General features: G+C 34.6%; 12 protein-coding genes across 14 annotated transcripts; 5 read left to right on the top strand and 7 right to left on the bottom strand.

The window, feature by feature from the left end:
• Positions 1 to 331: 331 nt before the first annotated feature.
• LOC132172978 (receptor-like protein kinase ANXUR2) lies at positions 332 to 4,066 on the bottom strand. The gene is made up of 3 exons (XM_059584545.2): positions 2,948 to 4,066; positions 1,410 to 2,528; positions 332 to 1,327 (listed from the first exon to the last, which is right to left on the bottom strand). The coding sequence occupies exons 1-3, from the start codon at positions 3,729 to 3,731 to the stop codon at positions 645 to 647; spliced, it is 2,586 nt and encodes an 861-aa protein (XP_059440528.2). The 5' UTR covers positions 3,732 to 4,066; the 3' UTR covers positions 332 to 644.
• A 1,476-nt stretch (positions 4,067 to 5,542) lies between these two features.
• On the top strand, positions 5,543 to 17,229 carry LOC132173056 (uncharacterized). The gene is made up of 13 exons (XM_088512487.1): positions 5,543 to 5,645; positions 5,835 to 5,897; positions 5,982 to 6,152; positions 6,517 to 6,648; positions 7,883 to 8,022; positions 10,030 to 10,116; positions 10,750 to 10,875; positions 12,589 to 12,738; positions 13,470 to 13,541; positions 14,376 to 14,477; positions 16,420 to 16,590; positions 16,686 to 16,765; positions 17,020 to 17,229. The coding sequence occupies exons 1-13, from the start codon at positions 5,615 to 5,617 to the stop codon at positions 17,072 to 17,074; spliced, it is 1,380 nt and encodes a 459-aa protein (XP_088368613.1). The 5' UTR covers positions 5,543 to 5,614; the 3' UTR covers positions 17,075 to 17,229.
• A 4,275-nt stretch (positions 17,230 to 21,504) lies between these two features.
• Positions 21,505 to 34,523, top strand: LOC132173055 (uncharacterized). The gene is made up of 12 exons (XM_059584621.2): positions 21,505 to 21,610; positions 21,725 to 21,784; positions 21,869 to 22,039; positions 23,510 to 23,641; positions 26,680 to 26,819; positions 28,924 to 29,010; positions 29,684 to 29,809; positions 31,305 to 31,457; positions 32,848 to 32,949; positions 33,598 to 33,768; positions 33,864 to 33,943; positions 34,182 to 34,523. The coding sequence occupies exons 1-12, from the start codon at positions 21,580 to 21,582 to the stop codon at positions 34,213 to 34,215; spliced, it is 1,287 nt and encodes a 428-aa protein (XP_059440604.2). The 5' UTR covers positions 21,505 to 21,579; the 3' UTR covers positions 34,216 to 34,523.
• Positions 34,524 to 36,205: 1,682 nt separating this feature from the next.
• On the top strand, positions 36,206 to 45,012 carry OXA1 (inner membrane OXA1-like protein). Of its 2 annotated transcripts, none has more exons than XM_059584620.2 (10): positions 36,206 to 36,278; positions 36,600 to 37,106; positions 38,223 to 38,313; positions 38,771 to 38,818; positions 40,015 to 40,073; positions 42,217 to 42,292; positions 42,390 to 42,521; positions 43,229 to 43,336; positions 43,982 to 44,036; positions 44,263 to 45,012. In XM_059584620.2, exons 2-10 carry the CDS (start codon positions 36,631 to 36,633, stop codon positions 44,553 to 44,555), a joined length of 1,338 nt encoding a protein of 445 aa, XP_059440603.2. In that variant the 5' UTR covers positions 36,206 to 36,278; positions 36,600 to 36,630; the 3' UTR covers positions 44,556 to 45,012. The 2 variants fall into 2 exon arrangements, with proteins under 2 accessions (XP_059440603.2, XP_059440602.2); XM_059584619.2 differs by having other exon boundaries at positions 36,235 to 36,278; positions 36,583 to 37,106.
• Positions 45,013 to 47,990: 2,978 nt separating this feature from the next.
• On the top strand, positions 47,991 to 49,375 carry PRA1.E (prenylated RAB acceptor 1.E). Its single transcript, XM_059582248.2, has one exon. The coding sequence runs from the start codon at positions 48,164 to 48,166 to the stop codon at positions 48,785 to 48,787; it is 624 nt and encodes a 207-aa protein (XP_059438231.2). The 5' UTR covers positions 47,991 to 48,163; the 3' UTR covers positions 48,788 to 49,375.
• Positions 49,376 to 51,955: 2,580 nt separating this feature from the next.
• On the bottom strand, positions 51,956 to 56,982 carry AIP3 (ABI3-interacting protein 3). Its single transcript, XM_059582745.2, has 3 exons — positions 56,887 to 56,982; positions 56,637 to 56,747; positions 51,956 to 52,448 (listed from the first exon to the last, which is right to left on the bottom strand). Exons 1-3 carry the CDS (start codon positions 56,893 to 56,895, stop codon positions 52,188 to 52,190), a joined length of 381 nt encoding a protein of 126 aa, XP_059438728.2. The 5' UTR covers positions 56,896 to 56,982; the 3' UTR covers positions 51,956 to 52,187.
• Positions 56,983 to 57,719: 737 nt separating this feature from the next.
• LOC132171903 (E3 ubiquitin protein ligase DRIP2) lies at positions 57,720 to 66,439 on the bottom strand. The gene is made up of 7 exons (XM_059583313.2): positions 65,949 to 66,439; positions 63,886 to 63,985; positions 62,780 to 63,107; positions 62,131 to 62,636; positions 61,985 to 62,035; positions 59,738 to 59,810; positions 57,720 to 58,151 (listed from the first exon to the last, which is right to left on the bottom strand). Exons 1-7 carry the CDS (start codon positions 66,061 to 66,063, stop codon positions 57,978 to 57,980), a joined length of 1,347 nt encoding a protein of 448 aa, XP_059439296.2. The 5' UTR covers positions 66,064 to 66,439; the 3' UTR covers positions 57,720 to 57,977.
• A 7,554-nt stretch (positions 66,440 to 73,993) lies between these two features.
• LOC132172121 (photosystem II reaction center W protein, chloroplastic-like) lies at positions 73,994 to 75,863 on the top strand. Its single transcript, XM_059583572.2, has 2 exons — positions 73,994 to 74,190; positions 75,442 to 75,863. Exons 1-2 carry the CDS (start codon positions 74,082 to 74,084, stop codon positions 75,756 to 75,758), a joined length of 426 nt encoding a protein of 141 aa, XP_059439555.2. The 5' UTR covers positions 73,994 to 74,081; the 3' UTR covers positions 75,759 to 75,863.
• A 928-nt stretch (positions 75,864 to 76,791) lies between these two features.
• Positions 76,792 to 78,278, bottom strand: LOC132172624 (pathogenesis-related protein PR-4). Its single transcript, XM_059584157.2, has 2 exons — positions 78,017 to 78,278; positions 76,792 to 77,104 (listed from the first exon to the last, which is right to left on the bottom strand). The coding sequence occupies exons 1-2, from the start codon at positions 78,272 to 78,274 to the stop codon at positions 76,934 to 76,936; spliced, it is 429 nt and encodes a 142-aa protein (XP_059440140.2). The 5' UTR covers positions 78,275 to 78,278; the 3' UTR covers positions 76,792 to 76,933.
• Positions 78,279 to 81,115: 2,837 nt separating this feature from the next.
• On the bottom strand, positions 81,116 to 82,624 carry LOC148587901 (pathogenesis-related protein PR-4-like). Its single transcript, XM_088516450.1, has 2 exons — positions 82,351 to 82,624; positions 81,116 to 81,430 (listed from the first exon to the last, which is right to left on the bottom strand). Exons 1-2 carry the CDS (start codon positions 82,606 to 82,608, stop codon positions 81,260 to 81,262), a joined length of 429 nt encoding a protein of 142 aa, XP_088372576.1. The 5' UTR covers positions 82,609 to 82,624; the 3' UTR covers positions 81,116 to 81,259.
• A 5,151-nt stretch (positions 82,625 to 87,775) lies between these two features.
• On the bottom strand, positions 87,776 to 89,553 carry PR4 (pathogenesis-related 4). Its single transcript, XM_059583056.2, has 2 exons — positions 89,102 to 89,553; positions 87,776 to 88,170 (listed from the first exon to the last, which is right to left on the bottom strand). Exons 1-2 carry the CDS (start codon positions 89,519 to 89,521, stop codon positions 88,000 to 88,002), a joined length of 591 nt encoding a protein of 196 aa, XP_059439039.1. The 5' UTR covers positions 89,522 to 89,553; the 3' UTR covers positions 87,776 to 87,999.
• Positions 89,554 to 101,054: 11,501 nt separating this feature from the next.
• GME (GDP-D-mannose 3',5'-epimerase) lies at positions 101,055 to 104,496 on the bottom strand. Of its 2 annotated transcripts, none has more exons than XM_059582660.2 (7): positions 104,308 to 104,496; positions 103,041 to 103,451; positions 102,759 to 102,852; positions 102,531 to 102,660; positions 102,303 to 102,435; positions 101,630 to 101,837; positions 101,055 to 101,552 (listed from the first exon to the last, which is right to left on the bottom strand). In XM_059582660.2, the coding sequence occupies exons 2-7, from the start codon at positions 103,448 to 103,450 to the stop codon at positions 101,397 to 101,399; spliced, it is 1,131 nt and encodes a 376-aa protein (XP_059438643.2). In that variant the 5' UTR covers position 103,451; positions 104,308 to 104,496; the 3' UTR covers positions 101,055 to 101,396. The 2 variants fall into 2 exon arrangements, with proteins under 2 accessions (XP_059438643.2, XP_059438642.2); XM_059582659.2 differs by having other exon boundaries at positions 103,041 to 103,460; positions 104,308 to 104,495.
• Between the last annotated feature and the right edge of the window lie 6,693 nt (positions 104,497 to 111,189).

Below are 111,189 nucleotides of genomic sequence, written 5' to 3'. Positions count from 1 at the left end.
GTGAATGATGTGATATAAAAAGTGAAAAAGTTAAAATGTTTTGATGTTAATTTTTTTGAAAAATGGTGATGAATAGTGTCTAGGCCAACTCCAACCCCTTTACCAAACAGGCCCAAATGTAGAGTCACCACCACCTATATTCAAGGCACTAATTGGTTTGTGATCAGCATTCTTCTTTTAACTGGTGATTAAGAATAAAGTAAAAAATTACAGGAAACCCTCAAATTCTGCTTCTGCTGCTGATGGTCAAACATCACAACCATGAAAGAAGTGAAAATGAAGATTCTGGAAAAATGATTCACTCTATGTGTCTCTATTCATAGCACAAGTATAGTTATATCAGAAGAAAGGCTAAATGTACATAGTTATAGATTCATCACATAAAACACAGGGTGGGGTGAGCTTGACAAGAACAAAGTTGCTATACTTTTTTTCTTATGGCCTGATGATCAACATTTAATACTAAAAAGGGAAAAAAAAACAAAACAAACCCAACAAATAATTCATACAATAAAGCATCACCCTCTGAAGTATAACCCCAAAAGCTGTTCTTATATGCTCAAATTCCATGGCTTCCATTGTCATTTTCAGCCCTTCCTGGTGGGGCATGCATGCAGCAATCAACAACAACAACAATATCATTCTTATCGCCCTTTGGGATTGACTATCTGTGAGAAGATTGCGCTGGATTCGGAGGATTCATCACTTCCTTCATGCTCACTTCCAATGTTTAGATTCCTATAATGCATTGCCATGTTACGGTTTCTTAGGCTTTCTTCAGAAGTGTCATCACTTTCCTGGCCTTGCGAAGAGTGGCTTGAACCATCCTGCAGGTTTTCCTGCAATTGGAGAGCAAACTCAAGATTCCACAGCACATCACCCATTGAAGGGCGTTCAAATCCAGCATCCGCCAAGCACTTTTCAGCTGTATCTGCAAACTTCTTCAAGCATTCTGGATTGATCTTTCCCTTGACAGTAGGATCAATGATATCATCGAGGGTTCCTTTTCTTTTGCAGTGCAGAGCCCAATCTGCAAGACTGACCTGTTCCTTTGGAAGGCTGGGATTGAGAGCAGGCCTTGCAGACAAGACCTCAAAAAGAACAACCCCAAATGAGTAGATGTCGGATTTCTCAGTCAACTGTTGCCTCCTGAAATATTCAGGATCCAGGTAACCAAAGCTACCCTTCACCACTGTACTAACATGGCCATTGTTCATGTTTGGTCCTGTTTTGGAGAGCCCAAAATCTGAAACCTTAGCAACCCAATTCTCATCCAAAAGAATGTTTGTTGTTTTAACGTCTCTATGAATGATGGTGTACCGTGCACCTGTTAGAATATAAATTAAACGATTAAATTCATTCATTTTTATAAGTATAAATTTTATGAATAAGTAGCAACTTAACAGTACCAGTGTGAAGGTAGTGAAGTCCCCTTGCAGCTCCAATGCAAATCTCCAACCTTTGTTTCCATGAGAGAGGTTGTTTACACTTATAGATATGCTCCCTCAGAGTCCCACGCGCCATGTAGTCATAAACCAAGCACATCTCACCATCTTCCTCACAGAAACCTATAAGAGACACCAAATGCTTGTGTCTCAGCTTAGAAAGCATCTCAATTTCTGTCTGGAACTCATTAACTCCTTGCTCTGAAGATGGGTTTGATCTCTTGATTGCCACTTTCATCCCTGCATCAATAACTCCCTTGTAAACCTTCCCAAACCCTCCAACCCCAATGACATTCGACTCATCAAAGCTCTTAGTAGCTTGTTTTATCTCCGCCAGCGAGAAGTGGCGGCACAGCCCCTGAGCCGCAGCCGAGATGCCGCTGCTAGCAGTACTCTTCCCTGAGATGGTTGATTTGGTGCCAGTCGTGTGGGAGTTTCCATAGAGTGGTAGCCAGCTGGAAGTTTGTGATTCTGATCCTGGGATTCGTCTCTTTCTCTGGTAAAGCACAACAACACAAATTGCAGCCACAATGCCAAAGGCTGCAGCTCCTCCAGCAGCTCCACCAATCACCTTCACTTTTGTGTCATCTGATTTCTTGAAAGTCTTTTTCTCCTGCTCAGCCTTGATAAGCATAGCCGAAGGCTGAGGATTGGGACCAGCCAAGTTTCCAGTCGAATCACCAAGCTTGAACAACTCTACTCCATTGAGCATTGCATCTAAGAATTCAGGCTTTGATTCACCTTGGGGATGCAAAGCCAACAAAAGAGTTGGTGTCTGATTCCCCCACCCATCTTCTTTCACATATATCACATAATCTTTGTAGATTGGCACTCCTTTCCCCCCACTCCATCCAATCACATCTGCCGTAGGCTCTGCCGTTTGATTGTTGATGAAGATAGAGAAAACCAGTTGGTTTTCTTTGCTGTAGTAATAGTCACAGAAATATAACCTTACAAGATACATAAACTTTGGATCAACCTGGAACTGCCATGTGAGGTTGAAATTCTGTGTGATACTCGTGACTACTCCCAATGATCTGCTTGATTTATAAACATCTTCAGGAGCAATGTATTTCGGCATATCTGGTAGAATATTAATTAAATGATTAAAATCAATATTTTTTAACGGCCTAAACGTTTAGGCAATTACAATTATGTGACTGCTGATAACTTTTATACTCCTGAACTTTTAATTTGATGCAACCTACTTTTATCAGACATTAAAATGGATAAAATGACCTTTATATCCTAAAACTTTTTTAAAATTTTATATTTAAGCTTAATTTCACGGTAAAAAGAAAGTTGAAGGTAGTTTGGTATTTTTCATAGCTTATGTTAGGATTTAACACCAAATTTTAACGGAGTTGTAGATTGCATAAAAAAGTGAAATCGAGAGTTTTTTTCAAACTTTAAGAAGTTTTCTCAAAATGCTTAAAAATTCAGAAAACCATTAAATTTTATTTTCAAATCATTTCAATTATGGACGGTGTAAATCAGTCTACCTTGGTATTGGATTTGAAGCTTTGGGCTAGCATGATTGGTGGTCCCCGATGCAGCGCCGATTATATACGGCAAGTCGTCGTACCACGCCCGGGTAAGACCGGAGTCGTTGGCCGGAGAAATATACTGCCCCCCGACGTTCAATCTATACATTGTCTCCGTCGTCAAGCTCTTGACGTCAACTTCGGTTGGCGATCCCACCATCGGTGCAGAGTCGAACAACTCCGGCATTGGAATCACCTCGATCCCATTGACAAATGCAAAAGCCCCGGGATGGTTATTCGAAGGCTTGAAGACGACAGTCAGAGTCTCCGATTCCAATGGCGCGAGGGAATATTCCCGCACAATGTAAGCTTGTGAAAGTGCCTGACAGGTAATCGAAGCGCTGAAATTCTTCAAGAGCGTGAGAGTATTCGCGGTAACCGAGAAATAGGAGTCCGCAGCATTGAAATTGCTGTAGGCGGAGGGATAAAAATGGAGCCTAAGCCAATAACGCTTGGTTGACTTCACTGGGAACTTGTACGATGCCTCTGATGGGAAAATTCTTGCTGTCATGTATGGAATCACAGAGGAAAGTGATGGGTCCTGGAATGCGGCCGTGGAGGTGATTGAATTTTTTGCGTCAAGGTACTTAGAATCTGCACCCCATTTCCTTCCATCTGTGTCTGTTCCGCCATTACCAGAGCTCAAGACCAATGAATCCGATTCCCCGCTCCATACATGAAGGGCATTCAAGAGGAAAGGTAGGCAAACAAGAAAAAAGAAATTATGGGTATTGGCGTGCATGGCTAAGTAGAAGGGAAGGTTCAGATTCCACGCGCTTTGGCGTACAGGAAAACAGGGGAGGCTGATGATGAAGAGAGGAGAAAAGACGAAGTTTTCCTGTACGCCCACAAAACAAAAATGGATTCTTAGGTTTTTATTTGTGTTGCGTGTGATGGTGTTAGGCTAAACCATCTCTAATCAACCATGGAGGCTTCGAGCATTTACAGACTTACCTGGATTACGGTGACCAAAAACCAGGCAAGATGAAGGGGAGGGAGCTTTTATGTTCTTTTGTGTTCTGGGACCATTGTTTTGCTCCTCTGTTATGGTTTCTTTCCATTTCAGGCAATTGCTCGAGAAAGAGAGGCAGTTGGAAATCAATGAAAGGGAGTAAGATTCGTTTGATTGGTTTATAACAACGTTTGAATTTCTAATAGAAGTAAAAAAGTTTGCTATGTTTAGCATTGCTCTCCTTGGAAAGTGGATGTTGGAGGCCTAATGTTTGCAGGAAATTGTCATAGGTTTTCTTAAGGGTGCCACTTAGACATGAGACAAAAATATGTATTTTAAAACAAAATCAAGGTTGAAAAAATTTAAGGTAGAGCATGATTGTAATTGCCTTAAAAAACTTAGTTTTTAAAATACCCTTACCTGCGTCATTTTTTTTTTTTTTTTTTTTTTTTTTTTCTGTTGGGACTGATTGGCAAATTGCATATTCTTTTCACCTCATTTTCATTACAAATCACATATATATACTTTTTTTTTTTTTGATATGTCCGCATAAGAGGAGGGAGAGAGATTCGAACTAGTGACATCTGCTTTATTAGGCGTGATTCAAGCCGATTGATCTATATATATATATATATATATATATATACACACCAGAGACATGTTCTATTACCTGGTGTCATCATCAATTATTTCCCTAACCCCATTCAAAATTGTTATTGGTGAATACACCGGAAAAGTTGTTTATTTTGAAACTATTTATCTTCCCAAATTTTAATGCGACCCCAACGCATGCCATATTAAGCTTCCCTTGAGAAAACATTCCAATTACTTACCTAAATATAGGATGGCCGATGCCCTAATTGTGCTTCCAATAAATTCCAGTGGAGGATTTTTTTATTTATTTTTTGGTATATACTATTTATCATTGGTCTTTCGAGCCAAGGTCTAAAAGGAATAATTCTGTGAGGTATATTTGTGTTCTATTAAGAATAATATGGCTATTAAAATCATTATTGAGCTTACGATTAATTATTATTGAATTTTAATCAAATAATGATTTTAATAGCCATATCATTCTTAATATGACACACGTAGACCTTTTTATATTACTCGTCCAAAATATCTCATACGTTTAGAATTATAATTAACTTAAAACTAAAAAAAGTACTTACGTGGAGCTTAGAATAAAATATATTTTTTTAAACGTACTTCAATTTTTTTTTTTTGTATATATCATTGCTCTTTTGAACTAAGGTCTAAAAGGAAGGATATTAAAATTATCATTAGGCTTATAATTAATTATTATTTAATTTTGATTAAATGATAATTTTAATAACTATATTATTCTTAGTAGAATACAAATATGTTTTTTTAGAATTACTCGTCTAAAAGATCCCATACGCATGGAATTAGAATTAAAACTAGAAAAACTGAAAAAACAAAACTAAAAAAAGTACTTACGTGTAACGTGGTGCTTAGAATAAAATCTTTTTTTTTTAAATTACTTAAAAAAAGAAAAAGAAAAAAAAAAAAAAAAGTACTTATGTGGAAGATTCGAACTTTTTCTACATCTTTTAAAACCCCAGAAGGTTCAGGGTTTCAGAGAGTTTATTACTTCTTCTTCTTCTTCTTCTTCTTCTTCTACCTCTACTTCTGCTTTTACCAAAATCATCATGGCCCCCGATGCGTCTGATGCCCTCGCAGGTCCTCTCTCTCTCTCTCTCTCGCCCAACATGAATAGTTTTGCACTTTGGTTCGTTGTCTGATTTAAGGCCGTGTTTTGTAACGCTTAAAGGGCTTGAATGCTTCTTTTTTTTTCTTTTTCTTTTTTGCGTCTGCAAATTTTTACTTGATTCCCTCTCTCTCTCTCAATCTCTCTGCTACTCAATGCAGTGAGACAGAAAGTTGAACAATTTCTGAATGCTGCTCGTACCGGCAATGTTGATCTCTTGAAGAGTAAGTTCATATTTTTGTATGTTCATTTATTTGTGCGCGAGTGTGTTATGATTGTTTATTTTGGGTTGAATTTTATTGGGATAGACTTGTCGGGGCAGCTTGATGAGGGGAAGGGGCTGGCGACAACGGTGGCGGATATCAAGGATGCCAACAAACGAGGGGCCCTTCACTTTGCGGCCAGGGAGGGGAAGACTGAGGTTTGCAAGTACTTGTTGGAAGACTTGAAGCTTGATGTTGATGCAAAAGATGAAGATGGTATGCGCCTAATTTCATACATTGTCTGTATTTATTATTTTCTTCGTGCCCTCTTCTACATTGTGTAGGTATATGTTGATTGATTCAATTATATTAGAAAAAAAGGTACACTTTTGATATATTGTCGAGGAAAATGATAATTTAGGGAATTACTATGTGTGAGTGTTGTTTTTATAGTTTGATTGACTATTTGGTTAGTCTTCGTGGAAAGCGCATGTTGCAATTGTACTTTGGAATGCATGTTCTTTGTAGGTTTTGTATGTAAGTAAACATGAGATGACATGCATTCTCTTTTCTTAAAGGTTTCATGCTTACTGGTAATGATGTTTTGGTTTATCTGTTGATTTTTGTTATTTATCTACAGGTGAGACTCCTCTTATTCATGCTGCTCGGCAAGGACATACTGGAACTGCCAAATACCTTCTTGAGTGTGGTGCCAATCCTGCTATACCTAGTGACTTTGGGGCGACAGCACTGCATCATTCTGCCGGACTAGGTGCATCTTCTAATTTTCATCCATTGTCTTCATTTTTGGGTCTGCCAAATACCTTCTCGAGTGTGTGTGTGTGTGAAATTTGTTCCTAATTTTGCTGGTTTGCATGATCTCTCCTTATTTGATCAGTGAGTCACATCTCTTCATTTTTGGGTCTGCCAAATGCCTTCACATCTCTTCATTCTCATTTTAATAGATCTCCTTAATAGTCTGCCAAATACTGCACTGAAGAAATATAATGCGCTATCCAAGAGCGCCATTTCTCCATGAATCTGCACCTCCTCAACAAATATAATACGAACTCCCAATTGACATGATCATAGGCTTTCTCAATGTCCAATTTGCAAAGCACCCCTAGCTCACAAGATCTGATTCTACTATCAAAACATTCATTTACTATAAGCGTAGAGTCAAGAATTTGCCTACCTCTAACAAAAGAATTTTGGGACTTCTCCACAACCCTTCTCGACCTATTGGCTAGGACTTTGGCAATAATCTCGTAAACTCCACTCACAAGACTAATAGGTCGAAAGTCCTAAACTTCAATAGCCCCAAATTTCTTCAGAATGAGGGCAATGAAAGTGGCATTAAGGCTTTTTTCAAACTTACTCCTTGCATGAAAATCATGGAACACCCCAGGTAGCTTTGATCACAACCAATAGGGATTGACGCCTTTTCATTGTTAATACCTTTCACCACCTCAAGGACCTCACTCTTCTCTAACAGTCTCTCTATCAAGGAGGCCTCCTCATCATTGATGGAATCAAAAGCAAGTCCATCTAGTTTGGGCTACCAACTAAAACTGTTCAATAAACAATCTATAATAGAATTGCACCATGTGATCCCTGCTTTCAGTTTGATCAGAAGAAATTGATTCATTTACCAACTACGACTCAATGGAGTTGTTTCTCCTATTCAAGTTGGCTACTCAATGGAAAAACTTTGTACATTTGTCACCCTCTTTTAACCATAGTGCCCTCGACTTGGGTCTCCTACTCATCTCCTCCAATAAGGTAGCCATCCCCAAATCACTAATGGCTTTGTGTTTCTTCAATTCCTCTTCAACAAATAAAGCTCTCATTTCCTCCAAACCATCAAGAACACGTAATTCATTCAAAAGGTGTTGATGTATATATTTGCATAATATGGCTAGATGTAAAGAATTTAATACTCTTAACTTCAGAGAGTTGTTCATTTAAATCTCACTTTGAATATACTTGTTGTGATTGGTATACAGGAGAAATTGAGTTGCTGAGGATTTTGCTTTCCAAAGGTGTTGATGTTGATTCTCAAAGTGATGCTGGTACTCCTTTAATGTGGGCTGCTGGTCTTGGACAAGAAGATGCTGTGAAAGTTCTTTTGGAACACCATGCTAGTGTGAGCTTGCATTTATTTTTTGTTCTTGTAATATTTATCTTTTACTTGTTTTCAATAAATGTTTATGTCTGTGACCCATGCCATCTTATTGTGCTCTTTTGGTTGCAAGAGCTGAAGAGAAAGAGCCACTCCTGGGACTCTCTTCTTGTTATAGAGTTTTTCTTGTGTTTGGCAGAAACTTCGATATCGAAAACTTACTTATTTTTCTAGGAGCATCTCATACTAATTGATTGAGGATCTCCCAAAGATATGGCTTTTTCCCTTATGTCATGTGATATGTTCGGATAGTTACACTGGCTTAGGATATTTGACTATAGTTGGTGCACCTTCTTGAATTTAATCTTCTAGGGAAGTATGTATGGGTTCACTTGTAGATCTTTCTACCGGAGAAACACTTCTCATGTTTATGTGATTGCTGGCTAGTGAGGTGGGAGGGTGGCTGGGTTTACCCTGTTTATGAGACCTCTCTGGTGTTTTCTTGGCTTTGTAATTACTGTGGGACCCTTCTCAGTTCAGGAATTGCCCAAGCTGGATTGAACCTTTGCTGAGCTTGGTTTACCACTTTTAGGTATGCACGGCCTTATTTGTTCTGGTCCCTATGGTATGGTTATGGGGGCATGTTTAGTTCTGTTTCTTTAATTAGGGCTTCCTGGCATGTCAAGTGGGGTTAGGGTTTCTTTTGGCCATTGGGTTTTGGTCTCCATCTATCTGTGGACTTCTTGCTCAGTATTAGTTACTTTGACTTGCTGCGAATATTTGTTTATTTAATAATTATCATCATACCTGCATTACCGAATAAAGAGCCGCTGGTTGATTGGTTTTAATTGTGTATTACACATATCCCCAGTAAAGATCGTTCTTATATAGCTAAAATATTCATTTAATGAAACCAATCAACCAGTGGCTCTCACTTCGGCAATGCAAGCAACTTAGAGTTGTTGCAATGAGATAGGAAGGTGATGTTCAGTCTCTTGTCTTCGATACTTAAAATCTGTGTGCAGCAGGCCTTGTAGTAATAGTTGCATAATATTGTTATATAAGAGGTTGGGGATCCATCATTGAAAGGATCCCATTTAGTTCTTGCCCATCATCTTTGTTAGCTATTATAGGCAGAATACTTATTATTGATTTTGGAGGACAGATATTCTTTAACCTTAAATCTTCAGTGCAATAATGATGTCACGTTTAGCACACAAAATGAGTTAGGCTTCAGAAGTGAATTTTGTGGATGATCTTTGACGGTTATATCCAACCATGTTTCAACCTCAATCATAGAAAGATACAGTTGTGCTAGCTAGTTATGTTGGCAGATTGAAGGTTTAATATTTAGGAATCTGACATGATTTATTCTATGTGGTCGCTGGACAATACTGAAGTTGGCAGAAGCTTCGCGGCATAGATGAAAAGGATAAAAAAGTGTTTGATGCTAAGAACTCATGCATACCTATTAGAACTCTGCTAACGTAGCAGCCAATGCGTAAAGATGGTTTCAGAAATCCAAACTATAGGCAATAATCAAGTGTAAGCATGATAATGTACCAACACTATGACAGTTTTTGGAATACAAATAATGGGTGCTGATCTACTCGATCATTTAAATATATCTATAGAGAAATGCTATATACTACTCCTTCATCCCACTGGGCTGATGTTGCTGTCCCATCAGACCTTGGATTTTTTTTTTTTAACAAGGGCTGATCTAAAGGTTGATGGGCACTGGCACATCAGCCTAGTGGGGTGGGATGTAGTATATAGTATTACTCGTATCTATATCATTTTCTTGACATGGAATTTTCATCGGCAGTTTTAGACCTCTTTCTTTTTTTTTTGCCCCTTATGTCATTTGCTTAGGAGTTTTGAGGGTAGTAATATTTATCTTTTTTTATAAGTACATTATAATTGCATAGAGGGTAGTAATATAATAAAAAAATCTTTTGTTAGTTCATTGAAATGTCCAGTGAGATTCTCTTCTATTGTTTAATTTATTTTCTTGATTTTGTTTTGCAGCATAATGCTGAAACAGATGATAATGTTACTCCACTGGTATCGGCAGTGGCAGCCGATTCACTGGCATGCTTAGAGCTGTTGATACAGGTTCTATACTTTTCTCTATCTTCTGATATATTACGTGGACATTGTGGCTGTGCTTTCTACGCAATAAAGGAAGACATGTATATTTGTCATTAATATTGCTCAGTTCCTTATGGAGGGTTGGGGAGGATTCAGTAGGGATTTTATTCTTCTTTAGACAAGTTATTTGTGGATAAGGATTGTTAATTCTTTGTAGACAGGGGGATGGTAAGTAAAGAATCTGGATACATCTTGTTCTGTGGCACTAAATTGTTATATGTCAATAGGAGAATAATTTAAGACTTTTAAAAGTTACAAGAAAGAGAACAGTTCCAATACCTGAATCTAGTTAGTTACTTAACAACAGTTGGCCTTGTGAGTAATAAAATGAACCTATGTTTGAATGAAGCTTATTACACATACAAGTTTTAGAATTTTGTAAATGAAATCTGATTGCATTGATCAAATATGATTGTATATACTCTGAATTGAACTTGATTATTGTACTGATTTCGTAAAGCTTGGGGCTAATGTAAAAAAATGCTTCTTTGGTGCTTGAACATCTGTGATTTCAGCTCTTTGTGTATATATGTGTTTGCAGAATATAACTTATATATTGATTTTGTGCTGTTAATTTTTGCATACTCTAATTTATAGGCAGGTGCCAAAGTAAATATTAGCGCTGGTGGAGCGACCCCTTTGCATATTGCTGCTCATAATGAGAGCTTAGAAATCATAAAGTGTTTGTTGAAAGCAGGAGCTGATCCAAATGCCACTGAAGAGGTGAGGCTGTACTATTCACTACATTTTTCTACTTGAGAAGTAAATCAAGCTTTTCACTTGTTTATCTCTTGTTTGTATCTATGCATTTACTTGTTAGGAGTGTTGGAGAGGTGCTCTTGGGTTAATATGTTATTCTGTCCACTTTGTTTCATTGTTTTCTGCCTATATCTGTTCAGCCAAAATACAATGTACAGTTAAAGATGTGGCTTATCTGTTTGTTTGTTTGTTTTTTTTTTTTTTTTTCTTTAGTGGCTTATGGAAGAATGATGACAAGTTTCGTTAGTGCCATCTTTCTCTCTCTCTCTCTCTCCTGTCTTTTGGTATCTTTTACCTATAAGTGTTTTCAACTTCTTGTTGTTGACATTTATGAAATTATTAGGATTGTAGGGGTTTGATCTGCTTACAAAATAAACCCCCCCCCCCCCCCCCCCCCCCCCAAAAAAAAAAATAAATAAATAAAGTCGAGATTTAATTGATTTGTGACACTTGCTGAATTTAAAATATATATAAACATTTCTGAAGACTTTTAATGTATATTTATCAAAATGACTTATAAGAAAATGAAATCCCCAGCAGAAAGAAAGATGATGCCTTTTGACACTTTGGCCTCCTTATTAACAGTAATTATATTTCCAACTTTATTTTGTTTTCTTTTACTTCTTAGTAGCTGAAACATATTGCTTTCTTAAACTTTTAAATTGTGTTAGGTTTTAGGAATTAAAACATACCAGAGGTTGTCGAATGTGCTATGCAGGTGCACCTTCCTCATGCCATCCCTCTCTTTATTTCTATTTAGAGTTGTATACATGATCAAAATTCAAAATATATGTTCATCTTTTTTCTTCTTACATGTGCCGTGCTGTGTCTGCGAGTGTGCCCTATCTATTTTCTTGTGATGACATTTCTATGTAGTACCTTCCTTGTTCAATGCGCAACAACTGTAAGAAATGGAGTGTCCAAAACTTTTATTCATTGATACATTTAATTTTAGGACTTGATTTGTAATGTAAATCTTCCTCTACTCTGTTTTTTTTTTTTGGCAGTGGTCAAGATGCATTTGTATTGCTCCCTGTGTACTTGGGGGGCTCCCCCTTTGGTGCTTTATAATGAATTTTATGCTGATTAAAATAAGTATTTTACTGATCAAAATTTTGTTTCAAACTTTATTATACATGAAGAATTTGTAACTGATGCTTTTATTATAAGATTTGGGGAAAGCCCCATCTTTCTCTAGGCAACACCTTTTTAGCAAATACAAACATTGGGACTCAAATGTTTTTGTATGGCTTTCCTTGTAAATGCACTCTATAAGACAAAGTGTTGCTATCTTCTCAATGACCTTGCTCTTTTTCCCAACCTGTAATCTACTTACCAACTTGGAGGTCTCTCCAAATTGACCTTGCTATTGTCTACTTTAACTTGCGTATGGTCAAATTTATGGAAAGTGTATGGTTGAGTCACCATAACTAACAAAGCACTGATCTAGATTAGATTCTCTTCCAAGCATACTCTTAGGTTACCAAAAATCTAGAGTTAGCCGCCATTGCCTAGCATATCAGCCATATTTACTTTGATTTACAAATTGGTTGTTGTTTCAATTGGTGGGTTGTATGACTGCATATAAATAGATAGTTATAGATGGTTTCTGTCACATTAATGTTAGTTGATTTCATTGCCAAATGAAGTAGCTTTTGAATGTTTTTGGTATCACAGGGTGAGAAGCCAATCCAGGTTGCAGCTGCAAGAGGCAATCGACAAGCTATTGAGATTCTTTTTCCATTGACATCAAAAGTTGAAACCATTCCAAATTGGACCGTTGATGGAATACTTGAGTACATGCAGTCTGAACATAACAAAGAACAGGTATTAATTAAGGAGAAATTTTACTCAGCATTCTCAAGTGTCCATCTCTTATCACTTTCTTTGTTATTTATTTATTTTTTCGTTTTTTTTTTTTAAATGGACGCGAATGTGCCACATAGACGAGAATGCTAGGAGATGGACACTTGAGACTGCTGAGTAACATTTCTCTTAATTAAGATCTTGACATAATATTCAGATATGTTGGGATGGGAGGAAGATGTCCAACATTTTCAATGATCATAATATTTACTTTTGTGGGCTAAGTAGTGTAGGATTTTGATTTTGAAGGAAATTATTTTAACACACTGTTGTGTTTCTCTGTTAGCCTGATACACAACATAGCAGAAACTCAGAATGCAAAAAATGAGTTTCTTTCTCCATTCATAGGTATTTGAGCTCTAGGGCCCATGTGAAATGACTTTTGTTTGTGTATTTTTATATGTGAAGCAAAATCAAATTTTGGTAGGAAAGGAGATTACCCAGAGTGAAAGAAGGTCCACCCACTTAAGAAATGAAAGAAAAGATGAAAATAAGACTAACCCAGGGTGACAAAGAAACACTGACATACTTGTGTCACTATAAAACTTTTATCATTTTCTACTTGATATCAATTCTAAATAAATTATTGTTAAATAGTTTCTACCTTGGAGGCAGTTCGTATTTCATATTTTGTCTGCCAGACATGAAGTTATTGTAGCTTCTTGTATTAACTTTCAAGGGAAATATTTCAGGAAGAAACCAGAAACTCAAAGGAAGTTAATGTGCCGAAGGAAACCACACTACCAAAGCAAGATCTCCATGAGGTTCCACTTTCTTTCTTTCTTTTTTTTCTTTTTTCTTTTTCTTTTTCCAAGGTACCTTTTGTTTGTTATACTTTAATGCTGCTCAGATTCTTCATTAGGAGCGTTTTATGCTTTTAATGATATGGGTTGATTACTTAAAAAAAAAAAAAAAAAAAAAACTTCTTCATTAGGATTGTTTGTTGCCTGAAATTGGATGGTTCCTAGGTTTTACTTTTCCTGGTAAGATTGCACTGGACAATCTGTAGACCTTGATTACTAGAACTCTACCTCATCACTACATGATGTCATAAATTCAATTCAGAATTCAATATCCTGATTTTTTTTACCTGGTTAACTGTTAGTTCAACCAAAAGACTAAACCAAGGACTTTCTTGGGTCAATTACTGTTTTTTTTTATTTCAAGTAGTACTGCAAAACATTTTCTATAAGATTTTGAATTTGAATTGAAAATTTCATCCAGTGTGGGAGAAATACTAAAGGCTACTGAAATGAAAAATTATGATGCAATTTCGGTATGCTTTTTGAGTAATTTTTAATTATGGTGTGATGAAGTGGTTCTCCCTTCTATCACTTGCAAGGGTTGGACGTACTTACAGCTTATGATTAGAGGACTTGTGGTTATAGTCTTATTCAGGAAGTTCTCATACTCATTGGGATCTATTTCATGGATTTGAATTTTTGAATTGAATTGTAGGAGGTATTGAGCTATTTGTCTGAAGTGTCAGGTCATAGAGATTATCATTCCTATGAATTACTCATCTTAAATATTTTGGATGTAGTCTGTTGCAATTCTTGTAGTCTTGTGTTTGTTGTCATGAATATTAAACATTTCAGGTGGCGCCAGAAGCAAAGAAGAAAGCTGCAGAAGCAAAATCAAGAGGAGATGATGCTTACAAAAGAAAAGATTATCATATGGCTGTAGATGCTTATACCCAAGTACATACTTCTTCTGTTCTTTCTTGGACTTGTTGAATATTTTCTGCTTTTACTATTGAAAATTTTCCTTACTCGGTTGCAAGCCTATGATTTTCTATTTTGGTCACTCTCATGCTTGATCAGTTAGCAGAGAACACAGTATAATATGAAACATTCTTTGGCTAATACTTATTCTGTATGTAATGGAAGCATCTTTTGTCCACAGTTGCCTATAAAATTTTGAGTTTTTAAAGAAATTGATGAAACTCTTCTCAGTTAAATTTGTCCAGGCCATTCTTCTGACAGAATCTAGGCTCTAGCTACTAGATTAATATTGTTAGTGGGAAACTACACCTACCCCTGGAACTACCACCCTATTTGTAATGTTTCCCCAAACTTAAAAAAGCTTCAATGTGGGGAGCTCTTTTACCAACCCCTTTCAATTCCCCCTTACGTTAAAATTTTTCGTTAACTTGGACGGCTGACGCATCACATGATCTAAAATGTTCTTTATGCTCCCATAAAATTTATAAAAATAAAACTATGCAACTTAGATTAAAAAAAAAAAAAAAAAAAACCCAAAATAAAAAATTTAGAAAAAGCAAAAAAAAAAAAAAAAAGACCCACGACCAAGATGTGGGCCTGCTAAACCCACATGGAGTGGGAGAGGCCATGCGTCACTCAAGACTCATGGTCACGGCATGGGTCTTTTTTTTCTGAATTTTTTATTTTATGGAGTATTTTTGTCTTTTTTCTTCCTTCATTAAGATTTAACAGAAAATATTAATAGAGGGAGGTAACTGAAAGGGTCTGGCAAAATAGCTCCCCACATTGCGACTTTTTAAGTTTGGGAGAACATTGTAAATAAAGTGGTAATTTGAGGGGGTAATAAATGTAGTTTCCCTATTTTTTTGGTGTTCAAATTGGTAGTAGTTGCATGTGTGCTGCACAGTGTCATTTGGAATGGGAATGTGCCCACCATGAGTACCTTTAGAAATCTGAACATTGTGAAGCTTTGACTAGAGAAATAAGTTTGAAACAGAATTAGAGTGGATTTGATTATTTAAATCAATAAAGTCTTGAGTACAGTTACTTAGGCAGGTACATGGATCTGGTATTTAGGTTTAGATTTATATCCTCATTTATAATCTTTGTAATCTCATATACCATCACCCATCTGAGGCTATGTTTATTTGGCCCTCTTGTCCTTCTAGAACCAAGAAATGCTTTTCTGTGAAAAAAAGCTGAATTGTTAGAAGTTCTATAGGTTCATTTTTTCTGTGTTGCAGTTGATAATTGGTTGTATATCTAGAGCTGTGAAGTGCCGATACCAATGCAATACAATACAGACATGGCAGTACATAAATTCTTGAAAATCTAGGATATGATAAGGCAGGGAAGTAATTAACATGTGAAAATATTTTTAGATATATTATGCTAGTTTTCAGGTTGAAAGAGAAATACAAGTATAAAAAATCATAAAATATGAAACTAACTTCGAAATTATATATAACAAAAGAACAAATATATATGATCTGTATATGATACTCAGATAAAAAAATAATAAAAAATAAAAAATAAAAAAAAAGGATCCATATTTGATACTAATTGATTAAAATTTAGAAGGTTTCTTATTTTCTAAGACACTCAAACTTATATTTTACATTTAAACCCTTTTTCTTAAGAAAATTGAACTTTTTCCCTCAAAAGTATCATATTCATGCTATATTGATGCTGTATCCTAGGAATATCTGTGGAGAAAAGAAGAAAAAAAGGACAATTTCCTTGATTCACAGCCCATCTTATACCATTTATCTTGAAGTGTCCTTGCTTCATATGTCTAGAAATTATTTAAGGTGTTGCTTTTGCTTCCAAATATAGTTATACATTTAGCTACTTTGAATGTATTGCCAGACACGTGAGCTTTCAGCTTTGTGACTCTTGTTTGGTGATGCGTATACAGGCAACCGATTTTGACCCCACTGATGCTACTTTGCTTTCCAATCGGAGCCTTTGTTGGATGCGTTTGGGTCAAGCTGAGCATGCCTTAGCTGATGCAAAGGCCTGCCGAACGTTAAGACCAGATTGGTCAAAAGCTTGCTATAGGGAGGGCGCAGCTTTACGTTTATTGCAGGCAAGCTCTCATGTTCCCATCTGGACCATAGCACTTGAAACAAAAATTTTGATCTTTGTGGTCTGATGTAAGTGGTTTTGCTCTTATTATTGCAGAGGTTTGAAGAAGCAGCCAACTCTTTTTATGAGGGAGTGATGCTTGACCCTGAAAACAAGGAGCTTGTAAATGCCTTCAGGTATTGAACAGTGCCACATTCTCTGGACTTGGGCCTTGATTTTGGATGCTGATGACTTGGGTAAAAAAAGAAAAAAGAAGATAAAATTGCAGTATGGTTATGGTTCTCTATACCAATTGTGAAACCTGTGAAATTATTCACATTGTTGAAGTTATGAGTATGGTGTCTATATGGGACATCTTAGATTTTCAGAGAACCTGCAAATTTTGTTTTATGAATCAACTGCTTATTCTGACTACCTGCCATCTTTACAGAGAAGCTGTTGAAGCTGGGAGGAAGTTCCATGGTTCTGATCAGGAAAAATCATAGCTTGCCATCTGCTGATATCCCGAAAGTTGTCACAAGAGGAATGAAGGACTTGAATGTGCGGATAAAGACTTCAAGGGGGCCTCCTCATCTGAGAAAGTGGGAGCTTACTTTCTTTTTTGTTATTTATACCATACATAAATTATTATATATATATATATATATATATATATATATATATATGGTTGCAACTGAGAATTGTTTGCAATTTTGGCATAAATTTCATTAGTTTTTACAGCCTCCAATAAGACTTTGACGCATCAACTAAAAATGAAAGCAGCCAATCCGGCACTTTTGTATTTTCCCTTAATGGTATAGCCAGATTTATAGGTTCGGTTTTACTCTCTCTTTCTCAACTTGCAGACAACAATGGTGAAACCCATTTGAAAGCTCTCTCTCTCTCTCTCTCTCTCTCTCTCTCTCTCAACTTACAGACAACAAGTTGAGTAGCTATCAACAAATTGTTTCATCCCCTCTCTCTCTCTCTCAACTTGCAGACAACAAATTGTGTAGTCATCAACAAATTATTTCATCACCTTCATCCTTCACTTGTTCCACTAATAGAAGTAAATAAGTAGGCTATGTTTAGCATTGCTCTCCGTGAAATGTGGATATTGGAGGTCTTATGTTTGCAGGGAATTGTTATAGGTTTTCTTAAGGTTGCCACTAAGATAAGAGGCAAAAGTATGTATTTTATGGTTATATTTAAAGCTAGCATCACTCATAATATCATTTATTAACAAGTCTTACAAAAAATTAAGGTAGAGCATGTTTGTTATTACATTGAAAAATATATAGATTTTAAAATTAAAAAGAAATTTTTATAAAAAGCTATATTTTAAAATTAATGCGACCTCCGTCTCTCACACCCAATATTAAGCTTGTCTTGAGAAGATTCTTAGCATTCTAAGGGTCCGTTTGGAATTGATGTTTTAATAAGAGTAAATTTTAAAAATTGTGTTTTTTAAATCGCTCATTTTTAAAATCGCAAAGACGTTTAGTAAAATATGTTAAAAAGTATTTTTTTATCAAATATTTGTTATACTAAATCATGATTTTGATTTAAATTCAAATAAACACATTTTAACCTGTTCATAAAAATCGCAGATTTTTTTTCCTATTTTATATTAAGTGCTTTTTAAATTGCAATGTCAAACACATTATGTTTTACGATATCTTTTAAAAATACAGATTATTTTTGCGAAATCGCAATCTCAAACGCACCCTAAATACTTATCTAATCATAGATTGAGGTTGGACTATGTCCCAATTGTGCTTCCAAAAAATTCTCTCGCTGGTAATATCTTTTTTCTTTAAAATTTGTGTCATTGAAGTGTCTGGCTTTTGGAATAACCGTCATTTAGTTCTCTATGTCACATCACAGCCTTCCATTAGATTTAAAAAAATGAAAGAGAAATACTTATTTGATATGATATATAGCATTGCTCTTTCAAGCCATGGTCTGAGAGATCCCACACGATTAGAATTAGAACTAAAAATAAGTACTTAGGTGGAGCTTAGAATATATAATATATTTTTTTAAAAGTATTTTCTTTCCTATGCAAAAAAAAAAAAAAAAAAAAAAAAAAAAACTTCACTAACACGTTTTGACATTACCCTCTCATATTAAAAAATTCTCAATTTAGGGTATCGAACTTTTAATTTTTTATAATATTTCCCCGCCACTAGGATTTTAAGTTGAATCTATGTCAAAATTTCCAAAATATCCATAGCTTTCTATTATAAAAGAAAAATAATAAAATAAAATAAAATTGCAAAGATTCAAGGATTAGTTAGGATTTAACTAAATTTGCAAAAATACATACGCCTGAATCTTTGCGTTTTTTTTATTATTATTATTAAAAAAAGGTTATTTTGGAAATTTTGACAAAGTTTAACTGAATATTCTAATAGAGGGGGCATTGCAAACAATTTAAAGCTCGATATCCTAAATTAAGATTTAAGAGTTTTTGAACATAGCCTTATTTGGTTTGCAAAATGGATATTTCTTTAGAAAAATGAATAGACATTATTGAGAATGGAGGATGTTGGAATTGAATAATTATTCCTATTTTTTAGTTTCATAGCAACACATATTTTATAATTGGAATTGAACTAAAATTATAAAAAAGCTCATTAAATTTTTGATTTTTTGAAAATTCAAATTAAAAAACAAAATGTTGAACGTGGCCACCCATAGCAAGCCTTGAGGGTGGCCCTGCCATCCCCAATAAGAATCCGTCAATCGCGACCACCCTCAAGTGTCGTTAGGGGTGGTCGCGGCCACCCTCAAATGTCATTAGGGGTGGTCGTGCCACACTCGAAGGGCCTCATGGATCCACCAAGAGGCCCTCTGGGGGTTGCGCGGCCACGGATGGCATGTCACTCATACGTTCAACATGTTTTTTTTTGTTCGTTTTTTTTGGAAAACCTTGTATATTCCTTTAGGAATAGTTATTCCTCTTCGTAATGGAATAGTTAATCCCATATAAATAATTATTCTTAGGAATAAACTTTTACCAAATGAAAAAAAATAGTTATTTCATTCCTCGCAAACCAAATAGACTTAAAGAGAATAATTTCAAAATGTGTGAAAATCAAGAGTTTTGTAAAGTAAGGGTGTATAAACGGTTACAGTTACTAGTTGTTAACTAAAACTACCAACCACAACTGCATAATGCGGTTATTGGATTTTAATAATCGCAATCGCTCCGCTTAGGTGGTTAGCGGTCATTTAAACTAATGACCGGTGGTTTTATAACCTTTTTTTTTTTTTTTTTTTTTTTTTTTCTATATTGACTTTTGGGCTTTTTGAAGTGTTTTAAACCTTTTAGTGCTTATTTTTTGGGCTTATTAATAGTTTCTAGTCGAAGTGTTTTAAAAAAACAATGAATACGATGAAACAATATTCTTAACTCATATTTAAAATGACAGCGTTTTGCTAATTAACACCAAAAAAATGTCATTTTAATATTATATTTTTAATATAAAATAGAAAATATATATTTATATTATTATATATAAGGGTCGGCGAATATGATAAAGACGGAAATGATACCTCAGTTAAAATTTTGTCCGAAACTCAACGAAACACCACGTTAGCACCAATCAAATGTCGCCACGTGTCATGTAATTATTATTTTTTTCTTAAAAAAAAAATAAAAAAAATTCGGGGCCACCCCCTTGGCCATTTGGGGGGTGGCTGGCCGGATGGTGGTGGCTCGACCACCCCCAAATTGGTGGCATCAGTGAGAGTAATCATGTTGACGGAGTTGAGAAGAAAGGGTATTCCAGTTTTCACGCTGTTTTCCAATGTTTGCGTGCATCTCCACCCTGTCAGCTACAGCCTCTAAGATGACATATAGTTGGGTAGTCGCAATTTTGTCATCAGTTGATGTGGTAGTGATCTCATTGATCTTTTCTACCGGGATTATGCCCGTGAATCCCTCCGTTATATTCAATTACTGAACCAGCTTTCTCGTTGGTATTTTTGGAACTGGGAAATAAGGGATGACTTTAGGAAGTTTTGGGACATGAATAGCAACATTGAGTTGCCTGGAACAAGAAGATGAAGATAATTGGAGAGTCGAAGAAGCCATTTGATTGATGTTTTTACAACAGACCCACGAGCCACCCCCATCCGGCAAGATGGGGTGGCTAGGCGACCTCCAAATTTTACTTTAAAAAAAATTTTATTTTTTAATCTTTTAATTTTTTTTTAAGAAAAAAAAAATCAAAAAAATAATTACATGACACATGACGACATTTAATTGGTGTTGACATGACGTTCCATTAAGTTTTGGACGAAAGTTTTTATCAAAACTAGGGATGTTCAATCGGTTATAACCGTAGATTATTGGCTATAAAGCAACTGCCTTGGTCGGTTATTGGTTTTTAGTAGCCGCAATTGCAATCGCCTAAGCGGTTATTAGTTATTCAATCCAATAACCGACCGGTTATAACCTTTTTTTTTTGGACTTTTGCGTTTTTAAGTATTTTGGGCCTTTAATTGGTTATTTTTGGGCTTATTTTAATCATTTTAGGCCAAAATGTTTCCAAAAAGATGAAAAACGATAGAATAAGGGCGCCGTAGAATGAGAGAATGAGGGATTGAGAGGTAGGGAGGGACTGGGAGAATAAGATGAAACCATATCCCTATGGGTTTCATGTTATACTCCCTCCAAAACGACTTGTTTTGGATGTTATATATATATATATATATATATATATATATATATATATAGTTTGGTTATCAGTTATAACCACTTTGTCTTACTCTTAAAATCGCTAATTACCCTATTCAATTAGCAATTTTTAATAACCGACTACCAAATAATCGGTTATCGGTTGGCAAAACCTACCCGCTTGACCACCCAGATATTTAACCCTTAAGAAAATAAAACGCGCGAAAAGTAGCTTTGTGAAGTTTTAAAAAAAGAAAGCTTTGTGTTGAGAGTTGATTACAACTTCTTCCTCTTCTACTTCTACTTGTGCTTTACCAAATCATCATGGCCCCCGATGCGTCTGATGCCTTTCCAGGTCCTCTCAACATGAATAGTTTTGCACTTTGGTTCCTTGTCTGAGTTAGGCTGTGTTTTGTAACTCTCAAAGTACTTGAATGCTTCTTTTTTCTCTTTCTGCTACTCAATGCAGTGAGACAGAAAGTTCAATTTCTGAATGCTGCTCGTACCGGCAATCTCAATCTCTTGAAGAGTAAGTTCATATTTTTGTATGTTCATTTATTTGTGAGCGGGAATGTTTTGATTGTATATTTTGGGTTGAATTTTATTGGGATAGACTTGGTGGGGCAGCTTAACGAGGTGAAGGGGTTGGCGATAACGGTCGCGGATATCAAGGATCCCAGCAATCGAGGGGTCCTTCACTTTGCGGCCAACGCGGGGCAGACTGAGGTTTGCAAGTACTTGTTGGAAGACTTAAAGCTTGATGTTGATACAAAAGATAACGGTGGTATGCGCCTAATTTCATACATTGTCTCTATTTATTATTTTCTTCATACCCTCTTCTACATTGTGTAGGGTATATGTTGATTGGTTCAATTATATTAGAAAAAAAGGGTACCCTTTTGATATATTGTCGGGGAAAATGATCATTTAGGAAAGTACAATGTATGAGTGTTGTTTTTATCGTTTGATAGACTTTCTGGTTAGTCTTTGTGGAAAGCGCATGTTGCAAATGTACTTTGAATTGCATTTCCTTTGTAGGTTTTATAGTTTTGATATAATAGTTTTCTCCTTCTCCGTCATGTTTGTATGCTAGGTGGGAAAGACTCTATTTATTGTGTTTCATTATCAATGATGATACTATTGGATTGGTATCCGTGGCTGGCATATTTGCCCTCAAAAACTAAAATTGGTTTAATTTGTATGAAGCATGTCGGTGGAGCTCATGGTGGTTTATATTTTTTTTTTCCTTTTGGGTTTTAGAGAGTATTACAGTACTTTTGCAGGTTGCAGAATGGAGGCCGCTCTACATGTTTAGAATATTAAGCTCTTAGGCTATTAAAATTGATGTAGAGAACGGAAAATGATAATAACAAGGAGATGGGTATGTTGCATATCTTTTTGGAACAAATGTTTTGGTAAATAAATTATTTAACTAGTGCATTTTCTGCTATAGTCAATAGGAGTAAGAGTTTCTGCAAATTTTTTTTATTGTGAACCCTGAAAAAGCAATGAGGGATGACATTCCTGCTATAACTTGATATAGCTTCTTGTTCTTTAAAAAGTATGACTAAAATATGTTTCCTTAGTGCCACATAGGATACCCAAACTTAATACTATTGCATTGTTCTGTATTGTTCATATTCCTTGATAAGTAAGACTATAAACCTTCAAAAGATAACCTGCAGGGACTAGATCGCATGGGCATGGAATTGCCTTGTAACCTGTTAAAGATCATATGAATGATTAGATGGTTCTCTTGCCTCTCACGATAATATTTCATCATCTTACACTTTATATGTTTCATTTGCACAAGTTGTTTGCAAGTCATGCTTCAAATTATAGAGGTACGCATGACAGCAAAGCATCACAGAAGGGTTGTGTTATCAAGATGAAGGAAAATAAGGAGGGGTTTTGTTGGTTCACAAATAACATAAAACGTATTGTCATGCCTTATGGTTCACAAATGAATATCAAGAGGTTCAGATGCTACTGTAATCTTGGATTTGGCAGATATAGTTGTCCAATTGCTGCCATTGTAGTTCATGAGTCATTTTGATTTTGAGTGGTTTACATTATCCTTTAATCATTAGTAAACAAACTTGTCATATTTTATGTGGTTGACATTTATTTGTCTTTGATTTAATAGTATATGTAAGTAAACATGAGATGACATGCATTCTCTTTTCTTAAAGGTTTCATGCTTACTGGTAATGATGTTTTGGCTTATCTATTAATTTTTGTTATTTATCTACAGGTAAGACTCCTCTTATTCATGCTGCCCTACAAAGACGTACTGATACTGCCAAATACCTTCTTGAGTGTGGTGCCAATCCTGATGTACGTGTTGACTCTGGGACCACGTTACTGCATCGTTGTGCCGCATTTGGTACACATTCTAATTACCTTCTTGAGTGTGTGAGAAGTTTATTCCTAATTTTGCTGGTTTGCATGATCTCTCCTTATTTGATCTGTGAGTCACATCTTTTTAGCATGATGTCGTTATTTGTTTCTATGGTCCTAATCCTAAAGATATTTTTATCTCTTCTAACAGATCTCGTTTTAATAAATTTTAATTTTTTTGGTAAGCTAAAAAAATCTTGGAACAACTTACCAGTTGAAATTTGAACTCTTCGCCTAGTCCACCCTCTCTCGCCTAAGTTGCCGATCGATTTGTCGTCTTTAACAGTGGATGTTGTTAAGGGGGAGGATTCCAGCCTCAATGTTTGACCCAATCCCAAAATTAGCCGGCCAGTAGGCTTCAGTCCGTCTGGGGAGATCGTTGTGAGGGATCAGGGTGGCGAGCTATGGGATGGTGTGGACCGTCGTGGACGGTGAGGCCCTCGTCCCTCTGGATGTTTACCATCCAGTTGGTGTCGGCCCGTCTAAGGAGATGATTGAGTGTGATTTCTTCCCCGACCCCCTTGATTGGATGTCGGATTGTGACAAAGAGGAGGATCCAACGTTGGCGTTGTTGGATGCTGTTGAAGAGGATTTTCTTAGGGAAGTTAAGGTTGCTCGGATTAAGGCTAAAGGCAATAGGGAGCTCTTTAATTTGAAGAGCTCTGTGAATTATGGCGATGCAACCACATCCAATCGGCGGGGGAAGGCAAAGCTCATGAGCGGAAGCGCTGAGTTCCTTATGGGTTTCGGGTGTGAGGTTTTCTGTTTGTAGTGAGATTGTGGGTTTTTCTTATGGGCTAGTTTGGTAGCCTTTGAGCTTTGTTGGCATTTTTGGTGTGTTGCTTTTGGTGTTGTTCGGTTTTTGGGTGTGTTTGTGTTGCTTTGCAGTAGGGTTCTTGGTTTTTTGAGGGGTTTTTTTTGCTTGGTTGTGTGGGTTTAGGCTTTCTTTGGGTTTTAGGGTTTCTTTGGGGGTTTGTTTTTTCTTTTTCCTTTTTTGTTCTTTTCCAGCATTCTCTTGTATACTTCATGTGTACTAGAGTTGCGTCCTTTGCACTTTTGATATGCAAAATTACTTATCAAAAAAAAAAAAAGTTGGCCACACCAGCAAAAAGGGGGAAAAAAGACATGAAATACTTGGGTAAATTGGATAGGGAGCTCTTGATTGAGGTAATCGTACCAACTTTGGGCAAGTACATCCTCTTTCAACTAGCCAAACAAAACTATATCTTCTCAATAACACCATCCCAAATAGATTTGATCTTAAAAGAGGCTCCCAACGGAAGACCAAGATACTTCAAAAAAGGAAAAGAAGAAATCCGCAATCCAGAATACAAGCCAAGTCATCAACATTAATGACATTGCCACATGAACCAATTCCAACTGAGCCAGATTAATTTCAAATCGGATACATCTTCAAAGCATAAAAATAAGACACATAGATAGTGGAGGTGATCTGGATTACTTCCACAAAATATCAAGGTGTCATCTGCAAACAGAAGGTAGGAAATATTAAGCACACCATAGTTCCTTCCAACTGAGCCAGATTCATTTCAAACCAGATACACCTTCAAAGCATAAAAATAAGACACATAGATAGTGGAGGTGGTCTGGATTACTCCCACAAAATATCGAGGTGTCATCTGCAAACAGAAGGTGGGAAATATTAAGCACAACATAGTTCCTTCCAACTGAGCCAGATTAATTTCAAACCGGATACATCTTCAAAGCATAAAAATAAGGCACAAGGATAGTGGAGGTGGTCTGGATTAGTCCCACAAAATATCAAGGTGTCATCCACAAATAGAAGGAGGGAAATATTAAGCACACCATAGTTCCTAAACACCACAGAAAAGTCCGAAAGAAAGCCCCCATTAACAATTGCAAATAGCATTTTACTTAAAGTCTACATAACGATAGCAAACAACAAAGGAGACAAAGGATCTCCATATCTCAAATCACGGGAACTAATGAAGAATTCGGATAGATTGCCATTCACCAAAACAGAAAAGTGCACTGAAGAAATATAATGCGCTATCAAAAAGCGCCATTTCTCCATGAATCAGCATCTCAATAAATATAATAAGAACTCCCAATTGGCATGATCATAGTCCTCAACGTCCAATTTGCAAAGCGCCTCTAGCTCACTAGATCTGATCCTACTATCAAAACATTCATTTGCTATAAGGACAGTCAAAGATTTACCTACCTTTAACAAAAGCATTTTGGGACTTCGAGATACTCTTCTCCACAACCCTTCTCAACCTATTGGCTAGGACTTTGGCAATACTATCCTAAAGTCCACTCACAAGACTAATAGGTCGAAAGTCCTGAACGTCAATTGCCCCGAATTTCTTCAAAATGAGGGCAATGAAATTGGCATTAAGGCTTTTTTTGAACTTTTCCCATGAAAATCATGGAACACCCCTAGATAGCTTTGATAAAAACCAACAGGGACTGACGCCTCTTCATTGTTCATACTTTTCACCACCTCGAGGACCTCAATCTTCTCAAACGGTCTCTCTAACAAGGGGGCCTCCTCATCATCAATGGAATCAAAAGCAAGCCCATCTAGGTTGGGCTGCCAACTAAACTGTTCAATAAACAATCTATCATAGAATTGTACTATGTGATCCCTGATTTCGGTTTGATCAGAAGAAATTGAGCCATTTACTAACTGAGACTCAATGGAGTTGTTTCTCCTATTCAAGTTGGCTACTCGTTGGAAAAACTTTGTACTTTTGTCACCCTCTTTAACCATAGTGCCCTCAACTTCAGCCTCCTACTCATCTCCTCTCCAATATGGTAGCTGTCTCCAAATCACTAATGGCTTTGTGTTCCTTGAATTTCTCTTCAACAGGTAAAGCTCTCTCTTCCTTCAAACCATCAAGAACACCTTATTCATTCAAAAGGTGTTGATGTATATATTTGCATAACATGGTTATATGTAAAGAATTTAATACTCTTAACTTCAGTGATTGTTCATTTAAATCCCACGTTGAATATACTTTTTGTGATTACTTACAGGAGAAATTGAGTTGCTGAGGATTTTACTCTCCAAAGGTGTTGATATTGATCCTCAAATTGATGCTGGTACTCCTTTAATGGTGGCTGCTGCTCTTGGACAAGAAGAGTCTGTGAAAGTTCTTTTGGAACACCATGCTAGTGTGAGCTTGCATTTCTCTTTTGTTATTGTAATATTTATCTTTTATTTGTTTTCAATAAATGTTTGTGTCTGTGACCCATGCCATCTTATTGTGCTATTTTGGTTGCAAGAGCTGAAGAGAGAGAGCCACTCCTGGGACTCTCTTCTTGTTATAGTGTTTTTCTTGTGTTTGACAGAAACTTCGATATCGAAAACTTATTTTTCTAGGAGCATCTCATACTAATTGATTGAGGAGCTCCCATAGATTTGGCTTTCTCTCTTATGTCATGTGATATGTTCGGATAGTTACACTGGCTTAGGATATTTGACTATAGTTGGTGCACCTTCTTGAATTTAATCATCTAGGGAAGTATGGGTTCCCTTGTAGATATTTCGACTGGAGAAACACTTCTCATGTTTATGTGATTGCGATTGCTGGCTAGTGAGCTGGGGGGAGGGGGGGGACCCTTCTCAGTTCAAGAATTGCTCAAGCTGGATTGAACCTTTCCTGTGCTTGGTTTACCCACTTTTAGGTATGCAGGGCCTCATTGTTCTCCTTGGTCCTTATGGTACGATTATGGGAGCATTTCTAGTTCTGTTTCTTTAATTAGGGCTCCCGCCTCCCTGGTGTGTCAAGTGGGGTTAGGGTTTCTTTTGGCCATTGGGTTTTGGTCTCCATCTATCTGTGGACTTCTTGCCCAGTATTAGTTACTTTGACTTGCTGCGAGTATTTGTTTATTTAATAATTTTTTGTTATTAATTTTATGGACTGTTTAATATATATTTTCAGTATTTCATATGATTTTCGTGTTGCGTTTGTACTCCATTACGCATTATCATGCCTGCATTGCCGAAAAAAGATCCACTGGTTGATTGGTTCCAATTGTGTATTACACATTCCCCAGTAAATATCCTTCCCATATAACTAAAATATTCATTTAATGGAACCAATCAACAAGCGGCTCTCACTTCGGCAATGCAGGCGACTTATGAGTAGTTGCGATGAGATATGGAAGGTACTTGTTATGATGATGTCTTATGTGTGTAATCAGATGTTCAGTCTCTTGTCTTCAATAATTAAAACCTGTGTGCAGGCCTTGTAGTAATCGTTGCATAATATTGTTATTTAAGAGGTTGGGGATCCATCATTGGAAGGATCCCATTTAGTTCTTGCCCATCAGCTTTGTTAGCTATTATGGGCAGAATACTTATTATTGATTTTGGAGGACATATTCTTTAACCTTAAGTCTTCAGTGTAATAATGATGTCACATTTATCACACAAAATGAGTTAGGCTTCAAAAGTGAATATTATCCTGGATTATCTTTGACGGTTGTCATCCAACCACGTTTCAACATCAATCATAGAAAGATACAGTTGTGTTAGCTGGTTGTGTTGGCAGATTGAAGGATTAATTTTTAGGCATCTGACATGATTTATTCTATGTGGTTGCTGGACAATACTGAAGTTGGCAGAAGATTTGTGGCATAGATGAGAAGGACAAAAAAGTGTTTGATTCAAAGAACTCATGCATACCTATAAGAACACTACTAAAGTAGCAGTCAATGCTTAAAGATGGTTTCAGAAATCCTAAACTATAAGCAATAATCAAGTGTAAGCATGATAACGTACCAACACTATGATAGTTTTTGGAATATAAATAATGGGTATTGATCTACTCGATCATTTAAATATATCTAAAGAGAAATGCTTTATACTATACCACCATTCCATTGGGTTGAGGTGGCAGTCCCATCTGCCATTGAATTTTTTTATTATTTATTTTATTTTATTTTATTTTATTTTATTTTTTTTAATGAAAGGTGGGCACTGTCACATCAGCCGAGTGGGATGAGGGTGTAATATGTAGCATTACTCATATCTATATCATTTTCTTGACATGGAATTTTTGTCAGAAGATTTAGACATCATTTTTTTGTTGTTTCCCTTATGTCATTTGCTTAGGAGTTTTGAGGGTAGTAATATGTATATTTTTTTATATGTACATTATAATTGCGAAGAGGGTAGTAATATTATAAAAGAAACTTTTGTTAAGTTATATCATTGAAATGTGCAGTAAGATTCTCTTCTATTGTTTAATTTATTTTCTTAATATTGTTTTGCAGCTTAATTTTGTTACAGATAAGAATGTTACTCCAATGGCAATAACAGTGGCTTCCAGTTCACTGGCATGCTTAGAGTTGTTGATACAGGTTCTATACTTTTCTTCATCTTCTGATGTATGACATGGACATTGTGGCAGTGCTTTCTACCCAATAAAGGAAGACATGTATATGTTTCATTAGTATTGCTCAGTTCCTTACTTATCAAAAAAAAAAGCTCAGTTCCTTTTGGAGGGTTGGGGAGGATTCAGTAGGGATTTTATTCTTCTTTAGACAAGTTATTTGTGGAAAAGGATTGTTAATTCTTTGTAGATAGGGGGATGGTAAGTAAAGAATCTGGATACATCTTGTTCTGTGGAGCTAAATTGTCATATGTTCAATAAGAGAATACTTTTAAGACTTTTAAAAGTAACGAAAAAAGGAAACAGTTGCAATACCTGAATCTAGTTAGTTACTTAACAACGGTTGGCCTTGTAAGTAATAAAATGGACCTATGTTTGAATCAAGCTTGTTACATATACAAGTTTTGGACTTTTGTAAATGAAATCATATTGCATTGATCAAATATGATGGCATATACTCTTAATTGAACTTGATTATTGTACTGTATATTGACTTTGCGTAAAGCTTAGGGCTAATGTAAAAGAATGCTTCTCTGGTGCTTGAACATCTGTGTTTCAGCTTTCTGTTTATGTATGTGTTCACAGAATATAACTTATATATTGACTTTGTGCTGTTAATTTTTGCATATTCTAATTTATAGGCAGGTGCCAATGTAAATTTTAGCTTTAGTGGAGCAACCCCTTTGCATATGGCTGCTTATAAAGGGAGTTTAGAAATCATAAACTGTTTGTTGAAAGCTGGAGCTGATCCAAATGCCACTGAAGTGGTGAGGCTGTACTATTCGCTACATTTTTCTACTTGAGAAGTAAATCAAGCTATTCACTTGTTTATCTCTTGTTTGTATCTGTGCATTTACTTGTTAGGAGTGTTAGAGAAATGCTCTTGGGTTAATATGTTGTTCTGTCCACTTTGTTTCATTGTTTTTTCCCTATATCTGTTCAGCCAAAATACAATGTACAGTTAAAGATGTGGCTCATCTGTTTTTTTTTTCTTCAGTGGCATATGAATGAATGATGACTGGGTTTTTTTAGTGCTCTCTATTGGGATTATAGGGGGGGTTTGATCTACTTAAAAATACATACCCCCCCACCCCCCCTCCCAAAAAAAAGGTCGAGGATTTAATTGATTTGTGACACTTAAGATTTTTTTTTCTTTTTCTGAAGACTTTTAATGTATATTTATCAAATGGCATATAAGAAAATGAAATCCCCAGCAGAAAGAAAGATGATGCTTTTTGACACTTTGGCCTCCTTACTAACAGTAAAATTATATTTCCAGCTTGACTTTATTTTCTTTTGCTTCTTACTAGCTGAAGTATATTGGTTTCTTAAACTTTCAAATTGTGTTAGGTTTAGGTTGTGGAATGTGTTATGCAGTTGCACCTTCCGCATGTCGTCCCTCTATTTATTTCTATTTAGAGTTCTATACATGATCAAAACTCAAAATATATGTTCATCTTTTCTCTCCTTACATGTGCTGTGCCGTGCCTGCGAGTGTGCCCTATCTAGTTTCTTCTTATTACATTTCTATGTAGTACCTTTCTTGTTTCAGTGGGCAACAAATGTAAGAAAAGAAATGCAGTGTCTAAAACATTTTATTCATTGATGCACTTAATCTAGGACTTGATTTGTAATGTAAATCTTCCTCTTCTACTCTTTTTGTATTGCTCCGTGTACTTGGGGGGCGCCCCCCTTTGGTGCTTTTTAATGAATTTTATGCTGATTAAAATAAGTATTTTACTGATCAAAATATTGTTTCAAACTTCACTGTACATGAAGAATTTGCAACTGATGCTTCTTTTATTATAAGATTTGGGGAAAGCCCCATCTTTCTCTAGGCAACACGTTTTTAGCAAAGACACATTGGAACTCCTCAAATGTTTTTGTATTACTTTCCTTGCTCTATTCCAACCTGTAATCTACTTACCAACTTGGAGGTCTATCCAAATTGACCCTGCTATTGTCCACTTTTGCATATGATTTAATTTAGGAAAGCGTTTATGGTTGAGTCACCATAACTATTAAAGCATTGATCTATATTAGATTCTTTTCCAAGCTTACTCTTAGGTTACCAAAAAGCTAGAGTTAGCCACCATTGCCTAGCATATCAACCATAGTTACTTTGATTTACAAATTGGTTGTTGTTTCAATTGGTGGGTTGTATGATTGCATAAAAAGATAGTTAGAGATGGTTTCTTCCACATTAATGTTAGTCGATTTCATTGCCAAATGAATTAGCTTTTGAATGTTTTGGCATCACAGGGTGGTGAGAAGCCAATCCAGGTTGCAGCTGCAAGAGGCTATCCACAAGCTGTTGAGATTCTTTTTCCATTGACATCAAAAGTTGAAGCCATTCCAAATTGGACCGTTGATGGAATACTTGAGTACATGCAGTTTAAACGTAGCAAAGAACAGGTATTAATTAAGATCCTGACATTTAGTTTAGATATGTTGGGATTAGAGGAAGATGACCAACTTTTTCAATGATCATAAATATTTACTTCTGTGGGCTAAGTAGTGTTTTATACTAGAAATGTTATCTGCTTAAACTAAAGACTAAATATTCAATCTCTGAGTGTAGGATTTTGATTTTAAATGATGTTATTTTAACACACTGTTGTGTTTTTCTGTTAGCCTGATACACAACATAGCAGCGACTAAATGTTTATTGTTTCTCATTTGGATTAGAATGCAAAAAATGAGTCTTTCTCCATTCATAGGTATTTTGAGCTCTAGTGCCCATGTGAAATGACTTTTGTTTGTGTATTTTTATATGAGAAGCAAAAGCAAATTTTGGTAGGAAAGGAGATTACACACAGTGAAAGAAAGTCTGCCCACTTAAGAAATGAAGGAAAAGATGAAATAAAAGACTAATCCAGGGCGACAAATAAACACTGACATAGTTGATATCAATTCTAAATAAATTACCGTTAATGTGCCGAAGGAAACCGCACTACCAAAGCAAGTTCTCCATGAGGTTCCACTTCTTTTTTCTTTCTTTCTTTTTTTTTTTTTTTTTTTTTTGAAGGTGCCTTTTGTTTGTTATACTTTAATGCTGCTCAGATTCTTCATTAGGAGCGCTTTATACTTTTAAAGTTTTAATGATATGTGCCGATTACTTTTTTTTTATAAAAAGATTCTTCATTAGATTGTCTATTGCCTGAAACTGGATGGTTCCCAGGTTTTACTTTTCCTGGTAAGATTGCACTGGATAACCTGTAGACATTGATTATGTAGAACTCAAACTCATCACTACATGATTTCATAAATTCAATTCAGAATTCAATATTCTGATTGTACCTGGTTAACCGTTAGTTCAATCAAAAGACTGACCCAAGGACTTTCTTGGGTCAATTACTGTTTTTATTTCAAGTAGTACTGCAAAACATTTTCTATAAGATATTGAGTTTGAATTGAAAATTTCAGCCATTGTGGTAGAAACACTAAATGCTGCTGAAAAGAAAAATTACGATGCAATTTCGGGATGATTTCTGAATAATTTTTAATTATGGTGCAATGAAGTGGTTCTCCCTTCTGTCACTTGCAAGGAATTGAACGTACTTACAGCTTATGATTGGAGGACTTGTGCTTATAGTCCAAGTCAGGAAGATCCCATACTTGTTGGGATCTATTTCTTGGATTTGAATTTTTGAATTGAATTGTTGGAGGTATTGAACTATTTGTCTGAAGTGTCAGGTCATAAGGATTATCATCCCTATGAATTACTCATCTTAAATATTTTGGATGTAGTCTGTTGGAATTCTTGTAGTCTTGTGTTTGTTGTCATGAATGTTTAACATTTCAGGTTGCACGAGAAGCAAAGAAGAAAGCTACAGAAGCAAAATCAAGAGGAGATGATGCTTTCAAAAGAAAAGATTATCATATGGCTGTAGAAGCTTATACCCAAGTACGTACTTCTTCTGTTGTTTCTTGGACTTGTTGAATATTTTCTGCTTTGACTATTGAAAAGTTTCCTTGCTCGGTTGCAAGCCTATGATTTTCTATTTTGGTCGCTCTCATGCTTGATCAGTTGATAGCAGAGAACACAGTACAATATGAAATATTCTTGGGTAAAACTTATTCTGTAACTAATGGAAGCATCTTTTGTGGACAGCTGCCTATAAAATTTAGTGTCTCTTCTCAGTCACATTTGTCCAGGCTACTCTTCTGACAGAATTAGAGTGAAGCTTTGACTAGAGAAATTAGTTTGAACAGAATTAGAGTGGATTTGATTATTTAAATCAATAAAGTCTTGAGTACAGTTACTTATGCAGGTACATGGATCTGGTATTTAGATTTATATCCTCATTTATAATCTTTGTAATCTCGTATACCATCACCCACCTGAGGCTATGTTTCTTTGTAATCCATCTTATCCATTATCATATAAGGGTATGACATTTATCTTGAAGTGTCCTTGCTTCATATGTCTAGAATTTATTTAAGGTGTTGCTTTTGCTTCCAAATATAGTTATACATTTAGCTACTTTGAATGTATTGCCAGACACGTGAGCTTTCAGCTTTGTGACTCTCTTGTTTGGTGATGCGTATACAGGCAACCGATTTTGATCCCACTGATGCTACTTTGCTTTCCAATCGGAGCCTCTGTTGGATGTGTTTGGGTCAAGCTGAGGATGCCTTAGCTGATGCAAAGGCCTGCCGAACATTAAGACCAGATTGGCCAAAAGCTTGCTATCAGGAAGCCGCAGCTTTGCGTTTATTGCAGGCGAGCTCTCATGTTCCCATCTGGACCGTAGCACTTGAAACAAAAATTTTGGTCTTTGTGGTCTGATGTTAGTTGTTTTGCTCTTATTATTGCAGAGGTTTGATGAAGCAGCCAACTCTTTCTATGAGGGAGTGATGCTCGACCCTGAAAATAAGGAGCTTGCAATTGCCTTCAGGTAGTGAACAGTGCCACCTTCTCTGGACTTACTTAGGCCTTGATTTTTGGATGCTGGTGACTTAAGAAATTAAAAAAAATAAATAAATAGATAAATTTGCCAATTGTGAAACCTGTGAAATTATTCACATTGTTGAAGTTAAGAGGGTGTCTATATTGGACATATTAGACTTTCAGAGAGCCTGCAAATTTTGTTTTATGAATCAAATGCATACTCTGACTACCTGCCATCTTTGCAGGGAAGCTGTTGAAGCTGGGAAGAAGAAATCATAGTTTGCCATCTGCTGATTTCCCAAAAGTTGTCACAAGAGGAATGAAGGACTTGAATGTGCGGATAAAGACTTGAAGGGGGCCTCCTCATCTGAGAAACTGGGAGCTTACTTTCTTTTTTGTTGTTTATACCATACAGAAATAGAAACTGGGAGCTTACTCTCTCAGGGCCGCTTTGATTACTCAAAAGTAACTCTTTTGACTCGTGCACCTACGCCAGACAAAATATTAGTGTTGTTATTTGGAAAGGAAAATAACTACTTATTTTGATGGTGTTATGCATGTAATGCAGGCTTGAATGGAAGAGGAGCTTGGCCATTGAATAACTCTGCTTTTTGTCCACCAGGATGCATGGCCTTTCTGTTAAATCTTCTTATAATACGATATGCAGTGGCAAATGAAATAAGCTATGTGTATAGTTTATGCACCAATAAAGTATTTGGTCTCCGCTTCTTTCAACGTAAAATATTTTTGGTTGAAAAATGTTTAAAGGGAAGTTATTTTTTTCCAGCGTTTAGCGTGCGTACGGAAAATTAAATTATTTTTTTATATTTTTATTTAATTATATTAACCTATAAAATGTAATTTTTATTCACAATATAAAAATATTAGGGAAAAGTCTACATGTCTTCCTCAAATTATCACCCAATAGACAAAGTTCCCCCCAAAATTGTCAATGTTTTCCCTAATGACAAAACTATCCTTTGTAAAATAAAAACAAAAAACAAAATAAAATCGGGGGTGGCTAAATTTAAAAATAAAAAATAAAAATTCTTTTTATAAGAAAAAATTAAAAAAATAAAAATCGATTTTCTTTATAAAAATTGAAATTTTTTGTTTTTTAATTTTTTTAAAATAAAAGTTTATGTTTTAAAAAAAAAAATCGTTCCAAAAAAAAAAATTCGGTTTTTTTTTTTTTTTTTTTAAATCGTTTCTTTTAAATACAAATGTCTGTTTAAAAAATAAAAATTTTCCTTTTTTTAAAAAAATAAAATTAAAAAATCTTGTTTTTTAAATTAAAATTTTCTTTTTAAAAAATAATTATTATTTTTTTCGAATTTATATGGGTATTTGTCTTATTGAGAAATCCATAGGAGCATTTTTATTTTTTTGCCAGCCTTAAGGGTTAATGAAGGATTGGGAAAATTGGTTTACAAAATTACAAAATTTTAAATTGGAAACCAATTTATGGTGGTTAATGAAGGATTTTCTGGTCAACAGAAAATGATTTCAATTTGACCACTATTTTACGTCGCACTAAACACCGTAAAATGCAAAATCATTTTCTGGAAATCATTTTACGTCTTGCATAAAATTGACCAAAACTTGTCAAGTATTTCTTATTTTGGTTTTCACATTTGCCAAAAGCATCCCTTCATCTTCTAAATTAATTTCCTTTTTCCACTATATATCTTACCTTGTTTATACAAATACAAGAGGAGTTGAATCATAATTAATTATCAATATTATTCTATTTGATCGAATGATTTTTATTGTTCCATTGATTGAAATTTAGCAAGAAATCTAATAACACAAACTTTCATTCTTGAAGAAGTTAATAATTCAAAAAACAATTACTGACAAATTCCTTGTCAAAATTATTATATCTTCTTTTCTTTTTCCTTTTTTTCTTTCTAATCAACATTATAATTATATCTTTAATGCAAACTCAAAAAGCTTAAAAGATTAGGCTAGTTAACTTTTACATAAATATTTTTATTTATCAAACACTTTATAGTATATATTTTATTTTAAATTTTCAGGCTTGGTACATAATATATAAAATTCATAAATATAAAAATCTTTATATCTATATATATCAAAATCTTAAATCAAAATAAATATATTTATATATATGGGCCATTGGCCCATAAGTTATTGGGCCAATAAAACTTGCTCATAATATAGATATAAATCTATTGGGCCTATAGTTTCACCACAACAAAGTAGGCTTCTGCTTCTTGGACCGTGACCTATTTAACAGAAAAAACAAAAAAAACCTGGCTGCACTCCCCCTTTCTCTCATTTCCCCCGCAGATCTCCTCGCCACCGTCTCAATTCAATAGGTAAGTTTCTCGTTTTTCTAGGGTTCTTTGTGGAGTTATATCTTGAATTTAAATTCCCAAATTTAGTGTTACATTATGTAAATTTTGTTACATATTCTCGTATGTTTGATCTAAAAGTGATTTTTTTTTTTTTTTTTTTTTTTTTTTTTTTTTTTTTTTGTATTGAGTTTTTGATAAGAGTTGAAGAATTTTGATCCGTCTACCGTTAATCTTTCAATCTTTGTATACTTTGATATGCAAGCTGATTACCCAAGATTTTTGTTATACTTCCTCTTATACTTTATCAAATAAGTGAATGTTTTAGTGTTGGGGTTTTGCTAGGGTTTAAGAATTTGGCCTTGGAAGAATACCAATGGCTTATATGCGTAGTCTCTCTACAAGAGCGACTCTTATAGCTCGAAGATGCCACCCATCTTTTGGTTATGTTCTCCATGACGATGATCGAAAACATAGCTCAACTGATGAAGATTTGTCGTCCCAAAGGGTCGATAATTTTCTTCAGAGGAGGTCATTCGGAAGTAGCAGCTTCAACAAGTCAGCTGGGTTTGGGGCCCTTTTCCCTGATAGAGGATGTTCTCACATGTTTCTTCCACCGAGCACCGGGCCCTCTTTCTCCAGGTATATGTCAACTACAGTTGGTGAAGGGTCGGACAAAATTGAAATAATGAGTGATGTTGCTGGGGTTCTCACGGATACAACTGTGCAAGCAATAGCTTCCCAGGCCGCTGCAGTGAATGAGGTTGCCATTGCTGCTGCCGATTCTTACTTGCCTGTCAAGGCGTTGCAGTACTTTATTGATGGTGTGCATTCTTTTACCGGCTTGAACTGGTGAGGAGCCATTTGCAATTATTTTTTCTTAATTTTTGAATGACATATCTCGGTACCATTATGGTTTCCGTAAGATTGGATGCTGGAATAATCACAACATTCAGATTTCAGATATGGTGGAACATAGTTTATAGAGTGTAGGTGCTCAAGAAAATGCTCAAAGAATTACTGACCGTAAAAAATAATGATGCACTAAGAATCAGAGGTGGGTGTTTTGATTGACCCATTTCTCATTGCATGAATCACCATAAAAATACCATTCGTCTGACATTGGAGAACCGGCATTTTGAACTGTGAATACTTTAGGTTTCTACTGACCGAATTTTAGTAAGACTTAGATTGGCATAAAGCTGATGTTAACACTGTCTGCCTGAATAATAGCTACTGTTTTAGAGTGAGTGATATGGAGAGAAAATTGTTTTGTTCATTTCATCTACATATGAAGATTCTCATCAATAGCTTGTTTGGATGGGGGATTTTGGGAGGATTGCTATGGTGGGAACTCACCATTCCCTTGTTTGGGAGTTTTTCACTTTTTCTAAAGGAAAGGGGTGGAATGGACCCCATATTCCATTCCATTTCTTTAGATGTATTCCCTCAAAATTTGAGAAATCAAGTATTCTCCTCATTAAGATGAGTGAATTATCTTTTCTATTCCTTTCTTTATCTTAAACATTAAAACCAAGGAAAAGGAAATAACCCTATTTATTCAATTGTATTCCATTCCCACTTGATTTTTATCCTTTCTATTCCCTTCCTTCATAAACTCCCAAACACATTGTAAAGGAGGGGGATGAATTTCTTTGTAATGGCATAATATGGCTTAGATGGTTACAGCATTCATTATGTGGACTCTATTGAATTTATGGAACCAATCACTGAAATTGCATTTGTAATGGTTGCCATTTTCATTTCATAGAAAGTGTATTGTTGTAGTACTAGGTTTTTAGTTACTCCAAGCAAGTTATTGCCAGAAGACAATGGATTAAAGATGCGATCTATCATCCAATAGGTTTTTTGGTTACACCACGATCAAAGTTTTGATGATATTTGATGTTACAAATGAAAGTATTTTATTTTATTTTATTTTATTTTATTTTTTGTTACTTCTTTCAGGTGGGCTTCCATAGCTTTAACGACTCTTTTGATTCGAGGAGCAACAGCTCCGCTTTTGATAAATCAACTTAAAGCTACCACAAAACTCACTGTATGTGGAATTACTTGGTAGTTACAACAGTACGTTTCAGCTGATTTACATTGTTGTCTGATATGCTTGTTGACAATCTGATGCACTCATAACTAGAGAACAAATAAGTTGTTCATTACTTTGAAGAAGGCTTTGCTAATTTTAGATGCCATGCCTATTCCATAAATTATTTACTTACCACTTCCACAAAGGGGTTTGCTTTATATCTTTCTTTCTTCTTCTTCATATTTTTTTTTTTTTGTAGATTAAAAATTCTCTGGAGTTAAAATTTTGAGGGGAGATCTTTTTATGTTCTATCAAAACTAATAAATGTAAATCACCAAAAAAAAAAAAAACTAATAAATGTACTCTTTGCATAGTTTTTCTTTTATATTAAACAGTATTTTTATTAATAGCATACATTCTTTTATTTTCACATACTGCAATGTGTCCTTAATGTTTCCTTCATATTCTGCAGCTCATGAGACCGCGCTTGGAGGAGTTAAAACAGCAGATGCAAGATAAGGTATTCTACGTAACTGTTGTTTGTGACATCACTGACATGGTATCACTTTTTATATCACTGACCACCTGCAGTAATCATGTTGATAGAAATTGCCCTTTGAGTCCTATGACAATGCCTGTGCTATCTGTCATTACTTGTTAGTCACTGCCATAGCCGGTGTATTATTGGTGCATATGTTTTTATGTCACCTGAACTACCACCACATTTTCATTTACGTCTCCGAACTTTAAAAAGTGACATCGGGTTCCCTAAACTACCACCACGTGTCAAATTAGACACTGTTGCATTTTTTCTCCCCAAAATACTCTTAAATTTTATTTAAAAAATAACCATTTGAAGAAAAAAAAAATTAAAAAAAAAAAACTGAAAATACCAAAAAGAGGTGATCTTTTTCATATTTGCCCCCTTAATTTTTTTTTTTAAATGGTTATTTTTTATAATTTAAGGATACTTTGGGGAGAAAAATGAACAAGTATTTAATTTGACACATGATTGTAGTGTGGAGAGCCCCGATGTCACTTTTAAAATTTGGAGGCGTAAATAGGAATGCGGTGGTAGTTTAGGGGCTAAAATATATTTTCTCTAAACTTTTATGTTTCATCATTATTTAGTTGGATGATTGAACATGATCCACAAAGGCCATGATTTGGTGGTGTAGGTTTCAAATTATGTAAAACCAGGGATCTAGAATGCTACTTAAACCCAGCCTGTCACCTCACCTACCTACCTTGTAGACTAGAATATATCTTTATACTGCTGGGAAATTCATTTAATCTTGGGTGTATATGTGCTGTGAGAAATATCTAGTTACATTCTTGAAATGACGAAGGTTGCCCAATCGGCCTCAAGATATCCTTGCGCTGATAGAGACAAGGTGTCCATGCCTCTCTGATCTTACTTTCCTTCCCTCCGAAGAAAATGTCTGTTAACTTATTTTCTTTTTTGCCTAAAATGCAAATTTATATCTCCTCTTGCCAGGTTTTTTTTTGCATCTGCTCATTCATTTTCCATCATTTCGATGTTCTCGTGTATAAAAAGCCTTGCCTCTTAAAAGGGATTTCTTCAAAGCTTTCTGTGCATTCTCTTACTTTGTTTGTGATAGGCTGTATCGATTGTGGATATGAACGCAATAGGATTGCAGATATCCTTCAGAACTGACCCTTCCTAGCACATAAACATTCATTTATTTTTTTCAGGGTATGGACCCCGCGGCTGTGGCTGATGGTCAAAGAAAAATGCAGAATCTGTTTAAGGAGTAAGCAACTTTTCCATGACCTGTAAGAGGAACTCATGGCAATTAAATTCTTTGGTGGCTTTTATACTTCTGTTGCTAGTATTTATGTTTGGGTTCCATAAAAAAACCGATGCTGATAGAGATCACTAGTTGAGATGATAAAATGCATGAAAGAGCCCAATAAGCTGTGATTGGCATCATGCAAATTTCTTATTGGCAGTTTGTAGTGCAAGCTCCTTTTTGCATTTGCATTAAGGGCATTGTTCGGTGGTTTTAGACCGTCAATGAACTATTAAAATTCCGAAAAAAATTGCTCCCTCACTATTTTCTATTAATGCCAAAAATTGCATATTATGCCTGCTTTTATAGGCCCAAGTTTGAAACCCTGAATTTTGTGTCATATTTCATCATCTGTTGGATTGACCCAGGAAGTTTATGGAATTGTAAGAATTAATTGGGAAATAGAGAAAATTAAAGAATTCAAAAAATTATATAGATTCAATTAGCCATTTTGTATTGGACATATTACTTGAGTTTCCTTTTTCTAGTTAGGTGATCCTTTGTATGCTCCCTGTGTACCTTGGGGCGCCTTATGCTTTATCAAAAAAAACATATTACTTGAGTTTCCTTGATCTTCATGCCATGTAACAGTAGTGTAGAATAAAAAGTTGAAAATAGTGCAGAACAAATGTGTTGGAGATTATCTAATTGGAAGAATGTTACATATAAGTCTATTAGTAATGGTCAGCAGATTGGACAGTAGTAAGTGACCATGAATCAGGGTAAAGTTTTATGGCAATTGGTTTTCCAAGAGTTTTCCTTTTCTTTCTTTTGGACTCTTATTGGATCCCAAAATAGGGGAAAGGAGAGGAAACGTGATAAAGTGCTGAAGAAAAGAGATACTTTAAAAAGAAGTGAAAGATCCAAATGACATTGGGGGTTGCGTTTTTCACCTTCAAAAATTCAGTAAGGAAATTGTTTTCAAAATTTGGCAGTTAGATCATCATTTTTTGCTTCATCTATTCATGGTCTAGAGTTTGGAGTTTAGATTAGCCGTAAAGCCAAAAAGGAGATATGTATGAACAAAAAGGAGAGGTTCAGGGTAAGAAGACAAACTACCTTTTATTAAGGGTGGAGTACTGTTTGTGTACAAACCTACTTATGCAAACCTCCTTATGTTTTCATTGTTGGTAACTGCCTTTCTTTGTAACATCTCCTACCTTAGGCCTAGGTTAGTCCATAGGTATGCCCAAGGTAATGGGCTTAGAATGTGCAAGCCCCGTTTAACTGGGCCCAAGTTAAATTAGGAAATAGATCAAAAACTCATTAAGCATAAGATAAAATTATATTTGTTATAATTTTTCAAAGGGACTTGCTATTTATTATTTTCCATCATTCTCCTATCCTCCCTTTTTGAAAATCAGCCATTAGATTTGTAGAACCCACACCTTCACCCATGTGGGTCCTACAGATCCAATGACTGATTTTTAAAAAAGGAGAATGGGAAAATACTAAATAGCACGTCCATTCAAAATATTACAACAAAATAATCCATCCTCCCTTTTTGAAAATCAATCATTAGATGTGTAGGACCCACATCCCATCCTCTCTTTTTGAAAATCAGTCTTGGATCTGTAGGACCCACATGGGAATAAGTTCTATGCATCTAGAGCCTGGTGTAAGGTTTATTTTTTATTTTTTATTTTTCCCTTCTTCTGAAGAAGAAAGAAGAAAAAATTATTTGATATAAGGTCACAGAGAAAAAAAAAAAAAGGATGCATCCTGCTGTGGTACTTTTTTTTTTTTTTTTGATAAGTAATGTAGTATATATCAAAAAAGCGCAAAGCGCCTTTAAGTACACAATAATGTATACAAAGGAACCCAACCAAACACCCTAACAAACCAAAAACCCAGAAAAACCTCTTAAGAGCACAAGAAGGTATACAAGGGACCCAACCAAACACCCAAGAAAAGCATCCTGCTGTGGTACTTATACTTGATTTCCCTTAAAGAGTATCTTTGGTTATGTTTAGCTTTGTAAGATATTCTCTTTTCTAATGCAAGCTTTTGTATCTTCCGCTATCATTGATTGACCAATTCTCCCTTATGTTGCCTATGTTTTCCCTGACATCTTCATTTTGTCATTATGATTTGGGCTTGGCAGATATGGTGTGAGTCCATTTACTCCATTGAAGGGACTCTTTATACAAGGTCCTATCTTCGTCAGTTTTTTCCTCGCAGTAAGATAAATTTCCTTTCCATAACTTCCTGCAAATGATTAATTGTTGATTTTAGATTTGGTCTTTAGAGGTATCTCTGATAACATTTCTTTGGCAGATTTCAAATATGGCAGAAAAAGTGCCATCGTTCAAAGTTGGTGGAGCCTACTGGTTTGTTGATCTCACAACTCCAGATACTTTATACATTTTACCAGTCTTGACAGCACTGTCATTCTTAGTAACCGTGGAGGTGGGTATCTTCTTTGTCTGGACATTTATGCCAACTTTTCTTACTTTCTGTTTAAGGAGGGGCCACTGAGTGTGGAAATTACCATGATTAATTTTGACTCAATTATTTATTGAATACTAACGTTCTGCTCCCCTTTATTTCATTAGAGTTAGTAATATGTTCGATCTGGATAAGGTTGCACTAAAACATGTTCAAATCCATAAGATCTGAACCTAGGCTGCTGAATTAATTTTTTTTTTTATGAAAATCAAAAGTTAAAGTTCATCAAATTTGAATACTTACGATGTTGGAGGATTGTAGGGTGGCATTTATGCCCAGTAGACAGTAGCTGAACCTGGGATCAATTGACTTTAACGATTGTTTGGAAGTTGAAAAGTTGGATGATAGCTCCATCCGAATCGCCATTTTCTTTGCAGATTATTCTATGGCTAACCATTTTCTACTAGTGTTTTATTGAACTATGTATAAGTAATTAATCTATGCCAGAAAATATCTTCAAATTTGTTTGAAGTGTTAAATGCCAGAACCTGTACTGAATGAACTTAATTTTATCTCTGTTTTTCTTCTGGGTTGGGAACTCTTCACTATTAACTTACATAGTTTGTCATTTCTTATTCTAATTCTGCTTTTGAGTATTTTGCTGGGGGGAGGGATGGGGAATTCTTGAAACAAACTCAGAGTCGAACTCATTTTTCGCTGTTCCTCAGTGCAACATGCAAGAGGGTATGGAAGGAAATCCTGTTGCTAGCACCATGAAAAACGTTTCAAGGGGTCTTGCTGTTCTTACAGTTCCATTTACCATGAATTTCCCGAAGGTAGTTTCCTATCTCTTAGGTGCTTTATACATATTATAGTATACAAGCTTTTTTCTGTTCACTTCTAATACAGAAAAATGAATATAGCAATAAATGATTGCACTGTAATGCTTGTTCCCATAATTGGCTAGATGGGTTTAGTGTTACACGATCATAAGCTATTTTCACTTTTTTGCTGCATTGCATATTCTCTCTATATAAAGCCAGATGTCCCCTTCTCATGAAGGCATAGAAAAACAACTTATCAAAAAAAAATAAAAAATGAAGGCACTGAAAAACAAAATTTCCCTCTAAAGTGCATGAAATGCTGGAAGGATTTTTAAAGGCAACATAGTAGTTCATTAGCAGGGTCCCAAGTTATATATCAATTTATTTATTGTCCACTGTAGAATTTAGAATCTTGAAGATCATCATGAGATGACTACTTGACACGTTAAGTAGTTGATAATTTTTCAATACCAGTAGTTTCATCTTAATAGTAATAGAAAGAGTGGTTGTATTTTGTTTTCTTGTTTTGATGGTTGTTTTTCACTTTTTATTTTTTTTGTTAAAATTGTTTATGTACATAATTCAAGTGACATTATGAGGAGGTTTACCTGTTTGTTTGAAGTCAGGCTGATGATATTTGTTTCTATAACCCTGCAGGCTATATTTTGCTACTGGATTACTTCCAACTTGTTTTCGCTAATATATGGGCTGGGTGAGTCCTTTCAGATTCTAACTTGCCAGCAATTTAACTCCGCGTCTGCCTTTTCCATCTTAGGATGTGAAGTTTCTTCAGTTATATGCACGTTTAGTTATGAGCAATGTGCATGTTTTAATTTCAGCTTTAGAAGACTGGAAGTTTGATGAAGAAATTGACATTGATGTTAACGAAGTTTTCTGTTCTCTTTTTCCTGAATAATGACTGTTTTTGAATTTTGCAGTGCTTAAATGTCGTGGGGTAAAGAAGTTCTTGGGTGTTCCTGAAATACCTGTGGCGCAGCCTACTAGTGCCCCACAACCTGCCTTCTCTGCATTTTCAGCACTCAAACTTCCTACAATGGTCAAACAGGAACCTACTGCAGTACCTTCTGAATCAGTGAAGCTTCCTACTGCAGTACCTTCTGAATCAGTGAAGCTTCCAGACCGAAGAATATCTCCATCTTCAAATATCAGTCAAAGGCTTAGAAGTTTAGAGAAACAAGTAAAGGGAAGAAAGAAAAACAAGAAGAGGTAAGGGGAAAAAAAGTTCTTAGAATTCAAACAACCAAGATTGTAACTTATTAGGTTTGATGCTGTTATATTCTTTGAAATGGTGTCTCAATTATTTTGTTGGGATAAGGTTTAATACCTGAGAGACCAATGAGCTTTAGCTCAAACAGTACTTCCTCCCTTTGTAGCAAGATGGAGGGTGAGATCTTGGGGTTCAAGTCTCACTGGGTGTGTGTCTAACTTACCAATAAAAAAAAGGGTTAGAGAGAGAGAGAGAGAGAGAGAGAGAGAGAAAAGGAGAGAGCCATATGATGAGAGGGTATTAATACATTAGATTCAACTATGAGTCTTTGTAAGTTTGCTACATGAGTTGAAAGTTTTGTATCTGTTCTCTGCATGAATTGACGATTCCTTCAAAAGCTCACATTGTTTAGTAGAAAAAAAAAACATCAATTTCTGTCTACTCTGAATGTCATTTCATCTTTCCATGTCTCACGTCTCCATACTTATAAATATTAGAGAATTGTATGGTATGTTCATAACTTGACTATTGCGATTTAACTTAAACTTTAATGGTGATTAGCCTCTCTCTCAGTTCATGGTGTCGAAAGCCTTCGGGAATAATTATATATCGTGCTGACTTTAACTTAAAAAATTTGAGCCTAACTGGACCGGCCTGTTGGCTTGTGAGACCGGAAACAGTTTCTTTTTCCTCTGGTGTTGATCCTTCTAGTTCTAGTCTTGAAAGTTATGATTGGGGAAACCTCTGAGAATTGCAAACTAGGTTGGGCTGCCATGGCTACCCTTGTCTATTTCACTTTCTCGTTTGGCCAGAAGATAATGTATTTGACAACTCGCAACGAGTGGTGGTAGTGAGAGACCATGTCGAAAGGGTGGTGGCCGGCATATTTCAAAGATAATGGCCCTTTTGGCATTAGTTTTGGAAGCCATAGCAGCATCTGGATAAGTCCTTTTCTTCCTTGAGGGTCTATTAGTGAAGTAATTGTCGAGCCTGAAAATGAGACCTTGATCAGATCTTTGTGTTCTTCATCTTCTCCATAGAAAACAGCCACAAAGAGCCTCATGTTGATAGGCTTTTCAAAAGTTCATCAGAGTGCAAACTCTACAGTTCATTGGGTAGCTTCAGCATAAAAAACAGTCTCTATTCCTTTGAAGTTAACTGGGTTTTATCTCTTTCTGATAAGCTCAAACGCCTTCTCCTTCAAGATCTAGCCCAAAGAGCTTCTAATTTTTGTTTGGGTGGTGCTAGAAAATGTATTTTGCATTTCCTATTATTTGGTGTAATTGAAAATTGTTAGTCAAAGGAAACACTTTTCCGATTTATATGCTCATTAGGATAGAAAACGTTATTTAGCTCAAAATCCATTTCAAACATTTTTTCAAAAGAATGTTTTATGCAACGCAGCGCTGATAGTATATAGAAATCGGATCCGGTAAAAAAAATTCAAGGGCCAGATTTTAATTACAGCAAACGTTGTCGTTTTTAAAATCAAACTTAATTTGATAAATAAATAAATAAATAAAATAAAATAAAATAAAAAAGGAGCTCAACGTTTAGCCATGGGCTTTAAGGATTAGTGCATGCAAGAAAACTAATGCTTACTTGGAATTGCAATATGAAGAAATGTCAAAATTTGGACTAATTCGCTTGTTTTGATTATTGTGTAATCGCAATTGAGAAAAGCCTTTGATGGGACCGATGGGGCCCACATGTTTCGAGCATGATTTAATTGTATGAGTACTTGTTCAGACAAGTGAATTTTCTTTCGAGAAGCATTAAAATTCTCTATAATTTTAAAGACATTGTAAATTTCTAAATTAGAAAATTTAAGACATTTCTAAGTATCGAAATGCTTAAAAAATGTCACATATTAAAAAAAAGTAGAATGTTACAGTTGATAATTGAATATATTTTTATCGAATTCTTGCTCTCTAAGTTGTAAAAAAAGCTTTGAACCAAAAATAGTATTTTGGTTTTCTAAAAAGTAAGCATTTTCTGCAAAAGTGAAGAAAAAACAATTTGTGAAGAAAATTTTTTTTCTGACTACAATAATAACTTGCCCTATTTTTTTTATATTGACATTTTTGAAGCATTTTGATGTCTAGAAGCTACTTAAATTTCGTAATTTGAGAATAAAAAGTTGTAAAAGATTCTAATCCATCAAAAACCTCTCACAATTGCAATCAAGCATACTAAAATCCAAACTGAGAATTGTAGCCAATTGGATGCCGACACGAAGGTTTTTATTTTTTTGGACATATTTGCTTCTTGGATTAATGTAGGCAGCAGACTCTTGCAATCACGACAATGGCTGGAACCCTGGCTGAGCCATTGAGTGAACTGTGAAGAGCACCAACCCCTTTTGAAGCTTATGGCATTCAAAGCCAAAAAAATACAAAACTTGGGTTGGGGGTCACGCCCAAAATGGCAAAATTTTGGGGTTTAGTAACATAAAACTCCATCCATCATGTGACATAGCTTTGGTTGAACTCTTGGCAAAAATACAAAATTAGTTTATATGGATTCACCTATTAGTAATAACCTTTTTTTAGGGTTTAAAACAGAAAATAATTTCTCACCCTAAACTTTCATTTGAAATTTTGATGAAAACTATCGTCACCATTATGATAAATTACAGCTTGTCTTAAAAATTTAAGCTGATAAGAAGAAGTAAATTTAATTATTAAATTTATATTTGAACGCTCTCATTCACGTGCGGGGTCAAACTTCCTTTATAATAGGTGATGCTTAATATGTGAAATATTTAGGTGAATTGACATAGTCATAATTAGAACTTAGGACATCTGGCTCTGATACAATTTATTTATTATTTATATTTTTTTTTTCAAAAGAATATATAAAATATCACTCATATTTTAGGAATTTAAGACATAAAACATTATTTTTAGGAAAAACTTCACTTTGGACACCTGAATTACCACCCATTTTGACATGCCCCTCCAAACTTCAAAATTTCTTAATTTAGACCCATGAACTTTCAATTACAGTCAATTTGAATCCTTCTGTCAATTTTTGCCGTTAAAACCCTTAAAAAGACAAAATTACCCTTCAATTTTTATTAAAAAAGAAAAATGAAGAAAAAAAATTTTGAAAAAAGAGGGATTCTTTTTATATAATATATATTTTTTAATTTTTAATTTAAAATTAAGGGTAAATTTGAAATTTTATAAAAAACTTAGGAGTATAAACATCATTATCTAACTTTTAACGTTTAAAATCTAACGGAAGGATTCAAATTGACTGCAATTGAAAATTCATAGATCCAAATTGAGAGGTTTTAAAGTTTAGGAAACATATCAAAATAAATGATAATTGAGGAGTTGAAAGCAAAGTTTTCTCTTATTTTTAGCTAAAAAAAATAAATCTAAGTCCATTTCAAGACGCTTTAAAACATTAATTTTCTGATGTAATAAAAAAGCAAACCATAAAAAGCGTAAAATAGGCTTCGCCTCCCTCCTCCAGTCCCCTGTTTGCCTTGAGAGAAACTTTGCCTTGCCTTGCCTTGCCTTGCCTTTGGGCTTTCTCTCGCTCAAAGTTTCTTCAGATCTAAAAGAAAATTTTGACGCTTTTTATTCATATATCTAACAGTAATGACGTTCAAGTCACCTGCCGGTTACGGCTCCAGCACAACCACCACCACCACACAACCACCGCCCTCATCGCCGACGTCCCTGACCTTCATATCACGCGCCACGCAAGCAACCCGAACTATAATAGCCACGCGCCGGCCATGGACCGAGCTCGTCACCCCAATATCGGCCTTCTCCCTCCCATACTCCTATCAGGACGCCATGTCGCGCATCAGGCAGAACCTCTACTACTTCCGGGCCAATTACACCATGGCTGTGCTCTTCGTCCTCTTCGTCAGCCTCCTCTGGCACCCGGTCTCCATGATCGTCTACCTCATCGTCTTCGTCGCTTGGCTCTACTTCTACTTCGGTAGAGAAGCCCCGGTCGTCCTCTTCGGGCAGAGCTTGGACGACAGAGTCGTGCTCGCTGCGCTGGGCCTTTTTACTGTGATCGCATTGGTGTTGACCGATGTGGGGTTGAACGTGTTGGTGGCTCTCATTATTGGGGTCGTGGTTGTCGGGTTGCACGCAGCGTTTCGGGGCAGGGAGGACTTGTTTCTTGACGAGGAGAGCGCTGTGGAAGGTGGGTTGGTCTCGGTTGTGGGGACTCAGCAGCCACTGAGGACCACGTATACTCGGATATGAGTTCTTCTCTGTTGTCATTCATGAATTTTTGACGGCATCAAAGGTGGGAATCGGCTTTTTGAGGTCTGATTTCTGGTGGGTATTGCGCTAAAAGACCGATTTCACAGCAGTAATTGGTTTTTTGGGGTTTGATTTCTAGTGGGTATTCCGGTAATTGTCTTTCTAGGGGCACTTGTGGTGTTGTTTGTGAGGAGATGGGGTTCTCTGGGCACTATGGAGTTGATTTATATATGTTGATATTGGGGAACAGATTGTACTATTATTGATATTGATTTTGTGCTTGAGAGGACCTTTTCTCCAACTAGGTTCCTAATTGTATTGGAGTATTTTGGTTTGAGATATGATGACTTGAGTTTTGGTTGTTTCAGTCAGTTTTCGGTTAGTTATTGACGCTGTTTCAGGCTACAAAGCGACGACAGAATCAAGATTAAATGGGGTGTCTGCCGGTTTGCAGCATCAATAGGAAAGGTGATTTCTTTGGTTTCGTGGGTTTAGTTGCTGGTTGTCAGTTTCTAATGTATCTTGAACTTGCAAAGTTATGTTTGTCTATATACTCTTGTTAAATGGAATTATCGTAATGATCAACCAGTTTCAGAATGCTTCTTTCCTTTCCCCTTAATATCTCAAGGGACAATTATGTTTGTTGTGGCTGGCTTGAATCGTTTATTTATTTCAAATTAACATGAAATTTGACCTCAGTCTCAGTTGTACTGGTAGTTTATCGTAGCCTCCTTTTTATTACTCGGGTACTTCAGTCACTGAACTTTGGGTGCTTATGAGGGGAGCTATTTTATAGTAAGCTGTAAAATGGAGCCTTCAGGCTTCAGTATTCGAATTGCTCTTATATTTCGTTCTTCTGTTACTCATATATCTCCTATTCTAGCGATTCACTACTTTCTTTTACTTAATAATTTTGAGTGATTTCCTTTAGCTAAAAGTAGGTAGAAATTCATTGAACCCGTTTAAGAGCTTTATTTTGAGAATATGCTGACAGAGATTTGGAAATTGCTATCTTAGAAATAGACAGCCTTTGCAATGTTAGATTGTCACATGATCAGAGAGAGAGAGAGAGGGAGAGAGACTCTAGGGTGAGATTTTAATGAGCAAGTATTATCTAAGAAATATATGGGATGGTAGGAGCATGTTTAGAGGTTGAGCAGAGAGCCTGCAACAGTAGATATGGATTCGAAAAGGTGTGGTGAGTTATGAAGATAACATAGTCGTTGCACTTGTTTAAGCATTCGTTCAACATCATTGATCTTTAGACAATCGTTCTTTTTTTGGTTTTTTTCTTTTTTCCTAGCTTTGTGGTCAAGGCTGCAAATTCAGTAGATTATGGGGGAAAAAAGGTAATGTGATTTGGGTTTATTAACAAGTTAGACAGTGTTGGGGTTGTAACCGACTGCTTCATGAATTACACCACTTGGAGATATGGTTTACTTTGCAACTTTTGATTAGAATTAGGTTGTCCTCAAAAGACATTTCCATTTACCTGGACTGGCTAAGTTTTCTTTGGCATAAGCTTTTGCTTGTATCATGGAGATGGAGACATGACAGGCCTGTAGAATTTGAATTAATGGTACCTATATTTTTTATGGTATTTTACAGCATCTGATTCTTTACCTATCCAGTTGGTGACTTTTATCTTTACTGGTACATTAAAGATCACAGTTCGAGCTTCAGTAGAGTTTATGATCAAAGAAAGCTCATAACTTCATAATTATTTTGCTTAGGTTGAGCTCCCCTCGTCAACCTAACTTATTGATTGAGAGTCATGGTTCTATATGTTTACAAGAAATGCCTTTAAACACTTTTGTGGTAGTTCTCCATTTATTGGAGTTAATAAACAGGTTTATTATGCATTAATCTGTTTGTGTCCAACTAATTAGCTTAAGATTGACTAGCAAATTTCCCTTCGCCGCTGTTGATATTTGTTGGCTGGGTGGCATTTTCATTCTATGGTGATTACTTTTGCTTTCTTATAAGCATATTGTAGCTGCAGGATGAACCACTTCACTGCATACGACTTCGATGCAGTTTTTTGAGTTTTTGTTGATTTTAGATTAATTTTCTTTAGATGCGTCATTTTGTGTATCCTTTAGAAATTGATTGAATCCCCTGTGATGGATGTTTGCTTGAAATGCTATGTTGAACCAAATTGTCCGATCTTCTAGTTTTTGGGGAAGGGAAAAAGGAGAAAAAAGAAAGATAAACTGGAAAGAATGGGTCAATTCTGTTTTCATGCTATGTTAAAGTATACGTATCCGTTAGTTCTGATCAGCTCAACCTCATTTTTGGAGTATATGTTAAAACATGAACAAGACTACTAATTTGGGCATCTCAAGAATAGGGTCGTCTTATTGGAAATGATGGGCTGCGGATCAGAATCTCCAATGATTCTCTGAAATTGTAAGAAGCCTTGACGTAAGCCAAAAGGGATTCTCTCCATTTTAAAGGAAATAGAAAGGAACCAGTTAGACAAAATAAGATGGTAAAATGGTCTTAAAAAAATTGAAAAGACCATTTTACTCTCTTATATTGCACTAACCGGTACCTCCCAATTTCCTTTGAAATGGAGAGGATCTCATTCATGACATAAGTGGGCCTTCTGATATGGCAAGGTGTTCATCAAAGGTCTCTTACAATTCCTTACACAATTATAAGGGATCTCGATCCGGATCCCTTCTCTTGCTTAAAGGGCAAGCTAACTTTTCATCAAAACAGGTAGTCATAGGCCACAAGATAACTACTGCTACTTGAGGTCGGGGAAGAAAAGAACAGTTGATTATTGCTAGTTTAAATTATTTGTTCCCAACCCTACAAGAAATGGCTGTCAGGGAGCGGAAATCCAATGTGAAAAGCAAACTTTTTTCTTGAGGAAATGGCCTGGTACTTTATCATTATTGACAAAGCTACAAATATATGAATAAAACTGGCCAAGAACATGAAAGCCGACTAATCGCAATCCTGTACACCAAAAAGGTTTCATTAAAATAAAAGATTTCCTTACACCCACGGCTGTGGACAATCTAAACAAAAAGGCCTGTCCTACTTGGTACTTACAAAAGCTGGCTAACAGCTCACAACCTTCCTTTCTTTTTTTCTTTCTGAGTGGCTAACAGCTCACCTCTCCTCATGATATATATATATATATATAGAAATGCTAAGTATCAACAAATTACCCATATTTTGCCCATATTCTCATACAAATTCATGACACATGCCAAAAAGACCAATAAACATCCACTAATTCATCCAACTGTCTAAACACATTGGTTAATATCCAAACACACCAGAATTTGAAGCAAGTCATTTTCTCTAGTAACATGGCAACAAGGAAAATCAAATCATTAACATAAAGAAGCAACAAAACTATAGTGAAGTTACCAACTTATCCGTATCATTCCTCCTCTAGATTGATAGAGTCCTTGAACTTCCCATACAAGATCTTTTTCAATTCGGCCATCTGTGCAACTACAGAATCCTTCTCTTCCTCGAGCTTTTCCACGTTCTTGCCAGTCACCTCTTTCATGTCTTCTATCCTGCTCTCCACTTCTTCCTTCGGCACATGAGCAAAGACTTCCCCTATTTGGAACCGAACCACCTCCTCATCGGTGAGAATCAATTCGTTGCTAGCATCCTCCAGACTTTCATTTGTTTCCTGAGGAAAAAAGACCATTGATTTAGAAGGGGCCACATAATAAATGAAGAGAGAATAGGGTAACTCAAATACACATTTTCAGCTACATGTTATAATAAACAAAATGCAACTGAAAAATGTTTTCTGCTGTAATGAGCTTTAGAACAAATAGGGGGATAAAAGCTGAAGATGACAAGAAGAAAAAAGAAAAGTGAAGAATGCAAGGGCAACCAAGCAGCTGATTTACTTTGCAGATGTAGTGAAAAGGTCTCCCTCTAATTTAGTTTCTAAAGATTACTGTTCCACTTGCCTCTCAGTACCATGTTGGCATGCAATAATAGGAAATCCTAAAGGTTTTTCTGGTATGGTTTTACCTCGGAGATCCTAGTTAATTGTATGCACATTGCAACTGCTCTAGAGAGAGAGTTTATAAGCTCTACCAACATTATGCTCTTAATATAGGCGGCCAGATTTGAGTTTAGCAAGCATGAGCTACTTAAACTATTTTTTCACAATCATCAATGCCTCATTTTAAAAAGTACGTAAAAGCAGTGTAAGAACAAACGTTCATACTTCAATTTCCAATACTGGAGCAGAGATGGCTTGAAGAACTAAAAATTGTGAAAGTAAAGTACATGACATTATTATAAATCATCTTAATCAAATGGTAATTACAACATAATTTTGGTACTTAAACAAGTATTGTATTTATATCCAGAAGAAAAGGTGTCTCTAGATGAATTTAACTTTCATTTGATAATTAAACAATGTCTTCTCATAGAGAGTACCACATTGCACGCTAGATCATCTTTTCTTCAAGTGAACCAACTCAGAATTTTATATTTACCCCCCGCCCCTCCCCCCAAAAAAAAACTCTGAATTGTTATTATAAGGACGAGGCCAACATGAAAATCACAATGTCCACTAGCGTGCCGGCAACAAGTAGGAGCAAGCTTATATATCAAACTATTCAAAGAATATGGTTTAATTTTAATACAGGGCCAAATCAGCACCCGCCATTGCCTAATCAAGTAATAATAACTAAATAAAATTCCAGCAGCTTTTCTCAAAGCTTTGAGGGTTTGATCGCGTTTTACTTCCCACATGTAATTGCATTAGGAAAACCTATGTGTAAGCCTAGGCTGTTTTCTTCTAGTTCTTTCAATTTCGTTTCAACAACCTGTTGCTAGAAAATCATGCAATCTTGATTCCTGATTCAGTAACACTAAAGCTATTATGATCAAATTTTTTCATAATTAAACACCTTTTATATCACATCCAACCAAGATCCTGTCAAGAAATCTTACTGTAGTACGGAATTCCTTAATATCCTACATAAGATTTGATATTAGAGTTCACTACAACTTATATCCTGCATCACTTAAATTAGGAAAGTAGTGCGCAATATTGATAGATTCCTTTATGCTAGTTATTGAACCATCACTGCAAGATTACATACTCACAAAAGCACTCCTGCATGAAGAGACAAAGACTGCTTTCATACTTATGTGCTTTTCTTACTACATGGTATGATAACAGGGACAAGGGCAAATAACAATATTGCTGACATTCGCTAGGACCATATGAACTAAGTTACTCCAGCTTGCCTCAAGATCAACTCAATAAAGAGTTGACTCAACATAAATAGCAACCATAGCCACCTAGAGCAGAAAATTAATTTATCAATTCATCTGCTAGTGTTTCAAACTTTAAATTCACTTAAACAGAATCAAGAGCGATTCCAAGTGAAGGTGAAACAATCCCCAGGCAAACTTGGCTTACAAGTTGATCTTGTTCATTGACCCAACATTTGTCTAACCCATCTAGACCATACAGTGACTTCCATACTGCCTCCTTGCTGGAAATATTTTAAAAAAAAATAAGAAACTAGTAAGAGAGATGGGAAATACCATCCTTAATTCTGGTTCATCTTCTAATATATATCCAGAAATGCAAAATATATTTTTATGAACCGACTCAGAAAGCAAGTCAAATTCTCTAAAGGCATCTTGTAAGGTATGTATAGAAATTCTGTTTACATACAACAGCTACTTTTCAAATCTATTACATGTGGTATTACTGCAATTAATGTTGCCTGTACCAGCACCGTGAGAAGTGCATATATAGTTTACATGTGCAATACAGACATTTGGAGCCATATGATTGTTCTAATTCACTCTATCACACCAAATCATGTTTAATTTTACACTTTCAAATTTCCTTATACTAGTTTTTGCCCCATGGAATGCTGATCATTGTAAGTATGGAGGAAGTCATTACCCTTTAAAACTTAACTGCTAGCCACCTCAAATGTCGATGGCATGCAGCTCAAGAACACATTTATGTCAAGTAGTTCATGTAATTTAAGTTCATTTAGAAAGGCTAAAGCATTCATGTGACCTACACCTTGTTAGTAGCAGTGTTTTATAACCATGAATGAGCAGTTCTCATAGCTGCAAAGTTGTAGCAAACATAATTGAATAATTATGTTCTTAAATGTGGCAATGTTCTAAGTGATCAACAATCCTTATTCCTTTTCATCTAATAGCAACATTCTTCTTTTCACAAGCAATTACAAAAAAAATTCCATAATGTATCCATCAACAAACGGGTAAAGTGCTCAGTGAAAAAGGGCCACAATTAGTGGAGAATCACATCAGCAGCCCCTAGCTTTATAATTCTTTGATAAAAATCTATAAGTAGCTATTTCCCAAAAACACTTTCCTCTGAGAATTAACAAGGAAAAATTTAGAAAGAGGCATAGCTATGTTCTAGGGTAATGCGTAGAAAAAAACTTGAATAATCATTTTCACAAAGTGTGACATGCCCTATGTATAAAATAAAATAAAAAACTGCTAGGATAGAGTTCGTCACAAAAAATTTAAAGGAGATATTTTTTTAAAAAAAATTTACAATTTTGATGTAGTAGAAAGTTACAATGTTGTAATTTTTCACTACAGAGAAAATGATGGAGAAGATATTGCAAGTTTTAGGATATTTCAAGATTATTGGTACATAGACTTCATTTCAATAAATGATTGACGTGAAGCGTAATGGATTAGATTTGATTCACAAGACAAGAAGTCTAGTCTAACTCCGATGTTAGAGTACAACTTCTTCCAATGAACAAAAAGATATTGTATAAATTAATAAGAATGAAAAACTTCACGCATCACAGATGGTAATAAAAGACAGTAGGCTTCACATGAAGCACCAACAGCAATTAAGATTTTGAGTATGAAGGTAAACTCTCTCCAAAAAATTCAAGAAGCCTCTTTTACTATTGAAGTCTTCCTTAAGGTCAACTGCCATTACATACTGAAGAATTAAAACAAAGGTTTGCTTTTGTTGGGAGATCTGCTCGACCTTTCCTATTAATGTCACAGTAACAAAAGAAATCAACAAGATATTACTAAATATTCCGAAACTAACGTACATGATCTATCAAGATGCAAATAGTAAATTAACTAGTTTTTCTAAATGTTTAGATGACACTTGACTGGCTAAGAGATACTTTGGCATAACTACACTTACAGATCATCCATCCACATATTGGTAGATTAAAAACTAAAGCAACAGTGTTTAAGGAAAGGCATTAGAATTCCCTAGCATTTGAGTGCATAAGAGCCTTTTAATTGTTGTAGTACAGTAAAGTGTAGGTAGTTAAAACATTAAGTTTCATAATTTTAACATTTTTATTTTCCAACACTTTCGTAGCATTACAAATGTGTAGTCATTTTTATCACCACCAACCTTATCTAGTACATATATTTAGCTAAGTTGAGGTTACTTTTTAAATTTATATGTATCAAACACAAATGTAACATAAAAGTCATGGCCTTGGGGCCGTTTGGGATATAGGTAATATTTACAATACTGGATATTGTTTGTGTAAAATTCAAAAGAGAAGTTAGAAGAACTAAAACCTGTTAAATTGTATATATAAAAAAGAAAGGAAAAAAAAAAAAAAAAAAAAACTGTTAGCTGTTCCTCATCTTCCTTGGTTTTTGCTTTTCCATCAAGATTTAGCCAAAACTAGAGTTGGGTTGTCAGTTGTCACTATTTCTTAAAACCCACTTCAAATTATGCAACAAATTCAGTGACTCACAACCAGATATAGTAAGTGACAATACTAATTGAAAAAAAAAAAAAAAAAAAACTCATCAGACACTTCCCCAATGTTGAATATACGTGTATAAAAAAGTAAACCTTGGCGATTTTGATCTCATCCTCAAGTTCGTGAAAGCGGTTGTTTAATCTTCCAAACTTGTTAATGTTTTGCTGGTCCTCCCAAGTCACCTCCGTCTCAGATCCTCCACCCTTCGTAGCAGATTTCAAGCAGAGTCAGAACCAGAATAATTTTTTTAAGAAAAAAAAAAAATTACGTAGAAAAAGAATAAAAACAATGCAAATGAAATATACGAGGGTTTTGTTAGGGTTTCGCAGGGGTTTTCATTACCTGATGCATGTTTGTTAAAGAAGCCCAGTGCAAACCGCAGAGGACGGAGCAGGTAATGATATTAGGCTTGTTTTCTGTGTTGTTTCTTTCTCTTTTTTGCTGTTTGGTCCCTTCAGATGTAAAAAGCTTCTTATTATTTTTATTAAAATTTTATAAGGTTTTTTTTTAATAAAAAAATAATAATAACTACGTAAATCATCTGTAAGTTTCGAACATTTTTAAGATTTTTACCATCATTGCTATAATTATTAAATAATTTTTTATTTACAATGAAGTAACAAGATTTAAATTCACTTTCAATTTTCATTACCGTCCAAGATTGGACTACATGTTTGGTCGGACATTTCAGTAAGTCTAGAAATTTCTGAGACAATTTATAAATTCAATATAAACTCAACACAAAATTAACGGATTATTGTATAGTCAGAGTGAGAAAATAAAACCATGTCAAATCTTTTTAATGAGAAGCTTTGACCTTAAGTTTTAATGACTCTTTCATCGAACAAAGCCTCGATGGGAATACATAACAAGGGCAACGTTTGAAGCATGCAAGCCGTATGTTACTATTTTTGAATCCAGACCCTATGTTTAGAGTCTTTTACCAAATGTCACTATTCAAACGTCATTAAATTAATAGACACTTGTTGGGTTTAAACATTCTCTCTCATGGGTTACTATTTGTGAATTTTTTTTTGTAGTGCGTGCATGCCGGGCGTTAGAAGGCTCCTTTCTCTACGGGATCACACTGCCACAAACATCATTCCGGATCATGTTCAGAGCATTTTTCGATCAAATTGAACTACTGTTGAAACAGTAGCGAGCTCCATCAAATATGATGCAAATTGAATGAAGATCATATTATCCAAAGGAAGACATATATAGACACCATCAGAAGGTCAATAGTGTGTGATACAGCAAACCAATGGAATAAAATTAATAAAATAAGTTTATTCACGTGCTCTCTCTCTCACATGCAAGGTACAAACGTTCACGATGGATCAAATGAGACATTAGATGATGCAGCAGCCTTGAAGATGTTGGAAACAAGATGTAATTTGAGAAGCCGAAGAAAACTCAAAAAAGGGTCTCACTCAAGGGGTCTGCACTTTTCGACAATATGACAGAACCATCACAAAGTCCTTAGCGGAGGAGCCGACGGATGCCGGTACTTTTTTTGATGTCGATGCCGTCCGAAACCACAGATCTACTAAGTTTTGTAGTTGCAATGATGGAACCACTGGCTGACCTCGGCACATTATCTCCACCTACAATCAAAAAATATACAATAATTACCAAAAAGAACCCTTAATTATCACCAAATATGAACATTTTTCCCTTTGTCAAGTGGTGAACGTTCATCTCAATAGACATACAAGACGGTCATTATGACTTTACCAGAAGGCCGATGATGAAGATGTAATTTGTTGTTATATGTAGGACAGAGATGAAGACAGTAGGATTAACAGTAAGTGTGCATTTAGTCCCTCTTTCTTTCTGACCCTTTCTTATTTGCTCTCTTTAACCCAAAAACAGAGGATTGATTTAGTTCTGATTCACCCAAAGAGATGGACAAAAGATGTGTAGGACAATGAAACTAAACATTTCTTAGAGGCCTTTAAGTGCTCCTAGCAGTTCTAACAACACCAGTTATTCCTCTGTGACTAGAAATAGCAACCAAGGATAATAAACCTATAAGGTGCAATCAAGTTTGATCTTCCATATGGTTGAAACAGCTATTACTCTATACTTGGGCGTTTCATTTATCAACATACTTCTTGAATTAGTTAGAAGATTTCATTTGGGAAGTTCTGCCTCAATGTCCCATAATTCCTTGGGACACAGCCAAATCAGACACCTAAATTCCTAATCAGGTATCTCCACTAAAAGGGAAACTTCCATTTCTATAAAATGGCTGTGGTCCAGATGATGAGGCTGTGCCGAATGAGAAGCAATACGAGAGAAGCTAAAAGAAGAAAAACTGAAACTTTAAGCTAAGGGCAGAAACAATTACAAAAACGACAAAGGAAAGTCAAAATGTTCTCATGTTCTACTAAACCATCATATGCACCAGTATGGAGGAATGATTTGCTTTAAATGGAAAGGCACTACCAAAGACACAGGTAAGACCCAAATAAAACAGGATTTTAGGCAGCGAGGAAGGACATAACCACTAGGGCTGAAATAGAGAATATGGCCCTACATAGTGCTAAATGGTGGAAAAGGATTCATGCTGAACCCAAATAGCAAACAGTAGGTTTAGCTCATGTTAACTTAAGAATTTTATTAGTTTCTGTAAGTATTGATAGAACACTGTGAAACATGGTGTGGCTTTAAATAAGTATTCAGCTAGGAGAACTTGAATCCAAAAAACTGCAGAAAGTAAAAAACCATAAGGCAAAACAAGCAACCACCAAGGACAACTTTCACACTTATTTAGTTTCTTTTAATATATGTTGAAATTCAATATACAGCTTTTTAATTGTTATACTTTTCTGATTATTTGGTCTTTTGGAGGCAATGAATTTTTTATAGATTTTTCTCAAATTCATCCATTGTTCGTTGTTGCATATGCATCCTAACATCAGCAGAAACCAACAATTTGAAACAGTTTGTCTGAGCGTCTTTCATGTAAAGCCCCATGATAGATGCAAGTTGAGCACACGCCTTCTTTTTACTTTTTTTCCAGCTTATTGCTTTGATCAAACAAGAATGAAGAAGACATGTTATATCTAGCAATAAAATAGAAACCAAGAAAATACTTTATCAAAAGAACATAAAAAATAAAAAATAATAATAATAATAATATTCAGACATCCTCAGCTTTCTGGCAAGGCAAGAAAGACAAACAAACCTCAGCTTCACTTGTTAGATCAAGTTTCTTCACAAGGTACTTTTGGATAAATGATACAGGCATTTTACCATCCCTGTGAAAGAAAAACAATTTGTCAATATAACATAAGAGCATAGCAACCTCCAAAAGAATTGCCGACTTCATCATTCCCCACTGAACAAACAATTTTGCAAAAATTACAACAACTATTAACTTTAACACTGTCAAATATTAGGCCATTGATTAACAATCACATTTCACCTTTTTTTTTTTCTTTTTTTTTTTTTATATATTTATTCGAAATCACAGTTCAACTTTTAATACATCAAGCCTAGGCAAGACTGAAAGCATTCAAGAAAACAAGGAAATAATACATGAAGACACTCAAAAAGAGTAAGTGATGGAACAACTAATATATGCAGCGGCCAATAGCTACCAATGAAAGAGGACTGCCATAAATCTATCAGGGAAAAAAAAAACTCCAACTTTTGTGAAACACAGTAAATAAATTTTTTTCTTGGCAACATAACAAACCTGAACCTATCTCACACAATACAGTAATTCGCTAATTATTTCTGGAGCCAAAGCTGGTGAAATTTTCATTAAGTGACGGCAGGGTGTTCCATAATTGCTAATCATGCATTTTACTTCTTCCCAGCTTCCCAACCAAAACATAATAAATCTTCCCCCGAATCTAAACTATTACGGATGCTGGATATGCCTTAATCCCTCAACATGTATCAAAAGGGTTCAGTTTCAAAACTGCACGGTTTTTAAATGGAATTGCTGTTATCCAGAAGAGAAAACACGATCTCATACCACTCTCTATTCTGACCAAGTCAAAAGTAGACTAATGTACACGTGTTCAGTACAATATTGTGTCTAATAATGGCAAAATATGCACACAAACCCAATGATAAGTGGAATTATATGAAAAGAAGAACTACTTGCTTGCAAAAATTTAACGCACTATACTTGTAACTAAGATATATGATGATTAAGAATATTTATAACATACCATCTCATCTAATATGTTAACAAGAAGGGAAAAAAATTCCAACCTCCCTTGGATTTAGAAAAAAAATACACTAAGCTCCCTCAAGTTTTTGAAATTACACTTTACTCCATGTGGGAGGAATTAGCAAAAAATGTCAATTGACAATTCCGCCCCTTATAATTTTGACAAAAAGTACAGATTATGCTCCATTTTGAGCAAAACCATTAAAACATGAGAAGTGTGCGGGAGGTAGAAAGTGCAGGTCTGTGAGTTTTGGAGCATAAGAAAGGTTTATGATATTCATATGAATCTTGTAATAACAAAAAGCATTACAGATGCTTTTTACACTACTGTTAATATATTTTTGTCTCTGTTAGTATAGGCTAAACTGAAGTGCATAAAACATATGAACTTATGGGAGGTTTGAGTAAGTTTTGCAAGTACACGGGAAGTTCATGTAATTTCAATTGAATCCAGGGCATGTTGAAGTAAGTTACTTGTTGATCTGTATACTGAATGTGCTGTTGGAATGGCTAACAAACACGCTTATATGTTACAATATCTTGGAGGAAGACTACTTCTTAGGTTACCATTGAAGAGTGCAGGTTACATAGCATAATTACCTGTTGCTTTAAGCATATATGAAATGACTACAGTTTTTGTCATAAGGAAAACACTCTACATGTAAAAACGTTTTCAAATGGTGTTAGTTTTTCCAATGAAAGTATAGATGCTATGAAAACAATCAACCACTCTTGAGCTTAACACACATTATTATTATTATTATTATTATGTTTTGATAAATAAGTGATTCATTGAAAAGCGCTGAGGGGCGCAACCTTAGTACACAGGAAGTATACAAAGAAAGGCCTCACTAAAGGCAAAAAGATGAACATAAAGATAAAAATTGAGGCATGGTGAAAATCTTAGGCACACTGCAAGCTTCGGTCCAATGGAAACTATGTGATAAGAGTTAATTATGATTGCATGAGAAGATATTTCCCTGTTTCTATTGGTGTTACAAGGTAAACTACAGCCACACATTTTGCCTTGCATGCTAATCACTGGATATTGCTTTACTGAGGTGTAGACCTCAATCTAATCCATACTATCATCAAACTACCCCCACCCCCCCCCCCCCCCCCCCCCCTCTCTCCCTTTTCTCTGTTGATGCATGCCAATCAGTAGAAAAATAGGGGAACCCCACATTTTTTAGTTAGTCAACATTTACACATGTTCATATACAATAGTTGACATAGTAAGAAACTCACTTTATCCTCAGGTAACATGCAGATATCTGTGGCAAGGAAACATCTGCTTTCCTGCATACATTATTTGAAAGCATCATTGAAGTAATTAAAAATCAATATCCAAAAGAACAAAAACCATCTAATGACATGGTAAAACAGAACTTTACCGGTCTTCAGAAGCAACTAATGAGAACCAAATTGGACTATTTCTTCTGTTGCGCTTAGAACCTGCAGCATCTAGCATGACTTGTGCAGAGGGGTGCAGCTCTCCAGAGGCAGCTGCACTTTTCCGACCAGCTGCTCGAAACCTTCTACGCTTCACTGGTCCTGGAAGTAAGGTTGTTCCATTACTTTCATCCTGGACTTTCTTTTTGTGTCCTTGCTCCTTTCTTTTGTTTTTAGGCATATATACTTCACTTTCAGGAGTTCTGAAAGATTCTGCTCTGACTTTAGTTTCAGGCATATATGCTTCATTATCATGGGCATTGTGTTGCTCTAATTTGGTAAGGGACAGCCCTTGTGAATTTAACTTTGAAGACTTGGTTCTGTTGGCAGCTTCAACAAGACAGTTCAAGGGTGTCCATAGATCGGCTTTCCCTTCAGTTACTTCCACATCATTCTCTCTGTCTTCATTAGGCCTGTGCTCATTAGAAGGCTCAGCAACTGAATAATCCTGCAACAATTTAATAAGGTAGCAGAACTATTAATTCAGTACAAAAAGTATGTAGTTCCCTACAAGGGCAAACTTGCAAGTTGCAATACAATCAAATTTTTAAGTTACACAGAACAAAGGATCAAACATCTGTCTTCCTTTACCTGCCTTTTATTTCGAGTAGTTTTACTTTGAGAATCATGTGAACTGGAGCTCAGAGGATGATCCTCTGCAGAATCTTCTTTCTTGGCAGGTTCCTCAACAGCAAAACTACATCCTCGTATAGCAGCAGCTTTTCTTGCAGCTTTTGTTCTCCTTCCAGTCAACCCAGTCTGCATTGGCACTTTAGGAGTGCTGACCACCAATGAAGATAGTGATCTCTCCTTCCTTTTAACTGGTAGTGAATTTGTAGGTGTAACTTCAGGGGCCTCTACTTTCCTTCTCTTCAATGGGAAAATTTTGGCCCTTATATCTTGTAAATTGTGGTCAGGCCTGCATATTAGCAATGAACAGCCTCTAGTGTGAGCATATGACTATACAAAGGCATAAGCACATACACAGCATTATATCTATTTCGCCAAAATAAATGTATGCATAACATTGTGATTGAAAAACGGGTATCTGGAAATAATTATTTGCATGTATAGGGAAAAAAGAAAGAAGAAATGCAAAACAAAGTTTAATGAGGAATGCATGCAGGACTATCTCAAAATGATAATATCTTCAAATAAAGAAAAAATAAAGTTCACTTATATATTATGTTATTGACAAAGCACTGACTTTCTATGCAGTGAAAACATTACTCTTATCACAATCTTTTTGGAACCATTTCCAGAAGCTAATTCAGCCTCAATGAAACGATAGGATAGCAAGAAGTTCAGGCTATCTGTCCATAGTGGGCAGTGATAAATGGATAAACCAGCATATCTTAGTAATGATCCAATAAAAAGCTGGGTAGAAGAACTAGAAACTGACCATGAGCTCGAGTTGACAATACTATTACAATTATTATCTTTGTTCTATGAGGATTCAAGGGGGCAAGCTCATGAATAATTATATGTGATTTATCCATTAATCCTTTTATAGTCAAAAAAATTTAAAAAAAATCGAAAGGCCCAATCTAATAGATCTTTTGCACCAACTCTGTGTATTTGCCCATAGTTTTAATCTTGTAAAACATATAAAGAATCAACCAATATTGCTTTTAATAGGGGAAAGAGAGGGAGAGAGAGTGCAAGCAGGCTATCATAATATAGTTGAAAGGACTGACCTGAGTTTCTCCACTGGAAGACAGCCCAGATCAATGTTGCATACAGGACAGCAATCCACCTCCTCATCTGAGAGCTTCTCATATATGCACTTCCTGCAAACTGGTTTGAGGTTTGACATCCTATGCCTCAGAAATGGTTGTAGAAAGAACCAAAAATATTCCAGGAGATAAAGAAGTATGACTATATAATGTTTCCAATACAGTGGAAATGTATAGTTCTGAATTTAAAACATCACCAAGAAAACGAAGAAGAAGAAAGAAATAAAGTCTAAATTTCCATGGGTAAAGGAAGAAAACATGTGTCAGGCCAAGCAAAAAATAATGGCCACTTAGAGATTAGCTTATCCTCTTTAATCGGAAAGTAATCTCTTGTGTACAAGCAACTCGTAAGAACTTAAGTTTCCTATGAAAAAATATCTTTATAATTGTTGAAAAGTGCCCAATAGTTACAACAAAACTGTAAGCTCATTGCCAATGCATCACAACTGGAGAAAAATAATAAGTTTCTTCTATCATTGCTGGGGGTGGCTGTTACAGTGGACATTTCCACTCCACAAACCAGAAAAATTGTAGTGACATATTCATATGATCCATCAGCTGAGACTTTAAACCTATCAAGTTCCAACACAAAGGCCATAAACAGTCCTTGGTAAGTGTATTTAAACTTTGGACCCCATCTGATGCGGGAAAGCAATGAATCCCAGAAATACAACATGAGCCTTAAGATCCTAACATGGTCTATAACAACAGGTGGATGGATGAACTCAAAAGGATAGAAGGGCCTTTACACCACGGTCTACATAAACAAACACTCGTGAGAAAGACAGGAATCTAGTATTAATTGCCAATAGCCCTAAATTTTTTTTTACAATTAATGAAAATTCATTAAAAGCACAGACGGGTGCTTTAAAGTGTATAAAAAGAAGAACAAAACTCCAAAAACTCAGAAAAATTAGAAACAAACAAACTATTCCATGTTACTCTCCAATTATAACGGGATTGGAACATCATCTTCTTCAACTATAACATCACAGTTCATGATCTTCAAAGCTCCTTGCATTCCATCTCCAAATACACCACATTAAACACAAAGGAGCCAACATCCACATTTTCCAAGCAGTATGATGTCCCAATTGTCCCAATTTTCCAAGCTAAAAAGCTATTTTTTCTACTTTTTTTTTTGATAAGTAAAAAGCTACTTTAAAAGCTCTATTTTTTAACGCAATCCCAAACATGCTCTAACAAACTAGTACCCAACCATCTCAACTCCAATTTTTTTGAGAAATACCCTAGTTAGAACTAAGGGCAACATTGTCAGGAGTATCCTTATACTTTCCCCCACTCAGTATGCGAGTCCTCAACTCCCAACAGATTTTCTGTAAAAAAAATTCTTCAAAACACAGTTTTTCTTCAGATTTTCTGTATATTCGATATTTCTTAGTACATTATGAAAACCTTGGATGTTTCATACTTTTTTAGGCTAGGTAAAACATGAAAATATTAGATCGCCCCATTTGCAACTAGGTCCACGAAATCAACAATAACCAAAAAACAAAAAGGACCTATTCATCTATAAAAATAAAAAAGGACCTAGACCATAGATTTAAACAAGCCAGGCATAAAAGTAAACAAATAATCAACAATAACCAAAAATTTTAAAACGGCAACATAAATCAGCAATAGCCGCATGGCATATACAGCTCACAATTGCAATACAAGAACACCAGGACCAAAATCAGGAAACAAATTTAAAACATAAAAACTAAGCACAGATAGAAGAGGGATAACATTAACACACACAGCTGAGAAAATCACACGTAAGAAATTTTGAAATTGTAGAATACACAAATACCCACATCAGAGAAACTTGAAGTAAGAAGAACAAAGTCCATAATATGCAAATCAGGAGCAAAAAGTTCCACTATAAAATTCAAGAATTGCGCGACGACACTTAACATGAAGAACCCAGAGCAGCATATGCAACACAATCACAAACCCAGATCAAAATTACCACAAAAACAAGAGCAATTAACCGCAAAACCAGACAGAGGCAGATAACTCACACGTGTGAAGGCACAAAGATATGGTTGTAGCGTCCTTCAAGAGCTTATGACAAAGAGGGCACGTCATGCATGCCTCTATTGTCTCCCTCTTCACTTTCACCACCTGACTAGCCATCTCTCCCCCCTCTGTCTATCTAGAGCTAAACTACATTAAACAAAGACGACAATCACAAAGAAAAAAGGCATGGAATTTAAGAGGAACAGAAGCTTTTTGCGTGAGTTTGTTTTGGCTTTATTGGACGTGTAGACGCCGTGGATCTGAGGGTGTGAGCGAAGTGGCGGGTTTTTGGGTGAGATTCCGAGATGGGTTTGGATTGTTTGCGGCAAAATTACGTGGGATAAGGGGATGGATTTGGAGTGTTGGGATTTAGGACAAAGGAGGCGTTGTTATGGTTTTTTGGCTTTGTGCTTCGAGCGAAGACCATGAAAAAGAAAATATTAATATCAAGTGTCATGTAAACAAAGAGACTTTTTGTGTGTGTGTTTGTGTGTTGCGTGAACTACGAGTTGGCGTTGAAACTTCTACTTCAGAGTGTGTGTGGCTAAAGTGCGCCGTTCGGTTACTGCTATTTTAACCTTCACCACTACACCCCTCATCGCTCCACGTTTTTAACATTTTTCTTTTTCTTTTTTTCATAATGACATTAATAATATCAATTAATCGATTTTTTGAGACCATGTGGATCATGTTTATGGTCAAGAATCTTCTCCCTTTTAAATGCTTAAGATGGATGTTTACTGCATTTAATGGTATGTATATTTTATATTATTTAAACTTTTTAAAAGACTGGTCAACATTATCTTCTCATGATCATGAAATAGATAACCTCAATTTTATTTAAAATATAAAGGATTCTATTCCCATATGTTAGTGGGAGTGAGAGATCATGAAACACGTAACCTTTTTTTTTAAGAAGAAAAAAAAATGCGGGGGAGACAATGAGCATCTATCCGTTGTCATAGCTTAATATAACTCCACCAAAGCATTATTGATAACTAAGGTTGTTTACACTAATCAGGCATGGAGATTTTCATTACGAGATTTAAACCCATCCCCTAGTGTATACCTAACCACTTAGAGATTTCCTTAAACCTCGCCTTAGATGTTGTGAAACACGACTTGAAATGTGCATTGGTTTAGTTTATAATATATTTGTAGCGCTCTGGCTTTACCAAGTAAGCCATAAGTGAAATTAACTAAATTATTACATGACGCTACTACTTTTTTCTTACTAAATAACGAAAACCAATAATAAATTTTTCTTTTCTTTTTATAATTAACACTCGTTAATAAATACATACTAGATCTTCTATTATACATCATTATGACATCACAACTTTATCCATAACACAATGAGTCATAGGCATTATAAATACAACTAAACTAACCATACTAACTTATAACAAGATAGCTCTCCCAAAAGTAGAAGCCTCCTATAAGCCTCAAGGGTAAAATTCTAATCAGACGTATGGATCCTCAGCGACAATCTTTGCAGTGACATCTGTAGAATCATTATAGTTTTACAAGTAGAAGTGTGAGTCTACAACTCAGTAAGTTCAAGCAAACTGACCATTTATAATGTGAGCCCATCTTTATTTGAAAATTAATCTTATCACCAATGTTTACTAAATAGCCATGTATGCAGGGTTTTTTCAAATGAGTTTTAATAAATATATGGTTAAATGGTAAACTAGATAATAGATAATTTGATACATAGTAATAAATCGTAATAATATTTTCTTGCATTATCTTACTACATAATTAACTTCACATTTCATAATATGAAACAGTAAAACAGTTCATAACATAATGAGTAAAACATCATTTAAAAAACATCATAATTTAAGTACATAGCTTTGCATAACATATCATATTATGACATAACATTTCATAACATACATAACATCATAAGTGAATTTATACTCCCACTTATCCCCTGGAGTTTGGTAAGTGTTACCCCACTTAACTGCAAGGTTGCTAATAATTTATCTATCTCATAGCTTTGAGGTGTTGAGCGTGTAACCCCACTCAACCACTAGGCTGTTAGGTAACTTTGTTTCTCCCTTCCTAACATCGGGGTATCAGGCACATAATCACCACCTAACCACTGGGCTTTACATGCATTCATACATGGCATCATATTTTTTATAATATTACACTTTTTTGCAAATCACGTTTTCCTTCCAAAACTCAACCTCTTTTCATAAATCATTTAATTTGAAAACACATTTTCATTTAACACATATGTAAAACATTTCAAAATATATTCATACATGTAATTAAAATAATAGGGCTTAATAAAACATATAGAACATGCTTTTGTAAAATAATGCAAGGTCAGTAAGTTTGAACTTACTTTTTGAACTTAAAGTTCCTTATACATAGTCTCATTTGTTTGTACACTTTTGCATTAATATTATACTTTTCACATTAGCATGTATTTATTTTATTTTATTCCTAAGCCTCGTTTTAAATCCTATGATCCTTAAAATATCTTGAAAAACATTATTTTCATGCTTTGCCCTTATCCTAAAAATTTGGGCAGCATAATGACATGTTTACAATATCTTGGTATCAATTGGGCATCATAATGACATATTTAAACATCTTAATACTATTTGGGCATCATAACGACTTTATAACATTTTTTTCATATTTAATACGGGCATTACTACGGCATTAGTGTAATATTTAATAAAAATCTCTAGCATTACTTGGGCATGACAATGGCACTATTGTAAAATACCTAATAAAATTTAGGTAACACAACAACGCATTTGTAATATTTAAAACGATGATTGAATATAATATCATTCCCTAAGATATTCAATCACACTTTCCCGAGCAATTTAGACATCATAACACATAATTTAAATTCTAATAACTAGAATTGACATAAACTAAGGATAAAAAATTAGGGTTAAATACCTAATTCCCCCTAGAGTTTTAGCACTTCATTTTTTGCCCTATAGGGTTTCATTTGGATCACACGAGGTACCTGTGGTTTTGATAAAGACGAAGATAATACCTCCGTTAAAATTACGTCCAAAACTTAAAAGGACGTCACGTCAGCACCAATCAAATGTTACCACGTGTTATGTACTTAATTTTTTTTTAAAAAAAGATTAAAAAAATATATTTTTTCAAAAAAAAAAAAAAAAAATTGGGGGTGGCTATGGCCATTTGGGGGGTGGCTACCACCCCCAGTGGGTCTTTGGGGTGGTTTCGGCCACCCCTTGGCTCCATGGGGTGGCTGAGCCACTGCCAAGGGAGTGGCCAGCCACTCTTAATTTTTAATTTTTTTTAAAAATATATTTTCTTAATCTTTTTATTTAAAAAAAATAAAAAATTAATTACATGACACATAGCGACATTTAATTGGTGCTGACATGACGTTTCGTTAAGTTTTGAACGAAATTTTAATAAATGTATCATCTTCATCTTTATCAAAACCACATGAACCTTCTGTGATTCAAATAAAACCTTAAGAGGCAAAAAAAAAAATAAGATGCTCAAACCCTAAGGGGAATTAGGCATTTAACCCAAAGAATTATGCCTAACACTTTCTACTTTTTTTTTTTTTTTTTTTACTCTAGTAGTTTTTCTGTACGTAGGAGCTGAGATTTCTGAGAATGAAATTTAGTGCAGCAGCCCCGCCTATCGATAGGCAGAGGTATTGGGACAGAGCTGGAATGCACTTGAAGGAGCTGCAGTGCACTACAAGCAGGCGTACGTGAACTGCACTTTTCTCTAGAAGTGCAATAAAATAGGTATTTTATGAAAGAATGCTTTTTAAAAATATCATTATTTTATTTAAGGGTTAAATACCTAATTCCCAGTAGGGTTTAATCACTTTATTTTTTGCATGAAAGTGAAAGTGCTGAAACCATGAAAGTGCATTTAGTTTGGACTGCACTATAAGTCTATAATGTAGCGCCTTTTTTTTTTTTTTTTAATTTCCAACTGAGAACATTAAATTAGACATCAAATATATTTTCTGAATATATTTGATCTAACTTAAACACAATATTTATACCAAAGTATTCTTAGTCATCCTAATAAATTCTTTGGGTGTTACATAAATAATTGTGGGATTGATTGAGTTTGGTGAGTGTTTGAATCAAATTGAAGTGAATGGTCTGGCTTTTTTGGATGTTTTTCTAATTGGAATAATGTCAAATGAAGTATGATGGGGATATATCAAATCACGCTCCTGCTATTATATCAGTAGGAAAATTTCAAAGTTTTGGTCTTAAAGCCTTTCAAGTTCTTTGAATATTGGTGTGAGAATGAAAACTTTCTATTATTATGGGTTGTTGAAGGTTGGAATATTAGAGGGTAGGGTAAAGGTGTTCCTATGTTTAATTAAGTTGCATGCAAAATTAAATCGATGAAAAAGATACTGAAATCTAAGAATGCAGAGCTATATATATGGAGGGATTAATCAGAAAGTGATCCAAGCTAGAGCTCGATTGGAGAAAGCACATAGGAGAGAGAGGTTCCATCTACTCTTACATGTCAATCAACAAAGCTTATGAAGCATTTTTTGAAGAAAAAGTAAAGGAATCAATAGCTGAATCTATGGGATCAGAATAACTCCTATTTCCATAGGATTGTTAAGGTGAAGGACTCAAAAAAGTCTCATTAAGCAACTGTGGGATGAGCAAAGAAAGAAAGTTGCAGATGCTGAGCACATAAAGAGAGTATCAAAGCATTGCTATGCAGAAGGAAAGTTTCAGCTGAAGAAATCAAGAAAACTTTCTGTAAAAAGGCCAAGTGGCAAGGCGCCAGGCCAGATAGATTCTCTATAGGCTTTTTCAAGAAAGATTTGGCCAATAATTGGGGACATAAATTTTCTTCAAATCAGTCTGAAAGAAATATCCTTCAACCTATTTAAAATAGTGCTAAGTTATAAACATTTAAAACGTTAGTCTAAGTTAGTAAATTGCTATTAATGATCTTAAGAATTTAATGTGTGTTTTAAATGTTTATAAATACTTTGTACTATTTTAAATGGGTTGAAAAATATTTCCTCCGTACTAACTTGAAGGAAATTTATGTCCTAATTATTAATGGGGAGGATGTCACTTAGCAATTAAATCCTTTTTTGGATAATTAAGGTAACTTTTCAAAGAGGTTAATGCAACAATAATTACTCTTGTACCTAAAAAGCTTAATCCCTCTTTGATGGGTGAATTTAGACATATATCTTGTTGTAATGTGGTGTAGAAGTGCATCACCAAGATCTTACCAAACCAGCTGCTTCCTTGTTTGGAGGAGATATATAAGGAAACTGCATTTATACCATTTTAGAAGCATCTCAGAGCTGGCTCAAGAAGTAGAGAAAGATTATCATAAAACATTCTGACAAAAACAATGTTTTTTTTCAAATGTTTTAATATAAGGTTTACTCGAACGGTCAAAGTTTCCTTCCAAATGTTTGATCTTTCCAATCGAACAATTGATGTAGTTTGGAAGTATCTAATTTTTAGCTACCTCAGCCCTTTTGAGTGTGCATGTGGGATTATAAAAGCAACTTACAACCAAAAACACCATTTTTGTCACACCATAAACTCTAGAAAAAGAAAGAGAATGTTCTAGAAAGATCTTTTTGAAAAGTTATTTGTCATTTATCCTTATCATATATAGGGTGTGTTTGGAATTGCGATTTCGCAAGAATAATCTATGTTTTTAAAAGATATCGCAGAATGTAAGGCGTTAAGTCACTTATTAAATCTTAAGAAACTTATTTCAAATTAGTGCAACCAAATGAACTAATTTCACAAAAAATAAAATAAAATAAATTACATTTTGCTTTACAAATTGTCCCAAAGGGGGACCTAACCCTACTGTGCCCAAGTAAACTGACAACTTGGGGTTTTTACAAATATTAATCTTACATTTTTTATTTAGCTGTCAATTTTGTCCTTACATTTTTAATTACAACAAGTACAACCTTTAACTTTTTTGTTTTTGCCAAGAATTACTCCCTTCAACTTTAAGCTCGTGACTAATTAATCATTTATTAACATTTTTTGTCGTTATTAATATCTAAGAACATTGTCATTAATATTTTATAAATGGACATTACTGTCTCTATCTCTTTTGTCCTGAATTTTGAGCATCATATATGGTAGACTACCACAACCGCCAATGCTCAATGAGTTAGGGCCTGCTTGAGATTGTGTTTGATGAGCCTAAAAATATTTTTAACACTCAAAAAATTTATTTTTTTAAAAAAATATCCGTTTGGTAAAAGAATTAAAAGCGCTTTTAAGGGTTCAAAAAGCTTAAAAATAACCAAAACGTACTTTTGGCAAAAACTTAAGGGCCTATTTGAGATGTGTTTGGGAGGCCTAAAAGTGTTTTTAACACTCAAAAAATCCGTTTGAAAAAAAAGAAAAAAAAAAAAAGAAAAAAAAAAGGTACTTGTTTAGTAAAAAAAAATTAAAATTGCTTTTAAAAGTCCAAAAAACCTAAAAATTGTCAAAACGTACTTTTGGTAAAAGTTTAAAAATGAAGCTTTTGCTCAAAAGCTTTTTTTGATTTAAAAGTTCTATTTTTTAAACGCAATCTCAAACCAGCTCTAAAGATAAAACTTTTGCTCAAAAGCTTTTTTTAACTTAAAAGCTCTATTTCTCAAACGCAATCCCAAACAGGCTCTTACTCTCTCTTCTTTTCGGATTAAAAGTGTAGAAGACCTTCTGTCAAACTTTTTTTCCCGTCCAATATTCTACTAATTGTGGCAATAATTTGGTTCAACAAAAATTTTGAACTCTTTTCATCGGTCCGGGCCACAAATTTGAAGCCCAATAAGTAACGCATGCAAATAGGCCCAAATTTGTTCCTTAAAAGGCTTGGACTAAAGAAAGCTATGGTCTGTCGGTCGGTTTTGCATTAGCAGTTAGCACTGTCCCGATTCCAAATCCCATGCGTCACACTAAATTATAAATATATTGTTGAAATATTGATGATATCATTTATAAAATATTGATGATATGACCGCTAAATTTTGAAGGATAATATTAACAAAAAAGTTTATTTGTTTATGCTGGATCAGATCTTTGACCATTTTATCTAAAAATTAATTGGTGTTCAGTGAGACAAGCCAAATTCTTTTATGGCATTCGAAAACGCATCCTGCAAGGCATGTTTTAAGAGCCGTCCATGTGAGCAAAGTGGCATTGTTGCACCCCAACATAATATTCCTGTGACTCAAACCTATGACCCTGGCTCTGATATTATTTGTTAGATCAGGCATTTGACCATCTCATATAAAAATCAATTGATGTCCAGTGAAAGAAGCCAAATTCTTTTCTGGCATTCGAAATCGCATCCCGTAAAGCATGTTCTAAGAGCCGTCCAAGTGAAGAGAGTATCATTGTTGCACCTCAACATGACACTCCCGCGACTCAAACCCATGAACTTGGCTCTGATATCATTTGTTGGATTAGGCATTTGACCATCTCATCTAAAAACCAATTGGTGTCCAATGAGAGAAGCCAAATCCTTTTATAGCATTCGAAATCGCAGCCTGCAAAACATGTTCTAAGAATCGTCCAAGTAAGAAGAATGGCATTGTTTCACTTCAACAATTTATGAGGTTAAAGATCAAGCGTATAATTGTTTAAATTGAAGATATATGAACTATGGCTCCATTTGTTTCATACAAAATAATTTTTGCAAAAATATTTTTCATATTTTCGGTGTTTAGTACGACATAAAATAACATTCAAACCGAAAACATTTTTAATTTGATCAGAAAAACTTCTTTAATTTTTGTTAAATATTTTTCAAAAAAAATAATTTCGTTAAAAATATTTTTCAACCAAAAAAAAAATTATGTCAAAATAAATTGAGCTTAAATTGAAACACAAATGAAAATGAAATGATATTTTATTAATTTTAAAAGCTAGGTGGGGCATGCAAAAGAAAATGTTCAATGGATAATCATAGTGACACGTGGAGGGCACCAGTTGGCGGTCTCAAGGATGTGAAATTAACGGTAGGCTATTGATTTATCCACATTGGGTGGCTCACGAAACATACACCAATAATCCTCTGAAAGTCTTGATTGTACGTGACAGCACAAAACCGGCTGTTTTTTCATTAATTTCTCTTCTTCTTAAAAAATGGCGAAAATAACGCCGGCGTCGCCGGCGACCAACTTTGCAAAATTGTTACCTCGTGCCGGTCTTTTTCTCAACGGATCATGTGGAATCGACTCATCCGCCGTTCTCGGTGAGATTTCATTACTATATATATATATACCTCAAAAATTTGCTTCGCATCAATAAGAATATTTTTCTGGTGTAACATTCTTAATTTTCACTGCAATTGTTTATAGTATAGAGATATGGTAGAAAAATCCTTCTTGAGTTTGCAACAACAATGAAGCATTAAATGTTGTTTTTCTTCCTACTTCAGTCTTTGGTTGCAACAAAATTGCAACTAGGCATGTTTTTTTTTTTTTTTTTGTTCCTCTCTTCTTTGCTTTGAATAAGAAAAGTTAGAAGAGTTAGGGTGCGTTTGGGAGTGCGTTTTTAAAAAAATAATCTGCGATTTTAAACCAAATCGCAATTTTTGGGTGTTTGGGATTGCGATTTTAAAAACACAAATTTTAAAATTGCAAAAAAATCTGCGATTTTCATAAGCTGATTAGAGGGTGCTTATTTGAAAAAGTGCAAATTTAAAACAAAATCACGATTTTTATTAAAAAGATATTTGGCGCAATAGTTACCTTTTTTAGAACGGGAATAACAAAAATACCAAGAATACCCACCTAAAATATATTAAAACCCTTCTTTTCTCTTTTTTTTTTTTTTCTTCATCCTCTCTGTCTTGTTCATCCTTACTGGTAATTTGGTTATGAAATCGCAATTATATGCTAATATTATCCAAACACTCAATTGATAAAAAAAGTACTTTTAAGTATGTTTTACCAAACACCTGTGCGATTTTAAAAAGTAGCGATTTTAAAAACGCAATTTTTAAAAACGCAATTTTTAAAATCGCACTTATTGAAATCGCACTCCCAAACAGGCCCTTAATTTGATTAAACCTAAAACGAGTAGGATTACGATACAAATCTTAAATAGAATTCACCATTTAATGTTCATGACTTGCAATGGCAGGGTAGTTAAGAACGTATATACATATAGATAAGATGACCATCTTTATTGACACTGACCATATTTTAATCTTATTCCATGTTATACTCGATGTGGTGTTTAACACTATACCAAATGGCAAATGATACAAACCTTAAGTATAAAACATCCTTAAAAACCGACTTGCAAAAGAAAATAGGCCAGTAACTTATATATACATAATTAAAATCATGCTTAAGTTATATTGGACACTTAGAATCGTAATAGATTGATGACACTTTATTTTGTGATTAGTGATTAACATAGACATGGAAATATAGTTAAACACATGTTATTTTATTTTGTATTTTGTGATTAGCAACATGTTGTGCTTGTTTGATAGGGTTGCCAAGAATGGTGACAAGGGGAAAGCTCAAGTGCAGCCTGCAGGAGAAGCCACCCGCGAGCGGTGCAGGCTCAAATGCTAGCATGGTTGTATCAATGGCGGGGGCAGCATGGGCTGTGACCACAAGTGCTACAGGGCCAGCCATGGCTTTGGTGGATGACAGGCTGAGCACAGAAGGAACAGGGCTTCCCTTTGGCTTGAGCAACAACCTTCTTGGGTGGATACTTTTTGGTGTGTTTGGTCTGATTTGGTCTCTCTATTTCGTTTACACTTCAAGCTTAGATGAGGATGATGATTCTGGGTTGTCCCTCTAAGCCAAGCCCAATGTTCAGCAGGAAAAAAAAAATTAAACTTTGTGTAAATGAAAATTTTCTCTTCATGTGATTGCTTTTAATTAAACCAGCTGCAACATTTGCTTCCCCCCTGCATGTTCTTTTTTTTGGAAAATGGGTGTGTGAGAAACACCTTTACATCAATTAATTTGTGTTGTATTATTTCTTAAAAGCAAGATGAACAATGAAAACTATTAATCAATTCATTTAATTCAGATTAGGCTTCATGTTTTGATCTATTGGGCCTATACTCATTTCACTTTCAACCTTAAATATGATTAAGTATTCCATTTAGAATCGATTAATTTAATTTTGTAGTTAACAACATGACTAGAACTTCCTCCTACCCAAATTAGTCCTCACCACTATCACCAAAGTTTTTTTTTTTTTTTTAGTGATCTTATTTATTGAGTTATGAACGGGCAAGCCCACATGACCCATTTATCAATCCCAAGATCAACTCATTAATCCGAAAATACTTCATGTGCGTAAAAGGAAATCAACTCCCTAACCACAATCGTGCTATATGACCACTTAGCTGCCAGATTGCCACTATGGTTTAATTGAGCGTTCTTAACCTTAAAGGTAAACCATGTCTCAATCATGGTAAACATGAGATGGAGTACACGTGAAAAATGAATTATGGATAATAGTATAAAAGTTGTGTCCCAAATCGTATTTCAGCCAGCTTGAAAGGATATTGATTTGACTACCCCTAATTAAATTGGTTAGAATGTAGCCAAACCGGCCCCATAACATGTGTATCACATATGATATTTTTCGTTTGTTTCATATTTAAATTATAACAGAGAATATGATATAATTTATAACGAAGCGATAGTTTGAACGGGTTAAGCGTTACTTTCTTTTTCTTTCTTTTTTGGGTCGTTTGGGATTTTCAATTTGTATTTATAATTTGAAGTTTTATTCGCTTAGTGCATATCCACATTAATTTAAGGCAATCTTATTCATAAGTTTTAAGATGCTCAAGAAATCATCGAATTCCACAGATGAGTTCAACAACATGTTCTCAGTTATTCATGACGGTGGGACATCAATTATTCATAGTACACAAAAGTGGTTGATTATTAGATATTTATTTATTGTCCTACTCGTACATCATGCATACGATCGAATAGGATAGAGTAGTGTTTGCTTCAATCACCGCAGTTCACAAACTCGTAGCTCACAGTAAGGTGGCCCAGGGCGTAGCCTTTTCCATCTGTGTCTATTTCGTTGAACACGGCTTCGTCCAGATCTAGACCTCCATTGCTGCATTGATCTACGATTCTCGCTGTTGTTTGAGCTCCTGTCCCACTGTTCGTTACCTGCATGGGATGTCGTGTTAATATATTGTCATATTATTTATAAATTTTAAATGACATGACCGTAGTTAGATTTAATAAAATAAAAATTTTGATCATAAAATAATTATAATAAAATAGAGATAATTAAGAATTGAAAAAGGTCCCTCAATTTCACTTAATTTGAGCTTGTCAAAGAGTTGGATTTATCTATTTCTTTCTCTTTTTAAATTCCAACCCCCCTATGCTTAAAATCTATTTGAGATTGCGTTAAAAAACATAAAAACTACTTAGTACCTAAAAAGCCGTACTAAACACGAGCTAACATATTTGATAAAAAATTTTAAAAGTTTTTTTTTATTTTTTGATAAAGTTCACTTAACTTCCTCAAACTACCATATCAATGACAATTTACCCACAAACTATCAAGTACGACAATTTATCCCCCAATGCTAGCAAAATGACAAAATTACCTATATAAAATTTTCAATGAGACAAAAATACCCTTAAAATTTGAAAAAAAAAATAAATTTTAATATTTTTGTTTTTATTTTAGTAAAGGGTAATTTTGTCATTTTATTAAATTTAGGGGTACATTGTCATTATTTTAGTAGTTTGAGAGGGTAAATTGTTCTAATTGATAGTTTGGGGGGTAGATTGCCATTAGAATGGTAGTTTGAGGGAGTTAAGTGAACTTTACCCATTTTTTTTTACTCTAAAAATTGTCAAAATGCACAAAAACTCAATTTTTAAGCTTTTATTTTTTTTAATTAGATCTCTATTTCTCAAACGAAATCTAAAAACAGGCTCTTAATCAAAAAATGTAAGCCAAAGAGTTAAAATATTAAAAGGCCAAAAAGGTAAAAGGAAAAAAGGAAATGTAAATAATTAGAAAAAAAAAATGAAAAAAAAAAAATCCATATTTTTTGTACTAACCTTTAAGCACTTGCCACAGGAGGCTTCTCCAGTAGGCCCAACAGGTCCACAAAACGCCGTCCAACCATATTTTTTCCGCCATGCCAACGGCTTGTTGGCATCCCACGTCGAGCAGTACGCACTCACGGCATTCAAGTCCCACCCATTCTGCTCAGGCTTGTACGAGTTGTATGTTGCTCTGACATTAGAGGCGCTCTGGGCAGTTGCAGTAGCAAGCAGGCAGAGAAATAGCACCACACATACGCTAATCCTTTCCATTGTCTACAATTTGAAGTTGTGTGATGCGGTTCAAGGGGTGCCGGAATTTATAGGAAGGAGATGAAGCGGTAGAATTACGTAAACACCCTTATCTAGAAAAGTATGACGTAACAATGCTTTGCAACCTTGACGTCTGACTGGGAATAACCGATACATTTTCGTAAAAATTAAAAATTAAAAAGTTACATGGTAGGATCGAGATCCAGGCGCCAGGAACCTTCTTAGGAGAGAGTTTTTATAGAATTTATTTACCCGAACATGTATCAAGCAACCTACGTATTTATTGAAATAGGTTGAATTTTTTAAATAATCTTTTCTATTTATTATCGATAATAGTTCAAACAGTAAATTGAAAATCTAAATCCTGAATTGTCGGCAGAAAGTAAAGAAGCATTTTTCAATCGGAAATGATTCGTATTAATATTTTTCTCATCTTTTTCTTACTTCATTCTAAAAGTTTAATAAATCAACTATTAAATTTGTAGACTCATATGAAAATCTTTGTGAGCGTAAAGACATATTAATAGTTGTGTTTGTTAATATATTTATTTTTAGTGTGTTTTTGTTTTTTATTTTAAAAAATATTTTGATGTGGATATGAAAGTAATTAAATTAAAAAACACATATATACTCACATAAATTTAACGATAAATTTATTTATTTACTATAAAAGTAATTAAAAAAATAAATAAATTTTATCATTTTTCTTTTTCGACGCGAGCTTCAGCTTGACTGGTGCAATTGTGTGAAACAAGACATGAGACAGTAAATTATTACTCAGTAATCTGGCTTGATTGGTGCAATTACGATGAGAAGACATGAGAGAAAGAGAGATGTTGCTGTCAATGGGCAAGAATGGCAACTGGATTTGTCATCATGTCGTGCCTTTTTTTCTTCTTTTAGGGACCAAATTCAGTGTAGGATATACAAAAAGGACGATGGTAGATGTCATGCCTTAAAAGAATAGTGTCAATTGTCATGACAATTACAACACGGCTTGGAATTTTATACTTTATATTGTGTAAATGGTTTTGGAGTTGGAATTTTCTCCTTTCTGATCTTGACCATGTTTGTATTTATAGAAGATTAATGTTTTTGTGTTTTCTAGAAGAGTTTATGTTTGAGCAAAGGTCATTTGTCATTATCTTTATCACATTGTTATTATCTTTATCACAATCGGTTGTTTATGATTTATCTGTTCCAATAGTATTGACTACACTTTTCTTTTTCTTTTTCTTTTTTCAAGTTTAGGGGTAGTCAAAAATTGAAACATTAATGGAGGCCGATATTAATTAATCTCTTATCTTTTTTTACTCTTTTATTTATTTATTTATTTTTTGTTAATAATGGTGACATTACCTAGCTATGACGACTTCTAACATTATCGACGATTCTAAAACTGTTTATGATACCATTTTTTGATTGAATAACTTCAACAATTTATTAGCGACGACGACTCCTGTTTAGACTCTAAGCTACAATTTTTTGTCGTCATTGAATGCTATATTTCTTGTAGTTTATTGTGTGTCAAGCAAAATCTCGTGGGAGGACCATCAAAAAGGCAGTAGGAACTTCAGACTTGAGCTATAAAATGAACTAAACTAATTAATCATAAATAGTTCAAATCTGATATTAATTTGGGCTTGTTTATTACTTAAAGAAACCAAATACAAGCTTAAGTTTGAAGCTCAACTACATAGCTAACCAAGCCTGAACTACATGTTACAAACCTAAATATTAAGTTCATAACGAGATAATTTAGGTTCTTAAAGGGAATTTGAACCTCTTGGCAAGCCCATTGTTCAGCAGGAAAAAAAAAAATTAAACTTTGTGTAAATGAAAATTTTCTCTTCATGTGATTGCTTTTAATTAAACCAGCTGCAACATTTGCTTCTCCCCTGCATGTTCTTTTTTTTTGGAAAATGGGTGTGTGAGAAACACCTTTAGATCAATTAATTTGTGATGTATTATTTCTTAAAAGCAAGATGAACAATGAAAACTATTAATCAATTCATTTAATTCAGATTAGGCTTCATGTTTAGATCTATTGGGCCTATACTCATTTCACTTTCAACCTTAAATATGATTAAGTATTTTAATTTAATTTTGTAGTGAACAACATGACTAGAACTTCCTCCTACCCAAATTAGTCCTCACCACTTTCACCAAAGTTTTTTTTTTTTTTTTAGTGATCTTATTTATTGAGTTATGAACAGGCAAGCCCACATGACCCATTTATCAATTCCTAGATCAACTCATTAATCCGAAAATACTTCATGCGCGTAAAAGGAAATCAATTCCCAAACCACAATCGTGCTATATGACCACTTAGATGCCAGATTGCCACTACGGTTTAATTGAGTGTTCCGAACCTTAAAGGTAAACCATGTCTCAATCATGGTAAACATGAGATGGAATACACGTGAAAAATGAATTATGGATCATAGTATAAAAGTTGTCCCAAATCGTGTTTCAGCCAGCTTGAAGGGGTGGTTTGACTACCCCTAATTAAATTGGTCAAAATGTAGCCAAACTCGCCCCATAACATGTGTATCACATATGATATTTTTCGTTTGTTTCATATGATATTTTTCATATGAAACATGTGTATCACATATGATATTTTTCATATTCAAATAATAACAGAAAATATAACTTCTAACGAAGTGATAGTTTGAACAAGTTAAGCGTTAATTTTTTTTTTTTTTTTTGGTCATTTGGGGTATTTTCATTTTGTATTTATAATTTGAAGTTTTATTCGCTTAGTGCATATCCACATTAATTTAAGGCAATCTTATACATAAGTTTTAAGATGCTCAAGAAATCATCGAATTCCACGGATGAGTTCAACAACATGTTCTCAATTATCTATGACGGTGGGACATCATTTATTCATAGTACAAAAGTGATTGATTATTAGATATTTATTTATTGTCCTACTCGTACATCATGCATACGATCGAATAGGATAGAGTAGTGTTTGCTTCAATCACCGCAGTTCACAAACTCGTAGCTCACAGTAAGGTGGCCCTGGGCGTAGCCTTTTCCATCTGTGTCTATTTTGTTGAACACGGCTTCGTCCAGATCTAGACCTCCATTGCTGCATTTATCTACGATTCTCGCTGTTGTTTGAGCCCCTGTCCCACTGTTCGTTACCTGCATGGGATGTCGTGTTAATATATTGTCATATTATTTATAAATTTTAAATGACATGACCGTAGTTAGATTTAATAAAATAAAAATTTTGATCATAAAATAATTATAATAAAATAGAGATAATTAAGAATTGAAAAAGGTCCCTCAATTTCACTTAATTTGAGCTTGTCAAAGAGTTGGATTTATCTATTTCTTTCTCTTTTTAAATTCCAACCTCCCTGTGCTTTAAGATCTATTTGAGATTGCGTTAAAAAACATAAAAACTAATTAGTACCTAAAAAGTCGTACTAAACACGAGCTACCATATTTGATAAAAAAATTTAAAAGTTTTTTTTTTTTTTTTTTTGATAAAGTTCACTTAATTTCTTCAAACTACCACATCAATGACAATTTACCCACAAACTATCAAGTACGACAATTTATCCCCCAATGCTAGCAAAATGACAAAATTACCTATATAAAATTTTCAATGAGACAAAAATACCCTTAAAATTTGAAAAGAAAAATTAAATTTTAATATTTTGTTTTTATTTTAGTAAAGGGTAATTTTGTCATTTTGTTAAATTTAGGGGTACATTATCATTATTTTGGTAGTTTGAGAGGGTAAATTGTTCTAATTGATAGTTTGGGGAGTAAATTATCATTAGAGTGGTAGTTTGAGGGAGTTAAGTGGGCTTTACCTTTTTTTTTTTACTTTAAAAATTGTCAAAATGCACAAAAACTCAATTTTTAAGCTTTTATTTATTTTTAATTAAATCTCTATTTCTCAAACGAAATCTAAAAACAGGCTCTTAATCAAAATGTAAGCCAAAGAGTTAAAATATTAAAAGGCCAAAAAGATAAAAAGGAAAAAAGGAAATGTAAAAAATTAGATATAAAAATAAAAATAAAAATAAAAAATCCATATTTTTTGTACTTACCTTTAAGCACTTGCCACAGGAGGCTTGTCCAGTAGGCCCAACAGGTCCACAAAATGCCGTCCAACCATATTTTTTCCGCCATGCCAACGGCTTGTTGGCATCCCACGTCGAGCAGTACGCACTCACGGCATTCAAGTCCCACCCATTCTGCTCAGGCTTGTACAGGTGGTATGTTGCTCTGACATTAGAGGCACTCTGGGCAGTTGCAGTAGCAAGCAGGCAGAGAAATAGCACCAAACATACGCTAATCCTTTCCATTGTCTACAATTTGAAGTTGTGTGATGCGGTTGAAGGGGTGCCGGAATTTATAGGAAGGAGATGAAGCGGTAGAATTACGTAAACACCCTTATCTAGAAAAGTATGACGTAACAATGTTTTGCAACCTTGACGTCTGACTGGGAATAACCGATACATTTTCGTAAAAATTAAAAATTAAAAAGTTACATGGTAGGATCGAGATCCAGCCGCCAGGAACCTTCTTACGAGAGAGTTTTTATAGGATTTATTTACCCGAACATGTATCAAGCAACCTACGTATTTATTGAAATAGGTTGAATTTTTTAAATAATCTTTTCTATTTATTATCGATAATAGTTCAAACAGTAAATTAAAAATCTAAATCCTCAATTGTCGGCAGAAAGTAAAGAAGCATTTTTCAATCGGAAATGATTCGTATTAATATTTTTCTCATTTTTTTCTTACTTCATTCTAAAAGTTTAATAAATCAACTATTAAATTTGTAAACTCATATGAAAATCTTTGTGAGCGTAAAGATATATTAATAGTTGTGTTTGTTAATATATTTATTTTTAGTGTGTTTTTGTTTTTTATTTTAAAAAATATTTTGATGTGGATATGAAAGTAATTAAATTAAAAGACACATATATACTCACATAAATTCAACGATAAATTTATTTATTTACTATAAAAATAATTAAAAAAATAAATAAATTCTACCATTTTTCTTTTTCGACGCGTGCTTCAGCTTGACTGGTGCAATTGTGTGAAACAAGACATGGATCTGGCTTGATTGGCGCAATTACGATGAGAAGACATGAGAGAAAGAGAGATGTTGCTGTCAATGGTCAAGATGGGCAACTGGACTTGTCATCATGTCGTGCCTTTTTTTCTTCTTTTAGGGATCAAATTCAGTGTAGGATATATAAAAAGGACGATGGTAGATGTCATGCCTTAAAAGTATATAGCGTCATGACAATTACAACACGGCTTGGAATTTTATACTTTATATTGTGTAAATGGTTTTGGAGTTGGAATTTTCTCCTTTCTGATCTTGACCATGTTTGTACTGACTACACTGTTTTTTTTTTCTTTTTTCAAGTTTTGGAGCAGCCAAAAATTGAAACATTAATGGAGGCCGATATTAATTAATCTGTTATCTTTTTTAACTTTTTTTTTTTTTTTTTTTTTTTGTGTTTTTGTTAATAATGGTGACATTACCTACCTATGACGGCTTCTAACATTATCGACGATTCTAAAACTGTTTATGATACCATTTTTTGATTGAATAACTACAACAATTTATTTGCGACGAGGACGACTTTTAGACTCTAAGCTACAATTTTTTGTCGTCATTGAATGCTACATTTCTTGTAGTTTATTGTGTGTTAAGCAAAATCTCATGGGAGGGCCATAAAAAAGGCAGTAGGAACTTCAAACTTGAGCTATAAAATGAACTAATTAAACTAATTAATCATAAATAGTTCAAATTTGATATTAGTTTGGGCTTGTTTATTTCTTAAAGAAACCAAATACAAGCTTAAGTTTGAAGCTCAACTACATAGCTAACCAAGCCTGAACAACATGTTACAAACCTAAATATTAAGTTTATAACGAGATAATTTAGGTTCTTAAAGGGAATTTGAACCTCTTAGCAAACACGTAATTTGTGAGTAAACTTTTATTGATTGAATTGTCGTATGGCATTTACATCATTTTATAGAGAGTATTGCAGCTTATTTTAGCAAAATAATATTATAGAATATTGTCTAAAATAAGGAGATTGCAATAATATGCAATAATTATAACTTTGAAAAAAATTAAGAAATAATATTAAGAGATATTGTATTATGAGATTATTATGAAGAATATTTTGGGAATCCTATCAATTAGGACTGTAACAAATCCCAAGCTTAATTTGCCTGGTACACTCATGAGTACTAAAGATAATAATTGCTACAATTAATATATTACATCTTTAAATGAGAATTAATCAAAATTTTGCATTATATATATAATTATTGCAGGTTTTAAAAACAGTCTGGTGGCTAGGTAGGAGGAATTGCCAGATTATGAGCATTCTTAGCAAGGATTATTGGATTAAAATAATGCTACATTTACTCCCATTTCTTTACACAATTTTTTCATATCCATATGTGGCTTTTAAAACCACCATTAGATATGATATGCATCTTTATTGAATTTTGATCCAATGATAATATTAAAAGCCACTTATGAGTGTGAAAAAATTGTGTTAATTTTTAAAAGGCATTATAAGATTCCGATTTGTCAGTTTTAGGGCTTGTAAATAAACCCGAGCTGGTGTATAAAATTAGCAAACCAGGTTGAACTTAAATCCAATTTGATCTTAAGCTTGAATTTGGCTTGAACTGGATAATAACAACGTATATGGCAATTGTATAACAATCTACTAAATAAAATTACTTTTTTTCAAAATCTTACCACAACATGCATAAATGCAACACGAGAGTAATATTGGTAGCATTTGCAAGTAGACATAATAGAACCATATATATTATGCCCATTTTGTTATGTGGATAATTTCTTAAACATGTAACAGCAGGGGCGGAGGGGGGGTCAAGAGGAGTCAAATGCCCCCTCCTTCCAATTTTTTTTTCTCTTGCATGCACCTACATATTATCGGATAAATGGTTAGGTTCTAAGGGAATCTAAACATTTAGATTCATAGATGGGCCTTAGACCTTTTATAACAAATACAAAGTTTTAAGATAATTTTTTGCATACTTTTCCATTATTTCATCACACTTAAATGGAAAACATTACAACAGACGGAAATGAAAATAAAAATAATCAACATTACTCCAAATTTGGTAGAAGATTAGTATAGATTACAAACTTACCATGTTGGCCTTGATGCGTGCACATGCACTATGAAAATAATAATAATAATAATAATAATAATAGAGAATAACTTCTATACGAAGCTGGTGTAAACCAACTCCTTTGTGCCAACCAATCAAAGCTGGCCACCTAGGATTATTGCACCAACTCAAATAAGAACCAAAACACCTAACTAATAACTACAAATGCTGAGGTGTCACTTGCTGAGTGGTAGGCACAAAGGGGTGGCTTTGTGCCACCTCCATATAAAAGTCGGGTGGCAAAATGGGTACCTGACACGACACGATTACGACCCGCGGGTATTCATTACACGATTAGCCTATACATAGACACGACCCGTTTAGCTAAACGGGTAATTGGGTCTGACACGATTATAACACGAAAATAGCCGGGTAACCTGACACGACCCGTTTTACCCATTTAAAATAATCAGGTCTAATCGGGTAGACACGACCTAACACAACCCGTTAAAACCCTAAACTATAAATTTTTTTTTAAAAAAAATAAAATTGTAATAATAATACATCAATACAGTCAATGCAAAAAATTGAGTTCTAAGATATTAAAGGCTTTAATAAATGATTAAAAAAAAAAAAGAAAAAAAGGGAAAGTGACCGTAATTGTATTCCAAAAGAAATTACTAAACTCATGATTTTACCTAAACTTAAAACAAGCAAGCATATTGACTAATTTCATTTATTAAAATAATTTTTAGTATAAAAAAATTTAATTTTGCTCAAATTACATTCCACTAAAAAAAAAAAATTGTATATTTCAACACAAAATATGATATCCATATATTTGAGCATATGGGAAAGTGGGCATGTATGAGAAGATGAGCTCTGTTATGGATTATATGAAGAAATGGTCTCTCTCTCCAACAATTGTTACTTTTAATACAGTGATTGAGGTGTTTGGAAAGGCTGGAAGTATTGAGAAGATGGATGAATACTTCAAGATAATGAAGCATCAAGGAATGAAGTATTTTGAGAGAGCAAGTAGAGAGTGAGAGAGGCAGTAGGGCAAAGGCACGGTTTAGGACCTTTAGGTTTACTGAGTCAGAGTGCCTCCGTCTTATCGGCTTATCCTTTAGAGAAAAAAAAAAAAAAAAAAAAAAAAAAAAAAAAAACGGGTCTAGCGGGTCAACTGGCCAGACACGAAATTACCGGGTCTTAATCGGGTAGACTCGATTACGATCCGAACCCGATAAGCCCAAACCCAATACCTATTTTTTTGTGTCATATTGGTGTCAGATTTGTGGGTCGTGTTAAAATTGTTGGCCCTATCTCATAATAATAAAAATAATAATGTTGGTTTCATTCTCTTACGTATTTTTTGTTTATCTCTATATTGCTAAGGTCGGGAGGATAATGTACGAATTGAACGTGAGGCAGTTATTCGTTTGGATAATCGTTGAATGACATGTGAGATGACCAAACTTCGAAAAAATCCGATTAATTATTGAAGACAGAAATAAATAAAATAAATAATAATAAAAACACAAGTGCGTAATTTTTTAGAAACAAGTTTTGAGTTCCATGCTTGTTAGTTTTGCAAACACTTATATTTTATTATTATTATTATATATCACTTTCTACTTTTCTATTTATTGCATATCGCCTTTTTTTTTTTCCAACGAATTATCTCTTTCATTGATATAACAATTAAATGAGGTAAAATACACAAGTCAAACATTATCTATGATATACACAATAAGTTTATTGGACTATTATAAGATAATATTTATGAAAAGTCACAATCTCAATCAGTTTCAGATTTACAGCAAATTCCGGCGAATCACGTCTCTATCCACTACTAGGTCCTTGATTGCCTGACTTTTTTTATTTTCGCTACTAGTGCTTTATCAATCGCAATCTTTTGCTGCCTTTACCGTAGTGACAATTTTCTTTATACTTGATAACTCATATGTCATCAGTCTATGGTTTAATCTCAAAAAAAGAACTATGAAAAAACAAAAGACTGACTGGCCGGAAACTAATTCCGTTATTGAAGTCGTTTATTAATGTCCCACTTGAAATGTTATTGAAGTCGTTTTTCTTTGTAAACCACACTTAATTCTTTGTGATATATATAATATATAGAACTATGAAACGTAATTTTTCTTACATGTATTTAAAAGTACAAATATCAACAAAATTAGGAAGTTGTTCATAGGAAAAGGTCTTTGTAAACCCACCACATAGCATGTGTGTATCACGTATGATATTTTTGGTTTGTTTTTAATTTCAGATAATAACAAGGGATATAACTTATAATATTGAAGTGATAGTTTGAACAAGGCAAGTGTTACATTTTTCCCATTTGGGATATTTTCATTTTGTATTTATAATTTGAAGTTTTTAGATGCTCAAGAAATGATCGAATTCCACAGATGAATTCGACAACATTTTCTCAATTATTCATGAACACAATGGGACATCATTTATTCATCGTACATATTTATTTATTTTCCTACTCGTTCATCATGCATACGATCGAATAGGATAGAGTAGTGTCTGCTTCATCAATTCAATCACCGCAGTTCACAAACTCGTAGCTCACAATAAGGTGGCCCTGGGCGTAGCCTCTTCCATCTGTGTCTATTTGGTTGAACACGCCTTGGTCCAGATCTAGACCTCCATTGCTGCATTGATCTACGATTCTCGCTGTTGTTTGAGCTCCTGTTCTACTGTTCGTTACCTAGCATTGGATGTCACGTGATAAATATACTCTGTCGTATTATTTGCAAATTTTAGATGACTCGACATAGAGTTATGTATAAGCATTGCACTATGCAATAAAATTAAAATTTTGACTATAAAATAACTATAATAAATTAATAGAGATAATTAAGAATTGAAAATGTCTCTTCATTTCACTTAATTTGAGCTTGTCAAAGAGTTGGATTTATCAATTTCTTTCTCTTTTTAAATTTCTACCTCCTCATATACTTAGGATCTAATTGGAATTTCGTTAGAAAGCTTAAAAAGTACTTTTAGTACCTAAAAAGCCATATCAAACACGATAAGTTGACGTGTTTGGTAAAGAATTTCAAAAAGTTTTTTTTTTTTTTTTTTTACTATAAAAATAGCCAAAATTCACTTTGGGCTATTTAACTTAAAAATTTTATTTCTCAAACACAATCCAAAACAGACTCTTAATTAAAATGTAAGCCAAAGAGTTAAACTTTTAAAAGGCAAAAAAGGGGAAAAAAAAATGAAAAGAAGTTCATATTTCTCTATAGAAAAATACTAAGCTTACAAAAATTTTTTTTTTAAAAAAAAAAAAAAAAATTGTTTACAACATGATGTGGCATAATATAATTAGGTTTCTCAAAAATTGAATTTATCTTATTTTCAATCATGTTCTGCCACATCATGTTATAAAAGCTTTTTATTATTATTATTATTATTTTTGTAAAATTTGTTTATAAGCATAGAGCATTCATCTTCTCTATAACATGTGTTCCGAAACAATCCTACTCCATGCAACCCCTCTAAAAATAGGTTTGTTGAACACGATGCGGAAATCTATAAAATGTTTGAGTTTGTCTTTCTTAATTATCACTAATTGATTTTAGATAAAATTGCAGCTCACTTTACCGTATAAATTCCATATTTTTTGTACTCACCTTTAAGCACTTGCCACAGGAGGCTTGTCCACGAGGCCCAACAGGCCCACAAAACGCCGTCCAACCATATTTTTTCCGCCATGCCAACGGCTTGTTGGCATCCCACGTCGAGCAGTACGCACTCACGGCATTCAAGTCCCACCCATTCTGCTCGGGCCTGTACAGGTGGTATGTTGCTCTGACATTAGAGGCGCTCTCACCACCACCGCCGCCTCCGCCGCCGCCGCCGCTAGTCTTACAATTGCTTTGACAATTTTTGGAAGGCGAGCAGTAGTCATCAGTTGTCCCACAGTAACCGTACTGGCTACAGCAAAGGTTGTTGGCACATGTTTTGCCGCCGGCTTGCCTGCCGCACTGCTGGGCAGTTGCAGTAGCAAGCAGGCAGAGAGATAACACCAAGCTTACGCTAATCCTTTCCATTGTGTACAATTTTAAGTTTTGTGATGCGGTTCAAGGTGTGCCGGATCGGAATTTATAGGAAGGAGATGAAGTGGTGGAATTACGTTAACACCCCTATCAGAACACGTATGAGATAACAACAATGTTGTGCAACCTTGACTTCTGATCTTAACCAATGACCGGGAATAACCGATACATTTTCGTTAAAAAAGGAAATAATAAAGTTAGGCAGTAGGATTGAGATCCCACCGTCAATAGAGTTTTTATAGGGTTTATTTATCCGAACATATATCAGTCCAACGGTAAAGAATTATTTTTCATCACGTCAATATTTTTCTTATCTTTTTCTTATTTCATTTTATAAATTTAATAGATCAATCAATAGATTTATGGACTCATGTGAAAATTTTTGTGAGTGTAATTTGTAGAGATCACTATATACTAATAGTTGTGTTTGTTAATATATTTATTTTGAGTGTGTTTTCGTTTTTTATTTTAAAAAATATTTTGATGTGGATATGAAAGTAAATTGAAAAAGACATATCCGTACAAATTTAATGATTAATCCTTTATAAAAATGATTAAAAATAATTTAAAAATAAATAAATTCTATCATTTTTCTTTCTCGATGCCGGCTTCGCTTGATTGGTGCAATTACGTGGAGAAGACATGAGAGAGAGAGATATTGTTTAGGAAGGGGGTCAATGGTCAAGATGGGCAACTGGATTTATCATCACGTCGTGCCTAAAAAAGGAAGATGGTAGATTGTCACGGCCTTAAAAGAATAGGGTCAATCGGTGTAAAGATTTTTTGAATGAAGATATCATGACAATTACAACCCAGCTTGGAATTTTATACGTTATTTTGTGCAAATGGTTTTGGAGTGGGAATTTTCTCCTTTCTGATCTTGATCATGTTTGTAGATTTTTTTTTTTTTTTTTTTTTTTTTTAAGTTTTGGGGTAGCCCAAAATTGAAACATAATGGAGGCTGATATTAATTAATCTCTTATCTTTTTTTCACTTTCCTTTTTTTTTTTTTTTTTTTTTTTTTTAATAACAATGGTGACATTGACTTCAAACATTATCGACGACTCAAAAATTATTGCTGGTAGCATTTTTTGATTGAGCAATTATTACGACCTATTAGCGACGACTTTTAGACTCTAAGCTACAATTTTTCATCGTCATTGAATGCTGCATTTCTTGTAGTTTCTTGTGTGTCAAGCAAAATCCCGTGGGAGGACCATCAAAAAGGCAGTCTGAACTTTAGACTTGAGCTATAAAATGAACTTTAGACTTTAGTTTGGGCTTATTTATTACTTAATTAATTAAAAAAGCCAAATGTAGGCTTAAGATTGAAGCTCAACTACATAGCGAACCAAGCCTGAAAAACATGTTACAAACCTAAATATTAAGTCCGATCCATAACGAGATAATTTAGATTCTTAAAGAGAATTTGAATCTCTTGGCAAAAACGTAATTTGTGAATAAACTTTCAATATTGATTGAATTGTCATATATTTGGTGTTTACATCATTTTAGTATTGCTGCTTATTTTAGAAAAATAATGTTATCGAATATATAATGTCTAAAATAAGGAGATTTCAATAATATGCAATCATTATAACAAAAAAAATAAATTAAGAAATAATATTATGAGATTATTATGAAGAATATTTTGGGACTACTATCAATTAGTCAGGACTCTGTAACAAATCCCAAGCTCCTGCCTGGCACATTCATGAGTACTAAAGAAAGTAATTGCTACAATTAATATATTTCAACTTTATATGAGAATTAATCAAATTTTCGTTTTATTTCATTCTTTATATATATATAAGTGTATAAAAAAATTATTGTAGGTTTTAAAAATAGTCTGGTGGCTAGCTAGGAGGAATTGCCAAATTATGAGCATTCTTCTTAGCAAGGATTATTGCATTAAGATAATGGCAAGGAAGATTTAAGAGGCATTAAATTCTAACATTAAGATTTGTTAGTTTTAGTCAAGACTTGGAATTCATTTGAGTTTACGATTTCAAAAAGTGTGATTTAAAAATAATAATTTTAAAATGTGTGATTTGAAAAAGTGACTTTTAAAAACGTAATTTAGCATTTTTTAAAAAAAAGCACCCACTTGCATATGATTTGAAAATGCATATTTTCTAGGTCTTCAAATTGCAATTTTAAAAAATGCAATCTCAAACGATTTATTTAATGGTCTATGAAATCGTAATGTCAAACGCACTCTGCTTAGTCTTAGCTTAGGACCCCACTTAATCATCGTTTTGGGTTAGAGATAGTAATTTAGGATTGTTGAGCAACACATTTATTTCGTTAATTAATTAATTTAACCAATCCAATAAAACCGGTGATCAAGCTCGAACTTGTTGAAAAATAAACAAATCCAGTAATTAAATGTAACCAAAAACCAAATAAACGCAATCAACCCGAAAAACCAAAAAAAAAAAAAAAAAAAAAAGGCTTGTAAATAAACCCGAGCTTTTGTAGAAAATTAGCAAATTTGGCTTGAACTTGAATCCAATTTGATCTTAAGCTTGAATTTAGGCTTGAACTTGATAATTAACAACCCAAAGAACTAAATTTCAATATTTTAGTATTTAGCCCAATTAACAAATATATTTGCTCACATGATCATTGTTATAACAGTTTTTAACACGGTGGATACGCTTTCTTCGAGGTCTTCAATACGTCGTCGTGCACTCCAAAAAATAATATTGTCAAGGGGGTCCCCGGGGAACTAGGGACACTCCGATGCAAAAGTTAGAAAGTTTCTAACTCAATAATATGTGAGAATATTTCATAATATTTTAGTACCTTGAGTAGGGGCCTATTTATAGGCTTGGGGAGCTAAAGTAGACTTGGACTGGATCTTCTTATTTGAATTGGTTTGAGAGTTCAGAGTTGAGATAGAACTCAATAGCTATCATGTAGAGATAAACCTTCAACATATATCATGTAGAGATAATTTTGAGTAGTCATCTTGTAGAGATAAGTAGGACGTCTTTATTCTAATATTATCCTGATTGAAATATAAGACTATTTATTAATTAAATAGCCCTTGCTATTTAATTAATATCTTCATGGGCCTATCCTTGGCCATTAGGCCCAGAATTTGGTGAGCTTGTAATGTAAATTTATTCCCAACTGTTACCCCCCAATTCCCTTAGCCAAGGTACTTGGGTAATGAGAATTTAGTCAACGCCTTCTTGCGGCTTATTGTTTGACCTTATCCAAGACTCGTGTCTCCCTAGTGAGTCTGCTTTGAGCTCGTCAGTTGGAGCTCTTCAGCTCTGTTTTTGGTATTGCTTGAGTTCCCGAGAGCACCCCCCAGCTCTATCCTTTGCCTAGGGGGTTAAACCCATCCAAGTTTCGAGATACTCGGGGATCATGCCTGGGTCCCTCTCCAAGTCATAAAGATAATCCAAACCTGCACAATAACCTTTAAGCTGTAATTTATAAGTCTTTCGATAGATTAACCTTTGTTCCCCGTTCGCCTTGGGGTGATTTCTTGTTTTTGTCCAAAGTTTTCTCCTTGTTTCCTTGTTTTTTACTGGGTTGTCTTCCAATAATTGTTTTTACCCAAGGTTTTCTCCTTGTTGCCGAAAATGAGTCTTCTTGTTTTTTGACCGGGTTGTCTCCCGTTAATTGTTTTTACCCAAGGTTTTCTCCTTGTTGCCGAGAATGAGTCTTCTTGTTTTTTGACCAGGTTGTCTCCCGTTAATTGTTTTTGCCCAAGGTTATCTCCTTGTCCTTGTTTTAGAGGGTTGTCTCCCTATTATTGTTTTTGCCCAAGGATTTCTCCTTGTCCTCGTTTTTGCCCAAGGTTTTCTCCTTGTCCTCGTTTTTGCCCAAAGTTTTCTCCTTGTCTCCGGGAATGAACCTTTACGCCCCTTTCACCTAGAGGTAGCTCTTTGTTTTTGTCTAAGGTTTTCTCCTTGTCCTGTCTACCAAAGAGTAATTGTCAAAGGGGGTCCTCGGGGGACCGAGGACACTCCGATGCTTAAATCAACATTACTCTTTATTCAAATCAAATTTATTATTGAAAGACAGTAAAATAATAAAAGCATAAATAAACCAAACTCTGGGCGTACTACTGATAGTACTTCTTCAAATGCTCCGCGTTCCTTCTTGCTATTTCTTGTCACTATTACACCCGATCCTAGAAGTAGTATTCCTTGTTTTTATCTTCTTTTTGTCCCGGATGTCTCGTGCTATCTATCGCCTCTAGAACATCAGCCTCATTGATGAACTCTTGTACCTTGCTCATCAATTCCTGTAGATTGCTCTGTGTTATTCGCGCCATCTTCCTCATCACTGGCTCTTTGGTCAAGAGCCCATGATAAATTGCCGAGTATATCAGGTCATCTGAAGGTTCTTCAATTTCTGTCTTCTCTAGGTTGAACCGAGTTATAAATTGCTTCAGGGTTTCATCACTGTGTTGCTTCAGAGTTAGCAAATAAGACGGTGGTTTCTTCCAAATCCGTGAAGTCATAAACTGAGTTAAGAATACCCGGTCTAGATCCTCAAATTTGTCGACTGAGCCCGGGGGCAGCTTCCTGAACCAGTTCCGGGCAATTCCTGATAAAGTGAGGGGAAAGGCCCTACAAGCCACCTCGTCTGGGATGCCAAGGAGGTGCACATGTGACCGAAAATCTTCCAAGTGTTTGATTGGATCTCCGACACCCTTATAACTCATCATAGGAGGGCCCTTGAATTTTTCAGGCAACCGGTATTCCTCCACCCGCAAGAAAAAAGGTGAACCGGTTCCCTGCAACATCTTGTCCACGAAGGTGTCCTTCCCTTTATTCTTCAGCTCCATCTCCAGGTTGATGAACCTCTTGTCAAACTCTGCCATCCTCCTGTTGAGTTTGTCATCTCTATCTTGGGTACCACTGATATTGCTATCATTCACCCGATTTTCCTCCTTTCGGCTTGCATGCTGCTTGAAGTTGTCTTTTTGGTGTCCTCCTCTTGGTTGATTATGAGTGCTAACACGGCTGATGTGCTCTTCTTCGTCCCGCCTACCACGGGTTTCCTCGCGATGAGACTGCTCTGATGCCCGTAGATGAAGTTCTGCATTTTGCTGTGTCAAAGCTTCGATTTGTGCTGCCATTGCTGCAAAGCGTTCAGGATCTCCTATTTCCGGTTGACGGGGAGGTATGTTGTGTTGAACCAGTCCCTTCTGAACTATGGGATCAACAGGGTTGCTGCTGATAACTGGATCTATCGAGTCAATCTGGTCGACGTGGTTGATTGGTTTCAGATTAGGCTGGACCAATGGACTAACATGGTTGGCTATTTCCGTTTGTGACTTTCCCTGCCGGATTGCCACACTTCCTGATCTTGTTGTGGCCACCATGACGAAATTTCTTCTTATTCGGGATAGAGTATCCTCGAAATGTAATAATTTGGAATAAGAATTACCTTATTCTCACAACCAATCAAAACCAAATTTGGAATTTAAACCAGAATAGCCTATTGCTAAGCAAAAATAGGAATATAAACTTGAACCAGGATAGCCTATTCTTCAACTAGAATAGGAATATAAACTTAAACCAGAATAGCTTATTCTTAAACTAGAATAGGAATATAAATTTAAATCAGAATAGCCTATTCCTAAACTAAAATAAAAATATATGCTGGATAAGAATTAAACCTGATACCAAAAGCCAATTTTCTTCTCCCAATTCCTCCAACGTACAGCCCTTTAGTACCTTGTGTAGGGGCCTATTTATAGGCTTGGGGGGCTGAAGTAGACTTGGATTGGATCTTCTTATTTGAATTGGTTTGAGAGTCTAGAATTGAGATAGAACTCAACAGCTATCATGTAGAGATATACCTTCAACAGATATCATGTAGAAATAATCTTGAGTAGTCATCTTGTAGAGATAAGTAGGACGTCTTTATTCCAATATTATCCTGATTGGAATATAAGACTATTAATTAATTAAATAGCCCTTGCTATTTAATTAATATTTTCATGGGCCTATCCTTGGCCATTAGGCCCAAAATTTGGTAGGCTTGTAGTGTGAATTTATTCCCAACAATCATAATATTACTCCAAAATTGGCAGAAGAGATTAGTATATATGGATTACAAACTTATCATGTTGGCCATCAAGATGCGAAAAATGTTTGGTTTCAATCTTCTACATATTTTTTGTCCATCTTCATATAAAATATGTGTAGATCCATCATTAAATTTGTACGTAGATCCAATAATAAATTAAAAAATAAAATTGACAAAATAATAAGTAAAAAAAAATGACACCAAAGACATCAAAATGGTAAAAGTTGCGTGGGGGTTGCTAAATGCCAAGACCAAGAGGATAATGTATGTGAGGCGGCTATACTTTTGAACATTGGTGGGCCAACTTGCAAATGGCTAGTAGTTTGAGGTCATCTTATATTTTTCCCTATATATATACAAGTTTTGAGTTCCATGCTTAATTACTTTTGCAAACACTTTATTCGGTTTCAACACGTCTATTTATTATTATTATTATTATTTTGTACTATTACATATCAGCTTCTACTTTTCTATTTATGCATATTGGCTTCTGTTTTTTTCCTTCTCAAACTAATGTCCCACTTGAAAGGTATTGAAGTCGTTTTTCTTTGTAAACCAGACTTAATTATTTGTGATATATATAAACTAATGCCCCCACAGCCTTTTATAGACATCCTTCCAACTCTTCATTAAGAGTTAAAAAAAAAAAAAAAAAAAAAAAACCCTATGGATGGTTGCTACCCTATAAAGAGTTGCACCTCCTTACTTTGCAACCTCCATAGAAGTTTATCACATTCTATAAAATTTATAAGATATAGGGATCATGACCAGAATGTAATTAGCAGTAACAAATGACATGAACAGTCGTCGATGTCGGCTTCGCGACCTGAGGTTGTAGTATGTTTCAAAGGTTGGGTTGTTCGCCCATTAAAGCGGTACCTGAGCTGGGTTATTCGTTCCCCTGTTTCACGACGTCTAAGACTCAGTTACATAAATCCTCATCAACTTAAAACCACATCAATAAAAGGTACAAAACTAGAAAGTGCAGATCAACAATCACATAGCTAGTGTTTTTTTTTTTTGGAAGAACATGCATGTCATCACCTAGTAGATCAATGAGATCATTTCATCTAATTTTTATTTATTTATTTATGGAAGCTAATAGGTGTATATATTTTCCTTCGATAAGAAGGAAAGTATCTATTGACTATTTACACGCAATTGATACGCGCTTAAAGCCACTGGTCTTCAAAGATGGAAAGGTAAAAAAGCTACAAAAATATAATGTGTATCACCAAGTAAGGATAAGGTCAATTTCCTGAAATTCCAGCTTCAATCTCCTTGAATGCCATTAAAATTAATAGAAGTCAAATTTCTATGCTCACTATGCAGCAGGTTAGGCCATAGCTAAAAGTTTTTCTGGCCGCATTCTCACTTATCCTTCTCCACAAGCTTCAATTCCTATCACCAGTAGGAAGAACCTTCCTTTAATTCAGTGGTCTAGGCCTGTTGAATTTAGTTTTTTTATTGCTTTCTTCTTTGTTTTGTACTAAATAAAATAAAATAAGGTCAATGTCATCAAAGGAGAAAAAGTCTCTATTTCTCTAGGATGTCATCAAAAGGACTTAATTATCCTCCCTTTGCAATAAATTCACATGGATGTCTAATATGAACGCAAAGCTTTTTTTTTTTTTCCTCTCTAAGAAGAACGTAAAGCATTTACGTACACGCAATATATACGCGCTTAACGCTGTCTTCGAGGATGGCAAGGTTGATCTCCATCTACCCATGACCATGTATATATATATTGATGGCTCTCAAGCTAATCTTCATACTTGAGTGAATTTCGAATAATATTCCCTTAAATCTTGAGTGAATTGAATTTCCAATTCCATAATTTTCTGTAAGCATGGGTTCTGCTCTATGTTGTCTCATGCGACATCGCCGCCAGAATGGTTATGGGCATCACGGAGGGCATCACCTTGGCGGAGGACATCACGGGGGGCATGGTCATGGTCATGTTCATCACGGAGGGCTTGGCCATGGTGGAGGACATCATGGAGTCCATGCTGCCCATGTTGGGGCACACCATCATCATGGAGGCCATCATGCACATGTAGTCCATGCTGCTCATGTTGGGGGACACCATCATGCACATTGTTAATTAAGTTTACGAATAATAAGCCTCAAATTTATTCGTGAAATGATTGTGGGAAAAGATTTGCTGTTTATGTGAGGACTTGAATTCTGATTTTTAATAAGCTTCTACTATTTTCTTTTTTTTTGGCAAATGAAATGTTATCTGAAACAAGACACGTAATCGGTTGTATAATAATATATATATATGGTCAACGATACACACCAGAAAGATTAATTTTAAAGAGCTATATATAGCGTGTCAAGTACAAAGGTTTTAATAACTAATTAATGAGTTGATAACTTTAATCAGTGCATGTGGCTAGCTCAGCGACTCATCAACACAAGGGGCACTCAGCAAGTCCCAGTCCACACGGCAACTAAGCCAACAAGGCCATGCATGCAAAGTTGACAGTACATGGGCCACACCAACAGGGTCTGTCAACCTTCAAAGGGGCTGGACCACCTCAGTAACCCACCACCAGCATCTAGTGCCCAAGTCATGCCTGGGCATGGTGGCCATAAATCTTTTTTTTTTTAATTGGCCATAAATCATATTTGGTAAACATGTTATAAATATATTTTTTTTTCTTTTATCATTTTTATCTGCCCTTGTAGACTTGTAGTTGTATCAATTAAAAATTTTAATTGAAGTATTGTTTAAGAATTAAGAGTAAGAAGAAACTTCCGACTTCTAGAGAGAGAGGCTCTCTGCCTTTTCTCTAGAAGTGCTCAATTCTTTATTCTCTTTAGACAATAACACCAAAGAGAAAAAACAAAGAGTCCTCTCTGGTAGCAGTATTCGGTGTCTTCTTTGTGGTCTCTTTTGGTCTCCATTTTTTATGGTTTGCTTTAGATCTAGTTGTAGATTTAGATTTAGATCTAGGGTAGAATTGTACTTGTGTCTACAATTGAACTATTGAACTGTATTTAAAAATACGTATTTTTTATTAATGCCAAAAATTATGGTCTAACACAAGCGCAACATAAACCTCGTACTATTTGCACTTTGCTATGTACGTTATGGGTCCTATATATACCACACACATTTTATCCATTTCGACTTATTTTTCCGATCAACGTTTTCTTTAAAAAAAAAAAAAAAATGAAAATGTCATCATTCAACACTCATATATTCTAAGAATTAGAAATACTAGAAGAAAGATCCAATTAGAAAAACATAAAATAGATTAAAATCTTCTTTCTACCGTTACTTTATTTTAAGAAACGGATCTATAAGATATGAACATGTGGACGGTGTATAAGAAGAGTAAACGACCAAGTATATAGTGATAAGAAAAACAGAGAAGGAAAAGAAAAGGGCATGCATGTTTAGATAAGCACATATGAAAAGCAGACCACGTGCCTATATTTGTCCGACAACAGTAGTACTTATCAATGCAAAGCTGCAAGCAGCACATGCAAGCATGTCCCACGTGCGATGGAATTTCTCAATCCATTTGTCTTTGAGAGAAAGAAGCTGAAAGAGTACATCCAGTACTTTTTAGGCATCTTTTGCTACCACGTAACAACATGTGAACCATGGGATGTGAAGCTTCCTCCTTTGCAACAAAACAACCACGTCAGATGATGATGATATTTATCTAATCCTGCCATTTTCAGCCACCGAATCCATCAATCCCATACCCAAAATTATTAAAAAAATTATATATATCTATCAACCATCAATCACCATTATTCACCATCATAAATAGTCACCCACGTGGCAAAAGTAACTTCCTTTTTTACCTCCGCACCAGGAACACCTAATTAGTGTAAGATTAGGTGTCCCAAACACCATATAATTTTTTTTTTAAGAAAAAAAAAAAGCAATCAGAGTAAGTAGCTTGATTATGATTATAGTGGTATTTGTCAGAAGGACAAGAGAGGATTATACGGTAAAAATTGGTACTCCCTCATGCTTGATTAAGCCATCCTCAGGCTTGATTAAGCCATAACCTGATCCAGCCTTATTAGAATTCCAGTAAAATTTAAGATGTGTTATACTAATCAAACATGATAATTTTTATTGCAAGAATCGATTAATTCATGCTCTAGTATTTACTTTACCATGTAGAAAATACTTTGAGACCATTAAAATACCATCCTTGACGACTTAAAATTCATTATTATGAGACATTCTTAAGAGCATTATTAGTTAAAACAGTCACTTTTGTTGTTTTAATTAGTCACTTCTTCTCTCCATTCTCTTGGAATTCTGTTGCTCTCTTTGTTTCCTTCCTATTTAGTCTCCCCCACTTTAACTTTTTTGCTTCAAATTTCCCTGAAAAGCTTATTTGCATATGGGTAATCTTATTTGCATCTGGGTTCTTTTATTTCTTTCTCTGTTATTGGGTTTGTTTGGCTGGTGAGAAAGATCTATCAAACGATAAGAAAGAGTGGTTTCTCGGTTATGACTCTGTTTGGCTGATGAGAAAATCGATCAAAAACTAACAAAAATTTTCTTCTTCTTTTCCGTAACTCTTGCAACACCAAACCTTGAACTACTTGAACGAATTATGAATATAACAGATTTTAACTGCCCGCGTATGTTCTTAGAGAATATTCACTGCAAAAACTGTGAGTTGGTCGCTCATTAGCAAGATGGAGGAGTCTTTCTACCAGGATATCTATGTTAGGTAAAGGAAAGTCATCCTTAGGATTCAGTAGGTAGGCGACGGATATGTGACATTTGGAGGCTTTTTGACAGTTATTTCGTAGACGACAAGTTTTAAATCTTAATGTAGGTAAGGCATATCTCGTTGAATCAGTCGTGGATCTGGATTCCCTAGAATTCCAGGGGAATTCCAGATTCTAGAATTAGAATATTAATGGTCCAAAATGTGCCACGTGGTTAAAACCACTTTCCTCCCAAACCCACTGTTTTTAGACACCAAAAACACTTTCCCTCCCAAAACCCACTTGTTTTTAGATACCAAAAGACTTTCCCTCCCAAATTAAATCTTCTCCCTCACGTCTGAAAAAAAAAATATATCTCAGCTGCAATTTTCTTTCAGACGTGAAGAAGAAGTGGGTTTTTGGAGGGATGTCTAGATGTGAGGAAGAAGAAAGCAGAGGAAGAGGAAGAAGAAGGGTAAAGCGGAAATTTTGTTTTTTCAGACGTGATGAAGAAGTGGGTTTTGGTGGGTTTGGGAGGAAAGTGGTTTTAACCACGTGGCACATTTTGGACCATTAATATTCTAATTCTAGAATCTGGAATTCCCCTAGAATTCCAGGGGATCCAGATCCCCCAAAACAGGTTACCCACAATTTCTTTGCAATATTTCGCAATCAACGCTTAAATGCCTTGAAGTGACAAAAGCTTTATTGTTGATAGCAAGTGACTTAATACCTTGGGATACAAGCAAACAAGTCCTTTGAAAGCAGAGAAGCACAATACGTCAATACTTACGAAATATCACAAGATTTGAAGCACAAATTTATCTCATAGACTGAAAAAAGATATGGATCATCCATCCCCCAACTTCAGAAGGGGCAAAGAGACATAACTTATCATAAAGGCCAACAGATTCTAAGGGAGAGAAGGTTGCCTGAAAAGCTAGAGCACAGTTATTGGGAGCATAAAAGCTTCCCTTGAAACAAATCAATATACTGCAACCAGCATATCAATATAATAGACAATAAGCACCAGAGCACTAAAACATAAATAAACCTTAATAAAACTTGGCTTTCTTAAGTGCAACTTATTGAGCTATCAGCCTCAACCACCTCATTCTTTCCCATCTGCGGCACGAAGTGAGCCTAGCTGAACTGGAGCTTGGGTTCCAACCACCTTGGATGACCCATAAACTGCCAAGTCGACACCTTGAGCCTTCTCTTTCTCAATCTGTTCCTTGATCCAAAAGTATGTAAATCTCAGCCCATCCTGCAACATAGTAGGTTCAACCTTAGGCGTTATTAAGAAACTTTACAAACAGGAAAGTAGCTGTCGGTCATAAATACCTTCAACTTCATTGTAGGAGCCCAACCAAGTTTCTCTTTGATCAGTGTGTTGTCTGAGTTACGACCACGGACTCCCTCTGGCCCGGGAATGTGGTGGATGGGGAGCTTTTTGTTCTCAAAGCTAAGAACAATCTCAGCCATCTCATTCATGCTAACCATCTCATCACTTCCAATGTTCACTGGCTCACGGAAGTCCGACTTTGTCAATCTAAACACAAAAGTTGATTCCAGGATGTTTAACTCGTGAGAAATGAGAAGATATATCTTCAGTATCCAGTCAAACATGCCGATTTGTATGTTACAAAATTACACTTTCATGATTTTTCATGTGAAACAGTATACAATTAAAAATTATTACCCAGTCTACACAATGTTACTATCCAAGATAGATAGATTTATACCTTCAGTTTCCAAGATGTTAAAAAATAATCAGAATGGTAATTGACGAGGTATATGTTAATTTCTTCAAATCTCCTGTCCTTATTACAAGTGACATTACTTGTTCAAGAAGAATTTTTTGATAATGTAAAAGAAATCGCAGAGGAGCCCTTAAAGATTCAACTTCATGCTGAATTTTAATAGCAATTCAGACAAAGATTTGATAGGAAATGGAATAATAGCCTATTTGATGTGAGCTTCAGCTATACAAGTTAGAAGAACACCAAGCACTTACCTAAGTACACCTTCTACACATTCATCAATGAAGGTGAAGGATCTGGTCTGAAGTCCATCCCCCCACATCTCAAACTTATCAACGGAAGTTTGAGCCTTTCTACAGAAAGCAGCTGGAGCCTTCTCCCTGCCACCTGTACAACAGATATAACCAAGCAACCAAATTAGTAAAAATTCAACAAGAAACAAATCATGCATGTGTAAGTTACCACTAAAATCAAGAGCTTACCTTTCCATGTTCCAAAAGGACCATAAATGTTATGGAACCTTCCAACACGACACTCAATACCAAAATCTTTGTTGTAGTGCTTGCACAACTCCTCTGTTGCCAGCTTCTCTAAGCCATAAGCATCTTGAGGCTAAACCCATGCGTAAAGCAAAATCATTAACAACATCCACAATTTACAAAGGAAAAACTAGTAGATTAAAACATTCTTGACCACAAAGAGTAACGAACCTCAGCAGGCCAGGCATCAGCCTCCTTCAAGCTCACATTGGTTTCCAGCTGCTTAAATTCAGGGTAGATACAAGCACTAGAGGCATAGAAAAACCTACACAAATCCGATTATCAGAATTTAGAGGCATATCATCGTTTCCTATGCACTAAATGGAGAATTTTTTATACAATCATTTTGATTATGGTAAAACAGGAAAAAAGAAAATACATATTTGCTCCAAATAAATCGATGGAAATTTCAGTAGACCAAGACCAAGGTATACAATATCCAAGACTACTGACCTCTTAACCCCATTGATTCGGCCAGCCTCGAGCATGTTGAAACTGATCATTGTGTTGTTATACATGATAACCGAGTGGTTGGACTGAATGAAGCCCATCCCGCCCATATCAGCAGCAAGATTAAACACATGGTCAACTCCATTAGTGACCTTCAAGCAATTCTCCATGACCCTCAGGTCCACAAGGTGAAATTCTTGACAGAACATATCTTCAGTCATGTGCTCATTCTTCTTCCAATCAGAAGCAATAATGTAGTGGCCCTCGCTCTTCAAGCGCCGGGCAATGTGGGAAGCAATAAAACCACCTGCCCCAGTAATAGAGATCCGGAGCTTCTCTGATGGCCAGTATGGTTCCCTCTCCAAGTTCTCATAGGTGTATGCACCATACTTGGTTTCGCCGGCACTCCCCATTCTGCAGTGACTGGATTTTTCAGAAAAGAGTAAAGAGTTCATAAGCTTTAACGGCACAAATTAGTAACTGTGCTGAATTAGTACAAAATAACTCGACTTTTTCACCGTGAAATCCAAATCTGGAGACATTAACGACAATAATGACTAAAGGACCAGAGAAACCACTAGCTAGCTCCACGCAACGGCCATCCCTCAGAGAAACAAACAAGATACAAAAAGAGCAAAACAAGAACGCTAACGCAAACCCAATAACCAAATTCAATTAGAGCAGTCCTACCCATCCAATTATCACTAACATCCCACTGAAAACACTGTAAATTTAGCGAATCACAGTTTAACCAACAACAATGTAACCTGGCAAAAAGACCAGTATGCTAACCCAATTCAAAAAAAAAAATTATCTTCTAAATTTGTAAAACCAAATTAAGACAAAAAAAATCATATAGCACAGCAAATCAAGTATTCAGAAATGTGTACATCAAAACAAACATATTTCGTCGAAAAAAAAAATTGTAGAACCAAATTAGGAAAATCGAATTTAGCAGAAAAACCCACACTAACACTTCCATCTTTTTATTTTGATAACCAATAGCACATAGGAGAATACACTTACGAAGAAAAGAAACAAATAAATATTCATTGAAGAAAAAAATAACACGGCAAAGAAGCAGGGAATCTACAAATGTGATCCACAGAGCCAACTATGAAGAATTTAAAGCAAACCCACAAAATTTTAAACCCTAAACCAGAAAGAGAATAGTAGGAACTAAACCAAAAACACATAATAATCACAAGAAGAGGGCAGTGAGAACAGAGAGATTCAGAAAAAACCCACAAAACCCAGTTGAGTTTCTAACCTGGAAAGCCTGGAACTTGAGCCTTTGAATCTGTGTAAGCAGAGAAGAAGAAGATAGAGCTGAAGGGCAAATGGCTCAGAGAGAATGCGAAGGTGTATGATGTGTATGGTCTTGGAGCCTGCAATGGTTCTGCTATATATAGATCAGCAAACTGGGCCACCCGTTTCCCTTACCGCTACCAAAATATTTCTTCATAATTGAGAGAGAGAGAGAGAGAGAAAGAGAGATTTGGCGTTCTTTTACTGAATAATCCCACATGTTTTTTTTTTTTTTTAATCTAATTATTGAACAATGTTAAAATGATAATTAATTAAATGATTGATTAGTTGAAAGCATCCAATCAGTGATAATTTTGTTGAATAAATGTTGGATGAATTTTATTATTATTATTTTTTTACATGTCCGCTGCGTCCTTGTAAGAGGGGTGGAGGAGGATTCAAACTAGTAATCTTCACTTCATTAAGCACGGTCCCAATTTATTGAACTACCTCTTAAAGACAAAATAGAAAAATATGAAATTATAGTATTAGCCTATTCTAATATATCATACGGATCAGAATATTCGAATTTCAATAAACACTATATATTCATTTGCCAATTGAGATAGCTCTAAAAATAGTGTCATGTTTGTGAACTAATTTGATAATTGTGTTTTGATTTAAAAAAGTTTTTTTATGTCATAGAATGTTGAAGGTGTTTTATTTTCTTGGTCCGCATTTGAAAAGTGTTTTTTACTTTAGTTTGCTGAAGAAAATTGGATTATGTCTAGCGTTTCTCAAGAGATTTGGTTTCCAACTAATGTGTTACGATCCTATCTTTATTTACTAAAATAATAAATTAAATGAGATTGTGACACATTATTTTTTACAAAATTCTGGGCAACCCAACATTTCTCATAAAATTGTATGATACCTTTTTTTAAATGGGTTTCGGGCAAACACAAGCATATTTTTCAAGTGCGAGGTTGAGTTCTTACTTTTAATTAGATTTATTGATTTAGAATTTAGAGAGGGAGAAAGGCGTTGGGCGGCCACCCTCAATGGGAATAAGGATGGTCACGAGGTCATATTGACTAACAATAATAATATAATTGCCTATAATACGAGGAGCTATAAGAAAGAGAGACGAAGAAGAGAAGCTGTAGAGGAAAATGGTTTGTGGGAATAAGAATGCTTTTAAGGGTGAGATTGAGATTGAATGCAATTGTCTTTACCCATATTGTTTGTAATTTGATAAGGTAATTATGAGAGCTTGTTTGTGATTACGATTGAAAAATAAAGCTTTTAAGTTAAAAATAGCTTTTGGACAAAAGCTTTATTTTTAAGATTTTATCAAAAATATTTTTTAAAATTTTTTAGGCTTTTTGGACACTCAAAAACGCTTTTAATTTTTTTACCAAATAAGTATTTTTTTATTAAAAACAGTAATTTTGAGTGTTAAAAGCACTTTTAAACTCCTCAAACGCAATTCTAAACAGACCATAATAAGGCTCTTGTGGGAGCCCACTTGGGTTGTCCAAAACATGTGCGAATAGGTAGGTCCCATATAAGAGACATTTCACAATTACCTGTAGCGAGTGTGAGAGAGCGGCTAAAAAGTATAAATTATTTTACGCTTTATGAAAGTTATTTTTCTTTCTCACATGAAAATATTTTCAGGTTGATCAATATTTTATGGGTTACCGTACACTTAAAATAAGAAAAATATTTTACACCAAAACAAACTACCCGTAAAAGAAATTAAAACATATCTTTTTCAAATATTCCAATGGGAATCCTCATTGATGGAGGACGAAGTAAACTATTTGCACGTGAAATTGGTTGTAAATTGGAATGGCCTTTTTCCTAGCCTTTAGGCGCTAGTGAAAAATATATATATATTGCATTACTATTTTATAATATCCTCTAGGAAAGAAGGTGGCCTAATAAAATATGGTGGCCTAATATTATATTTTATTAGCCCAAATGCCAACGTAAAACATGTTAGGCTGGCCCACTGATGTCTGATTAATTAGGTGGCCTCGTGTCGAACTGATTTTTTTTTTTTTTAATTATCTTTTTAAACAAGTATATAGAAGATCAGAACTTCAATTTTCAAATAATTATTGACTGAAAAAAAAAATAAAAGAAAAAAAAAGTAGGCGTTGAGTTTTTAAATACACCTCAATCAATCTGTACAGGACTACAACTAATGTGGAATATTGCCTTCAAGAGCAGTTTTTTTTTTTTTTTTTGTTAGCAATGCCTTCAATGTTTCCTCTCCTAAAATTGCTGGTAAAAGAAGAGTTATAAAAATAGAAAAAATTACATTTTACCCTTCAAAGTTTGGGGCATTTTTTAATTCGACCTCTAAAGTTTCAATTTTGACAATGCACCCCCAAACTTTCAAATTTTTGCAATATGACCAATATTATCCCAAAATTTCATATTGCCCCTAATTTTTATTTTTTTATTAAAAAAAAAAAACAAATTTGGGGTGGGTACGGCTAAATTTTTATTTTTATTTTTTAAATGGCCAAAGGGGTGGCTTCCGGATTTTTTTAAATTTTTTTTTATAAAAAATAAAAAATAAAAAAATAGGGGCAATATGAGAAGTTTGGAATACAATTGGTCAAATTGCAAAAAATTTAAAGTTTGAAGAGTGCATTGCCAAAATTGAAACATTAGAGGCCGAATTAAAAATCGTCCCAAACTTTGAGAGATAAGGTGTAATTTTTCCATAAAAATAAATTAAAATACTTATAGCATCTGCTATATGCTTATTAGGTAATGGGGTTGTTTATGCATATTTTAGCCTTATTTGAATTTCTATTTGGATTTATTTTAAATGATTTTGAAATGAATTTGAGCCAATTTTTAGTGTTTTGGGCTTGTTTAATTTTATTTTAAAGCCCTAATATTTTGAAAAATATTAATTTCACATTACTCTTGAAAACAATGTAAACATAATTTATATTTAATCCAAAATAAAGCTAAATTAGGTTGTTTTGGTAAATTTATTAAATATAATATAAAATATGTAAATAACCGTTTTCACATATTTTAAAACCGTCGTTCACATCCGCATATATCGATAGTAATTTTTCTCCAACTCCATTTACATGTGTAAATAAAAGACAACGAATAACGAATATGTACGGATAACAATAGATGCGAGCGGGCGATTAACACTCACCCCGCCATATAAACTCACAACATAAGTTGAGTTTGATATTTTTCACTTTTGGGTAGTAAAAATAGATACGAATCTTCATATGATATGGTGTGGACGTGAAATCTGGGTAGGAAGCAAGATTTGGAACAAGTGTGTGGACCGTCTGAATCCCAGAAATGTCCAAATAGATGGAAGCTGTCCCTTTCTCCCATACGGCCTAGCTATTGCATTGGATCCCCTAAAAACGAAATGTCTTCATATTCAACTTTGGGAATCTTTTTGAATGATGCCGAATTTTCTAAAACATCCATTGAATTTAAATATAAAAAAAAAAAAAAAAAAAAAAAAACATTTATGCAGAGGTTTTTTTTTTTTTTTTTTTTTTTTGGTAAAGTTTACATACCCCCCTCAAACTACCACCAAATTGACAATGTCCCCCCCAAACTTTCAATTGTGACAATGTCCCCTCCAAACTACCAAAACATTATTAATGTCCCCCCCAAGACTAACAACAAGACAAAAATGCCCCTATAAATTTCTCAATAAGACAAAAATACCCCTATAAATTCAAAAAAAATTTGATTTAAAAAAAAACAAAAAATTTTAATTTAAAAATAATATTTAAAAAAAAAACAATTTATTTTTTTAAAAAAAAATTAAACGGAAATTTTTATTAAAAAAAAATTTATTTTTTATTTTGTTTTAAAAAACAAAAAAAAAATCATTTTATTAAACGAAAATTTTATTTTTTTAAAACGTAAATTTTTATTTAAATAAAATTATAAAACAAAAATAAAATAAAAAAAAAAAACAAAAAAAAAAACGAAAATTTTCAATTTAAAAAAAAAAAAATCGATTTTTTTTTTTAAAATTTTTTTTCTTATAAAATTGATTTAAAAAAAAAAATTGGCCAGCATTTGGATTTTTTTTTTTTTTTTTTTTGGTTAGTTTTAGGTTTTTTCTAGAAGTTTTTGTTTTTGTTTTTGTTTTTTGTTTTTTTTGTTTTAATTTTACTAAGGGTAATTTTGTCATTGTGGGGAACATTGACAATTTTTGGTAGTTTGGGGGGGACATTGTCACAATTGAAAGTTTGGGGGGACATTGTCATTTAAGTGGTAGTTTGAGGGGGTTATGTGGACTTTTTTTTTTTTTTTTTTTTTTTTTTTTTTTTTATAGATAAGCTTTTCGGTGCGGTACTTTTTTGCACTTATTTTCCGGTTCCACGTGGGTAAGGAAAAGGCCCAGCGATTCAGTGGTCCCTACCGATTCCGGGAAGGAAGAAGGTTCGGAGAAAGAGCCGTAATCGTGACAGAAGACAGAAGAAGCTACCGGGAAAGTGCTTCCTTTTTCACGCAGCTTCTTATTTTGTTTATATATTTCCAAAATAAATATCTTAAAATTGGTATTGAATTTTAAAATTATTATTGGATTAAAATTTAATAATAATTTATTATAAATTTAATGGTAATTTTAAGAGGCACGTCAATTTTGATAAGATACAATGAGGCATCGGTCTTCTTTTTAGTATTAAGCTTTTAGGATAAGTTGTCGTGATTTAAAATAGTATCAAAGTACCACTTTGTGGTGTCATTTATTGGTTTTTTTCAACCAAGATCCAGAGGACTGGGCTGATTTTTGGCCCATTTTCGGTTACTTCCTTGTATTTGCTACAATGTATTTTTTTTTTTTTTTTATTGTTGTTGGAGAGTCCACCCTTATTTCAATTTTATGATCGGTGGAAAAGATCCTCCAAGTAATTCATTTCCTTATTTGATTAGGAAAAAAAAAACAATTTGGTATCAAAACATAGGTCTTGAGTTGGAATCTTGGAGTCAATTCACCTCTAATTAAAATTAAATATTTTATGTGTTGGGCCTTACCTATTAAAATGAAATTTGAGCCTACATATAAGAGAATGTTAAAATATTAATTAAATGATTAAGTTTACATATTTCTACTAGCTTAAGCTTTTTTTTTTTTTTTTTTAAGGAAAATCATTCTTATCTCATTAATAGAGGAATCAAAAGCATTAAAACTCTTACAATCACAGAACATAACGTTCTAAAAGATCCTAGTCGAAGCTAAAAGATCAAAGTCGTAACTAAAAGATTACACATCAAAGACGCCAAACATCTGCTAACCTATAACTAATCTTCAGTTGGAATAACAGATCTGTGCTAGGCAGACACAAACTAATGCATAGGTAGCTCTTATTCCTCGACCCTGGGATTAAAAGGACCCCATGCCGACACACATCCTCTTGAACCCGAAAGCCAGGATATCGTTCACATCCACAAGCCCAGGGATTTGGACCAAAATAACAAGCGAGGAGATCAAGAAATAGGACATGACCTTATTACAAGCAGCAAGAAAAACAAGAAAAATACAGGGAAAATCAAAGTAATACAACTAAAAATTTAAAAATAGGAGCACACTAGGCGGATGACAGCAGCCGAAAGAAAAGCCGATCGCGTGCTTGTTGGAAACCGATGCATAGATGGCGTTGGAAGCACATCGCGGTGGGGACGCGTGAAAAGACCCAGCAGAAGACAGTAAACGACAAAGCTGGCGCGAAGGAAATCGACGGTGCATTCAAAGAAATTGGGGGGGAGTTTGAGTGAATCCTCCATAAGCGGCACCCACAAAGATGATTTAAAACATGGTATAAGCTTATGCTTTTAAAACAAATAATGATTTAACATGGTATACTATATAATGTATAGCATCACTCTTACACTTTCTAACACGACTTTGAAAATTATTATTTGATCAAAATTTAATAGTAATTTCAAAACCCATGTCGGGAAGCATAGAAGTAAGAGTATATGTACGTAGAAGTGAAAGTATGTATAAGTTTCTAAAAAAAAAAAAAAAAAACCTGCTAAAATTACGAATTTTATAAACATATATATGCATTGCAAATGTCATGATTTTTTTTTTTTTTTTTAGGTTATGAATTGAAATGTTTAGCTGTATATTCGTACGGAATGATATTAAAAGGATTTAATTTTATTTAAAAATAAAATTGAAGTGGGTATCTCGTTGTACATAATATTATATAGTATATATCCAGTGAACATGGAGCAAGACTGCTACCCCCACTATATTATTATGTAACATGTACAAGACAAGTAGATAAAACCTATGTACATCCAAGATCTTATTTAATAAAATAACTAATTAAAGCCAATAGAATCCTTATCCGTACATATAATCTTTATAAAATAATCAGTCACTACTCGCAATTGTAAATTGTTGCCCCCCTTTCCCTTCAAGAAAAAAAAGATGATATCAAGGGATAGGGTCCATATATTAGATCTCAATCTGGGTCAAATTAATTTTTTAATAGTATATGAGATGCGTATGATTCTTTAATAAATTTTATTTTAACTTTGTCCATATTATTAAAAAAATATATGTTTCTTACATGTTCAAAAGACACATGCCATTTTTATAGATTGGATTTGACAATTTGGAGGAAAACTCTGTCTAATATTATCGTGTCCGTTTTGGTTAGAAAGTACATGTTATCATTTAAAAAAAAAGAAAAAGAAATGCTACATGTACTTTCAAAGGCTTACTTCTTAATGTAACGATAAAAATTATCATTGTCTTCAAGGGGTAGCTCAATCGGCTAGGGACAACGCCTCATGAAGCGGATGTCATTAGTTCGAATCATCTCTCCCCCTCTTGTGTGGGCATATAAAAAAAAAAAAAAAATTATCATTG

This window comes from Corylus avellana, chromosome 1 (assembly GCF_965113065.1).
Source record: "Corylus avellana chromosome 1, dhCorAvel1.hap1.2, whole genome shotgun sequence".
Lineage (NCBI taxonomy): Eukaryota > Viridiplantae > Streptophyta > Magnoliopsida > Fagales > Betulaceae > Corylus > Corylus avellana.
Note: the sequence above shows the minus strand (reverse complement) of the source record. Positions and strands in the feature narration are given on the sequence as shown.

Bases quoted from the DNA above. Each gene is read 5' to 3' on its own strand.
- LOC132172978 (XM_059584545.2), bottom strand. From the start codon at position 3,731: ATGCACGCCAATACCCATAATTTCTTTTTTCTTGTTTGCCTACCTTTC. The intron at 2,529-2,947 runs GTAGACTGATTT...ATATTCTACCAG, and splicing joins GCTTCAAATCCAATACCAAG to ATATGCCGAAATACATTGCT. The intron at 1,328-1,409 runs GTACTGTTAAGT...ATATTCTAACAG, and splicing joins ACTTCACTACCTTCACACTG to GTGCACGGTACACCATCATT.
- LOC132173056 (XM_088512487.1), top strand. From the start codon at position 5,615: ATGGCCCCCGATGCGTCTGATGCCCTCGCAG. The intron at 5,646-5,834 runs GTCCTCTCTCTC...TACTCAATGCAG, and splicing joins TGCGTCTGATGCCCTCGCAG to TGAGACAGAAAGTTGAACAA. The intron at 13,542-14,375 runs GTTCCACTTTCT...TAAACATTTCAG, and splicing joins CAAAGCAAGATCTCCATGAG to GTGGCGCCAGAAGCAAAGAA.
- LOC132173055 (XM_059584621.2), top strand. From the start codon at position 21,580: ATGGCCCCCGATGCGTCTGATGCCTTTCCAG. The intron at 26,820-28,923 runs GTGAGCTTGCAT...ATTGTTTTGCAG, and splicing joins TTTTGGAACACCATGCTAGT to CTTAATTTTGTTACAGATAA. The intron at 32,950-33,597 runs GTACGTACTTCT...ATGCGTATACAG, and splicing joins CTGTAGAAGCTTATACCCAA to GCAACCGATTTTGATCCCAC.
- OXA1 (XM_059584620.2), top strand. From the start codon at position 36,631: ATGGCTTATATGCGTAGTCTCTCTACAAGAGCGACTCTTATAGCTCGA. The intron at 42,522-43,228 runs GTGGGTATCTTC...GCTGTTCCTCAG, and splicing joins CATTCTTAGTAACCGTGGAG to TGCAACATGCAAGAGGGTAT. The intron at 44,037-44,262 runs GTGAGTCCTTTC...TGAATTTTGCAG, and splicing joins TTCGCTAATATATGGGCTGG to TGCTTAAATGTCGTGGGGTA.
- PRA1.E (XM_059582248.2), top strand. From the start codon at position 48,164: ATGACGTTCAAGTCACCTGCCGGTTACGGCTCCAGCACAACCACCACC.
- AIP3 (XM_059582745.2), bottom strand. The intron at 52,449-56,636 runs GTTTACTTTTTT...TTTTTTCCTCAG, and splicing joins ATGAGATCAAAATCGCCAAG to GAAACAAATGAAAGTCTGGA.
- LOC132171903 (XM_059583313.2), bottom strand. From the start codon at position 66,063: ATGGCTAGTCAGGTGGTGAAAGTGAAGAGGGAGACAATAGAGGCATGC. The intron at 62,036-62,130 runs GTAAAGTTCTGT...TAATGTATGCAG, and splicing joins TTAGTTGCTTCTGAAGACCG to GAAAGCAGATGTTTCCTTGC. The intron at 59,811-61,984 runs GTGAGTTTCTTA...TTTCTTTCACAG, and splicing joins GCATGTTACCTGAGGATAAA to GGATGGTAAAATGCCTGTAT.
- LOC132172121 (XM_059583572.2), top strand. From the start codon at position 74,082: ATGGCGAAAATAACGCCGGCGTCGCCGGCGACCAACTTTGCAAAATTG. The intron at 74,191-75,441 runs GTGAGATTTCAT...CTTGTTTGATAG, and splicing joins CGACTCATCCGCCGTTCTCG to GGTTGCCAAGAATGGTGACA.
- LOC132172624 (XM_059584157.2), bottom strand. From the start codon at position 78,274: ATGGAAAGGATTAGCGTATGTGTGGTGCTATTTCTCTGCCTGCTTGCT. The intron at 77,105-78,016 runs GTTAGTACAAAA...CATCCCATGCAG, and splicing joins CCTGTGGCAAGTGCTTAAAG to GTAACGAACAGTGGGACAGG.
- LOC148587901 (XM_088516450.1), bottom strand. From the start codon at position 82,608: ATGGAAAGGATTAGCGTATGTTTGGTGCTATTTCTCTGCCTGCTTGCT. The intron at 81,431-82,350 runs GTAAGTACAAAA...CATCCCATGCAG, and splicing joins CCTGTGGCAAGTGCTTAAAG to GTAACGAACAGTGGGACAGG.
- PR4 (XM_059583056.2), bottom strand. From the start codon at position 89,521: ATGGAAAGGATTAGCGTAAGCTTGGTGTTATCTCTCTGCCTGCTTGCT. The intron at 88,171-89,101 runs GTGAGTACAAAA...ATCCAATGCTAG, and splicing joins CCTGTGGCAAGTGCTTAAAG to GTAACGAACAGTAGAACAGG.
- GME (XM_059582660.2), bottom strand. From the start codon at position 103,450: ATGGGGAGTGCCGGCGAAACCAAGTATGGTGCATACACCTATGAGAAC. The intron at 102,661-102,758 runs GTTCGTTACTCT...GCATGGGTTTAG, and splicing joins CTGATGCCTGGCCTGCTGAG to CCTCAAGATGCTTATGGCTT. The intron at 101,553-101,629 runs GTATTTATGACC...ACTATGTTGCAG, and splicing joins CTCCTACAATGAAGTTGAAG to GATGGGCTGAGATTTACATA.